Genomic DNA, 111135 nt, shown 5'->3' with positions numbered 1-111135 from the left:
AGGATAAGGAATTGGTTGGATAGTTGTATTCAAAGAGTTGCAGTCAACAGTTTGATGTCCAGGTGGAGACCACTGATGAGCAGCATTCCTCAGGAGTCAGTATTTGGATTGGCACTGTTTAACATCTTTGTTGGTGACATGGACATTGGGATTAAGTGCACCCTCAGCAAGTTTTCCAATGACCCCAAGCTGAGTGGTGTGGTTGACATGCTGGAGGGAAGGGATGCTGTCCAGAGGGACCTGAACAGGCCTGAGAGGTGGGCCTGTGCAAACCTCATCAAGACCAACAAGGCTGAGTGCAAGGTCCTGCATCTGGGTTGGTGCAATCCCAAGCATAAATACAGGCTAGGCGGAGAATGGATTGAGAGCAGCCCTGAGGAGAAGGACTTGGGGGTGTTGGTGGATGAGAATCTCAGCATGACCCAGCAACATGCTGGGCTGCATCACAAGAAGTGTGGGCAGCAGGTCGAGGGAGGTGATTCTGACCCTCTGCTCTGCTTTCCTGAGATGCCACCTACAGTACTGTGTTAAGCTCGGGGGGGCCCAACATAAGAAGGACATGGACATGTTGGAGTGAGCCCATGGGAGGCCACAAAGATGGTCAGAGGGCTGGAGCACCTCTCCTAGGCAGACAGGCTGGTAGAGCTGGGGCTGTTCAGCCTGGAGGAGAGAAGGCTCCGGGGAGACCTTAGAGCGGCCTTCCAGTACCTAAAGGGGCTGACAGGAAAGCTGCAGAGGGACTTCTTACAGGGGCCTGTAGTGATAGGACAAGGGGGAATGGCTTTAAGCTGAAAGAGGGCAGGTTTAGATTAGATACAGGGAAGAAATTCTTTACTGTGAGGGTGGTGAGGCGCTGGCACAGGCTGCCCAGAGCAGCTGTGGATGCCCCATCCCTGGAAGTGTTCAAGGCCAGGTTGGATGGGGCTTGGAGCAAACTGGTCTAGTGGAAGGTGTCCCTGCCCCTGGCAGGGGGTTGGAACTAGATGGTCTCCTGACTAGTTGGTCCCTTCCAGCCCAAACCATTCCATGACTGTATGAGTCTAATGTTCAGTCTGAACCGCCCCTGATGCAACTTCGAACCATTCCCATGCATCCTATCACTGGATCCCAAGGAGAAGAGCTCAGCACCTCGCTTTCCATGCCCCCTCCTCAGGAAGCTGCAGAGCAATGAGGTTGCTTCTCAGCCTTTATCTGCAAACTAGACAAACCCAGAGTCCTCAGCCGGTCCTCAAAGGACGTGCCTTCCTGCTCTGTCACTAACTTTGTTGCCCTCCTCTGGATGCATTCAAGGACTTTAGCATCCTTTTAAAGTGGTGAGGCCCAGCACTGCACACAGTGCTCAAGGTGAGGCTGCACCAACGCTAAATACAGTGGGACAATCCCCTCCCTTGACTGGCTGGCCATTCAGCCAGTTCTTCACTCAACACCCTGTGTACCTGATCGTGTCACAGTGAGACAACTTTTCCAGAAGGATGCTGTGAGGGACAGTATCAAAAGACTTTCTAAAATCCAGAAAAACTACACCCACCACCTTCCCTTGACCCACTAGGTGGGTGACCTTATCATAGAAAGATATCAAAGTAGTTAAACAGGACTTTGTGAACCCATGTTGACTGTGCCCGATTGCATTGTTCTTTACGTATCTTTCAATAGCACCCAGTACAATCTCCTTAATTTTTCCAGGTACGGAGATTATACTCACCGGTTTGTAGTTTCCTGGGTCTTCCCTCACACCCTTCTTGTAAACGGGAATAACATTGGCTAGCTTCCACTCAGGGGGGGTGTCCCCAGACTCCCAAGACCTTTGGTGGATGATTGAGAGGGGTCCTGCCATAACATCCGCTAGCTCCTTCAGTACTCTGGGGTGAATCCCATCAGGCCCCGTGGACTTGTGAACATTCAGCTGGTGCAGCTGGTCCCTTACAATTTCAGTGTGCACAAATGGAAAGTCATTGTTCATGCACTTGTGTTCCTCTGACTCAGGGGACCAGGCAGCCCAAGGTCTATCAATATTATTAAAGACTAAGATAAAATAAGCAGAGTGCTTCTGCTTTTTCTTTGCCCCTATTAGTCAGGTAACCATCTTCAACAAGGATCACTCCAATGTTTTCTTCAGACCTTCTCTTGCTACTTAAAAAAGCCTTTCTTGTTGTCTGACACAACAGTGGACTAGTTCAAAATCTGAGATTTGACCTTTAATGTCTTCTCCCTGCAAAGGTGAACCACAGCTCTGTAATTTTCCTGCAAAGTCTGACCTTACTTCCAGAGATCGTATAATTCCTTTTTCCTCTGGAGCTCTGCAAGGAGTTGTCTGTTCAGCTAAGCCGGCCTTCACTGCTTGCTTCACTTTCAACACAGTGGAATTGCCAGCTCCTGTGCTTCTAAAAGGTGCTTCTTAAACACTGACCAGCACTTGCCAACTCCTAAACCTTCAAAAGCAGATTTCCAGGGGACACTGCTAAGTAGCTCTCTGAATAGCTTGAAGTTTCCTCTCAAAATCCAGTGTAGCAACACTGCTGACCTTTTTTCTCATTACACCGAAAATTTTAAAATCAATGGTTTCACGATCACTGTGGCCAAGACAGCCACCTACCATCACATCTCCCATCAGCCCTTTTCTATTTAAACAAGTCTAGGAGGGCATCTTTCTGGTTGGCTCGCTGAGTACTTGTAACAAGAAGTTGTCTTCCACAAACTTCAGGAATTTCCTAGACTTGCTCTTCACAGCAGTATGAAATTCCCAGTTGATGTTTGGGAAGTTAAAATCTTCCATAAGGACAAGGCCTATCAATCCACAGATTTCTTCTAAATGCCTACAGAATAACACATCAATGCTGTCATTCTGGCTGGGCGATTGATAGTAGACACTCACTATGACATCTACTTTGTTTTCCACCCCCTAATCCTCACCCAGAGGCTCTCAACCACATCACCGATAACTGTAAGGGCTGTACAGTGAAACCTCTCTTACATATAGTGCAACTCCTCTACCTCACCTGCCCTGGCTACCCCTCCTGAGCAGCCTATAGCCCTCCATCCCAGCACTCCGGTCTTGGGAGTCATTCCACCAAGTCTCACCGATACCAGTGTTATGGAAATTACACATGCCAGCCACCGTAACAGGGTTCGACTCTAGGTTTCCACTGAATCAATAACCTGAAAAGAGATTCTTCTGTAAAGTCCTTACATTTGATTAATTATTTAATTTTTATTAATTAACTATTTTTATTAATAAACTAATTAATTACATTGTATCAATAGTGCTACAGCTCAAGCTGGGTGCGTCCGAAGAGGGACCTCAAACAAAGAAATCCCTGGGCAATCATACCCTTACAATCCAAATTCCCCACCCCTCATGTGACAGTTCAGACCAGTAGTTACATTAGGGTTGGGGTCTTCCTGTTCTTCACTGGGTCCTTTGACAGTCTCTAGGCAGGCTGTTTCTTATCTCTGAGGTTGCAGCTTCTGTTAATGAACATAGCTTCCGTATCTTCTGACTTGAATTGTCTCTGAGGCCTTCTTTTACTTGACTAGCTAAAAGTTCAACATACCTAGGTGAAAGTTCCCAGCCTGTGGCCTAAGCCTTCAGCAAATTTAACTATTAATGCTAAGCAAGTTACACTAAACAAATTCTGTATTAGTAGTATACCAAATTGCACACCACCAATGACACCATAGCTCTGGGAACTGACCAACGCTTCCAGTTCATCCCGTTTGTTTCTCATACCGCACGTGTTGGTCTACAAGCGTTTCAGATGTGCTGCTAAGCCCTCAGTGCTCCCTGGAGCAGCGTAAATGCTACCATTAGCATTGCCACCCTCAGGCAATGCCATGCCAACCCTTGGCTTATCTTCAGTTCTCCTGTTAGTATCCCCTTGTCCCATTGATTCTAGTTTAAAGCCCTCTCAATGAGTCCTGCCACTTTACAAGCAAAGATGCTTTTCTCCCATCGGGACAGGTGGATCCCATCACACCACAGCATACCTTATGCTTTAAGGACTCTCCTGTTTCTATTAAAAACGAAATTCTGGTGAAGGCACCGGTTCTGGGGCCAGGTATCAATGTCTTAGGCGTGCCTGTTTCTTCCTATATTTCTCCCCATTGCTGGGAGGATTGACGAAAACACTGCCTGTGCTCCTGAATCTTCCCAGGGCCCTGAAATCTCTTTTAATCAACCTTGGACTTCTTGTTGTTACATCACTAGTACCCACATGAATGAGCTGGAGTGAGTAATAGTCTGAAAGCTGTACTAAGCTTGTCAGTTATCTGGTGACATCCCTCATTCAAGCCCCAGGGAGGCAGCCAACCTACCTGAAAAGAAGGTCTGATCTGCAAATGGGTACCTCCGTTCTGCTCAGGAGGCAATTACCTATGACCATGACTCACTGTTGCCTCTTCTCAGCACTGGTCTTAACGCAGCTCCTGTTGCGAGGGGTCAGTTGATCTGACCTTGGCGAGAGTGCTTGCAGAGGTTCCTCCTCTTCTCTCTCATCACATGCTTTGTCTGCCATACTCAGAGCCTCATACCTATTCTGTAAAGGAAATGGTAAGGAGGGTTCCTCTTACAGCTCCGCGCAGTAACCTGCTTCCACTATCCCTGGTAACACTGCTTTCCTCCTGGCACTAAAACAGATCCTGGACCTGCCCCAGTAGTGGCCATGCTGAATTGGCTTGTGTGTACTAGAGATGGCAAAGCACAGCTCTGTTGGTGATCTCCTTTTCAGACTCTACTGCGGATCAATCAAAAAACTAGGTTGGACAGGTCTATCTGAGAAAAAAACAAAAAGCTGAAATGTTTGAAACAGGAAACATCTTTCATTAGGTCAAACCACAAAGCTGTTAGGTCAGACTATGATTATCAAATCACTAGTTCCTTCCGAGGCTTCATTTTATTTATTTACGTATTTACTCTAAGCTCTAACTGTTCCATTGGAAGGTACAAAATATTTAAATGTCTCTGAACCAGCAGATGCTTGTCTTATTTCAACATGGTGGTCCTGATAAGGTATGATACAGCAGCATTATAACCTTGAAAGACCTCTGACATTTACATGACAACACCACACAAATTCCATCTAAAAAATAATCTTTATTATATATACAGGAGCACATGCCCCAGGAAGCTATAGGCAAAGTATTTGGTCACTTGATTTTTATATAGTTGAGGAAGTCCACACAGATAATCAAGGATAGTGCACAAATGGATATATAATGCCAATGATCTGGACCTGCCAGAGATCCAGTTATTTTAGCTACCATGATGAAATCAATCCATCCTCAAACAGGCTAGAGAATCTTAGTTTACCAGCAGCATCAAATGAACTACCTCTTTCCCCATGGGAAAAATGTGACTTAATAATCTGGCAAGAAACAGATACAATCCTGGCAAGTACTCTGAACAGAATGACCACTTGGTGGTCTCTGACAGGGAACTCAGCTGGGTCTATCTTCTTTGCATTTAGGATTTTCCCTTTGGAAGACAGCAGTCTCAATTCCAGGACATATTCAGGAATTCTTTAGAAAACACAGCTTTCCATATAGCCTATAAGATCAAGTCCATTTGCATCAGTTTGCTTTAGATTCAGACAAGTCCAATGACCAGCACTAGCTTTCTACAACACGCTTTTCCTAAAGCGGAGATGCCAGAAGGTTTCAGAACTCTAGTCCCTTCCTCAGCACAGGGGGAAAAGATTATTTCTGGAGCTTCTGCCTTTGATTTGGGCCCACATACCACATTATGGAACCCTTCAAAACAGTCTCTGTGGGTTTAATCTTGTGACAAGGGTTCAGTGGACAAGAATGCAGGAGCACAGCTGCTCTCATTTCAAGAGGTATGCAAGCACCTTCCATTGTGAGAGGTGCACAGATGCTACAAACAGCAAGGTTATTAACTCTGAGCTAAAAAGTTTCTTGTTTCCTATTCCTTTTCATTCACTAGGTTACTGACATTATTTTACAGGCTTGTCAAGGCAGACATATGGCTGCTTTTAGATGGAATGCTCAGCACATCTGGATATACTAATTTTGGCCTTTCTTGAACAGGAGATGCAACCGAGCAGGAAACATAATTTTGGAATTCATGTTCCTTAAAGTGTCCACAACTTCCTCAGGATATGCATTTCAAACAGCACTGAGCCACAGAGCAAATCTAAGGAATGGAAGACAGGGAAGAAGCTTCTCTCTTCTTTACCTAGCTACCCAAATCACTGATTCAGTCTAAGAGGGGGAAGATCCTGCAGTTCCTAGAAGTGCTGAGCTATTTAAGCAACTCAATATTTTTCTTATTCCCACCCACAGCACAATACTATATAAAATGAGTGGTGCTACTCCAGGCACATGAATAGATGTTGTCCTTGAAGCTTGTAGTGCAAGAACCCTGGCTCAGAAAACATGCCACTCATTTAAAAACACCAAAGCAATGGCAGATGTCCTGGAAACGGATCCCAAATATCAGCATCGGCTGCTGCATACTTCGACAGCAAGCAACCTAGGTGCAAGCTGCTGGGTGCAGCTGCTCCTTAAGGGCTGATTGAGAAAAAGAAGGCAGCTGGGTGAAGTGCTACCCTGTCAATAGGGAATGCAGGACCTCATTACACAGAGGGCTGCGGCTCAAGAAGAAGCTGTTATTCCTGTTCATAGGTGGCCTGTAAAGCACAGGAAGAGCAGGACATGAAGAGCAAGCAGATACATGGCCACTAGCAGAGGCAAGTGGGTCCGGGAACGGAAGAGAGAGCGTAACAGGCGTCGTAATCCAAGGACATTCCGAGTCTGGAAGAGTAAAAGAGAGACCAGTCAGTACCAGGAATGGCTATGTCCCCAGCTGCCTTCACTCAGAGCTCTCCAAACCATGAAAATAAGTTTAAGATAAGTAGTATGAACCTTCCCAAACCCATTCCACTGTTGGACTCGACCTCTAGAGCCAACCCTCAGTGAAATGTTCCCCTTCCCCTGTTCTCTGCAGGTTTCTTGTGAACCAGCATTCTCCAATTTTCCTTGAGAAAGGGTGACAGAATGCAGAACATCTCCCTCTAATATTTGATCTCTACAAATTTCTAGCCCCTCTGAGTGAAATATAAACAAATGGATTGATGTTACTTTTCTGCTAGAACCTTGAGCTACTAGGAATTCTGCTTCACTCTCTGGCCTAGAAGAGTTACTATTTGTTGTGTTCTTTCACCCTTGCAGCTGAAAGGACTTCTGAAGCTGTTGAACAAGCTGCTGCAGAGTGACCTCGCTCTACAGGGGCCCTTCCAGGAGTCCTCAGACAATGTAACATCTACTGGGAAAGTTCCAATAGAAAGAAAACTGTCTATTCTAGTAACAAACCTTTGTGCATGAGCACAAAGTAGTGTCCAGTTATGGCTCTTGCCATAATTCTGCTGATGCTGCTCTTGAGAGCACCACCCCCAAATCTTGAAGAGACCAGAGAGCAAAGACTTCAGCAGGGCTTCATCTGTAGCAAAACAGGACAGGTGACTGCCAGGCTGTCATTCAGAACCGTGAAAAATGAACTCTCCACTTTGGCTCCCAGCCTGACTGACACAGGTTTGAAAGACAGTGAGTGAGGAAAAACTGAGATTGTCCCTAATCAAAAGGACAGACTCTCCAGGCATCGCAGATGCTAGGGCCAGTTACACTACACTTCTTATGCATGAGATTGCCCACTGTTTGCACAGACTGCCTATCTGCTCACTACTGAGGCCTTGAATATTCCACAAAGAACCTGGGACCACATTTTAGGCATAGGTAATGCTAGCCTACATTTTAGGGAGCTCTGAAACTTACTCTGCTTATGCAGGCCATAGCAAAGCCACAATCAGAACAGTGTGTGGCTTTTGGTGTGGCAAACAGAGCAAGACCAGAGCAGAAACCTACAGAAACCCAGATTTGAATGTGCCTACAGAAGGATTTGACTGCTATAGGTACACGGTTTTCAGTCCACGTTTTCTTGCATAAGCCAGGGCTCACATTATTAACAGCTGTGAATGTAAATTCTTACTTGGCTGGAATTATTATCCATGGAGTCAATCAGCAAGGAATGCTCATGACCTGGAGCCATATCAATGCTAGCACTTAAGGAAGATGTCCAATCATTTGACTGCAACCTGCAGCAGAAAACAATGAAATTAAATTCAGTTTCTTATGATGCCCCAAACCAACACGGTAGACAAGTTTAGGAAAAGAGGCATTTTTCAAAAAGTAATCAACCATTGGAAGCAAGTCATGGCCTCACTTGACAAGAACTGGTTCCATTCGTACAACTGTAGTGCCTCCTGAGCTCAAGTTCATCAGGAGGACTGGGTGACCCAGGTAGCAGCAGTTCTCCCTGCTCCACCAGGCTGGTGAAACTGTAAGAAAGCAGGCACATTGTGCTCTCCATGCCAGTTATACCTGCTCAAGTGACTGGCACTTCCCGTGCCCACCGTCACGGCCATAGCCAGAGAGAAAGGTAGAACTCCCATACTGCATGATGTGCAGATCACCATTCCTCTCCAGTAGACAGGACAATTCAGCTGCTGACAGTGGAGCCCTTTCTTACCTGATTTATATCCTGTCACTTCAAAACTGGTTTTTTTAGGTGCTGTTTTTTCCCTTTTGTCTTCCAAGAATTTTGAACTCTAACTTAATTAAGGTCTCTGTGTTCTACATGAGGCTTTTCAAGTGAAATTTCATAGTGTGTGACTTGAAGGAAGCCAGGGCAGATGATTTAACTGTGTATTTTAAATTCCCTGAAATTATTTTGGAAGTCAGCTCTGGTCCCAATAATGCTGGTTCTTACTATTTTTTAGTGACAGATATTCAGGATTGGCAAGATACTACTAAGGGGTGAAATGTGGAAGCAACACTGTCATATCTTCAGGCTAGCATTGGTTAGTGAAGGGAAATCAGTTGCAGAAGGGTTTCATAGACTTGAACGCTAGAAGGGGCTACAGTTGTCTGTGTTGTATAGCAATTACCAGGGAACTTCATCCAGAATTCTTCCATACAGACCATTATTGTTTTGCTGAATTAGCATGTGTGTCAGAAGAAAATCTCTGTTTTCATGTAAAAGTCTCCAACAGTGATGTTTATTTTAACTACCAGGAAATGCACAGCACAAGTGCCTACAATCAAGTTACATGATAAAACCCAAGGAGAAGCACATATTTCTAACATGTGACTTACTGCACCCTGATCCTCACATCTAGTCTAGGTCAGCCTCCTTTTCTCTGCTGACTATAAGGGCATCTGTCAAGTAACCTGAGATACACAGTTTATTGGGTATAAATGGCAAGATTTTGGTACCAGGGAGTTGCAAGGGAGAGCTGTATGGCAGGGGGCCGTGAAGGGCTCTGTACCAGTCACAGCCGGTTACAGTTGACTTAGCAACGAATGACGCCTCGCTGTGTGCCAAAACTACAGCCAAAGGAGTATACGGTCTCTGCTCAAACATATTTAACAAAAGGTAGTAGCTGCTAGGGGAAGAGGAAGCGAGTAAGAAACAAGGAGCAGCAGACAGAAATCACTACATACTGACCCCAGCCTCCTGCACTGCCCTTTGCCTCACCAAGGGGACTAAGCAAAACGTGCAGTGCAAACAATGGGACTAGGAAGAGGGGAGGAGAGGTGTCTAGACCAAAGTTGAGCCTGGGAAAGGCACAGGGGAAGTGTTTTACCTGTGTTTAATTGTTTCTTAATACCAAAATTAATTAAAACTTTATGTTAATTTGCAATACATTAAAACTGAATGACATTCTTCAAGTCAAGACTGTTTCGCCCAGGACAGACAGGTGCTTACTGAGGAGACAAATCCCCTGGAAGTACAAAAATTCCTCTTCTGCCTTCACCCAATTCCAAGTCTCCATATCATATTTTCCAGTAGTTAATTTAACTCATTGAGAAAGCTGGCATCTCTTTTCTAGTCAAAATTTGTCTTAATGTCTAGTCCGCTGTCTCATTCTAGCTTTGTCTACAATTGAACAACAGTCTGAACATCAGGAAACTTTTTTTTTTAACTGTAAGAGTGTCTGAGCATTGGCACAGGTTGCCCAGGGAGCTTGTGAAGCCTTCATCCTTGGGGATACTCAAGCACTGTCTGGGTTTGATCCTGGGCAACTGGCTCTAGGTAGCCCTGCTGGAGCAGCAGCATTGGACCCAATGACCTGCAGAGGTCCCTTCCACAACCTCAACCATTCTGTGATAGACAAGGTATAGTCATTTCTATGCGCCTAAGTGACATTTGACAGAAGTAGGTAATGAAGTGCAGACGAACACAGAGCTAGGATCACCCTACTTTTATGGTGATACTGCCTGTTTGTTCAAGCTCCCTCACCTCCTGATCTGATCCTGTGCTGCAGAGAGCGCCTCCTCTACAGCAAGACGACGATCCCGTTCTTCCTCCAGCTGCTCCTCTAAATACCTCAAATCCTGCTTTGTGCTGCTATGTAAATGTTCTGTTTCGGACAACCTGTCAGAAAATAACCAATCATATACCAAAACAAGGGCTAATTCATGGACTGTTATTCTGTTTCTGTAGTATTCATTGATGCAGTATGTGAACAGACTCCAGTTCCCTTCCACTTCACACAGAAGACTTGGTTATCTCTTATTAATATTTAAATTATTTGGAAAGCAAAAGAGAAAATAAATCTCTTGAAACTTCTGTGTCACATCAGGAAGGAGCTTCTTGGGTCTGTCACCTGTGGCCCCACCTTCTGAAAATTATTTTGAAAGGACATCAGCAATCACGTGCTAGATCTTAGTTCCAGAAGGTTACAAGGAATCATGTGCTAGGTCTCAATTCCAGACGCCCTCAAGCTACCAGCCTTGAGACCAGGACCACTGATACACTTCAGCAGTTACTGAGGGACCCAGCCCATCAAATCAAAGATGCTCATTTGGCTGGTGATGGTTAGCTGGAATTGCTGCTGCATGTTGTCTCTTCATTTTTTGAAGTCCTACCCAAAAAGATACCTAACAACAGCTGTCAAGTGCATATAATAGCCCTTCCACTTCCACAAGGTGTGGAACTGAATTCTCCCAACACTCTGACAGAAAGTAACAGAAACAGCCTCATCACTAGCCTAAAGACCTCCATCAGGACTACCATTCCCGAGCGTTTTCTCAGGCTTTCTTTACCTCAGCTGCAACTCTTGCAGTTCTGGTGTGTAACTGCCTCTCTGAGGCTCATTCTTTTCTTGGGGTGCTCCTGGAGCAGCATCTGTTGTAAACAGCTCCTGAAAGAAAGCACAAATGTATGGTAGGTAGCACTGAATGAAGAGGATAAAAAGTAGCTACAACGCTGCAGTTAGCGGAGCCATCCGCAATAAGCTTTTCCCTCCCTTACACCAAGACGACCACCCTTACCATGCCCTTGTCTGCAGACTGCAGCTCCTGAAGCTGCCTTTCAAGCACCATGCAGCGGTTCAGCACCTCACTGTAGTGCTGATGGCTCTCACAGATGTTCCGACTGCTACCTCGCAGCTGGAGGGAGAGGGCATTTTTCTCCTCAAAGACCTGAGACAGCTGAGAAGAGAACACAACTGCTAAGTAAAGAACTTTTATTTTTGTGAAAGCGAAATTGTTCTCTGTGTAACTGAGGGTGAGAATTCTATTGAGATGGGAACTACCACACTGCAGGTTACAAAGATCAGTGACAATCTCCAACAGTAGCTTGTGGCTAAGGTTTCCAGAACATGAGTCCCAAAACATCAACATGATGTACAGGGTAACACATTTTCAAAACAAGATTTCTAAAGTGCTGAGACTGACCTAAACCTTTCCAAAATATCATCAATAAATTATGATTTTATATTCTTCCTTTCTCCTTAAATGCAACTCTCTTTCTGAAGATGGCTAAATTCTGAGTCTTCCATTTCAACATGGGAATAGGATACTGCACTGAAGTACAGAAACTTTTTCAATATCGCAGGCAGCACTGAAGACTGCCAGCATGTCTTCCAATGGAGGTACTTCCTTCAGGAGTCTAGAAAGCAAAAGGCTACAAAGAACTACTGACAATAGAAACAGAACTTGGGAACAACTTTCTTCACATAATCTTGCTCTCTGGTCCCTTTGTCTGGTGTCCCTCTCCCTCCTCTGCCCCCTCCTCCTCCTGCTCTCCCCTCCATCCTTCCCTCATTGTTCCTCTGCCAACCTGCCCTCTCTCTCCCCTCTCCTCCTCTGTCTTCCTTCCTTCTCCCTCCTCCTTTCTCTCTCTGGTCACTTTAGAGAAAGGGCACTAAAATTCAGTGGCAGAAAAGTTACTGATTCAGACACTACTGTCACTGATCCTCCTGAATGTGATCTATATACAGCCTGGAATACCCCTCTGGTCCATTCAGGTCAGCCGTCCCAGTTATGACCTCTCCCAAGCTCTTGCGCACCCTGGCCTCCTCACTACAGGGAGAGCAGAGTGAGAAATGGAAAAGGCCTTAATGCTGTGCAAGCACTGTTCAGCAACAGCTAATACATTGGTGTGTTATCTGCACTGCTTTAGTCACACAGCTGTAACACCACACCCCAGGGGCTGCTATGAAGAAAATTAACTCCAACCCAGCTCCAGTACATAAAGCTTTTAACATCATCACCTACAGTATTCACATTTGGAAACTAAGGAGCTATGAAGTAGACAAATTAACTGCTGCATAGTCAAAAACTAGCTGGACCACTGGACTCAAAGGCAGTGATAAACGGCTTGAGAGCCAGCAGTGAGCAGAATACTCCTGGGGCCCACCTGGGGCACATACTGCTCAACATTGACAGCAATATAAGTTACGACATAGATCATAGCATCAGCAAGTTCACAGCCAATATTGAATTTTAAGGAGTGGCTCACATGACAAAGACCAAAATGTCAACCTGGAGGGACCTTAAGAAACTTGAGGACTGGGCCAACAGAGATCTCAAGTTCAATAAGGGAAACGGCAAACTTCTGCATCTGAGGCAAAACCCATGCGTCAGTACAGATTGGGGAAAGGCTGCCGAGGCAACAGCTCTGCTGTAAAGGACCAGGGAGCAGCTGCCCTGCTGAATACAAGCCAAGAGTACATCCTCATTGTGAACAAGGCAAACTTGTCTACTGGCCTACATTAGGAGAAGCAAGGCCAGCGGATTGAGGGAAGCTATTGCCTGCTCTGCTTGGTACCGGTAAGACTATATCTGGAATCCTGGGACTGGTTTTAGGTCACTCATTTTCATTTGGGGAGGTCCCAGTTGACTGGAGGTTCGCATGATGCCCATCTACATGAAGGGCCAGAAGGGGATCTGGGAACTGCAGGGCTGTCAGCCTGACCTTGGTGCTGGGGAAGGTTATGGAGCAGATCACCTTGGGCGCCATTACATGGCACATACAGGACAACCAGGTGACAGGCCCAGACACCACGGGCTTATGAAAGGCAGGTCCTGATCAACTAACCTGATCTCCTTCTACAACAAGGTGACCCACTTAGTGGATGTGCTGGTTTTGGCTGGGATAGAGTTAATTTTCTTCTTAGTAGTTGATGCTATGTTTTTGATTTAGTATGAGAGCAATGTTGATAGCAACAACTAAAGCATCAGTGTGTTAAGTAGCGCTGAATCTAAATCAAGGACTTTTCATTTTCCATGCTCTGCCAGTGAGCAGGTACACAAGAAGTTGGGAGGGGACACAGCCAGGACAGCTGACCCGAACTAGCCAAAGAGATGTTCCGTATCATGGGATGTCATGCTCAGTACATAAACTGGGGGGAGTTGGCCAGGGGCCACTGACCACTGCTTAGGCACTTGCTGGGCATCAGTTAGCAGGTGGTGACCAATTGTATTGTGCATTACTTGGGTTTTTTCTCCCTCCCACCTCCACCTTGTGTTTAATTCCTCCCTCTCTCTCTCTTTTACATCACAATTACAAATGTACTCTGTGATATTATTATTTTAATTTATTTTAGTTATTAAATTGTTCTTATCTCAACCCTCTCAACCCATGAGTTTTACCTTCTTCTGATCTTCCTCCTCATCCCACTGGGGTGGGGCAGGGACGGGGAGTGAGGGAGCAGCTGTGTGGTACTTAGTTGCTGGCTGGGGTTAAACCACAACAATAATACAGAGAGGTTTTTGTTATTGCTGAGCAGAGCTTACACAGAGTCAAGGTCTTTTCTGCTTCTTACACCACTGCACGCGCAAGAAGGCTGCGGGCACAAGAAGCTGGGAGGGGATACAGCTGGGACAGCTGACCCCAACTGACCAAAATGATATTCCAGACCATATGACATCATGCTCAGCATATAAAGCTGGGGGAAAAAGAAGGAAGTGGGGGACACATTTAGAGTTATGACATTTGTCTTCCCAAGTAACTGTTGTGTGTGATGGAGTCCTGCTTTCCTGGAGATGGTTGAACACCTGCCTGCTGATGGGAAGTCAGTCTCTTCTCCCAAGTAACAAATGATAGGTCAAGAGCCAATGGCCTCAAGTTGTGCCAGGGGAAGTTTAGATTCGACATTAACAAAAATTTCTTCATCAAAAGGCTTGTCAAGCATTGTAACAGGCTGTGCAGGACAGTGGTTGAGTCACCATCCCTGGAGGTATTTAAAAGACATGTAGATGTGGCACTTAGGGACGTGGCTTAACTGTGGACTTGGCAGTGTTAGGTTAACAGTTGGGCTCTAATCTCTTCAGGGTCTTTTCCAACCTAAAGGATTCTAGAATGGATAGAGAAATGGGAAGTAGTCCAGGAAAAGGGTGATAAGATCATCAAGGGATTGGAAAAGGTGATGCTTGTAACAGCTTGGCTGCTTCAGCATGCTAAAGAGGCGGCTAAAGGCTCATTTTATAATAGCTTACAATTAAACTAAAGGGAGTCATAAAGTAGATAGAGCTCAACTCTTTTTGATAGTGGCAGATAATATAATAAGGGGCTGTAGACATTAAAAAAAGCATCTGCATTAAAAGTGTAAAGCAGCATTGGACAAGGGCCCAGAGAGGTTCTGGAATCTCTCTTTTTTTCTCCACTCAGTTAGGCGAAGTCATGGGTGACCCAATCTAGTGCTGCTTTGAGGAACAGAGGGATATACAAGATCATCTGCAGAAGTCTCTTAACTAGTATTTCTGATTTTGTTACTTCACTGAATGCCCACAAGAACAGAGAGATTCACTCCTGCTCCCTGAGCCCTATTCAAGCCTACCCTCTTCCCCACATTCCTCATCCCAGACTCTGCAAGCAAGTATAAAATATGATCGGTACCTTGCTGTTTAACTGCTGAATTCTGAGCTCTTTTTGGTGCAGTTCTTTCAGGCTGTCATTCAGCTGGGCCTGGAGATGTTTTGTCTCTGTTTCTAGGCTTGAGAAGTCCCCTCTCAGAACTTCTGAAGACATCTGCCAGGGAAAGAACAATGCAAAATATACTGCACACCTGACAACCCACTCTTGTATTAGTCCTCTCTGTTTAGTATTCCAGGGTCAAAGCCCAACATTATCCCTAGGCCTGGAACTTGGTCTGCTCAGGCAAAACAACAAATGGGGACTAAACAGAAATATCCTAAAAGCCATCTGAAAACCCAAACAATTACGAAAGATCACTGAACTTGCACATACGATGGGTCCTTCTCAAAAGTGGTCTTAAAGCTGTGTACAGTACAGGAAGGGAAAAAAAAGTGATGAGAATAAGAAAAACAAAGGAAAAACCAAAGCAACATCCACATTGCTCTCATTCAACACAGACTAAAAGGTTAGCACTGAGGCATTCTCCTGGAAAGCACCACATGCACACTGCTCTAGCTTTTTCTTTGCATATATGCATGTATACATCAAAGGGATAAGGGAAGATTTTCTCCCTTCTCCATTGAGATAAAAGCTTCTCACTGGAACATTACAGATGTAGGCAGGAGAGTTCTCCTCTTGCTCGTAATGATATTGTACAGGCAGCACACAAGTGTTTTTCCCTAGAACAAGCAAAATACTCAACATATTCCATTCCACTTTTAGGAGTGTGATACAAGAGAAAGAGGCAGAAAGTCCCAAGTTCAATCCTCAGCCACTCTAGGCTGAAGTCAGGATTGTAGATCCCTGTCGCAGTAAAAACAGCATTAAAAATTCATAGTAAACTTAAAAATTACAACATGACATCGTGACAATGTGACAAGAACTAAACCAGAAGATCTGATTCAAATACAGTGGAACAAGCAATCCTAAAATAGCCAGGAAGACCAACCTGATAAGTTCCATACTGCTTAGAAGGACCTAGGGGGCCTAGGAAGCCCTGTCTCTTTCTCTCTTGAAACATTATGAACCACAAACTAAGGGAAGAGCACAGAAGAGTAGGTCAGAGTTTTCTAAAGGTTTTCAGTGATCCAACTTGCATTGTTGGTATAGTCCTTGGAGGTCACACAACAAAATCCGATACTGCAGTCTGTACAAACTGAATACAAGCAACAATACAAGGCTGAATTTCAAGCCCCACATCTCCATGCGATAAAGAGTCTGTGTATTTCCACCCACCTTTGTTTGGTACTGCTCCTCTACAACATGAGATTTGCCGAGGGACAGTTTCATTTCTTGTGTGATCCTTTGTAAATGGCTCAGTTGCTTGTCCTTTTCTGCTATGGCCATCAGGTAATGTTCCTTTATGCTGCTGTTCTGCTTTTCCCAGGTAGTTTTCTCTTGTCTGCCCAGTACGACACAAAGGAAATTAGCAGGAAGTTACCACTATCACTTATGATATCCAGGTATCCTGCTCAGAATGAGCTGAGGATGATTATATTTGCTATCATCACCCCTTGCCAGAAATAAAGTTTCATAACTAAACCAAACCAAAATAACCCACTTATGTACAGGAACCTTAAAATCAAGTTTAAGGAAGCATTCTATATTTTGCTCAATCCTGCAGATTGTTCAATGCTTACACATTTGGTACTCCTGAAGATTGTTTTGATCTTAGTGCACAGAGAGTTTTGTCAAGCAAGTCATTGACAATGACACTTGTCATCATAACATTATCATTGCCTCAGTCAAATATGCACCAGAACCACAGCACTGATCCCAACATGCAAACTTGAGGCCTAAGCTTCATTTACATTGTAGAAGCTAGACAGGGGAAAAAAATATCCCTTTTATCAGAGATAAATAAAATTTGTAAACTGCTTCAAGACTACAAGATCTTAAGTGTTAGTTTGAGGGTCAGACTGGGGGCAGGGGGAGAGGGAAGGACCACTATAAGTTTTTATATCACTTTGGACAAAGATAAAACATGTATCTTTCCACAGAAACCCCAAACCCTTTTACTCCAGGTTCAGTCATTCTTAGAGGGATCGCTGAAGTACCTGAAAGGACTGTTTTCCCCTTTTTAGAACCGAGCATATTTGTCTGACTAGTTTCAGTCCACTTGGAAATGACAATTTACTAGACTTGAATTACACACTTTTTTAAAAAAGCAAGTGAAACGAAGGATTATACAGTCATACAAAATGAGTTTTTTCTAAACAATGATATCAGTGGGATACATAAGTTCCAATACGAGAAACTGTCTTCTCTCGAACAGATGATATTGGCCACCACTAGATGAAGGAAATAAAAATGAAGAGGTCATTGATCTATTTCACACAGGCATTTCCTTCCAATATGCTGGGCTGTAATCCTTTGCCCTAAGCCTGAGGCAAAAGCTGAACAAGGGAAGCGTGTGCCCACCCCCGAACAGGGCAAAATGAGTGACAGCTGACACAGGTAAGGCTGAGCTTCTCGATGCTTTCTTTGCCTTTTGTCCACAAGTGCTCTTAGAAAGAAAGAAACAGCACATTTGTATCTCTGAGGCAGCGAGAAGACAGACAATTCTCACCTAAGTTGCTGGAGCTCCTGCTGGTAGAAAATGCTTTCTTGCTTCAGCTGTTCTTGAAGAAGCTGCTGTTTGTCTGCGTCTTGCTGATATTCCTGCAGTTGTGCTTTTAAGCGAGAATTTTCAGCTGATTCTACCCCGACAAGTATGTATTGCTGCTGCAGATTCTTCAGCTCTCTCACCTTTAATTGAAAGGAAACATCAGTGTGTGTGATAACTGAGCAAGCAGCTAGGTTTATTACTTACAAGTGTTTAAAAGCATTTCTCTGTGGCATATGGAGAAAAAAAGTCACATTCAGATGACAGAGAAACTAGAAACTGAATCAGTGATTAGAGCAGTCTACTAAAAACTGCTCAGAAAAAAAACCCTCAGAGAATTCTGCTGTTAATGAGAGTAGTGAATTTTGAGACCTTCCATGAAGATTTGACATATATTAATAAAAAGACCCCAGACTACAGTATTAATACCCTTATTCAGAGGAAGAAAAATTGAGACAGGAGCTAGTTAAGAATAACTCCTGAGGTTGGTATTTAGGGTAAACCAGGGAACTGAGAAAATAAAATCCATTTGACAGTCTGCTCAGACTGGGATTAGAAATAAGTTGTCATTACGCATCCATCACTGCAATCAGGACAAGACAATGTGACTGACTTTGGAAACAGGGACCAACTAACGAGTCAGGAGATCTCTCTACTGAGGATCTATCTCAGTATTAGCAGTGCTACACAGATATGCAAGTTCAACAAAACAGCAGTAGAGGAGACATAAATCTTCAAATAACTGAGATACAAAATGGACAAGAAGGAGAAAATGTTTAAGACAGTATCACAAAGTCTGTTGTGAATTAACAGAAGGGAAAACTAAGACAGACTAAGTGTCAGTGGAAAATGATTGTAAAAGTTGGTCATCTGACCAGCAACTAGAACTCTGAAGCTTGCTGAGCTGCATTGTAAAGGCCAGAGCCTTCACAAACACAGAAACATTAAATATGCAAGTAAGGATATCAAAATGAAGCTGCAATGCCTTGGACCTGTCTTGATAATCAGCTGCTAAGAGGAGAAACAGAGCCAAGCCTTTGCTCTAGTCTCCTGCAGAAACCCAAGACAAATCAAAAGCTTCCACAGATGTGGCCTAAGCAGGTTAACAGGGAACCTGTATCTTATTTCTACGATTCTGTATTTTAAATCAAGCTAACAAGAGAAACCTGAAATCACAGCTTCCATATGACAGAGAAGATAACACAGATGACACATACTAAATCCATGGGATCTGATAGTGTGCCCACAAGTGCTATTGTCACTGGGAGGCAACTCAATTACCTTTGAAAGGTCATGGTGACTGGGAGAGGTTCCTGAGGACTGGAAGAAAGCAAATGTCATCCCTACCTGCAGGAAGGAGGAACTGGGGAACTGCAGGCTGGTCAACCTCATCTCTATCCCTGGGAAGGCGATAGAGCAACTAGTTCTGGAAACCATTTCCAGACAGATATAAAAACAGGCTGCCCAGAGAGTGTGGAATATCCACCTATGGAGATACTCAAAATCCAACTGGACAGTGCCTTGGGCAACCTATTCCAACTGACCTTGTTTGAACAAGGGGGTTGGACTAGAAGGTCTCCAGAAGTCCCTTCCAATCTCAACTATTCTGTGATGACAATAATCTGTGTTTCACACTGCAAATAGCAGATTTGAAGATCCAAATCTCCAATGGGGCTTTAAGTAAGAGCAGGAAGACAGAACAAAGACTTACTACTCTGTCTCTGTCATCCTGCAAGGAGGACAGTGCCTTCTTAAGACTCTGCACTTCTGAAAGAGTGGAGGAAGTGTTCCCTTCTGCTTGTTGCTTCACTTCTTCAGTCTTACGTATTTTGTCCAGTTCATTCAGCAGACTGTCTCGCTCATTCTGCAGGCTTGCCATAGCCTTGGAGAAAGATTTGACTTGGTTGGAAGAGCCTTCCAGTTCTGAAGACAAACGGAGAAGCTCATCATCTTTGGCTCTCAGCTTCTGATTAAGTTTCTCAATCTGGGCCAAGAGACCTCTTTCATCACTGGCTTTCTGCAGTTCTGTCAGCTCAGACCTCACTGTATCTCGGTCCCTGGCAGTGGAATGTTGCTCCTTTTGTAGCCGAACCATCTGTTCATGAAGATTCTGCACTAGACTCTTTTGTTCCTCTAAGTCTGCAGTGTATTTCTGTTTCAAAACATGAAGCTCTTCATTGGCCTGGTCCCAGCTATCCTGAAGAGAGCTCATGGACTTCCCAAAAGACTGAATTTGAGCTCTGAGATCTTTGTTTTCATCTGTGACTGCAAGAAATTTCTGTTCCATTTCCATTAAGTCCCGTGCCAATTCTGCTACTCTTTCTTCTGCTGTTTCTGTTTCATTCCTCATTATCCCTGCATCATGATGTAGGTGTTTCAATTCCTTCCGAAGCTTGTTCTCAGCTTCTTCCACTCTCTTGGATGCATCCCTTTGAACACATACCAGTTCCCCCTCAAGTTCTGTTATCCTTTTCTGTGAGAGGGAAAGCTTATGACTCAGTTCTCGTGCCTCTTCCTCTTGGGCCTTCAGTTGTGCTTGACACTCCATGATAGGACCCCCCTCACGTAATGCTGTCATCTCACTCTGCACCTGAGAAAGAGAGGATGTAAGGGTTTCAATCTCTTGAGACATACTGACTTTATCCTCTCTCAAGGCTTCCATGCACTTCCTGAGATCATCCTGAGTATGCTCGGACTCTTTCAGCTGTGTTTCTATGATTGTCTTGTCTTTTTCCAGAGTTTGGATCCGCTGAAGCTGTGTTTTGAGAAGTTGTTTCTGTTGGGAGTCCTTTATTGAAATCACTTGGTTCAGGTCTTCTCTATATCGCACCAACTCTGCATTCAGCTTGGCATTCTCAGAGTTGAGGTCATCCATCTGGCTATGAAAACTTCTAATTTCTTCCTTGAGCTTATTGTTTTCAGCAGCAGCCTCTTGAATTAGCTGGTCTTTTTCCAAGATTATAACAAGATGACGTTCCTCAAGTTGCTTGTAGTCTCTCAGTATGCGATCTCTGTCATCTTGCAAAGATGACATGGACTTGGTGAAGGAGTCCAGTTGTGCCTTCTGCTGCTTACTTTCTTCTCTGCTTATCTTCATCTTTTCAGTGAGACAATCAAATTTATCAAGAAATTTGTTCTTCTCATTTTCCAAGGCTTTTTTATCTTCTTCCTCCTTACTCAGCCTATGCTCCAGCTCTTTCATCTCTTCAGAATGTTGCTGCTGTAATTCAGATAGAGCTGCTATAACTGCTTCTTCCTTTGCAGACAGCAAACTAATGATCTTTTGATCTTTGGCACTAATTTCTTCATGCAGCTTATTTGTTAGGTCCTTGGAAGCTTGCAGATCAGCCTCAAGCTGTTCACAGCTGAATTTAAAGTTCTGGATACTGGTCTCTTGTTGCTTGACCATACTGTCCAGCTCCTCTCTGACCAATTCACATTTGGTGAAGGAATTCTGTAAGTCAGCAAGCTGGTCTCTCAGGCTGCTGATTTCTGACTCCAGTTTCTGCTGTTCGATCTGAGACTTGCTGTACAGTTTCTGAGACCCGTCAAGTTGCATCAAAAGGTCTTTTTTTTCCTCCTGCAACATTTCACATGTCTTTTGATAATGCTGAATCTCACTCCTCAATTCGGACTCACACTCTCTCTTGCTGCATTCCAGCCTGAAAACAGAGAAGAGAAAGACAGTGACAAATCAATGAAGTATCTCAGTATCCAAATACAGTAACAGTTTTCATTGATTATACTAATTTAGAAAAGACACAAAATTCATTTTACTTTAAGAAAGCACGTGGGAAATATCCAGATGATTAGTTTTCCCTCAATTTAAAATTCAAGGCATCTTTTAAAGTTCTGACTGCACTACTGTCTGAAGGGAGTGGTGCTAGGGAAATATTTTTTAAAAGTTGTCCATTGAGGGAAATGTTTATGTTGATATTGAAAAAAAATGGAGGAAGGTTAAACATCGAGTGTTATCACCTCCTTTTCATTAAAATACTTCTTTCATCCACTGTGGCTAACAAAAAACCCCCAAACAAGCAAGCAAGCATCACGCAGACACACACTCTCAATGAAATCACTGTTCTCATATGCTTGATGCTCATTTAATGTTCCAGCATGCAAAGAAATAGCATTTTGATCACAAACTTTATAGAACAATTTTACTCATGTAAGAACAGTTTGGCTTTGAATTCTGGAAATTCCCAGAGCTAAGTTTTGGTACATTTCCATAGCTCCACCTTTCCCTCAAAATCTATTGGGATTCAACTGGAATTATCTATCCCAATGCTCTCTTGACCTGTCAAGTTTAATCTATTCCAAATTTCAGATTAATAAAGATTCTAGATAGTCCTCTGATGACTACTGCTTGTTACAGAGAACAGATTTAACACAGGTGCCCTAATAATGAGAAAAGGAACATTACACAGTGTTAATCTCCTTGTATACTTGGTGCAGTCAATAAATACATAGTAACTCCCTACAAGATAACTCCAAACCTCTTTTCTATCCAAACACAAGCAATCCAGGAGATAAGCCTGTTTACGAGTTTATTAGGAAGACTAATTCTGCTCTCCATCATAGGCATTCATTAGTTTTTCCAATCACATGTCATATTTAGCATATTTATGTACTCAGAATTCTTTCTTTCTGGTATAGTGCAAAGGGGAATCCTACCTCACCTCTGGCTGCTGCCTTGTCAAAAGGAAATACAAGAATACCAGCCGAGTCATTATCACCTTTACCTGGATATATGAGTCTGAAGTTCTTCCACACGTATGGTCATCTGCTTAATCTGGTCCTTTAGCACAACACAAGTTTCCTCTTTTGAACGTATTTCTTCCTCTTTCTTTTGAATACTTTCAGTGAATTTCTTCTCCCATGTTTTTGATTCATCTATCACTCTATCCCTGTCATCCTGAAGGGATGACATGCTCCTGGTGAAGGCTGCAAGCTGGGCTAGTGTTTTGTTTAGGCTGCCTTGCAATTGCTTGGCTTCTTGATCTTTTGCCTTCAAGGAGTCTTGAAGATCGCCAACAGTTGCTTCTGTATAGTCTTTCTCCCTCTGCAAAGCTGCCAGCTTTTCTTCCATGTTCTTAATTTCCTTTGAGTGCTTGTCTTTTTCCTGTTCCAGTCTTCTCTCAAAGTCCTCATCCTTTTTCTTCATTTGAATTTTAATATTCTCTTTGTTTGCCTGCAGCTCTTCTTTCACTTTGACACTCTCTGCTAGAACCCTTGCTGCCTCACTCTGGGTGTCATCCAATACTACTCGGCAGAGAGCAAGTTCTGTTTGGGCTTTCTTGGTGTCTTCAACTGCTTTTGCTAAAGTCTCTTTGGTTGCTTCTACCTCTTTCTGAGACTCATTCTGCAGAAATTCCAGAGCTTTAACAGTTCTTTCTAAACTACTGTTCTTTTCCTGGCTTTTAATACAGTCCTTCTGCAGTTGCTTAATCTCCTGCTGTTTCTGTTTCAGCAGTTCCTGAAGCTCCTTTACATGTGTGCCATTGTCTCCCCTCCAACTGCATTTTAGCTTTTCTACATATTCCTTTTCTGAACTTGCTTTACTTTTCTCCTTTACCATCTGACATTTCTCCTCCTCCAGTTCATGCATCATTCTCTGCAAACTCTGAAGCTCAGATTTCAATTGCTCATTTTTGATCTGGAAGTCTGTTGCATCTTGCTGATAGTTCCCAATAGTTCCATTAAGTTCTGCCAGCTGATTCATGAGCCTTTCTTCCAAATCATCCTTCTCAGCCTCTAGCTTGTCCTTCAGTTCTGTCATCCTGATGAGGTCATCTTTGGTTATTTGGACTGTTTGTTCCATCTTTGCTACTGTGTCCTGAAGAGCATTCAATTCATGGACCTTCTCTTCCATTTGCATCTCTAAAGCAGTTTTCTCACCTGCTAAAGTCTCAACACGCACGTGGATATCACTCAGCTGTTGCTCTGAAGCCTTCCTATTATCTTCTAGTTCTGTGATTCGCTCTGTGAGCTGAGCTATCTGCTGTATGTAGGTACCAAGATCTTCACAAGGGCTACTACCTTCAAGTGCTTTTTGTTCCAGCTCTGCAGTAGAAGACTCTGGTCTAAAACTTACGTCTACTTGATTTTCAGTCCTCTCCATTGGTGGTGGTGTGGCAACTGCCTGATTTGTTTCTACCCCTGTTGCCTTCTCAGCAACGTACTTGTCTACCAGTTCTCTGCTTTCCTCCAGCTTAGATTCTGTTAACTGCAAATGACGCTTTAAGTCTGTGATCTCTTGATTCAGAGATGCCTTTTCAGCCATTACTCTCTCAAGCTCTGTAGAGAGAGACTGGTAATCTCTCCTAGAGCTTTCCAGATCTTCTTTCAGGCTAGTATTTGTAAAGACATCTCCAGTCCTGTGTAGCTCTCCATCTGTAAAATGCACCTCTGCTCTAAGCTTCTCATTCTCCTCCTCTAGTTCCAGGATCTTTTGTTGCTTTGATTTTGCAAATTTCCTCATTTTCTCCTTCATTCCATCAATTTCCTGTCCAGCTTCTTGTAGCTGCTTATCTGTTTCCTCTTTTTTTGCTTCAACACTTTTCAGCTTAATGAAAACTTCCTGCTTTTCCTGTCTAACAGTTTCCAAAACACGCTGAATCCGCTCAGTCTCATTACTCACATTCTCATAGGACTGCAGGAGAGTTTCATATTCTTTCTGGAGGTCCCTGTATTTCTCGTGCCACTCAGAACTCTCGGCAGCTTGAAAGCATTTCAAGGATTCCACCTCCTTCTCCAGCTTCTCCTTCTCCAGAGTAACTCTGTCTAGAGAAAATGTCAGGTTTTTACAGCATCCATCAAGATTCTGATTTTCTGTAAGTACTTTATCAACTTCTGCAATAAGTTTTTCTCGCTCTTCAGTGAGGCCTGCTAACTTTTCTGTTAAAGTATCTGCTTCTTTAACATGGCCACATATTTCGTTTTCCATATTTGTCACCTTGACGGAAAGATTTTCAATAGTAGTTTTAGCACTAGCTAGCTCCTCTTTTAGAGATTTGCTCTCCTTTAGTGCCTCTTTTCTAGAGATAAGTGCAGCTTGCAACTTTCTCTGCATTTGATTCTTCTGTTTAGCTGCTTCTGCACCATCATCTTGCTTCTCCTGAATTTCAAGCAACTCTGTTTGCAGTCTCTTGCTTTGTTCCTCATGAACCTGAGCTTGAGTTTCCAACTGACTACATAGTCTCCTGACTGAATCCTCTTTTTCCAGCAACTGTGCCTGCACATTATTGAGAGCTTCACTCTTCTCCTTTAACTGCAAGTTAAGAAATTCCACTTCTTCATCCTTTTGATGCATAAGTGTTTTCAGGTCTTCCAGACAGCCCTCTCTAGAAATTTTTGCTAGATTCTCCTCCAGTTCTGTCTGAAGACTTGCTGCCTTAGCTTCAGCTTGGTCAGAGGTTCTCTTCAGCCCTTCTATCTCCAGAAACAACTGTGCTATGTGTTCTTGCAAATGAAAGACTAATTCTGATTTGCAAGCAAGTTCACTTTGCATATAGCTAACGTTATGTTCCAGTTCCTCCTTCTCCATCTGCAATTTTTCAAGTTTTTCCTTAAACTCTTCCCCAGAAACATCTGCAACTTGGAAGAGTTTATTTGTTGTATTTTCTCCTTCTGTGCATGAAGAATCCAACCCACCTTGATTCCCAAGAACACCCTCTGTCAATTCTTTCTGTTCTTGGAGTTGTCTGAGCTGAGCTTGGATGCTTTCCTTCTCTTTGCTTTGCTTATCAAATTGTTCTTGTAGGATATTGTAATCATCTTTCTGCTGTTTCAGCTGTTCTCTGTGATGCCTGTCTTTTTCTTGAGCCTTTTTTATAGTGTCTTTACGAGATACCAAGGCCTCCTGAAGTTTTTTTTGAAGTTGCTCTTTTTCTTGTTCAAGAGCTGAAATCCTCTCTTTCAGAGCAGACTTTTGGTTTTCTTCAAGATTTGTAGCTGCTGAACTATTTTTTTCATTCTCTTCATAATCTTTTGGGCTTTTATTGGTTTCTGTTACTTTGTCAGCAATTGTCTGACTCTCCATGATTTCATCTTTAATTGAAACAACGTTTGTCTTGCCTTGCAAGCTTTGCCTCATTTCCTTGATCACTGCCTGCAATTGTGCTTCAGTAGTCTCTTTATCCAGCAGGTCCTTCCGGATGCTCTGCAACTCAGACTCCTTTTCAGAAAGCAGCTGAATTAGATAATCCTCACTAGGCTGGCTTTCAAGATTCACTTCTCTGCTTATCACATTTGTCATATTTTCTTCCCCTTCAGCTTCTTGAGTCACTGAGGTTTCTGATTCGTGTTCTCTTAATTGCATTAACTCATTCTCCAATTTACTAACCTTCTTCAGAAGCTCTTTCCTGTTAACGAGTGCTGCTTGCAGCTTCCGTTTTACTTGCTCATTTTCTTTTTTCAGAAGTTCAATTTTATTTACTAACACCTCATTTTCTTTACATGCTGCCTCTGTCTCATACTGCTGCTCAGATGCCTCACATTTTAGATATATATCTTTTGCCTCTATGTTTTGGTCTTTTTCTTCCTGGGCTTTTAATAATATACTTGTTTGCTCTTTAAGACTCTTCAGCTCATTTCCTAGAGAAAATTTCTCTTCATTCAGCAGGACCATTTTCTCAGACATGCTGACACTGATCTCTCTCATCTGTTGGTCTTTCTCCTGCAAGGTTTGTTGCAGGCTCTCTATAGACCTGGTGCGTTCAGCAACAAGCTGTTCTAGGCTTGCTGCTTCACATCCCTTTGAGACTAAGTTTTGGGAAAGCTCTTCTATCTCAGCTGTATTCTTCCTCAAAAGTTGTTCTAGATCAAGTACTTGACATTCCTTCTTCTCAATCTGGCTTCTCAGATCTTTTAGTTGCATGTCTTGGTCAGAAAGCTGAAGTTGTGCCTCATCCAAGTCTTTTTGCAAAGCTTCAATTTTTATCTCCTTAGATTTAAATTCATTTTTAAGACTTTGGATTTGTTCTCTCAGAAGACTGCTTTCACTGTCTGACAGCCTCTGCTTTTCTGAAAAAGCTAGATTTTCCTCAAGTTGCTTTACTTGCTCTTTCAGTTCTGTTACGGTAGAGAGTTCCTTCATTTGGCACAGAAGCTGATCTCGTTCGTCAGTCAAAACACAAAATGCACTATCATAATCCTCAATTTTTTTTCTGTATTCCTCAGTCAGCTGGTTTAGCCTGTTTATTTCTTCACCTTTTTCTCCTAAATCCTTTTTATAGGATTCTTCTGATTTCTGCAGAATTATCTGCAGTTCTGTAATTTGGTTTTGTAAGTTTATCAGTTCTTGAGATTGAGAGGTGCCAGGGTCTGGATCTGCTGAGGAGACTTCTCGCATTGCTTCCATCTCGCCTCTGCAGGGGACAGTGCTTCCCTGGGGCACTTCTTGAAGACTGATTCTGTTTTCCTGAAATACACCAACTTGCTGCACTTCTATTTTGCTCAGTAATGAGCTACTGGCCAACTCATTTTGGGTATCTGAAGCCTTTTGCTCTTCCCTTTCAAGAAACCGTATCTGGGAGTTATCTTCTAGCTGGTTAGCTGCTTCTCTGCTCTGGTTACCTGTAGAATCTTGGCCATTTGGGCCCTTGAGCTGCCTTTTCAGAAAATTTATTTCTTCTTGGGCTTCTTTCAGTTCCAGCAGCAAAACTGACAGCTCTTTCTGTTTCTCTGCAGCAAGATATTCCAGAATTCCAGGTGGACAACTTTCTTCAGTAAACTGCTTGCTTCCATTGGGAAAGCCATCTGGTTTTGCCTAAAAGAAAATAAAAGGTTTCAATTTTCCTTTGAATCCTGTGAAAGGGTGACTTTTGGAAGTATCTGCTTTTCACGTTTTGTAGTTTAAGGATACCCTTTCTTGAGCTGACTCTTGCAATAAATAGCCTCACTAATAACAGGAGGATGACTCATGTAATTTCTGTTCATTTCAGTTTCTGAAGTTGCAGCATCAAAGATTCTGGCTTCAGGATTAGACCATAAAGGTAACTTCCTATTCCTTTGTTTCCCATTCTCTCTTGATTACAAGATAGCACGATTCCAAAGTGTTTCAGTTCTCCTATGATTCTCACTAGCTCTCCAGTGTACTTACCCAGACACATTTTCCTGGCATCCTATCCATAGTCTCCAAATGAGGTTTTGTCCTGTATTCTATCTGTCCATTTAACATGGCAAAGAAACAGTGCATAAGCCCATATTCTAGTCTGTGTCCATCTCCAAAGTGAAAGCACCAGACAAAGTGCTTGGCTTTTTCCAAATAACTGTCCTAAGCTTGCCTCCCACCCCCAAAAACAGATTACAGAAGACAAGCAGTCACAAATTATTCCCAGAAAGCATGGATCAGCAGCCCACGAATAAGTCAACATCTTGTGTTGTAAAGGCTGTCCAGCAGTTTGGAGAGCAGAAACATTTTATGAGGAACCATTAAAGGAGAGCTGTCACTTAAAGCATGTTGCAGTGTTGTACCAACGACTTTACATTACAGGATGTTAAAAAAAGCCTTTGGGGCTTTTAAACTAAATTAAAGTTTTCATATCCACAGATGCATACAATACTGAGAGGAAAAAAGTTCTAGACTAAATTTGTACCTCAAGGAGCACCAAAGTGTCATCAAAAGGCTTTTGCACTTCAGAATTCACCAGCTCTCCTGACACACCTAGTGATAAAAGGTACACTTGTCACCATCAGCATAACAAGTTGCATGTAAAGTCAGTAGGTAAATGGAGAGAAAATACATGGGACTGTAGTTTCTCTAGTTTCCAAGGCGAGGAAAAGAAAAAAAAGTTTGAACCTATAAATGCAAAACCTCCTGCGTTTGCTGCATGCTGGCATCACCTAAGTCTACACTATAACTGACCTCTACAGAAGAATGAAGAGGCAAAGAGACTGAACTAGGTGATGGGTTGTTTTGTTTTGGGTTGTTGGCTTTTTGTGTTTGTTTTTTTTTTAAAAGGGTGGGGGTGGTAATTCCAGGCACAAAAAGAAATTTAGTAGCTCGCAGAGAGAAACCCAATTCTTCAATTTATGTTAATTCTCTTATGGGTCTTACACATCGGCCTCTGCATCTACAAACACGCTCTCCTTCAAACCCTTCTCTCTCATCTTAGGAACCACTTCTTTCTTCTCTTCAGATATATCCTATCCATCCCACATTAGAATGTTCTCTTCTACCTCATGTGCATCTTTTCTATCTCCTGTACAACTTTAGATTCTGACCTCAAAGCTCTTCTTTCCAAATCAGCTTTGCTTTGTCCCTGAAACTTCTCAAACATCCACAATTTTCTTGTCTTGTGCCTTATTCTGTGTCCTCACCTGTAGAAGTAGAAGAGCAGTCTACGTAAGAGGCTGGAGCTTCGAGAGTCTGCAATTCCACCTCAGGTCCAACACACTTACTCTGTTGGTTGAAGAAAAAATACTGAAGTTTTGATCCATGATCTTTGCATTAGAACACAGCTATCTTAGCTGCCTGCTGCTCTGTCAACCCTTAAGTAAAAAGCACCAGTCCCAACTTTAGATGCAACTCTGATGTCTAATGAAAATCAAAACAAATCTACTTTTTTTAAAATAATTTATATTAAGCAAGAGACTAAGACCTGTCTCAGCAGATTAAGGCATTAATGAATGCAATGATTCTAACAACTTCGCATATTGAGATGCTTCCTCTTCTATCTTCACTGCTTCAAAGGGTCAAACTATAGATCCATAGCCTTTCACTGAATCACCCAAGCAGAGAAGGTGAGGAGTCATGTGTTTGTCACTGTATGCCTCACTACTCCAGATAGTAATGAGATACTACCGCAGATAAAGAACCTACAGTCTTCCCAGGAAAGTTACAGTAGGCTCCTCCACAGAGAAAGACCCACCCCACACTGCTCTGTGTCTCCTGCTTCTGTCAGACAGGACAGAACCTGAGTGTTGAAGAACACAGAGCACACTAGAAAGAGAGATTTTGCTATTTCACACACACCAACTCTTTTTGCCCACACAAAGATGCTGAATAAAGCCCAGGAAATTGGTTAGTTTGCTGTTGAACTACAAGAACTAAAACTTCATCTACTAATTCCTTCATTCTGAGAAATCCACTTAACATCCACCTAAAACGAATGGCAGTATTTCTGGCTAGTTCCCAACACATTGTCTTTCACCACAACAAAGAATTGGCACAGCTAGTACTGTTTCCATGGGAAAAAAGGTTTGAACTAGAATACAAAGAGACTACATGTCAGAGCTAAGTGTCTAAAAAAAAAAAAGTTACTCCCTCCCACCCTCAAAAAAACAAGTAAAAAAACCCCAACCCAACAATTGAAAGACTGAAAAAAAAAATGAAGCGTTCAGAACTAACTTTTGCTGTAACTACCTAGAATGTAGGTACAGGGCACTAAGAGGGCACAGAATCATAAGGAAATCTCCAGTCCCAAGAGCACCTTGCCTTTGCATGCTACAAGCACTGAAATGGAACGTACGGCATGCATTGACCCATGTTAAACATTCACCTCGGTCTGAATCGTATGCTAAAGAACCTATCTCCACTGACTATAAAGGGGCTCTAGAAAATAGCTCAAAGGTTTATATTTGCCCTTGAAAAGATGGTGTGCATGTGTGTGCGTACAAACTCATTGATCCGCTAGCTTACACCCTGACTACAGGCAGTTGGAATGTAAGGGTCTGAAGTCAAGCAAAATGAATTGACTCAAAATGCCTTCTCCAGTTCCAACATAAGTCCAAAATGTTAACTTTTGCCCTAATACTGCACAGTAATATACATATACTATAAACTCTCTCTGTTGGAGAGGAATATGTTAGATAAAACATAGCAGGCTGGAACAGAGTGGAGCAGTCTGGAAAGAGCCCAGACGTTGCTCTAAGCCAACAAAAAAACTCTACAACAAATTCTTAGTACAGATATACAGAGGTAGTAATCTCCATCACCTTGCTGACTGAGTATAAAGCAAAGCAGCAGGTATCTAATCCTGCACTCTTCTCACCAACAGACTGACTGCAAGTGTACCTGCCGCTGTTCACAGTGCAAGACTACAAGGACAGAGTCTACTTGTCTCCCTCACTTAGCAAAAATAACTCCGCTTCCTCCAGTTAGTCTGCCAGACCCCCATTAAGGCAGTGGGAATGGATAGGGCTGGTTTGAAAGGCATCCTATGACGTATATTTACTGAAGCTTCCCCCAGTTTAGCCTATGGTTTTGATGAAAAACTAAGTCACAAGAGACAGAAAAAAAGCACAAATATGGGTTGGGTGGATGAAGGACACAAGAATTCCAAGCAGCCAGCAAAGGGAAATACAGTCTGATAAGAACATAGTACAAGCAGTATTTGGAAGCTCTTTCTGTCTTTCATCATTAATCCAGTTAATAATAACCTTCCAAAGAGGATTGTTAAAAAAAAGGCCATCACAGCTTAGCTGTTTTAAGGCCAGTCCTTGACCTGTTTTAGTTTTAGCTTATTTCAGCTGCTTAATCATTACCTGCTTTGCATATTCTGTGACCATCACAGCTTTCTGCAGAGGCTCCTGGAGAACAACTTGCAAGTGTGGTATTTCTGAAACATTCAAAACAAACAATTTCCGTGAAGATTAAAAATCTACTTTAGAGAGTAACAGGATATTCTTCGAGGAGCTTTAGAGAACAGGGCACATGGGTCTTAGTAAAAACTTATGTAGTGGAGATATATAACACTGCCATTGGATAATGTGTTTATTTTTTTTTAAGAGACAAACCACCGGAACAACATACTTTTTTAAGCGCCTTTTAGAAAAGAACAATTATTATAATACAGACTAAAATTAAAGGACAGCTGATAGAGTTTCAAGATTTTAGAAACATTTTTATAGAGGAGGGGAAAGAAAGAATTATTATAGCAAAATTTTCAGATTTAACTTGGATAAAAATGAGATGAGAAATTGTTAAAATTAGAGAAGAATAAAACACTCAAGGGCCATGGTCCAAGTCAAGATTGGTACAAGAACTCAACTACTGTTTGACTCAATTATTTTTTTTTACACGTATATGTCTGTAACCTGGCATATAAACACCATTTATCATAGATATGTCACTGTATATGATGAAATGACTGGCGTGGTAGATGAGGGAAGAGCAGTGGATATCATCAAGGCCTTCCGTAAGGCTTTTGGCACCGTCTCCCATAACAGCCTCATGGAGAAGCTGTCGATGTATGGGCTGCACGAACAGCAGTGAGGTGGATTGAAAACTGGCTCAATGGCCAGCCAAGAGGGTGGTGATCAGCAACAGGAAGGCTTGGCTGGAGGCCAGTAACTTAGCAGTGTACCCCTGGGGTCAGCACTGGGTCCGATCCTGCTCAACATCTTCATTAATGATCTGGGTGATGGGGCAGACTGCGCCCTCAGCAAGCTTGCAGATGACACAAACCTGGAAGAAGTTGCTGGTACACCAGAGGGTTGTGCTGCCACGCAGAGGGATCCGGACAGGCTGCAGAAATGGGCTGACAGGAGCCTCGTGAAGTTCAACAAGGAGAAGTGCAAAGCTCTCCACCTGGGGAGGAACAACCCCACAGCACCAGTTTATGCTGGGGACCACCCAGCTGGAAAGCAGCTTTGCAGAAAAGGCCCTGGGGGTCCTGGCTGACACCAAGCCGTGGGAGCCAGCCACACTCCCTTGCCACAAAGGCGGCTAATAGCATCCTGGGCTGCATTAGGCAAAGTATTCCTTTGTCTCTACTCAGCACTTGTGAGGCCACACCTGGAGTACTATGTCCAGTTCTGGGCTCCTGAGTACAGGAGAGACACAGACATACTGGAGAGAGTCCAACAAAGAGCCACAAAGATGATGAAGGGACATGAGCATCCCCCTGTGAGGCTGAGAGGGCTGGGACTCTTCAGCCTTGCAGAGAGGACGCTCAGGAGGGAATCTCATCAATGAGTATAAATCTCTGAAGGAAGAGTGCAAAGAAGATGGAACCAGGCTCTTTTCAGTGGTGCTCAGTGCTAGAGGCAATGGGCACAGTGTGAAACACAGGAGGTTCCCTCTGAACATCAGGAAACACTTTTTGGGCCATGAGGGTGACACGTTGCCCAGGGAGGTTGCAGAGTCTCCCTCTTAAGCTGTCTGGACACAGTCCTGGGCAACTGGATCTGGGTCCTTTCCAACCTCAACCATTCTACGGTACTCAGGAGGTACTCAAGACATTTTCATACTCCAAAGCATAAGACAGGCAAAAATATGTCCTGTGCCAAACCCAGAAAAAAAAAACCCTTTGAAAGTACTAATAGTTATTTTTGAAAGTACTAATAGTTATTTAGCTTTCCTGATTAACTACCCCAGGAAGAAAGCTTCCATTTGCATTTGATATCAACAGTCACCATGTCAGTCTTCTCACTACCTGGGGAGACAGAGAATGTGTTCATTTCCACACTGGCTACTTGCCAGTAAACGTCTGTCTTTAAACAGTTTGAGGAAGTCTCTGTGTGACAGATCCTGAATCTTCTGTGGGACCTTAATGTTCCTGACATCTGCTGGAAGAGTAACACACCACAACGTGGGCAATCTGAGATTGCTGGAGGGAGTCAGGGAGAAATTCTTGATACAGGTACTGGATGGGTTAACCAAGAGTTAGAGCAGCTGTTCACAAACAGGGAATAATTGGCTGGATATATGATAATCACTGGTAGCCTTGGCTGTTGTGACCATGAAATAGAGGAGTTCAAGATTCTGAGGGGAGTGAGGAATGAGAGTAACAGAGGCACAGATCATAGACTTCAGGAGACCAGACTTCACCTTACTGGGGGAACTTGTAGGTGGGATCCTACAGCAGACAGCTCTGAAGGACAAAGAAGCTCAGGAGGGCTGGCAGGTTTGTAAACACAGCAGTCTCCAAGCACAACAACAGTCCATCTTGACACTTAGGAAAACAAGCCTATCAGGAGACTGGCTTGAGTAAACAAGAAACTCATGGCAGAGCTCTGAGGTGAAGTGGTATTATATAGGAGATAAAACCAGGGACACGCTGCAAAGGAATTCAGAAACATTTAAGGACTGTGTTACAATATGCAAAAATGACTGGCGTTCGAGACTTGCAAGGGATGTCACGGGCAACAAGAACAGCTTCTACCTCTACATTAGTAGTAAAAGGCTGAACAAGGAATATGTGGGACTGTCACTCAATGAGGTTCATGATTTAGTGACAGTGCACACAGGTAGCGCTAAGATACTCTGCGCCATCTGTGTCTCTGTCTTCACTAACAAAGTTTTCCAAGCCTCTGTCCTGAGGATTGAGTCAGGGACTACTTGTGAGAAAGAGTGTGATACAAATTTATGAGAACAGATGGGTTGTCTTGCATTTGAGGGTCCTGAGAGAGCTGACCAACATCCTTGCAAGGACAATATCATCACAGAAAGGTTATGGAAACTGAGGGAAGTCCACTATGACTGGAGAAAGACAAATGGTGTATCCATCTTCAAAAAAAGGCCCCAAAGATGACATGGTAAACTTCTAGCCAGTATAGTTCACTTCAGTCCCTCCTGAAATCACGAAGCGAGTCCTCTTGGAGCACATCAGCAGGCACATGGAAGAGGAGGGAGTGACTGAGAAACTGTCGGCATGGATTTACCAAGGTTAAATTACATTTGCAATGCCCAATTGCCTTTTATGCATTTGTGGATGAAGAGAGAACTGTGGATAGCATTTACCTTCTGCCAGTGTGTCCTGCAATATTTTTTATTGAAAATTAGAAGTAATAGTCTGGACTGAAGGACAACTCAACGCATAAAAAGCCTGGTTGAATGATGAGGCTCAGAGAACAGTGGTGAACAGATCATGCTCTATCTGGAGTTTAGGAACAAGTGGAAAATCACAGAGGTCAATCTGTGACCTCTCCTGTTTAACATCTTTATCAGTGAGCTGAAGGTGGCAGAGTCCACACTCAAGTTTGGAGAACACAGCACACTGTGGGGAAACAGCCGATACCCTCCCTGGCAGGGCTGCCATTTACAGCAGCCTAGACAGGCGAGAAGAACGGGGCAACAGAAACCTCATTACATTCAACAAGGGCAAATGTAAACTCCTGCCCCTAGAATGTGGACTGGGGACCAGCTCTGCAAGAAAGGATGAAGAAGATCTACCTGATAGACATCAGGCTAAATCTCAGCCAGGAAGTGTGCCTGGCAGCAAACAAGGTCAACAGCATCCTGGAGCGTATGAACAGCAGTCCAGTCAGCAGATTATCCTCTTCTACTCAGCACTCGCTACACTGTATTTCAAGTGCTGCATTCAGTTTTGGACCCCCAATATAGGAAAGACATTGATAAACTGAAGCAAGTTCAGCAAGAGACCCCCAAGATGGTCAGGGGGCTGGAGCACTTTCCCTCTGAGAAGAGGCAGAAGGAACAAGGCTTTTTTACCCCGGAGAACAGAAGGCTTTGGTAAGTCCTAAAAGCAGCTTTCCAACACTGATGAAGGAGTTATTGAGCAGACAGAGCCAGGCTTTTTACAGTGGTGCAAAGTAGGAGGATGAAAGACAACCCACATACACTGAAATAAAGTACGTTCCAAGTGGATGTAATGAAGACCTTTTTTGCCAAGGGGACAGTCAAGTATCATAACAGGCTGCCCAGGGAGGCTGTGCAGTAACCATGACTGGAGGTTTTCAAGACCTGACTGGATAAAGGCTTGAGCAACCCTGTCTGATCTCACAGTTGATCCTGCTTCTAGGAAGAAGCTGGACTAAAATCTGCTTTTGATCCCTTCCAGCATAAATTATTCTGTGATTCTATGACTCGTCTCAGTTCTAGCTAATGCTATTAGAGATGATGCCTCAATATTTTAGTGTAACAGCCAGTAAACCAACTTATATAATGTCTTTCTTGCCCAGAAATACAAACTTAGAATCATCAAAAAACAGACTCAATTTTTGTGAACATGTAATTACTGATGATATTAAATGTATGTTAATATATACGCAAAATAAAATTCAAGACCAAGTTAAACAGTTCTGTTAGGGATAAGAAAGAGGGGTAACAAAGTATTTAGAACCTACAGAGGAGGTTTGAAAGACAATGATTTTTTACATGTTTTCATTTAATCTTTTGGGGTTTGGCTCTTATTTTTTGAAGAAATTACATCTCCCAGTGTTTAAAATGTAAAGAAAGTCAGTAACCAAGTTCAACACACCCACTGGAAACAAAATTACAACAAAAAAAGCTTTGTTTGAAGTAAACATGCATTGGGAAAGACCTTTTAAGTAACATGACAGCAAAGCTCTAAAAGTCACTGCATTTTTCAGGTGGCATTCTCTTCAGTGGAAAAAGGACCTGCTTTTTAAGTCCAAGTACATTCTGGATATACTCAATCTTAACTCAGGGCATGATATCAGACTAAAAGACGGACTTCTGTAAGGCCTTTGATATGGTCACCCACAACATTCTTGCCATTAAGTTACAGAGCTAGGGTTTGGCAGATGGACTGTTAGATGGATAAGGAACTGGCTGGAAGGCTATGTGCAAAAAGTTATAGTCAATGTGTCAATGTCCAAGTGGAAACCAGTAATGGGTGGTGTCCCTCAAGGGTCCACACACTGGGACCAATACTATTTACTGTCTTCATCCACGGCATAAGACAGTGGGAGTCTGCGTTTCACACACTGAGTGCACCCTCAGCAAGCTAGCAGATGACACCAAGCTGAGTGGTGTGGTTGATTTGCTAGAGGGATAGGATGCCACTCAGAGGGACCTTGACAGGCTGGAGAAGTGGGCCCATGCAGACCTCATCAAGTTCACCAAGGTCAAGTGCAAGGTCTGGCACCTGGGTTGGGGCAACCCCCAGTATCAATACAGACTAGGGGGTAAATAGATTGAGAATAGGCCTGCAGAGAAGGACTTGGGGATACTGGTAAACAAAAAAACGGTCAAGAGCCAGCAATGTGTGCTTGCAGCCTAGAAAGACAATCATATCCTGGTTTGTATCAGAAGAAGTGTGGGCAGCAGCTCGAAGAAGACTATTCTCACCCTCTACTCCACTCTTGTGGGATACTGTGTACAGTTCTGGGGTCCCCCAGTACAAGCCAGACATGGATCTGTTAGTGTGAGTCCAGAAGAGGGCCACAAAAGTGGTCAATGGGCTGGAACATCTCACCTATGAAGAAAGGCTAAGCAAGTCTTATTGCAGCCTTTCAAGAGGACTACTTCTCTCTGGGTTGCCCAGAAAAGTTGTTGGTTGTGCTATCATTGGATATGTTCAGGGTCAGGCTGGATGGGGCTTTGAACAACCTGATCTAGTGAAGGATATCCCTATTCACTAGGGCAGAAGGGGGTGGACTACATGATCTTTAAAAGTTACTTCAAACCGAAACCACTCTGATTCTAAATGATGTCTTGAAGTCCATTAAAGCCCTGCATTTCTGAGTTCATAGAGTGAAAAGAGAACAGATACGTGCTAGGACTGAAGGAATCAAGTTTATTGGTGATTATTCTCTCACCACGATTCTTATGAAGAGGGCGTATCTCTGAATGACAGGAAGCAAAAGGAATCTATTTCTGCAAAAATCTAGACAGCCTATTGCCATAGCACACCATACTCCAAAATCAAAAACTATGGAAACCGATCTTTTCATACTGTAATTCTGACAGTTGTACTATCACTGTCACAAAGGTAGAATGGTGTTATCACTGCTACCAGTCTACATGCCTAGACACTCAAGACCAAGTTAATTGTCCATGTTTTTTAACACACACGCCCTCCCCCGCCTGCCCCCCCCCCCCCCCCGTGGTATATGTTTGGAACCTTTACTCTTTCAGCTACAGTTGTCAAAAATAACCACCCCAGAAGCACTGCCTGCAGATTGTCAGCATTTTGTATCAGGGAGGAGCTCCTACTTCAGTTTCACCTTATTTTATACAATCTAACAATGTGCGAGTGCACAGTCTCTTGGAATACAAAATTTATTCTACCATCCTTAGGCACAACTGACATTAATGGAACAAAAAAACCCCAATAAACCAAAAATATTCATTGAATTTAATATGCCCCATCACAGTGAAGCTAACCTTGGCACCCTTTTCTGAAAAAGTCTGCAATCACATATTACCACCATTATTGCCTTCATCCCAGCTTCTTCATGTCTTCTCCATGTTCTTTGTACCTACCACCATAGATCATACATGAAGCATGTGAACCGTACGGGTAGCAAGTTCTACCCACTCTGTCTCATGGCCAAAATACCAACATCACTTCATATCACAAGATAACACCATACAGGCAGGCCTATGATGCACAGCCCAGTTTTTTTAATAATTGCAGGTGTTTGTCAATCTGTTCACTGTCTGACAATCAAATAGTACCTTTTCCTTTTAGAACTAAACTCTACTTTAACCACTGGAAAGAATTAGATAGTATTTCTGAAGATCTTGGCAGTGACAGCATAATGAACCAGTAACCAAGGGCACGTTCATTATCTAAAAACAGGCAAGAATAATTCTTAAATATTTAAAGAATATTAAGATAGATAAGATAATCATACCATCTTCAGTCTTCTGTCCTTCCAAATTTTCTGTGGGTAGGAATGAAGTCCCATTCCAATCTTCCTGATCTGTTTTTTTTTCCTGTGAAGTTGTTTCATCCTGTTTAAACATCGGATGGAGGGGATTAAGATAAATTTCAGTACAGTTTAAACATCCATATTAGTCTTTGGTCTTTCAGTTAACTTTTTAACAAATCAATGGGCAACTTTTAAATTACTCAGATTACTCCTATTTCTTTGCAGGCTTTCACAGTCATAACGTGTCTGCCCATCAGCTGAGAGAACCCAGAAGATCCTGTCTCAAGCTATACATCATAAAAAAGGAATTACAGACATTTCATTCAGCTTCAGTTCCTCAACACATGGGAAAATTTCAGAAGACTCATATGAAAAGATCGTACCTGTTTCTTCAATTCAGAGACCTGCACTACTGACTGGGATTTCAGCTCATTCTGACAGCAGACAAATTCTTCACATTCCTGTACAAGTTCATCTAATGGAGGGGAAAAAGGGGCATTAAGGTGTGTTCTTGCCTTTTTTTTCTGAAATATATCCAGTTTACGTGTATGGACAATAGTATATGAGATCCCTTATCTCTCAGTCGCTGCTTCAGTTTGGGGCCATAAAGGAGCTGGTAGAAAAATCAATTTTAAATAATAGCTTGAGGCAAGGTCAATGTTATTAGTTCTAATACAAGCCTACAGAGAAAAATGGTACAGTTTGCTTTCCTTGGTTGTTTTACTTGTAATTTCAGTAGAAATTCAGACACTGAAGGATGTGGCACATGTAAAAAGAACTTACGTAAGGTAATGGAAAAAATCAAACAAGTTATTAAAATTAATCAGAAATATACATCTTGCTCAAGAAATCCATAAGCTTCAAAAATTTATAGGCTGGGACAGTACACAAGAAAAGCACTACATATGCTGCTCTAGTCTTATGCTCCTCCTCTTGCAACTGGCTTTTTCCGCCAAAGGTAGAAAGGTGGGATTACATGAGAGACATTTAGTTTGATACAGCACAAACACTCCTATGTTCCTATGCAACTAGGAACTGAGACTTTCTTATAAGCTATTATAAAAAGAAAGCCAAATAGAAGGCAACCTGATGATCCTTAGGCTCTTGAGAACCTGCTTCAGCGAACTGCTGTGCTTGCTTACCCTGCAGTTTCTGTATCGTAGCACTGTTTTCGGCAGACACTACCAAGAGCCGCTTAACATCCTGTTTCAGCTGGTCATTTTCAGCGACAAGAGCAGCATGGCTAGATTGTAGCTCTTGTTCAGCCACCTTAAGACATCTGATCTGCAGGTTCTTCTCTTCCACCTCCTGCCTTTGTTCCTGCTCCAGGTCTTTATACTTCACCTCTAATTCAGCTTGTGCTCTTCTTGCCTCTTCCAGCTGTTCTGAGAGACATTGCACCTCCTCCTGCAAGCGATGGGAGGACAGCTTCCTCTCTGCTAGTTCCAGCTCCATCTTCTCTCTGAGATCTTGAGACTTTCGTCTCTCTGCATCTAGCACATCCCTCAGGGAGCTTAGATCCACTTCCATCTTCTGGCACTGATCTAGGAGCATCTGCAAAAGGATATGGAAATTAATTTAACTCTCAACTAGTTCAATACCTTGCAAAAGCAAAAAGTGCCTGAAATATATTTTAAAATTGCCATCAAATTATTTTCAAATATCTAAGTAGCAGAAAGGAGGAAATAAACATGGCAGAAATTTCAGCTTGTTAGAAACCGCCCTACTATTTGCAAACCGAAAGAAAGCAATACTGGAAGAAACAAGAACACTTGATTTTGGTAAAAAAAAGATGAGTCTTAATGTAGAGCAGGGGAATGTAGAGGAAATAAACAACAGAACAGTGTCCATGAGTTCTCTTTTAGAGGAAAGAAAGCTTCCCCAAAAGGGGAGGAAGGACTACAACAAAAGAGGGGGAACTAAAAAATGACAGAGTACAATTAAAAAACTGAACAAAAGTATGTATGTGGAAGGGGGTAAAAAATGCTGAAATAGGAAAATGGAGGCAACAGAGTGCTCTACACAGTGCCCACTGCTTCAACAAAAATCCAAGAAAGCTGGTTGACACTGACCAGAGACTTAAGACAACCAAGGAACAAAAACGGACCCTACACTTGCCAGAATTCCTTTCCTCCTCCTGCAGCTGTGGACAGTCAGCATAACTAGTGTCAGGAGGAGACTCATGAGAAGCTCCCTTTATTTTATGGGTAGAAAGAGAAGCTTCAGCCACATGGCCTCAAATTTGTATGTGTACCAAGGTCTCCCTCTGACTGTATAATGTGCATGAGGGGAGTCAAAGACAGACAGGAGTCAGGGGACACCCAACAACCATGCCATGAAGATACACATGCCACCACTCCATGAAACACCCTGGTGAGCAATGTAATCAGTAGTGAGCACAAGTCAGCTCACTGAGGTTCTTCACCTCTTCCTGGTGGTAAAAGGTCCCACCACTGTGCCTGGCTGGGCCACACGGGAAAAGAAAATGAGAGTCGTACCTAAGTGTGCTTAGTATCTTAACTGGTATCTGCAAACAAGCTTTCTAAGAGATTGTGTACTAAACCCTGTCTTAAGGGTCACAGGTATATATATTGTCATATACACACAGACTCGATCTCATTCTCTTCATGCTCAGAAATGATTGAAAGCCAATACCACTCCAGAAGCTGTGTCATCATACTAGCAAGTTCTCAGCAAGACATACCAAAGAATGTCTATGCTCTGATCTGGTCTGGATACTGCAGTCCGGAAACAGTGTAGCTATGGCAGCACTGTGTTAGGCACTTTTGTTTTAGGCAAAACGTTGTGTATTTGATGACTTTGAACGTATCAGTCAGCAGCGTGAAGCATGGATAGATTTTGTCCCTGTCCACCTGCCCAGAATTTGGGTCACTAGAGGTGGCTGCTGCAGCACCCCATCCCTGTTGTTTGTCTGGACTGACTACGAGCTATGCATACAGACCTCTAGCTCTAAAGCCTAACCTGAGGGAGGCTCCCAGCTGACTTCATGCTGGAAACCTGGTGGCAGAAATAAGCTAATCTGGTAACTTCTGAGCTACTGACAAAGGCCCCATCCACCATCTACACATGACAGTAAGGAAATAAGCAAAGCATGAAAGGTACCTGGTTTTGTTGTTCAGCAGTATGCAACTCCTGTTGCAGCAGTTCTACCACCTGAGTTCGTCCTAGCAGAGCTGCTTCCTGCTCCTCTAGCTTCCTCTGAAGCGTACGCAGGTTCTGTGAGAGAGACAGCGCTATACCAGTATCTGGGAGGCTAACATAAGAAGGCTAGATTTCCTGCTTTCAGCCGCCCATCTAGTTTGCATAACACAAGTTACTTTAATAGCCTGAATAACTTCATTTTTGTTGACACTTATTCTGGAGCCCTGATGCAGTAGGAAGAGTTCACCATTGTTTCACAAATTGGGAACTGGAGCACAGTAATTTAATACTTCTTTTTAACTGTTCTTGCTTTTCAACTGATAGCAAATCAGCAGATTGAAGCTAGGACTCAAAGTCCAAACCAGCATCCCCAAACTCCCAGGACAATCAAATTGTATCTCTTCTCACCCCTTCTGAGTTACTTTGATGAGAATAGCTCTCTCAGGGTGTCTTCAGACTGGTAAAATTTCTTTTCCTTTCTCCTCTCATAGTAATATTATTATATCAAATATACCTGTTGCATCTCTACTTCCAGGTCTGACTGGGCCACTATCTTGAGCAATTCAGCTTGGTGCTGGTGAACCTGCTCTTCCAGGAGAGCCTCCTTCTCCCGAATCACTTCCTGCAGGGAGCTCAGCTGAAAACATAAATCACAAAACAAAAAAAAATATAAACCAAGACAGTTATAAGCTTGACAGACACGCGGGCTTGCTTTCAACATGCACCAGCATATTATGTGTGTGATAAGGTCTTCAGCTCGATAACCCTATATGTCACCTTGGTCAAACAGTATCTTTATCCTACTAACTGATAAGATTTCGATCCCAGAAAGCAAAAATTTCATCTACAAATATGCAGAATGGTAAAAGATATGTTACTTTACAACTACAAGTTTGTAACACTTCACGGGTTTTATTTGTATAGGATACAGCCCAATTCACAGATCAAAAGCTAAACCTGCAGTTCAGAGTATTAACAAAAATCTTTCCATAAATAAATACAATGTAACATAACAACAGTTGCATTATGTGATAAGAAACTCCTTTGCTCATCCACAATAGAACACAGAAGCAATGTGAAGTCTGGGAGGCCAAAGAATACTCTGTTCCAGTTATTCCAAAGCTCATCACAGAACAGCAACGGCAGGCAGGGAAGAATCCAAATTCTGACTCTGAGGAAGGGACACCCTACACAGGCCTTGTTCCCCCCCTCCTCAGAGAGCCATCAGTCCCACTGTCAAAGTATGAAACCCATTAAGATGACTTCACTGTGGAGCACCATTTGCACCAAGGGTTGTTACTGCCTAGGGGTATAGGATGCAGGTGAAGAGCATTTGGGTATTGCAAAAGACTTTTAAAGGAGGAAAGATAGGCAGAGAAATGGATGGACCTAGGTGATTTGGGGAGGAACAAAAATGAAAAAAATAGAGCATAAGGGAATTAAAAAAGGCCAGTTGTGTAAACAGCAGGTGCTCAATACGCTTGCCTGGCCACGCCCTGCACCTGATAGCAGTCTGTCCTGTGTTCTTAGTAAACACCATTTCTAACCCTTCCATTGTGGGAGAGGGTCTCTATTCAGTGTGCATATGGGGGGGATCTAAGTGCTAGTAATTGGAATCAGACTGTGGGTCAAAGGGCCTATGTGCCCACGGTGCTAACAATGGGAGTGATTAGAGCAAGTGAACTAAAGTGCCAGCAGCTGCAGTGGAACCACAGGTCAGAGGGCCTGCGTGCACATGGGGCCAGAAACTGGAACAAGTGTAAGCATGCAAGTGAATGTATAGTCACTAGCAAGTATCAAGCTGGACTAGCTGGCAAGTGAAGTAGCCTAGGAGCAAGGACAGAGGGAGGGGATGTTGCCCAAGGGTGAGACCAAAAGGCAGACTTGGCTACTGGACAGGCCAGGGGAGTTCTGGCCAGCTGTCAGAGACCATAGGGTCCTGGGGGTCTCTAAGAGCGAGACCTGCTTTTGTGTGTGTGTGAATCTCTAAGGGAGCTGGCTACTAGAGAACAGGGGAGTCCTGGTCAACTGTGTGCAAGCACATGCCTGCATGTCTCTAAGAGTGAGAACACAGGGAGCGTGGCTACCAGAGGGACCAGGAGAGTCCTGGTCAGGGTTCGCATGTGTGTCTGTGTCTCTCTAAGAATAAGACTACTGGGGGTTGGCTGCTGAAAGGAACAAGGGAGCCCTGGTCAGGCGTGGTGGTGGTGGTGTGTGGGTGTTTGCATGCATGCATGCACTAATACGAGCATTCTTCTAAAAGCAAGCCAGCCCAGGAGTGTTGGCTACTGGAGGGACCAGGGGAGACCCAGCCGGCTCTGTGCACACGTGTGTGAGCAATGGGTCTGTACCAGCAGCTGGTGTAGAGCTGTGGGCCCTGGGGCTTTGCATGTCCCACAGCAACTGGGGATACTGGGATCCAGAGGCCAGTTACTGGGCAGACCAAGTGTCCAAGCACAGCTGTTGGTGAGATGCACAATGTACATCCATATATGTTCTTACTCTTCTCTCACCTGAACTGCCATAGAGGAGAACAGGGTGAGGCTGTTGGTGCTGTTTGTATTCATGTGAGTGCTGGGTCCTTCTGTCTGCGTTACCCATGTGGCTGGCCACCTATATATGCATACAGGAGCTGTATATGCGTGACTGCTGGGAACACATTCTCAGCCATGCTACTGGCTGGACTGGGGGGCATGGAGCTTTGGCAACCTCGCCCCTGTCAGGCTACAGGATTTAGCCATATTCCCTAGCAGCAGCACATCCTCAGAAACAACTGTTTGAAATTATCCAGTGACAAGACGCGTAGGCATGGTTCAAAGCTGCATTAGGGGAGGTTCAGACTTGACATTACGAAACATACCTTTTACCAAGAGGGTGGTCATGAACTGGAACAGGATTCCTAAAAAGGTATCAATGCCCCTTGCCTGTCAGTGTTTAAGAGGCATTTGGACAATGCCCTCAATATGCTTTAGCAGCTTTTGGTCAGCCCTGAAATGGCCAGGCAGTTGGATTAGATGATCATTGCAGGTCTCTTCCAGCTGAACTATTCTATTCCATTATGCTAGAATAAGTGGTGGGGTGGAAACAGACATAAACACAGACTGATGAACAGAAAAATTTTCTGTACCTGTGTGGCGTATTTGATTTCAGCATCTTTCAGATTCACTTTGGCTAGAGCCAGCTGTTCTTTCAGATCCTGAACAATCTCCTCTTGCTCCCTGAGCTGCTCTTTTAGTGCTCCAGCTTCTTCACTGTGTGCTTCACTTGTATTTTGGTCATTCTGATATTGCAAGGAGAAAGAAGTGTGAAGAAAAGAAACGGAAGAAAATAAACTGATCAGTATTACCAGAATTAAAAAAAATAAATTAGAATGCTACTGTACTCTTGACTCTTAACCAGATGCTTATTTCTACTACATTTCTTAACTTCACATTTTAATTTGTGTCTTTAAATGAAGTTGTTCTTCAGAATGAATGAAGAAAAAAGTAACTGTTTTCCCTATTTCTGTGTAGATATGCACAAGATGTCTTTAACTGGGAAGTGTCAAATCACATTGGAATGGATAATTATCCATGAATGCTTACCATACAAACTAAGGTAAATCATATTATTAACTAAAATATAATACATAATGTATGATATGACCACCTTAATCTGTGAGGCTTTTTAATTTCACAGATTTTGCTAATACCAGAAATTAAACATTTTTTAATTAGCAACAGAAGAATATTCTCCACTTGACAAAGGGTCAGACCTTATATACTCCAGACTACAGAAAATGCCCATGGAAATCTCCTTAGACTAAAGTGACTTACAGCAATGAACCTATTAGAAATAAGCAAAGGGATCACACAATCATCAGTTCTACTCCACTCCAAGGCACTAAAATACTCCATTTATGACCATGAAATTTAAACTTGGACAGCATTTCACAAAAACATGTGCTTAGGTTATGTCTACTCAGACGTATGAGCACGCTACATCTGCACCTTTTTTTGTCTTTCAAAGACCATCTGCATGGCAGGCAATCCTCTAATACCTCAGCTGTACACCTGCTTAACACAGAATCAGATATTAAATCCAGCATATCAAAACTATCACGGAGGAGCAGGAGAAACATTCATCTATTGTTACAATCTCAGCACTCCCAACTACTTCAAGCACTTAGTGCTGGGGATTTTTGACCGAATAGATATAAAAAAAATGTATCTCTTTCCTTTTCCTTGTCACAGGCATTAGAACAAAGATCACCAATAACATATCGAGTCTACAGAGCATTTACGTCCTTTAAAGCCAATCTGAAAAATTTATGAAGGCTTTTAGAAGGACTTATAAGTCAGTGTAATAAGAATAAGGTACTGTTCCCCAAAAGCTGTGTCACCTACAGAGAAGGTCTTTGGAAGCAGATAGAATAGACAGACAGGGGAAAGCTTTAATTGCACTTAAGCTTAGAAGTAGAACAGGAGAAAAAAAACCCCTGAAACAACAAAAGTGCAGGAAGCTTTAAGAAGCAAGGGATATACTAATTCATAATGCTGGGGCAACAACAGTTGCTAGGGGGGGAAAGATGGGTGGATTAATTTACTTATTTGGGATTAGCTTTCAGAATTGATATTTACAGTCAGATTTGGAAAAGCTTCTGATAAAGTTGTTGCACACTGGCCACTACATGGAGTGCCACAATTAAGGACAGTAGCATAGCCACAAAGTTCCCAGAGCTCAAGTTTTCAAATATCATGCTTTTCCAAAATGTATAAACTCTTGTACCTGAACATAATTTGTGTTTACCCATTTTAAAAGTTTAAGAAGAGCCTCAATTGTTCTGTATACAAATGCCAACTACTTAATAGAAAGATATAAGCTGATTTTTCAATTCTCCTCAAAATGAGGCACTCTTAAAAGCACAGAAACTAACAGTACCAATTAGATATTCTAAATACAGCCTTGTCTACACTCCACAAGGCCTTGCCACTCTTAGTACAATAGTTGGAAAGACAGCTGTTTGACTTACATAATAACCAAAAGAGTAGGTGTCTTAAAAATCTATACCACGCTGATTAACTGATTATAAGCTTTCTCTCATTTTGCCTTCAACTAATGAATTTGAATTTTGAAGCCAGAACACTTATTAGACCATAACAGGAAGTCTACACAATGTGATGTAACAGCAACACAGGTCTACAAACCGTACATGTGAATAAGCTTAAAAAAAAAAAAAAAGCGCCTCAGCAGCAGGACAGCAATGCAAAGTGACATAGCTTAACAGCCTCCAGGGCCTTCACTGCAGATGGGGGATTTTTTTCATGGCCTTCCAGTATACAGTGGCAGGATACCACAATTACTTGGCCTTGCACTTGTTAAATTTTGCTTTATTTTCATATTACGTCAATCCTCAAGGTCATCCAGGTCTTCCTTTATGAAAACCAAACGCTGCTTTGCATTGAGAAAGAGTATCGAGATTGTATTGCAAAGTGGATTACAGTAGCACATGATTTTACAGTAGCATGATTTACAGTCGCAATGATTTTATGATGCCATCAATCAAAAATAGTAAGCACAAGTCACGGAGCCAATTTTTACTCCATCAGTCATCACCCCTCACCTAACAGCTCTCTTACTCACCCTTTATAATGTTTCTGATACCCTTTTAAATCTTTTTATTCCAATGTTTTAAATAACCTTTGTCTTCTCTGGTTTAACAAACATCATCTGAAGTCCTGCAAGCTGTTTGGACTTCTGTCATATTTCCCTTGCCTAATATTACTAAGTTTTTAAAGAAAACCATGTGATCAGCAGAAAAAAATTAAGTTTCCAAAAATAACCAATGCCAATGGGAGCTTATAGCTAGTAGCTAATAGCTTCTTTAATGTCTTGGTACAGGACACTTTCCCCTCATTTTTTACCTAGCTTTACACAGTTGTGGCTTGTTAACCACAAAACATCGCAGCAGCACAGGAAGCTACACTGTTGGAAAGTTATATGTTGCTTTTTCTACATGTAAGTTACTGTCTTTCGATTTTAATGACCTCCCTACCTCCTTGTTCTTGTATTTCAGCAACCTTCCTTCTGCTGTACTTATGTGACAGGTAATATTTTGAAACTTACAGCTCAGATGTGATTTCTTCAGGAAACAACTTAGCTACAACAGATTACTGAAGGTATGCAAGTGAAACTGGCCCATACCCTTGAGGAGGTCAAGTTGTGCACTCCAAGGGCATCTGCAGTACAACAGCTTCCTACAGCATAGACATCCTTGTGGGAACTATGAATGTCCTGCTAACAAGACAGATAGGACATGCTAACTCACTGGGACCTAAAATGTAGGGTGGCACCAGGTTATCAGTAGAGGCCAACATCATTTGAGCAGCCCTGTTCTCCCAACCTTGAAATACGCTTGCTCTTCTGATAAGGTCTGTGCAGGTAATGGTGATCCCTTCTCTGTCAGCTCCTCAATGCGTTTGTTCAGAGAGGCCAGTTTGGCTTTGGCCTGAAGTTTAAGCTTCAGCAGCTTAGCATCTGCAGCCTCTCGCTCTTCCTGTAAAAGAAAGATATAAACTGCAACTAAAATTCCAGTGCTATCACACCAAAAGCACCACTTGGAAAAGTTACATAATTTGTCAGCCTGCCGTTCTTTGTTCAAACCTGCCTCCCCAGTAACAGTGCTAATCAAAACACATCCAGGAAACAAATTTGCTCTGAACCACTACACACAGCAAAACAGTTAGCTTCTGCTCTAGTACTTTCTGTTCAAGGGACTGATCACTCAAGGAACTTCTTGCAGTTAGTACAAACTCGGTTTGACTTGCTCTACTCAGCCCCTCAACACTATCTCAAGTATCTGCTCTTTCTCTCATGTCATGCCTCAGGGTATACAATATGTACCTTTGGTTACCGTGCTGTAACACCACTGGACTGCTGGGTGACTGCAGCACAGTCTGCTCTTTGTCTCAAAACTCTGAAGTGGGGAAAGAAAAACCTCATACAAAAGATATTAATATTTATTAGAGCCACCAGGAATCCACACTGGCCTTCAGGAGCTCCAAGACAAAATGTTACATAGCCTGGATGTAAGTAATCTACTCCAGAAGGAATTACCTCTATGCAAAACGTACAGAAGCTATCCTACATCTCTTGGGCTAGGGTCCATTCTTTGGATTCCAACAATTCTCTGGAACTGATACATTTAGTAGTACAGATGTCTCAAATGTTCAAAAGAAACCATAGCTTGGCTTGCATAGAAAGCTGAAGCAGCATTTTACCATTGCTCCCAGGTCCCCAGTGAAAGAAATCATACCTTGAGTACAGTTTCTTTTTGCTGGAGCTGGGCATCCTTTTCTCTGATCAAATCCTTTAGGTGAACAACTAGTTTTTCTGTTTGGGCTAGGCGCTCCAATAGCTCCTCAGGTGCCTCCTCCATGTTTTCTGCTTCTGTCTCTAAAGCTTGTACCTGAAAATGAAATGAGTGCTCTGGAGGAAAAAAAAAAGTCCAAACAGACTGCAGCATAGCATCTAACTGGCATCTTCAGCTCCACTCCTAAATGTTGCGCTCCGTTCCTTGCCAAGCATTTCATGTAGCCTATAGAACTATATACAATTAGGCGAAATCAGGAGGAAAGCTCAGGATATCCATAAGCCAATACACAGAAAAAAGAGCATGTTCGCCAAACACAACAAAAGCAAATCTGAAACTGAGTGGCACAGGAGGGACTCTACCACTCACACGCCATCCACCATCTCAAGTACCAAAGGGCAACATACAGATCAGCCTTCCACCCTCACCCAACCATGCAGAGCTCCCCTTTCTGCTACTGAATCATTAGCACCCTTAAAAGTCTTTCTTCACCCTAGTTCTAGTTTGTTTTCTAGGATCACCCTGAGACGTGGAAACTAAAGAGATCATGGTCTGCCCCACAAAAATGGTGAATTAAGAGGTCAGGAATACAGAAGCAGCAGAGTGGGATGACAGCTCAGTCTACCGGTCAGCAATGAAGCAGCAGAAAACAGTTCTCGTTACAGTCAAACTATTCATACTTTTCAAACTAACTCTCAGTAACATCTGTAAGTCTTTAGATAACACTGTACTTACAGCAACTGAGGATTCAGTAACCGCATCTCCATCATCACCTGACAGCTCTTGCAAAACAGTATTTGCTAAACCTGACAAACGGCTCAGCATTTTCAGCCTAAAACAAAACAAAGAGTCAGAATATGGTTACAGAGTCAAAACTGCTAAGAAGAATAAGCATCCCTTCATGCTGACCTGTAACATTATAGAGATGACCAGGCTTACCTCCGCCAAGAGAGAAAAGCCAAAGTAAAACCTCAGGAATAAAGAAATGACCATGTTAACAAAAGCAGCAAGACACTTTGAACATAAAAGCAGATGATATGCTAGTAAGACACATGAAGATACCTTCACCACTCTACATGTATGATTGAAAAATATGTTTCTATACCAGATTTCAAGTCACTGTCATAGTTCATTCTTTATCTTTCTTAACAATGACATTAGAGAACCATGATCTGTTCAGTCTACTCAAAAGAAGGGTAAGTGATTCTTAAACGAAGTCACTTCTTTACAGGCCATACATAAAAGGCTTCTGTTAATAAGTAGTGGGAATGGTGAACTCAGCCCTGACATTTGATTACTAAATGCAAGTGTGTCTCATTACAGAGATGATGAGACCTCTGCATGTCACATATATGACAGCGTAGGACCTTGACATAGGGACAGGGTGGAGAGGGCATGTATTTCCACAGCTGCTGCTTAGCATACCTTCTTCCCTTTGCTTGAAATTCAGGACCCAAACTGATCCAGCAAGTGGAGGAAACCTTTAAACCATTAAAAGATGGAATCTTCTAATATGACAAGAAGTATCTGTTTAGCTAGAAGTAGGCTTCTAAAGCTGGCTACAATGATCCACTCATTCCTGACCTCCTTTATCTTAGTAAGCAAAAAAGAACCAGAAAAAGGCAGCAAGAAGTACCAGTCAGCAATACATAATTTGCCATTGTAGGGAGCGGAAATTAAGTTCTCCATCATTAACCCAGACAAGGCGATACAATCCACCTCAGTAAGTTCCCGAGATTCTAATGAGTAGTTGATAACCCAAAGTATAGTGCTGCCCACCAGAGGAATCTCAAAAGAAAGAGATAGAAATATCATGAAGTTCAGAAAAGGCAAATACAGAGCCCAACACCTGGGATGGAACAAACATACGCACTAGTACAGACTGAGGACAAACTGGCTGCAAAACCGTGTTGCAGAAGAGAACCTAGGGATGCTGGTGGATAAGCTCAACATGAGTCAGTAGAGTGCTCTCACAGCAGTGAAGGTCAGCTATATACCGAGTTGTACTAGTAAGACTGCAGCCAGCTGGTTGAGGGAAACAATTATTCCTTTATGTTCAGCACTTGTAAGACTACATTTAAAGTACAGTGTCCCCGATACACAAAAATGACAGGGACAAACCGAAGCAAGTATAGCAGAAAGCCCCAGGATGATTGGTGGTTGCATTACAAGACATAAGGAGAGGCTAAGAATGCCAGGCTTGTTCAGCCTTGAGAACAGCAGGTAAGGAGGGGGATATAATCGCTGTCTTCTCCATAATCACCTATTAGGTAGTTAAAGACAGAGCCAGACACTTACAGGGTGCACAGCAGGTGGACATGAGGCAATGGACACATGTTGCAGCATAAGAAATTTCAATCAGAAAAAAAATACGCACACGGAAGATGATAAAAAAATATTGGAATAGGCTCAGAGCAACCTGATCTAACTTTGAAGCCAGCTGTGCTAGGAACAGAGGGTTTGACCAATCCTGTGATAAAAATGTATTAAACTGATGACTGCTTATGAAAAAGTCTTTGTCTTTAATTACGGATCGCTCAACTTGGACAGTGAGCTCGGGGCACTCAAGGACAACTTTAATGAGCAGGTGGTGTTTGTCTCAAGCCCCCTGAACAATCAAGATATGAGCAGGACCATCCAGACAATAAATATTGTGTTCAGCTGTGTCATGATGGTAACTCCACCATGCTCAGGCATCTGGCCAACGTCCCTGGCATGTGTGAACCCTATGAAACATGAGACAGTGCACGCCTGCACCTAGCCTAAACTTAAAAGTTTGCATACACTAGGTGTGTATACTATTTTCGTTTTTCACTGAGTATGAAGGCAGGTAAGCTCCAGGACTGGGCCAGAAGCCTCACCTATGGGTGGACACACCGCATAGGAATTCTCCCAGTTACCAAGAGATTCCTGGCGCCAGCTGCAATGGGGCTTCCCAGCCAAAATGTGGGCCTGGATGATGTTAAGGTGGTAATTGGTGATGTGTCCTTTTCTTAGTCTCCGTAACGCTTTGCAGTAATGATCTGATGCTTCGCTCCTATTGCTCTTTTATCGTATTATGCATAATAACTAGTACTGTTTCCTTTTATCATATTGCATGTTGTTTTCCTTTATTATAGTGTAATTTAATAAACTGCATTTATTCTTATATTTGATTCGGAATTCATTTTTGCTTGGTATCCAGTCAATCAGCAAAACAAATGTCAACATCTCTTAAGACCTAAATCATTCTAGCATTCTATGAAGAAAGGTCACGTGACACCTGACATATCTCTTAACAGAAAAGCTTACATCTATCCCAACTGTAAGTCCATGCCTGTAAATGGCAAAATAATTTGTACAAATGTAAAAGAAGTTCCAATAGCGCAAACTGAAACTAGGCAAACTCACATTAGCCATAAGATCAAGTTTACATTTACAATAATTATCTCCATCAAATGGAATCTTTTAATATGACAAGAAGTCTCGGTTTAGCTAGAAGTAGGCTTCTAAAGCTGGCTACAATGATCCACTCATTCCTGATCTCTTAGTAAGCAAATCTTTGATTTTAGATTGCCACAGAACATGTGGAAATACTGACAATGGAGAGAACAGTAGTGCGTTATTTTTCTGTAGCAGTCACATCTTCTAACCAACTTTTTTTGCAGAAGTAGAAAATGTCACAATGCACATTAAAGTATCAATAGCAGAAAAGGGAATATGAACACCAACCACTTTCATGCGCCAGGTAGCTCATAGGTCTGCTTATTCAGTAGTAAAGAGGTTTCCAAGGCAGAACAGTCATACACAGGTCCTTCACACCATTCTTTTTTTAACTCTTGCGTACTGGCAGGTTGCATGAACCAAGACTCTAGACAGATAAAAAAAAGAAAAAAGAGGAAAATAATTTACCCAACAGTACAGAAGTAAGTCAATCCCAGTGTACTGTGTAGGATGAGGAATGATTACAGTCAGTCATTCGCAATAAGCATAAGAAGTGTTCAGAAAACTGGATTTCTCCTGTTCTTGCTGAGACATGCCCTGGTTTCTTATACTGAATGGCATAAGCTTAGTTTCTTCAGCCTACAGAATAAAATGCTTGAGAAGCTGTTTGTGAGCAAAAGGACATGAGGAGAGAAGCCAGGCCTCAGTCTCTTGCCAAGGGCTCTGGAGGGTGAAACTATTAATGAAGCATACTATCAGAAAGCCAAGATTGTCTACATTCTGTATCAATACAATAGCCCATGAAAAAAGTGCTAGTACTTTGCTTTTCAGCTGGCCCTAGGTGAGCCTGAGGCATGGAATACCAGAATAAGTTTTACCATTCCTGCTAGAGAAATGTCTTGTCAACATCAACTGTGCACCAAGCTGGTAATATAAGACTTAAAGACCTGGAATCCCCGATTCATTGTAAGAATAATAAAGTATTTACAGTTTTGTAAACCACCACCCCCACAATGCCCCAGGAACAGAACCTGCTGTCTTGGCAGAAGTAAAAGCACATGTTAGAAAAAAGTCATCCAAATGCAAAACCGCCTCTTTTTAACTGTCAGCAAGCAATATTTGAAGAGGATGGATCTGACCTTGCTATTGAGCATTAGGCCACAGCTTCTTAAAGTCACAAGTGCACAGTATGTGGTTGAGATGTGACTTGAGATAATATAAAATAATATGATTCAGGACTGATAGAAGTGATAGGTGAATTATTAGAAGTAGTATTAGAAATAAGGGGAAAAAAAGAATCCATGCATCTCCAGATATCAGTTGTAACTAGAAATATGTATGGGGCTCAGCACCTATCTGCATGCTACAGGCATTACAATTTCAGGAATATGTACAGGGACTATGTTGAAAAAAAGATTCCGTGGCCTTTGTCCAGGCTGGATACATTAACCTGATACTGAACTCAAGCTAATATGCCTTGCTGGGCTTGGCTTACACCTGGCCTCCTGAAAATACAAACAGAGGAACTGAGGCCTGTTTGCAACTATTTGCACAGGCACGGACTTTAATAAACTGAACTCAAGTCTTAAAGATTCGAACTCACTTTTAGATTATATTCTCAGGTGAACCGAGTATGGCAAGGGATGTGAAGGGGAATGAAAAGTGATTCTACAATTATATAAATAGCTAAAGGAAGTCCAGAGAAAACATGGACCCACTACTAAATGCGGCAGGGGCCCTGAACACTGCAAAGGCTCACTTACTTTCCCTCAGTTTTTAGTGGCAAGACTAGGCTTCAGGAATCCCAGGCCACCAACACCTGAGGGAAAGTCTGGAGCAAAGACTACTTACCTTATGAGGAAGAGGACCAGGCTAGGGAGCACAAACTCATCATAGACAAGTTCATGGGGCTTGAGAGGATGCACCAGAAGTGTATAGACAGCTGGCTGATATCACTGCAGAGCGCACCCTCAGCAACTTTGCAGCTGACACAAAACTGGGAAGAGTGGCTGATACCCCGCAAAGGGGTGTGCTGTCATCCAGAGGGACCAGGACAGGCTGGCAAAATGAGCCAACAGGAAACTAATGAAGTTCACCAAAGGGAAATGCAAACTCCTGCACCTGGGGAGGTATAACCCCCTGCACCAGTATATGCTGGAGACAGACCAGCTGAAAAGCAGCTCTGCAGAGAAAAACCTGAGAGGATCATGGTGGGTGGACAACAAGTTGACCATAAGCCATCAATGCACCCTCATGACAAACAGCATGACAACATCCAACAGCATCCTGGGCTGCATTAGGAGTGTTGCCAGGAGGAAGGTGATCCTTGCTCTCTACTCAGCACTGGTGAGGCCACATCTGGAGTACTGTGTCCAGTTCTGGACTCCCCAGAACAAGAGAGGTGGGACTTGTTAGAGCAAATTCAGTGAAGGACAACACAGAGAAGGTTCAGGGAGGATCTTATCACAGAACGGGTGAGGTCAGAAGAAACCTCCAGAGGTCACCTGGTCCAACCTCACTGCTCAAACAGAGCCACCCAGAGCCAGTTGCCCAGGACTGTCCAGACAGCTTTTAAGTATCTCAGGGACAAAGGCTCTACAATCTCCCTGGGCAACCTGTGCCTGTGCTCAGTAATGTACGTAGTAAAAAAAGATTTCCTGATGTTCAGCGGGAACCTTCTGTGTTTCAGTTTGTGTTCGCTGCTTCCCATCCTGCCACTGGACACCACTGTAAAGAGCCTGGCTCAGTCTTGTTTGAGCCATCCCTGATAAAAAAATCCAGGAACAAACATAACATAGTCTTAAATACTGTCCCAAAGCCAACAGCCCACATGCAAGGTAGTAGCTGTCTCACGTGTTAGTCTCAGGGACTTGTGGCAGGAATAACCTGGAGCTTGCACTTCGTATTTGCTTCTGAGCTTATACCAGGAAAACTTTATACAGTGCTGACCAACTTCCTCATAAACAGAAGTAGACAAACACAGAAAGACAGAGGTTATTCTGTGTTCCACTGCCTCACCCAAATAAAGTAAACAGTACAGCTCTCAGGACAAGGCTATCACTCTTCCAGGGTCATACAGACTTTGGTATGGATTTCCATTTTTGTAACGAATAGCAGAACACAAAAGATATGCACTGTATTCATGATGTAAGCCAGAATTTTTGTGTTCTGACTGTAGTTGAAAATAATATTTTGCTCAGCACTCCCATGACTAAGAAACTTTTACTCATGAGACCTTAATTTGAACACTGTGACTACCAGCAGTGTTCTAGAAGAGGCTCCATTACTCTGAAATATACTTGCCCTACTGGGAATGGCCTGAGTCCATTACTAGTCATAGGACAGTCTGCATATGAATAATGAGCAGTGCATAAATCCATGCATTTTTATCTCTAGGTATTAGCCACAGGGAAGAATGAATAAATCAGGGAAAACCGCTGTCAAGTCTATTATAAGTTTTTTACACAGAAGTTTAATTCTTTGCTCTTCCCTTCTTTTGAAGGCAAACAGGTATAGAAGGCACTGCTGCTGTACGCAAGCCCCAGACCAAGCCTCTCACACTGTGCAGAGGGGCTCTACAAGGGACAAGGCTCGAAGGAGAGCTACAGATCTCCACCACCGCTGCCCCCCGCAACCCCAGGCCTCAGGAGCACGCCACAACCTTCCACCGAGAGGAGGGGAAGCCAGCGCCGAGGCAGCTACAGAACACACGCTGCCCCACCGGCCCCGCAGATTCACCGACGAGAGCTTGGCCGGCCACAGCTCCTCCGGCGGGCGCCCCGGGACACAAACCTCCCCAGGGGGGTACCTCCCCGGGCGGGCCCCGCTGCGCGGCACACCTGGGCCCCGCGGCCATAGCGGCACGGCCACAGCGTAGGCACCGGCGTGGCGGGGCCAGGCGGACCGGACTGCGGAGCCCGGGAGAGAACGGTCCGCCGCCAGCCCGGGCCGCTCCTCACCGCCCCGCATCCCAGCACCTGCGAATCCGCCCCGGTTCCTCTAACGCTGCGGGCCAGCAAGGCCGCCGCCACGGGGCTGGCGGCCGTGTCCTGGCGCTGCGTGACGGAAAAAGCCCAGCCCGGGCCCACCGCCGAGGGGCGGAGGGGGAAGCACTGACCTGCAGGCGACGCGCACCCGCCGGCGACGGCTCCGTCGCAGTGAAACCAATCCCGCCCCCAGCCACCTCAGCACCGGAACATGCCGCGGCAGCTTCCGCCTCCCTCACAGCCCCGCCTCCTAGCGGGAGGAAAGCCAATAAGCTACGGAGCTACGAAGATAGACACGTCAGTCAGCTAATTGCGACGTAGCATCCGCCTCGGCGCCATGGTTATCCTGCAACATGGCACAAAATCACCAATCCCGAGTAGGGCTTGGGGTCCCGCCCAATAACAAGGAAGCAACCAATCAGCCGCGGCTGCCTGAGGCATCGCCAGGGTGCGGTGGGACGGCGGCAGCGATAGGCTGTTTGGTCCACGCGTGTGCGGGTGACGGGACAGCTGGGGTGGGAGGGAGCCTAGCGGTCATCTGGTCTACCCTCTGCTGTGGGCAGGGACAGCTCTTGCTACATCTGGTTGCTAAAAGCCACGTCCAGCCTGGCCTTGAGTGTCCAGTCTGAGCCTGCCCTCTGTCAGTTTAAAACTGTCACCCCTTGTCCTGTCACTACAGGCCCTGGTAAAAAGTCTTTCTTCTAAGCCCCCAAAAGAGGCAGGGGGGGTGTCAGTCTCTGTGGTGCCCTGTACATGTCTCTGATAGGTTTACTTTGTTACTCCTAAACCACTTTTGTCCAGTTCTGGGCCTGCATTTACTTAACCAATCATTAGGTAATTGTTTACCGCCAGGGGGTCTCCAGCACAAAGCCTTTGCCCCATCTGTGTCTGTTCTCTCCTGTGTCAAATCCTGCATCTCCCACTTCTCCAGACCTCAGCTGTTTCACCAGGCCTGTCTTTCTCTACATCTTGTGTTAAGAGCCGTAAACATCTCATGCCACCTAGAATAACTGCTTGCTATTACTACCTGTATAAAACCATGGTTGTACCACACAAGCATAACTAACGAAATTGCCATACACATCTGCTAAATTAGAGAAATTATTCTCACAGCTAAGCCAAGTGAAAGAAAGCTGCAGGCCAGTGGTGAACAATTCAGGGCAGCTCTGGCAAGCCTTAGCCCTGGGGCCTTGTGAACTGGGCACGGAGCCCATGGCCATGCCCGGTGGCAGGACTACACAGTGTCACCAGAAGCAGCATTATGAGTGCATTCAAATATATATGCTAACACATAATGGAGACAGCTAGGAGGCAAGGGTGATTGTGCTGCTCTGACTTCATAAAGTCTTCATGACCTTCATCAAGTTCAAAAAAGCCAAGTGCGAGGTTTTACAGCTGGATGGGGGCAATACCCAGTACCGTTACAGACTAGGAAGTGAAGGGATTGAGAGGAGGCCTGAGAACAACTCGAGGATACTGGTAAACAGAAAATTGGACAGATGCCAGAAACGTGCAGTGGCAGCCCAGAAAGCCAACCATAATCTGGGCTGCATCAGAAGAAGTGTGGGCAGCAGGTCGAGGGAGGTGATTCTGACCCTCTGCTTTCCTGAGACGCCACCTGCAGCGCTTCGTTCAGCTCTGGGGTACCAACATAAGAAGGACATGGACCTGTTGGAGTGAGTCCATAGGAGGCCACAAAGATGATCAGAGGGCTGGAGCACCTCTCCTGGGCAGACAGGCTGAGAGAGTCAGGGCTGTTCAGCCTGGAGGAGAGAAGGCTCCGGGGAGACCTTAGAGCGGCCTTCCAGTACCTAAAGGGGCTGACAGGAAAGCTGCAGAGGGACTTTTCACAGGGGCCTGCAGTGATAGGACAAGGGGGGATGGCTTTAAGCTGAAAGAGGGCAGGTTTAGATTAGATCTAAGGAAGAAATTCTTTACTGTGAGGGCGGTGAGGCGCTGGCACAGGCTGCCCAGAGCAGCTGTGGCTGCCCCATCCCTGGAAGTGTTCAAGGCCAGTTTGGACGGGGCTGGGAGCAACCTGGTCTAGTGGGAGGTGTCCCTGTCCCTGGCAGGGGGTTGGAACTAGATGGCCTTTAAGGTCCCTTCCAACCGAAACCATTCTGTAATTCTATAATCTATGATTCTATATGTAAGGTATACTTCCTCTTTGTCCATAAAAAAGATTTTGAATGTAACACTGAGTTCTTAGTTTAAGAATGTTTAGTAACAGTGTCTAACAGAGGTAGAAATCCTCTATCTCCTTTACAGACTGTCCTTCTTAAATGGATTAATGGTGTTAATTTTCAAGGCTCAGTCATGCTAGTGTCTCACTATATTTCAGTAAGACCAATTTTTTATGGTCTTAATGTTTATCTGCAGCTTCAGTTTAAGTAGCTGAAACATTTGTGATACATAGTCTTGTTACACTGATTTAATATGCTCTTGAGAAAGTGAAGTTTAGGTGGTACTACTTACATTTTTATATGATGCTGGCCACAAATGGTAAGTACATGGACTGTTTAGTGCTGTTCATTGTTTCAGGATCTAAAATTACTTCTTTTTGTTTTATTATAAAATATTTCTGGGTTTGCATATTTTTTGTAAGTTATGCTACAAAAATAATCTCTGTGTTTTAACAGATACAGGTTTGAGAGGATAAAATGTTGGAACAACAAACATTTCTATGTAAAGATGCTATTGCCTGTGATTCTTTTGTGCTATTGTCAGGAGTTAGATCTGGTGGCCTGATAGAAGTGAGGCTGCTACAGCTCCATGCCCCCAGGTCCAACCAGTTGCAAAGCTGAGAATGTATTCTTAGTAAGCACACACAGAAACACATGTATACAACACATATATACATATGCACGCAGCCAGCAACACAGACAGAATCACCCAGCACTCACACAAACACAAGCAGCACCAATGGCTGCATTCTGTGCCACTCTCGGCTGATGAGGATGAAGATCCATCAGTGGGAAATATAGTCAAATGTGCAGTGCAGATCACTCTAGTAGCTGGACTTTGACACTCTGCTTACCCAGTAGCTGGTTCTGGGTGCCCCATCTCCCCAGGTGCTGTCACCTGGACATGCCAGACCCCCAAGGCCCACAGCCCCACTACAGCTGCTGGTACAGATCCCCTTGCACACACCAACATACACACAGACAGGTACGCTGTGGGTCCTTCCAGTAACTGTGATGAGACTCTCAGGATCCTTGTTTTCTCCAGCTGCCTCCTGCACAGAGAAACACACACAGAAAAGTGGGTCTTCCTTAGCCCCACACCTTACAGTCTCTCCAGTGGCTGGGCTGGACCCCTGGTGTTTCTGATAGTCAACTCCTCCAGTTGTCTCACTCACAGAGACATACACACAGCTGGTTCCCAAACCACTTAACCTATTTGATGGCTTATCTGGCTTGATGCTTACTAACATACATACTCTCACTCACTGTAGTTGCTAGAACCCAAGACATGCGGGACCTTGTGATCCATGGTCTGACACCAGTTGCTGGCACTTAGATCCTCACTGATTCCAGTTGCTGGCACCAAATACATGCAGGTTCCTGTGAGCTGTGGTCTCCGCTCCAGCTGTAGGCACTTAAATCCTCATGCACACATGTGCACACAGATCAGAGCTGGACAGCTAGAAAAAGAATTAGAAATGGTAGAAGACAGGAAAGACTGTGCTGATCAGACACAGGACATGGCTAGATACTCATACTGGCCAAAACCATTTTACATGCAACCAGCCCCTTGTATCCCCTTTCCCTCCATTTTCCCATGCTTGTTCATCCCCAAACCATCTAGACCAGGGGTCCTCAAACTATGGCCCATGGGCCGGACACAGCCCCCCTAGGGTCCTCAATCCCACCCCCTGGTATTTACAGGGCCGCCCCCTGCCAGGGGTTGAGGGGGGGGGGGGGGGAAACCAAGCAGTCGCAGATGGCTGCCTGCCACTTCATCCGTGTGCCAGCCCCCTGGTTAAAAAGTTTGAGGACCCGTGCTGTAGGGGAATGAAGACAGTGGGTTGATTGACATTGATAATATGCAGCTGTGGCCTTGCTTTGATGATGTGCAGCTGTAGCTCATCCCAGCAAAGTGGTTAAATAGCTCTGAGGAGCGTGGGAGTGAATGGTCCTGGATGAAGGAGGAGCCTGGGGAAGGGGAAAACCCCAATGTAGCAGCAACAGGGACTGTGGTCTGGCAACAGGAGGATGGAGGCCCAGCATAGACAGTAGGGTTTGACCATTGGTAAAGTTTTTTGCTGCTTGTTAGTTTCATAGTGCTGTGACAATTGGTGCCCCATGTGAGGCAAACTGATTTGGACTCAAATTGCTACATTTCCCCACCTTTGGTTCTTCCCCTAAACACCTCATGATAAGTTCTCTGCAATCCACAAATTCTCTTCCCCTGCACCCCATAATGTTTTTCCATACCCCTAGGCAGTCACCCAACTCAGTCTGTAAGACACTCTGACAACATCTCCCACTGACTTGTGATGGGTGTCACCTTCAGGCCTGTGGGGGCGATGGTTTCCCTATCGCAGCCTTAGAAGGAGCTGGGACAGGGGCTTAATTTCTCTTACTGGGTTATTTGGGGGTTTCCCCAGCCTGTGGTTGTCTCTTTTTGCTCCTTCCTGTTCATGCAAATGAGCCTTTTATGGGTTGACTGCACTTCTGGGGTGGTTCTGGGAGTAGGTAGGTCAGGGGATTGTTTGGGGTCCCCCATCTGCTGTTGTTCCTCTGGGCTCCTTCGTGTGTGTGGAGGTGAACTTTTTCCCACATAGCCTAATGTTTGTGATGGGCTACTTCTATAACACTTTCTGGTCTTATACACAAAAGTTAACCAACATTTCTAGTTGAGAAAACAGACTCTTAAATCCAGTTAGAGGAGTAGATCTTTACTTCACCTCACATCTTGTAGCCTTTTCTTTTTATCTTCATGTATAATTTTGTCAAGGCTTAAAGTAGGGTAGTGTACCAAACCAGTATAGATCCTGATGCCAGTTTCTGGTTAACCTTCTCACCCTTTCTGATCTGGCTTCTGAAATAGTGGTGATTCGCTAGATTATCTTGCACCTCTTTTCCATTTTAAGAAGGCCGTTCGTATCATTGAAACTTTGAGGTTTATAAATCAGTCTCTAAGCAGATTAACATTTATAATTAGCTTGTGGAATGTTAGATCCTCACTGAACTGCCACTAATGTCGAACGTGGACAGGAGCCGATGGGCAGTGCTGTGAGAGCAACAGGAGGAAGAGGATCGTTCCTGTAGCATCGTTCTTCTGAACACGCATACACATGGGGAACAATAGCAGCTCCACAGTGGATGATCTGCAGGCTGTTGAGATCCACCACTGGTACAAAAAGTTCATGATGGAGTGTCCTTCTGGACAGCTGACAGAGCACGAATTTAAACAGTTCTTTGGGCTTCGAGGGCTGGATCCAGAGGCCAATGAGTACATTGAGCAGATGTTCCGCACGTTTGATATGAACAAGGTGAGTTCACCGGCAAGGAAATTAACTGCCTAAAAGTGAACCAGCTCCTGAACTTTTAGAGTCCTCAGTTTTCTCTTACAAACATTGGTGTGGAAAGCTGCTGAGGGACACTAATGTAAAGTAGCTAAATGCAAGAAGCAAATTAATATGCATACATAATGACATAGATAACAGAACCTTAAATAATAATACCTTATTATCTACCTACCTTGTGCAAGTTTGAGAATTCCTTATTGTGTTTTGATGGACTTCGCCTTGTTTCACTAGCAAAATACTAATGAAAGGAGATTTAATTTTTATTCTTGTTCTTATATGTTCTTATTATTCAAAAACATGTCTGTATTAGATAGTAGACACTACAGGAACCAAACACAATATAAATCATTATAACATTCACAGAGGAAGTAATTTCCAGGTATTTGCCAGCTGAAGTTAATACTGCCAGGGCGGACCACTGATGTAGCTCTCCTCAGTGAGGAGAGGTAGGTAGTATTCCTCACTGTGACAGGTGACCACTAGCTATCTCTAAGGTAAGAAACAGTAGCCCCCATAATTCCTTTAAGCATGCAATGCCTCTCACTTTTGCTTGTTTTTTATCCGTATATACTTAAGCCCATGCTTGCAGGCCTGTAATCTCAATGACAGAGAAATTTGGTTTTATGGCAGCCTGGGAAGATGCAGAAAATTGTTCTCTGCTCCAAGGTTCTGAAATGGCTGGAGCAAATGGCTGTGAGTCAAGGAGGAACTAGTCACAGAGACATGCGAAACAGGTAGGAAACCACAGGGTCAATTTTGAAGAAGGAAAGCCTAGGGACGGAGCAAAAAGCATTGGTTTGGACAACATGTGAGAAGGCATAAGGAGTTAAGGAATGTTACAAAATTCTTAAAGTAAGAGAGGAGCAGCCAGGCTCCATCAGGGTAGCTGAGGTCTTGTGGTGGATGTAATGACTGGCAATGACTGCAAATCTTGAAGAATATTCTGTCATCTTAGAGTTCTCTGTGGCCAGGATGATGATAGTGGTGAGAAGCAGTTTTATAAAGTAAACCAACACACTTACAGTTCTAGCACAAGACTTTACCTCTGTCATTTCTTGGGATGTTTAAAGACTTAGAATTTCTTTAAGAATGTTACACATTGTGAAGTTCTCCTGTGAGCCCCATGTTACGCAGTAAGCAACGTTTTAAGAAGACTCAAATTCAAATTTGGTCATACAAAGATAAAAAGCTATCTTCTAAGTAATGTGGCAGCTAGTAGAGATGGATCTACAGCAGTTAATCTTAGTCTGTTAATAGTTAGCCACTTAATCTAAGCTCCTTTTATAAACAAGGGCAAGGAATAAGAGCACCCGGAGGAAGACTCACCCTGTAGTAATACAGACATCGACAATGGATGGGATCATCTGCCCTCTGGGCCTTCAGATTCTGAGAACCCTGCTGAGGACAAAGAGGATAAATTTGCATTTGAGCTATTTTAAAAATTTCAATCACGCCCTCCTTCCCGCCTCTAGAGCTGGTTATCTTTGTGTTCTGTGGCTTTGCTGAGTGAAGTTATGAAAAACTCACATAAGTGGAGTACTACAGTGATCCTGAATAAATATTTTAAAATGTTGTGATTCTTGCTGTAAAACAGTAGTGCTCTGCTAGTCCACCTACATTTGCCTTTCGCATATGTTTACATCCATTCCAGAAAGACACCTGACTTTATTTAAATGCCTCGATAAATGAAAGTTCATTTTCTTGCTCTGCAATTTGTTGAAGTAGTTGGTCAGACTCTTTGACAGTGATAGGCACTTCATTTGTTGTTTCTTTTTAACCGCTCCAAATTTTAGTCAGTGTTAAATCTAGGGAATACGAACCTTTACTGTCTGGCATTTTTTTGCAGAGGAAACAAGACCTTCTTGAGTTTCTTTGTGGATTCAAGATGTGGAATGCTTAACAACCTAAATACAGAACAAATTTTCCAGTTCTGAAATCATGTTCTTTGTGTTTTAAAAATATCTTCAGTCACTTTTTTTCAGAGAGTGGAGAAGAGATCTATGGTTTACTGCGTAGTTTCCCACAAAGACAAAGCAGACTAGTACCTAGTACTAGAAAACCTCAGGTAGTATTACTTTCTACTTTTCTGTAGCCAGGGCTCTGGATCTATTTTCTCTCCCAGCAGTCAGCTCTGGTGGACAGAGAGGGGTTTGTTCACACTGGCCATGAGGAGCAACAAGTTCCATCTCTGCAGGTGATGAGCACAGAGTAGTCTAGACATAAGTAAGATCATAACTTTAGGAATCTAGGTATTTAGGAGATCTTTAAGGTGGCCAGAGAAATAGCATGTGTGTATATGTGTCTCTGTGTACTAAAGCTTTTTCTGAAGTCCAAGTCTGTGCCATTTTTTTTACTTCCTGATTTTTAGCTGTGAATGTAAGGAGCAATAATGTAAAAGGGCTCCAGAGCCATAACTCCCTCAGTTTGTTCCTGTCACAATCTGGTTTTCCCACAGGATGGGTATATTGACTTCATGGAATATGTAGCTGCCCTCAGCCTCGTCCTCCGTGGGAAGATGGAGCAGAAATTGCGGTGGTATTTCAAGCTCTATGATGTAGATGGCAATGGTTGCATTGATCGACATGAATTGCTCAACATCATTAAGGTGATTATCCAGGGGTCTGTGTTTTTTCATTTCCTTAAAGCCCAATTTCACCACACAAGCAAGACTTCAGCTGTTCCCCATATGGATGATCATGGATGAGACGTTCTTTAACAGCGTTCTTTTTTTAGCAGCATTCCCCACAAGTAAGCAGACTTGACAGACTATTCTTTACCACCACGGCACATGTTACAGCTTAGTTAACTCCATAAAGTTGTTTTAGCTATCTAGGACCTAAATTGCACTTTCCAAGTTTTCAGACTCCATGACTGTCAGTTGCAGTCTCTGCAATGTGTCCTTCACATATCCTTTTCCCCATGTGAACAGTAGTTGGAGAGTTATTCCCAGTTTGCTTTTTAGAACCAGCTCCTAAATGTCAATGCAGTAAAACAGTTCTGGCTGGCAAATAGTTTAAAGAATGACTGTCTACGGAAAAGATTGTATGCAAATAGCTATTGTGGAAGGTGTTGGTATTACAGGCATAAATATGACCTTATGAATAACTCAGAATAAATTATGCTGGAAATTCAGATTATTCTGCAGAGAGTGGGAAATTAGGAAGACGCAGGAAAGATTCAATGGCCCTAAATAATTTACATTTCTGAATAAGAAAAGTCAGGAAATGGATCTGGTGAAGACTTGAAGCCTGAGCTGTCCACAAAACCACTAATAAGATATTAATAATACATTCTTATCTGGATATGAGTTTTAGTGCTGGGCATTGAAAAGACCAAACCAAATCAACAACCGTAATAACATACAGCCTCCTGCTAATAATTTGCAACAGAAATACTCAGACTTCACAGTGAAGCAATAGATAGTGTTTAACACAGAGCTCTTAAGAAACAAGTCCTTTGGGTGATAATTGGTTGCAACCAATTTGCTGCTCTTTGAAATTTGTGACTGTAGTTCAGTGTCTTTTTTGGCAGCCTTAGGAAGTTGCTGAGGTGAGTTTTAGTAAAATGGCATTTCAAAAAGAGTGAATAAACATACCAAATATTGGAAGATAAAAACTAGAAAATGAATAGTCATAGAATCAATATGAAGGCTCTGGAATCAGGTATTTCATGGACATCCTCAAACAAAGGAAACAGGCATGGAAAGAAAAAGTGCTCTGCACTATATTGGTATGAATAAGATGAACTCTAGTAAACAGTAGTGAATAATACTTAAACTTTCTCAAGCTGGAAATGAATTTCAGTGAGCTTTAGGGAGAAGCAGGACACACTGCAAGCAGTATATAAATGGAAGTGGAGAAAGCAAGAACAGAAATAAATGACCACAGCATATAACAAAGGGATTTTATAATGTCAAATGCAGAGGGTGTTTGACAGTGTTTATGGGGCTTGGTGGACCACAGGGTAATAGAAAGTAGATCAGCTAGGTGGATCCTGATTATGCCATTTCTACAGCGCTGAACCTCTACCTAAGCAGATTTAGGGTGATCCTCTGCTCGTTCCGTGCTCCAGAACCATGCTCCCTTTGCACTCTTCAGTGCCAACAGTAAGGCCTGATGATTTCTACTGTGTTTTCCTGTGACGCTGGTTCATTTGTGTGAGGAAGGTAACATGTGTGGCTATCTTGCTCTGAATCTATGCTGAGAGGCTGCAGTGGAATCAGTCTATCTTTTTGGGAGCCATTAGACAGCTTCCTATTCTTACTCCTTTCTTTTAGGCTATTCGAGCTATTAATGGTGGTGGCCATGAAACTAGTGCAGAAGAGTTCACCAACCGAGTCTTCAACAAAATTGATGTCAATGGAGATGGTAAGGTTCCTGTCTTTGTCATCCAACTCAGATGGTCTCTGAGAGACATCTCTCTCAGAGAGACATCTATGTCTTCTTTTCTTTATTGAACTTTATGCTGCTTCATTTTATATTTGCTCGCTATATGAATTCTCATCCAGTAGTGCATTCTCCATGAATTTTGCTAAGGCATTTTTCTCCTTGCATCGTACATAATCAGTATGACAGGAGTTGTTCCCTGTACTAAGTCTCAGCTGTGTTCTGTCCACATGAGTTTGGCAGTGAGGTTTTGGAGTGGGGATTTTTTGTTGGCCTGTTTTATGTTGCTGCGTAGCTTATGTCAGAGTTAGAAATGGGAAACATTAACAGATGGCCCCAGCTGCTCCTAACTATTTCAGCAGCAAGGAAAGGAAGATTTGGAACTTAATGTTGAAGTTCAGAGTTTCTTCACTGGGTCTGCTACAGACAGTAGAGCAAGCCCATGAAGAACTATGGACCAGTTAGTCAAAAATCACCCAACACCACTGTAGTTGCTGTATGTCCCTGAGATATTTCTTTCCTTGCTACTTCATGTGCTCATTACCTTCTGATAGGCTCTTTTGTTATTCTGGAAGAACTCTGCCAAGCTGATTCCCTGTACAAGGGTTTTTTTGGCCTACGACAGAAAACCCATTTCTCGGAAGTTAGATCACAGTACTCCTTTTCCTCTTCAAATGTGGATTGGCATGATTCTGATGCCTTCTGTCTGTGTCTCACATAGGTGAACTTTCTCTGGATGAATTTGTGGAGGGAGCAAGAAAAGATGAGGAGTTCATGGAGGTTATGATGAAAAGTTTGGACCTGTCACACATTGTGGCCATGATCAACAACCGTCGGCATAGTGTATAAGTCATGCTGGGAGAAAACGCTGTGCTGAAACACAGAAGGGTTTAAACACACCACAAAGGAGAGACAGCATTTTTAAAAACAAACAACACTTCAATAAACACACATATGGAAATAGGAACAGAAAGACACTATTATATTTGTGTATCTGAATTCCTGTGCAAATAGTGAAGCTCAGCCACATACATGCAGGGCAGGTTCAGAAAAGCTGGGTCTAGGTGGCAATATTTCACTTGGCTTCCTAAAATTTAAAGACCAAGTTTCAGGGCACAAGTTTCCTCCTTATTCTGTGTCCCATATTATCACTTTGCAATGGACTAAAAGTAATGCTAAGTTTGTGAAAAGCACTAGCAGAACAGGATGTTGGAGTGTGGAGAATTTCCGACGTGTACAAAAGAGCTTCAAACCGTTACCCATGTAGACAGCTATCAAAAGAGTGTAACTTCCACTGTTCTTGTCATGGTGTTAGGTCATAAACACCAGCATATTTGTACCAGATGTACTTGGATTTGGTGTCTCTACAGAAGTAGCTGTATTCAGAAGATCTCAAGAGCTGAAAGAAAAATCAGTCTTTAAGGCTGATGGTGATAAATCTGTTCCCAGCTGCGCTGTCAGTAATGCTGCTCTTTGCAGCTTTCTGTGATCGAAGAACTCTTCACCAAGCAAGTCGACAGTTTAGGAGCAGCTTCTGTAACCAGAGAAAAAGTGCTACTCAGTTTCCTGAAGCACAAGAATCACCCGAGAGATCAAATCCTTTTTACACTTGCTGTCCTACCACTCTCCTCTCAATACAACCGAATAAATGAAATATGTGAAGATGATCCTAATATTGTTGCTTCACATGTCCTTTATTGGTCTTTCTTTTTATTCTTGGGGTAAGAACCTAAGAAGCAAAAGAAACAACTCTGCAAGGTGGCTTGTGAGTTCTGCTGTTCATGTGAACACTGAAGTTGATACTCTAGATCAGTGCTGCCACAAATGACTCTGTGTCTTTGTACACAATTCGAAGAGTGATGTAGCATGCATGGAAACTGAGCAAACTGTGTCTTGTTCACTAATGTTAGGTAAGGTAACAAATGAGAAGCGCCTTTGAATTTGGAGAGAGAACCAGAAAGTAAAAGAAGAATGCAGGAAAAGTTCAGCAGAGTGCCTATGCCATAGCTGGGCATGTTTTCCGTGTGCAAGAGGAAGAACTTGCAGACCTGTAACAAGACAACTTTACAGTGGACTTGATCTTGCTTATATTTAAGTTTCTGTGATGCCCGTATGTATACTGAATGCAGTGTCTGGCCTTTCATCTCAGTCAGGGGAGATTTAGTCAGCATTGTCACTGGATCTTGAGGGAGTGAGTGATTGTGTTTAGAGCAGGTGCCAACATTTTGCCAGGTGGGCTCATACTCTGGGTCTCACAGGCATGTACACATCTGCAGTCTTAGAGCTTGTGAGAGGAATCACAGCCTGAGGATTGACAAACATTGCTCAGTTCTGCACGGGATTATTACGAGTGTATGCTGTTGGGCTGTGCTGTCCCTTTGGACTGAGGAAGGCAGAGGTCTTTTTTTCCAGACTCTATTGAACCTGCCCTGTACCTGTTACGAGTCCTTGGTCTCTTGTAGTTTCATGGGTCAGTTACATGTAAAACTGTATTTTTATTATCATCTGACATACAGACCCTCCCTACTTTTAATTCTTAGGAATGTAAAGAATTTGTGTAAGTGCAGCTGATGCATTAAAGAAATCACCAAGAAGTTGTAAGCAGCTAGCAGTGTTGCAGCAAGCTGTTACACACAATGTACAGAATCTTCTTGATGTACATAAAGGAGAAGGGCATGTACATTCTCAATAATCCAGAATATTTATAAGTGGAGTTTAATTTTTATTTTTTTTAATAGGTGTTATAGTAACCTGGTTCTTCCTTAGCTGTCATTACTGATGATGCTGGAACATTTCCCAGCTAAGATCCAGTTATGACATTTCTTATAGACAACAAGCCCACATAATGTTGTCATTACACTAAGTTGCAGATGTGTGTTTTGTTATTGATATTTCTATTCTGCTACTGAATGATTTCATTGGTTTTTGGCTCTGCAGCCAGTGTGTTCTGCGAGAGACCAATCCATCAGTATATGTGCCTTTGTTGGTAGGTGTGGGAAGGGAGACTGGGCAGCGGGAGAGGAAATCATTGTAAAGGGGAGATAATTGTTTTCTGACCTATTTGACTTTCTTTGTACAGTTAAGATTAAAAAAATGTACAATAAACATATCTTGGAACTGTTCCCTTTGATAGAATAGAATAATTAGGAGGATAAAATCTAGAGCTATGGTTTGGATTCAGCACATTAGGGTTTTCAAGTATCTCCAAGGATGGGAACTCCACAACTTCTCTGGGTTAGGGTGAGGGTTTGGAGTTAGGGGTTTAGGATTAGGGAATATGGTTAGGATGTTAAGTGTTGAAGTTATCATTTGGGATTGGGTCAAGGGTTAAGGTTCAGGCTGAGATTAGAATTAGGGGATTGGGTTTGGACTTTGGCTCAGGTTTGGGATTTGGGTTAATGTTGCTATTTTAAGAGTTAGGAATTCAAGTTCAGATTAGGGTTTAGGGGTTTGGGTTAAGGGGGTAGGGGTTAGATTTAGGATTAGGATTTAGAGATGGTTAGAATTTGTAGTTTGTGGTACAGTTAAGGGCCAGGGGTCAGGTTCATTGTTCAGCTTCATGGGTTTTGTGATCTGGGCTCCGTTACACTTACAAAGTGAAGGGGCTGTTTCCTTGGCTCAGAAAGCAGGTAGCCCAAGTTTTGTTGCAGTAGTTCCATGGCTGCAAAGGGAAGGTGAGGGCCAGCACTAGAATTCCTTCCTAGCACCTGCTGTGTAGGAGCAGGAAAATAAAAGCTGGACGCTTTCAATCCTGCTTTCTGAGCCAAGAAAACGGTCCCCTCACTTTTTCGCTCTAACAGAGCCTAACTAACAGTTCTAACTAAAGTAGTCTTTATTTCTGATCATATGCTTATGATGACACTATGCTAATCACCTCTTAATTCATCATCTTAGACTGAAAGATTATGGAAATTCTGAGGCTTATTACTTACTCTTTCAGAATTATAAATGTAACAGATTCAGAAGTAACAATACTTTGTGTCATACTCAGAAACACTTTTAAGGCAAGTTGGGAGACAGATTTAATTCACTTCAGTTTGCTTGTGGGGGACGCTCACACAACATACAAGTACCAAATACCAGAAGCCACTGATACAAAAATCTGTGGAGGTTTTTTTATTCCCAAATTTCCCTCAAGAGAACATTTACAGAGTTGTATCATGTACTCTCATAACTGGCTTTTGCACTGTCACATAATTTCTCTCCTTGGTTGACTCCCTGATCTGGATTCTTTGATTTCTATACTGAATGATTTTAGTATTCTCCTAGGAATTCTTTAAGCACAGAGTGATTTGCTCTGTCTGAGACAAAACCTAGGTTCTGGAGACAGTCTGCTCACCTCCCAGCAGCGTGGTGGACATCTTTGTTTCCCTATGCTCTGTACTGACTGTCAGCACTGACATAGCTGGATGGGCACCACCAAATACTCCAGTGTTCTCTCATGCCACCCACCAGGGCAGCATCATGCTGTCTTATATATCACCATCGTCATGTTATAATAAGACAACTCTAATTTTCACAGGCTCTTTGCACTAAAATAATAGGAAAAAAAAAAAGTATTTCTGCCAGCAGTATTTAGGCATCTCATATTTAAATTTCCAAGTTTAACCTACTCACACTTGATTCGTCTATGCAAATAGGCAAAGTCAATCTGAGAAAATTCAACGTATTCTAAGATAAATATGTAAATTAGCTCAGAAATTTACATTTAGGCAATTGAACTGAATGAAATTCCTGCCATTGTCCAGTGAGATTTACCGGCTTATTTAAATGCACTGCTGAAATAGCCTTGGTAGCACAGGCCAATGGTAGACAACTGTTCATTACTGTCTCGGGTAATTTTATTTGATGGCAGGCATCTGATCAAAAAGGAATGGGAGCACAATCCATAGCTATCAATCTCTGGAAGCTGGCAACACCAATACGGTTGACACATCCTGTGATTTACAGCAGCAGTTATTTAAGACTAATAGTAGAATTAATTAACCTTTCACAGCACAGACCGTGACAGTTCAACAGAGCAAAAACTTACATTGCCATCACCATAACAAATTTAATGCCCTTGACTTCTTGTTTCCCAAATCAGAATGGAAAACTTTCAAAAATGTTGAGGTATTTGATTACTGGGAACACTAGTTGTTCTGCTTTATGTGCCTACTGTCATGTGGTCTTTTCTAGTGTCCTGGTGGAGTACAAAATCCTTGAGTTCTGCCATTCTTCTGTTAGCCTAGATCTTTGAAACCAAGCCACGAAATGCCCTGGTTTCTCTCCTGCTGGTTCACAAGGATGGTGACAGACTCCTACTGTTATCAGTTACCTCCTTCACTCATTGCCGGAAGCTCAGCGACTGTGAACAATATAAACCTGCTGCTAGTCCTATCGTGGAAATGCAATTTTTCATGAGTTCTTTTTCTTTTTGAAAAACTGAGGAAGCTGATAAAAAAAGAGAAGCATTGAGCTTGTTAATTCGGTTACTCAATAATTAAGAAATGCTAAAAATTATCTGAATGTGTAACTATAATTCACCCTCTCAAGTATATATATAATCAAAGGTATTTCTCCCAGAAACACGTAGAATGAACTTATAGATCCACAGAATGAAGCAATTCCTTCAGAGAAGCCTATAGCTTGCATGGCATGAACCTCCTTAGCTGGAGAACATGTGCCTGTAGGATATATCAGGGAGAGTCTTGAACACCCAGCCTGCATGGCTCGCCCGAGTGCTGGGGCTGTTCCTGGCCCTTCCTCTCCATGGCTGGGCAAGCAGGGGCCATGAGACTGGACACAGCGCTGTGGATCTCCACAGAGACATAGCTGGAGGGAGATTTCAGATGAACACTACATTTTAAGTTAGACCACCACTTGCTGAGGTCAGAAACCAGAACTCTGGACTTTCCCACACACTAGTCTGCTCAGAGTTACAGCCCATATGCCTGGCACCCTCTGACTTCCACACACTTATGAAGAGCTGGCACCTCACTTGCATAAAGCTTTACCTTGTGTCTTAAAATTTGACCTTGTGTTTGTCTTTGGTAACCAGCAGGTGAACAATTTGCTCACTAAAGTTCAAGACTATAATCTTCTAGTTGCTAGAAGCATTTAAATGTTTTTTATATGTTCTATTATTTTGAAAAGATTAATAGGCAAATATATGGATGAGCTCAAAAATTATAATATATATATAGATATCCATAACTCAAAGTAGATGATTTGAGTGAAAGTTGTTTTCTTAATTTGTTACCCTGCAAATAAGTATACATTTTTGTAAGACAGTCTAAATTATTAACTCCATCTGACATCCAGGCATGTGAATGTGTCTTATTTGACTGTCCCATAGATGTTCAGTGATGTGCTCAGGTGCTCACCAATGGCTGCCTAATGTCTGCTGTCATGCTATGGACAACATGTACAGCACACCCAATGTTTAAAAAAAATGCAAACCCACCAAAACCCCCACAAAACCATGAAGAAAAGGTTAGTGCTTGGAGAAATGTAATGTTTCCACAGTGAATTTTGCATGCATAGATGGTGGTTTATGGATATTTATTTTGGTTTGAATTTCTTTTAAGTTTGATTTTGCCTTCAGATTCACCAGGAAAAAAAAATACAAACTTGTTCTAAAAGTTGTAAAAATGGAAACAAAAGTCGTATGAGAATTATATAAAAACGTTTGTACATCTGTGTCAATTTTCACTTTATGTATAAATGCATGTCATGGTTTTGTGATTGTATACAGGATGTATCTTGAGAACTTATGCAAATTCTGCTTTATAAAGGCTGTTACTCCAGTCTGAGAAATAAATATTTTAAATACCTGGTTTGGTTTCTTTTCCCTAATTAACATGAAAATCTATTTTGCTGATTCAAATTTCCCATTTGTTGACCACAGTGGTTTTATTGTAACGCTGCACACAGTGCCCATATTTGTTTGTCCCATTTCAGCACGAGCACAATTCCCAGGGTATCACTAACATCCCACATTTCATTTTGAAATAAGGAATGGTTAGTTCATCAAACCTTTTCTTCCAACAAGTCAGAACCAGAATCCACATGCAACTTGTTGATATCTTCACACAGATATCTCTCTGACATCTTATACAGAGAACAAAAAAATGTGCACGTTAGCACAGTTTAGCAATGAATGTACAGGGTTTTGTCTTCTCACTGCAAAGAAAATATGAATTGAAATGTAGCCTAACTCAGTGACCTTCAAGTTCCTGATGAGGGCAGGATAAGAAAGCATCTGATAAACCCTAAAGGGATTTTCTGTCTCTTTCCTCCAGTAGAAAGAAGGTTTCTAGTAACCATATCTTCTAGCCTTTATTATAAACAAGAAATCAGTTTCTTTCATAAATCATTTTTGTATCATGGAATTGTACCTGACTTGCAGAACATCTGTGAGATTTCCCCACAGAGCTTGCATTTCTGAGTCACATCTAGACCTATATGTATTATGTTTGCGTAGATTCCCTCTCTGATACAAATAATAAAAAATTCATGCTTCCCAAGTAAAATAAATTGATGTTTGAGTCTGGCACCTGGAACGCATAGCCTGGATGTTTTTTTTTCTGTCACTTGATGCCCTTTTCTCAAAAAATAACATAGCGAGAAATAGGCAACAACTTTGAGGATGCCTCAGGAAAAGAGGTGCCCTTTTTCACATTAGCCTACTTGCTATGGCAGTGACACAGGCTGACTTCCACTAAAGTCCACCAGGAGCCAAACTCTACTCTTCCCAGTACCTGCCTTAATTACAAAGATATATGTTCAGGGTGCTTTGGGTACCTCTCCCTAAGGAAACAGTCATGGCTACAACCAATTCTGCATCCCACGCTCAGTATCATCTTATTTTGCGGAGGAAGCTCCTGTCCAGGATGCTGGCCCTCTGGAAATGGTCACAAAGCATTTCCAAAGTGTTAAAAGCTTCATAGGACAGAAAGCTGACTGGAATTAGCTGCCGTTGAAGCTGCAGGTTTATCTGAATCTAGCTCCAGGAAACTATTACAGAAAGAAAACCCCAGGATGCCTTCACATGCACAGAAGGAAGCATTAAATAATGTGCTTATTTTTGAATAATTAATGATGTTTAACAGGAATGTGTGTTTACTCAGTCAAAGCACCCAGCGAAGTGTGGAGCACAGAAGCTGTATTTCCTCACAGCGCTGCTGAGGGGTTGAACTTAGCAGCTCCTTGTGGTATACGATGTGCAACTGGGAATCGGGCAGTTCACGGAGTATTTTTAAAACACAGGCTGAAATCAAAGCTCAGACAGAGACAGAAATATACACAGAGATTCAGTTTAGCATTCCGGCTCTGAGGGTGGATCCCTCAGTTCTCAGACACTGGAATTGAATACGTCATCACCAAGCTGGCAGCGTGAGACCAGCCCCGTGCTGCAAAACTGCTGGAGCTGGGGGCTGCGCTGCCCTGGCAGCAATGTCCAGCACTGCAGATATGTAGCATGGACACTGACTTCATGCTGTTACAACTGCTTGAATAGCTGTTTGCAGCACCTTTTATTAATTATTTTTTAAAAATAAAAATAAGTCTGACTTACTCCTATCTCTTCCAATGAAGTCACATAGCAGAGACACCTGTTCCTCTATGCTGTCCTCTTTTCAGTGTACCTTCCCCTCTCAGGACTTCGTTCTCAGGCCCTCTCTTAGAGGTTTTACAGGTGTGTCATTCAACACACTTTGGTTTCACTTAAATTAGTAACTCAAGCATGTCTGGACACAAGAACTTATACTTTTAAGTTGTTAAAACTGTCCCCAGGAACACAGGTCTCCAGGCATATTTTCCTGATGGTGAATCCCTGTGTGCTTTGGGACATCTCCATGAGAGCTTTCTTCCCAGGGACCACTAAGCCCTTGAGGTCTAGCTGAAGTTACAGCTCCCGGCTATGCTAACTTGCAAAAGAGTGTTCAGCCCACCAAAAATGTGTGAATTCTTTGATCTCCTGCTTCATTGGGAAGACCAAACTCTCAGGGATTCTAGTAAGAACATTGCAGCAAATATCTTCAGCATTATTCTTTTCACATAATCATAGAATAGTTGAGGTTGGAAGGGACCTTTAAAGGTCCTGCAACAAGCAGGAACATCTTCAACTAGATCAGGTTGCTCATTGCCCTGGCCAACCTGACCTTGAATGTTACCAGGGATGGGGCATCTACCACCTCTCTGGGCAACCTTGCGCCAGTGTTTCACCACCCTCATGGTAAAAAATTTCTTCTTTCTATCTAGTCTGAATCTACTCTCTTCTAGTTTAAAACCACTAGCCCTTGTCCTATTGCAACAGGCCCTGATAAAAAGTCTGTCTCCATCTTTCTTATAAACCCCCTTTAAGTATTGAGAGGCTGCAATAAGGTCTCCCCAGAGCCTTCTCTTCTCCAGGCTGAAGAACCCCAACTCTCTCTGCCTTTCTTCATAGCAGAGGTGCTCCAGCCCTCTGATAATTTTTGTGGCCTCCTCTGGACTCACTCCAACAGGTCCATGTTTGTCCTGTGCTGGGGGCCCCAGAGCTGGACGCAGCACTGCAGGTGGGGTCTCATCAGAGCAGAGCAGAGGGGCAGAATCCCCTCTCTCGACCTGCTGGCCATGCTTCTTGTGATGCAGCCCAGGATACGGTAGGCTTTCTGGGCTGCAAGTGTACGTTCCTGGGTCTAGTTTTCAGCCACCAGTACACACACATCCTTCTCCACAGGGCTACTTGCAGGAGTGAAATAATGGACTCAACGACATATCAATATGATCCTAGTTGAAGACGCTTTACTTAAGTTTCTGCAAGCTTATATACAATTTTCATATTTGTACACACATCACACCTTAATTCTATTGGTTACATCCACTGTTCAAATGCTGCTATACAGATACTAATTGGTTAAAAGCATACAAGTGGGTAGTCCCACCTTTAAAATTGTTGACATTCCTGCGGTTATCAGCTCCCAACTCAGCTCCTGTTTTTCTGCCTGCTTAACTGCCAAAGATCCTGTTTTCTTTCTTCTCGTGTCTTTCTCACAACCTTGCGGCCTTGCTGAGCAGACAAAGCTTTTAATCATATCAAGCCGCTAAAGTAAGAGTGAGTTTTGATAGGCCACATGTCCCTTTTCTTCCAAATACATTGCCACAGCTACTTTCAATTCCTGTCTGCCTATACATGGGAATTACAAAACCCCTTCATCCCTTCCTTTTTCTAGGTTATTTTCCTGACACACCTGATGCAGAAAGAGCACAGTGCACCTTTTCCAGCCCTGCTTTACAAGGACACCGAGTTCCACACATTTCAGTCTGTCAGTTAAGGGCATTTAAGAATTTAGGCCACAACAATAAGCAAATTAACATAACAAAACCCAGTTACAAATTATCAGAGATCTCTCCAAGTCTGTCACACCAGCATATATAATTTCAAACTGGGAAAAAAACTAAGTACATAGGGATACTTGCATGATTTATCCGTATCAGTATAGTTAAAATGGTATGATTGTTTGCAGACAAAGACTCAGGGACTGAAGGTCCGACAGCAGAAGGATAACTTCTAGTTGGTACACACTGGTCATTTTACTGTGCTTACCATTTTAGAGTGGCTAGTACTTCGGTCATTCCAAAGGATCCAGTATCGCTTGGTCCTACAACATTCCACTTACTGTATCAGAATTTTTAGATGATATAATATCAGATACGATTTTAAACACAGATGAAAATACAAAACAAACCCTTTTTTTCAGCACGGACTCAGAAAATTCTTGATATCAGCAGTTCAGCATCAACAGCTGTGATAAAGATGGAAGGCACTGCCAGCAAACTGGGAGCTGGGGTCAATACACTGGTTAGTAGGGTTCTTGCTATTTAGAGGGTCCTTGACAGTCAGGAGAAACGAGCTGATGGGAAACTCATTAAGTTCAAAAGGGCAGATGCGACGTCCTGCATCTGTGATGGAATAACCCCATGCAGCAGGCTGAGGTAAGCTGAACGAAGTTCGGCTTTGCAGAAAACTTAAGGGTCCTGGTGAACATGAGTCAGCACCATACCCCTATTATAAAGAAGACCAAACAGATACTAGGGCGCATTATCATGAATGTAACCAGCACATCAAAAAAGTATTATTTCTTTCTATTTGGCACCTGTAAGAATTGACAGTATTGTATATAGATTTAGGCCTTCCAGCAGTAGAAAGATATTGACGTACTCAAGCAAGGCCAGCAGATGCCTACCAAAATGATCAGGAGGCTGGCATGTATGAAGTGTGAGGAGAGCCTTGAGAGAGCTGGATTTATTTGGCTTGAGGTAGATGAGGTTAAGCAGAGCTGTCTACAGGTGCCTTACAGGAGAGTATGAAGAAGATAGAACTAGACACTTGGAGGTGGTAGGACATTGAGTCAACGGGCACAAAGTACAACATGAGAAGTTCTGCTTATATATTTGGAAAAAAAAATCACAGTGGGGGTAATCAAACACAGTGGGGCTAATCAAACACTGGAACAGGCTGCCCACAGAGTTGGTAGAATCTTTGTCCTTGGAAGCATTTAAAACATCTGGAGAAGCTCCTGAGGAACCTGATACTTCTGGACTTGCTTTGAGCAAGGGTGGGGAATCTGAGTAGATGACCTGCCATTGCCTCCTCCAAACTAAACTACTGTCTATGACTCCAGACTTAATATACTAGCAAGAAATTACATCCTTGTATTATGGCTTCATTTTTTAAATGCTCAAGGACTGTCTCTGGCTTCACAGATGTCAGGAGTCACCAATATACATAATTTTTAAATTAGATTAATCATCATGGTTTACTTGTGCTTGTGAGATGAAGTGCTTCTGCACAAAGTCAGCAGTCAGCAGTGCCCCTTGTTCGGCAGCAGTGCAATCCCACTGCTCGTGGGTGAAATTTACTGGTGACCTTTCACATCAAAGAGCTGCAAAGCCTGTTTGTTAAATTGCCTCTGCCAGCTGTAGTACAGAAATCTAACCCAGTTTTAAAGTTACTATTCTACCAATGGCCTTTCTGCGCATTCTGATCAAAAAGGCAAACCCCAGAAAGTAATAAGATGGAATGCCACCAGAAGAAGGATTACCTACTGCCTGACTTGTGCAGCCCAAAATTATATCTGCTCTCCCACTAGCTGTGGTAGTGGCCCAATAGCTAGATCTGTACTTGTTAAAAAAACAGTGACAGGATTCATGTTTTTCCTTGGAGGCCATCTGGAATGGACTGGTTCATGCTTAAGTGTCCCAAAAAAAGTACCTGGGCCAAAATCACCTATTGAGAGCAGTCTCTGGCATTAGATATGTGTGTGTCACTTGGTATGTCAGAGCTGTGTCAAGGGATGTGCTAATAACAAACTGGCATGGACAACTGCAAGTCAGCATCCCATCCTGTATCAGTGTGGAACTGATTCTCACTGAATATCACATTATATTTGCAAAATATTATATTATATTATATTAGTTCTTAGAAGGCATTGCAACTAGGAGCCATCCGAATGTTTCAGGTGCCATTTGAAAACACTCTAAGGGCATGTAAACTAAACCCACAAAAATATTCAAGACAACTACTATTACTGTGGAGTCCTCTCCTTCTCCTTTAGTCCGACATGAATCCACAAACAAGAAAAATAAAGGAAAATCACAAAACCAAAGGGCTTAATACTGGTGGGCTGGGTGGTGGAACCACCTACTCCTGCTCCTGCTCAGAACGTTGCCTCTCTGATGCCTGGCTTCTAAGTGACCCAGCTTCAACAGGGTTATTCATTCAAAAATGTTTGAACAAGAAGGACACTAGAAAGGTGGTTAGGTGGGCCTACAGTGAAATTTAGTCTCAAACACTGCTGCCATATTTCCCTGTGCATTTAGTCCGTTGCTTTCTTGAGATCTGAAATCAAAAAGCCCTCTCCTTTAGTCTTCTCACTGTGTTCTTGGTGCTAGGAATAGCTATGGCAGACACAAGAACCAGAGACTTGCAGAAATTAGGTTTCATTTCAGAGTTATTTTAGTTGGAGAGATACTTGACCTTCACATAAAAAGGCTGTAATTTTCTTTTTTTATTCCCCAAGATAATTCACTTTCCTGCTTGCCAAGATATGGTCAGGCTGTGGCATGGGACTTTAGAGAGGAAAAGGCACAAAGCCCCAAGCTGCTACACAGTGTGACAGCTCCTCTCCTGCTCCAGGAGCCTCCGTGCCGAGAAGAAACAGCCAGTGGGACAATCAGCTGAAATGGGATACAAAAGTCCAGTAGACAAAGAGTAGCTGCAGCATTGTGGTGCAAGTGGAATTGGACTAGTCCAGATCCTAAACCCCCTATAGCCCTCTTCTTTTGAAAGAAGGTACAATTTTTAAGCAATGACACCATAGCACAGCTACTAGAAGGGTGTTCAGTTCTCCAGATTTTTCTAAAAGTGGTCTGTTCGCTGGATTATGATTCTACCTGCCCTTATTTATTGGAAGTCCTTGAAAAACTTATTTCTAATAAAACATTGGAAATATTACAATTCATTATTAAATGAATTTCTGAGTTTATGGCATGTGTGTATGATTAAGGATAAAAAGCAGTGGTACTTTTTCTTAATAATTTGGGCTGCTAATTCATTGCACAAACATGAAAAATTCTATTACAAGGAAGATTTAAGGGATACACAAAGGATTTTGAACAAACATTCCCTGCTAATCCTACAAGCAGAGCTATAATGACTCCAACATCTCCCATTCAGCATCAGAAAATGCCTGAGTACTGTTAATACACAAAGATTTAAAGTTCTGCTCCAAATATGAATTAAACACTAATTATTATCTATGCAGAATAGCAGAAAGGAATGCTATAAATGCAAAACCAGAAAGAATAAGATACCTTCCATGAGATGTATTTAAAACTCTTTCCAGACAAACAAATATTGTGGAGACAAAGGTGTTAGTGAAGGGGGCTTGGACATGTATACCCAGTCCACTCTTTTCATATCTAACTCAAAATTAATTTTCCACAACTGGCATTTCAAAATATAGAGGAATCAAAGTTTGATACTTTTAGACTTTTTCAGGCCATTTGAAAGCAAGTGCTGATAATGCTAAGAAATGTCTACATCCTAGTGAGAATACAAGAGGATTGCTGATTTTTCAGCCAGTTACATTTCAAAACTCACCAAACCAAGAGATTATTATAAAAATTCACAAGCTTTTCCATCCATGCAATCTACAGAAAGTAGGGAACTGCTGTTCCTTTTCTGTCACAGGTGGAGGGACTGAGGAACAAAAAAGCTTCAAGTCTCTTTCCAAAGGTCTTCCAAGTTACCGTGACTTTCTGATCTCTCCTTTGTAAATGATACGCCTTCCTCTAAGAGGAAATTAAAGAAAAGAAAATCTCATTTCAACGCTGTTGAAAATCAATTTTTTGATTCTGAAAATCAAATTACTAAAACCTAGAATAATTTTTATTATTATTGTATAAAGAGAGGAGGTCAGAAAGGAAACTCCAGCTAAAGACCAGCAAGCATTCATGCTGACAGCAAGTGCCTGGAGCTTGCGTGCTGTCTTTTAAGCAGATTTAGGCTGAACACGTTTGGGCAACTGCTCAGAGCTGCTTGCAGTCTCTGCTCTAATTGACAATGGTAATAACAAGCTCATTTTCATCAGTGGCTTTGAGAACTCAGCGGAGCTTTTACAGCCTGGGGGCACTTCATTCTTGCTTCATCCTAGGTATTCAGAAGATGGAATAATAATAAAAAATAATAAATTAGCTACTTGAAAGCTAAGACTCAGTTTGTTAGGACTATATTCTGTTCTCAGTCTCATCTAGTGTGACTTCAGAGCACAGTAGAATCTAGTAGTATTTTTCTTCTTTTCATTATGGTATTATAGATAGAGGGATGCAGGTTTCCTACCAGAGTTCACTTACTGTCATCTTTGTCCATTTAATGTTTCTGCACTGCTGCTCCACAGAGAGTTTTTCTTTCTACTAGTTCCAGTGTATACCACAGATGGGAGCTCCTCACCTAGTTCACTCCTTGTGTCCCACTGGCATATGATGATGGTTCCTCACCTCTTTAGCTTAGATTAGCTCTATATTCAAGCATAGAAGAGCAACACAGCCTTAGAGGTCTGCATTGTAGGCATTTAAATTTAGGTAAAATAAATGCCACTTTGGAAGTCTTAACTATTATCACAAACTTGCAAGCCAAGGGAATGCTGCAATTTTAGGAGCAACAATAATGCCCGGTGAGCAGACAAGAATCATGTGGTTTAATGAAAATAAAAACTGTGCATAGCCTGAAACCTTTGGTTCATGACAGACAGATGAATTGATAATTGAAATGTATGATGTTGCTTCAGGAAAAGAATCTAGAGCTTTAAACTGTGTTTGTTTAACACCACTCACACAAAACGAATTCATCTGAGCTATTCGGGGCATTGGGGCAACATCTAAAGCTACCTGAAATGAATCTCTTTTTTGCTGTTTTGCTGAAAGGCCAGGTTTTCTGTGATAAGCAACTGTATGTTCTTTCAATTATTTTTAGCATATTTCAAATCACATAGTGTGGTAATGAGGTGTAAAACATGCACAGCACACTCTAAAAGCTCAGAAACACAAAACCAAATAAACAGCCAATTTCTTTAAACAATTCTATTTTTCAAATACAATTAAAAATAAAATATTTTAAAAAGATTCAATACTTAAAATACTGGAATCAGTATTCCCAAGAAGAAATGTATTGCAGAATTGCTATTTTTCTAAATAGCAGTCAATGCATGCATGCCAAAGACACGTGGCTTAAATCCCTGAAAAAGTGGTGTGCAGCACAGCAACATTTACATACCAATTTGCATGAGAATAAAAAAGCAAGTTTGTGCTTTCTTAATGATGTGCTAGGACAAAAAAAACAAAACCCAAACCCCAAAACCAAAAGGCCTGAATGCATTAAATTTTTATTGAAATCAATAAAGACTTCAAAGGCACAGAAGATAAGATTTTCCTGAGTAAAAGCTTGTGTTTGGAGTAGCTGCTCTTTTCTCATTCCTCCCATGATGCTTATTAAGTTCTCCGAGTTCAACATGATTTTACAGACCATGTTGGTTTGATGCCATGAGGCTTCTCAAAAGTATCAGTGGGGGTGAACCTAAACTTACCATTATCATTAATGTTAGTTTCTGCATCTTGGTATGATCAACACAAAGAGTAAATGTTTTGAGGACATGGTAAAACAATGTGCTTACATAGCAACTCCAAAGGGAAATACTAATCATGATAATAAGCTCTCAAAGGCAAGGTTTAATCACATAATATCATCAGTTAAATAATGAAGTACTTGTCAGTATATAGGTCAACAAAAGAGCCATGAGAAACAGAAAAAAATATTTGATTGTAGTGTTAATGAAGGAGCAAGGAAACGGTATTATGAAGCTTGATGCCTATGGGAAAAAACTTTCCTTGTTTCACTGAGTTACCTTGAAAAATTTTTATGGGCAAATCTTTTTGCATGTTCCAAGTAGTCTCTGTAAACCATGTTCCATGTAAGTTGTTTTTAAAACTAATTAGCATTTGGGAAAAGAGCAAGAGGTGAAAGTTTTAAACTGATGCTTTCAGCTCTATGTATTTAATATCACTGATGGATGCTAATGCAGCAAATGAAAATAATTCGCCACTATTTATTTTTTCTGAAGCTTTTAAAACCACTCCTGCTATAGCAACACCAAGTAACAACACCAAGCAGCAGCATTTTTGCCAGTGCCACCTCATTTATTTCAAGATGTGATGCATCCAAGTTTGCTCTGATTCAGCCCTGTGCTATCAATCACCTTGCTGTGTGGGGAAGCTGGAGCAGAAAACACACACACACACACACACACACATGCCCACACACCTGCTTAAAATTCTGATCTACTTAACCTAGTTACATAGTAAAAGATTAACACATTAGAGATGACTGCTGAGCTGCAGCAGCAAAGTGTGGCGAATAGCAAATAAAAGAGCAGTGCTTTTTCTCTACCAGAAGATGGAGGACCTGCTGCAGATACCCAGCAGTGCTGCCCAGGTGCAGCATCCTCACCCAGAGAAACAGGCTGGAGCGATCCTGCTCTCCCGCTTCTGCCCCTGTTTTTGCAGGGGCTGTGATTGTCCTTTCTACCTTCTTGTTCTCTCCTTTGTGCTTTCATGCTATATGGGGTGTTCTACATGCAACGCGTACAAGTTCTTTGTTGTCTCTGCTGTGCCTAAGCCAGGTTCTGCCCAGCTCTCAGGACTGCATTGCTCCAGGGAGCAGCAGTACAGCAGAGTTCTGTATTCGTGCCCTTGGGATCCCTAACATCATGCTACACTTATACTCTTGAAGTCTCTGCTTATAGACAGAAAAAAGACAGTACCAGTGACCCATTTGCCTTGGAATTAAATCTAGTCATTAATTACAAGTCTGTAGTGGATTCAGGCCATTTTCCAATTGCACAAAACTTTAATCTTTACTCTAATGGCTGTGATACAGTTTATGTGTTAAAGGATTCAACAAAGGATCCTAGAGCCCAGCCAAGCTCTGTGTGGATCAATATGAAGAGTTATAAAATAAATAATTATTTATAAAACTAAAAAGAATAAAAAAATCATGTTTTTCAAATTTTTAAAAAAATCACTGCAGCTCTTTATTATCAAAGAACAGTTATTACATTTCAAAAATTCAGGCACTAAACTCTAGGCTGGAGGGAGGCACTTCATCATTCTCAAGAGCAGAAGTTAAAAACCTTTTGCTGGACTTAGATACCTGTGGCGGACTGAGGAAGATGGAGAAGTTGGTGTTGTCGTGTGTTCCAGATAACTAGGCACTCATCTGAAGTGTGAATGATCATGGTTCGTATAGTCCTCTCTACCTGTTTCTTGTCAAGATCTGGAAAACAGGTATTTCTTCTTTATTAACTCTGGCAGGCCCTTACCCGGCACCGTCAGAGCTCCCACAGGGCACAGCATGTGTCAGGGATCTTACACATGGGCTGGGCAAGAAATCACTCCTTTTGAACATCCTTCTGGGACCTGAGGTGAGCTCAGGCTGCACAGGAATCACTGAGATCAGTCTCTCTCACACTCCTAAAGAAAAAATTTGCCAAAACCTGGCTTGCCAGACGGGTCTTTCCCAGTCATGCCTATTTAAATTATTGCTCTTTAAAGCTAAAGGTCTAGCAGGATCAGGAGCTTAAATAAATTGTTCTTAATCACCTTTTGCAGAGTCCAGCTCACTGTGTAACATACAACTGGTGCATTAAACACTTGAGTCTGATGACCGAAGACAGAAGCAAATAATGTAGCTGAAGTGCCTTAGTGGACTTAACTCTGCAGTAGAGCCCGTAACGCATCTCCTTGCCAGCCACCACACATGAGCTACAGCACTTATTTTGAACCTCACGTGACAGCAGAGGCTATGGTATTCACAATATTGCTCAAAATCTGGAGTGGTATCGGAACTAATCTTCTTAAAAGTTTAATAATACCACATTTGGCTTGTTAGAATGAATATTAACCCCGACTTAAAAAAAATGATCAGGCTTTAACAAAAAATGAAGTGGGATCTTGCTTATTAAGAGAAAAAGTGCTCAATGAAATACATCCTTCTCAGTGCAGCCCAACTGACCTCGTGTTAGGAAGTATTAGCCACCCAGGAAGGTGCTTGCAGAAGTGATATGCTTGAGCCCATATCGGATATTCCTGTTTTACTTGTCTGTATTCACCTGTTAAGAACTTACCCTTACAAGGAACCAGATACAGTATGGGCTTTTAAAAAACAATACTTCAGTAGCTGTAAGCACAAATTGTTGAAGAATATACTATTTCACATGTTTACAGATGAGAATAAGAGAGAGAGTACAGAAAATTCAGGTTTTGTGCAGAGGTTGTTGATTTCATTCTGTGTTAACCAGAACAGCAATAATAACCATTTTAAACAGCTATTTTTATTTATGGAAAAGGCATTAATTATTACCAAGATTCCCTGGTGTTCTAATATTACTTTTTAATAATAGTCTTGGATCTGTGACACATTTCTAGTATCGGATACATTTCAGCCAGTCTTTGAAAACCTTGATTCAAACTTCAAAAGAATATGAAGAATGCTGACTAGGCAAAAGCCTAGAGATATGGGAATAAGGAATAAATGAGCGAGTAAACTCTCTGAGGAAAAAAACCCAGGGGCTACATAAATCTGGAGCGCTCCCCACAAATATATGCTATTATTTTTATTTAGAAGGCATTAGTTGATGATGAAGACAATATGACTACGTCTTATAATGATAAAGTTAGAGAAAAAAGATGATTTCCTAAAATGCTAAAACTAAAAATAAACATTAATAACCATTTTATGGAAAATTGCTTTGTGCAGTGATGTAACTATCTAGAAGAACCCAGTTAAATGAATTTTATATATTATTTAGAATAAAGACAGTTGTAAGCTGCAATTTTTACATCTTCTATTAGGATTTGTGAAACTCAGATGTTTAAGCTTCACATCAGATTTTTTTTTCCTGACATTTAAAGGTTGTTGATTTTAAAGCAAGCAGCTGATGGCAGCAACGACAGCATCATTGCCCTCAGGTTTACTTAGACATTGAAGCTAGATACACACAAGTAGCAAGTTTTGTAACTTCAGTAGACTTCAGGGTGAGAAGCCACCCTGTCTATGAGTCTGGACCTTAGTTCTAAGAAAAAAAATAAATTGAACAGAAATGTATAATTGTATTTCTGCCTGAATGTAATGTTATGTGGAAATGTGTCTTTGCAAATATTCTCTTAGCCGTGTCACTGCTGAGGAAGTCTTGGCTTTGGAAAGCAGCAAAGTCTGTGAGTGGATCTCACCCTCTAAAAACTCAAAACATGTTTTTCGTTAAAAATGAGCAGGAAATTCTTTGGGACCAAGAATTTTGAGGCAAGAACTTGACGTAAGTAAGATGTAATCAATACACACGTTTCTTGAAGATATTTCTGAGGTCCTGTGCCAGCCCATGATGTTCATTTTTCCAAGCCCAAGCCACTTAGCAGCAAATGATGTGGCAAAATTTCAGACTTACAGGGCATAAGTCCGGGGCACAGAGTTCTCCCTTAGAAGTCCCAGGCTGTGCAGCTGAAAATAATGATCCAAAACCTAACCATGAACCCCGCTGAACTGCCACTGACATGTTTTTTTTAAAGAACCATTTGCATGTGAAACATCATTTTTGACAGGCTAGCAAGAGGCTTTAGAAAATCATGGGAAAACCATAACTTTTAAAAATTAACATTACCACATTAACTATTTAGTAATACTTTCACAGCCATACACACTTCTGCAAGCTAAATGAAAAAATACTTATAATAGTTATGATGACACTTGAATACCAGTATGCTGAGGAATTGCCTGAGGACTTCTCTGCTAGAACAGGATGCTCTTTTATCTGGGGATTTGCCAGAAGATGGTGAATGGCTGGTGTGTGCAATAAGACACTATTTCTTGTTCAGAGTAGGGCCAGAGGAATTAAAACTTAATTAAAGTTGTGTCTCCATCTGCTGCCCTTTCCATACTCCACCTATGCCAAAGTTAATGTTAGTGAAGTTCAGAATCAGACACCCTATTTTTATGCTACAAGGATTGTACCAATAAACATTTTAAATGGAATTTTCATGTCTTACCACTACTTGAATATTAGCGACCCAGACTTGAAGACATAAATGACAATCCATTGCTGAAAGAAACACCAACTTGCTTAAGGATATATTTTCCAATACTGCTTTACTGATGTTTCCAACTGATTTCAGACAAAGAACTATTTGGAATGTAAGTACATATAGGTAGATCTATATATTGGAATATATTCCCATTCCCCACCATTGGATAGTGCTGAGTAACTGTGATTCTGCAGAAGGAATTTCATAAAATTTTGATCATTAATTGCTGACAGAAAAAGTAAATCTCATCGATCAATTAGGCAGCTTAGAAGCCCATCTTCTGTCAGAAGTTAGAAACAATTAGAAATTTAAACAGTATCTTACACGCCTAACTAAACATTTGTGTTTTCAATCAAAAGTAATTTATTTTGTTTTCTTTTTTTCGTGGTGCTGTCTTCTATCAGTCTCCATCATGGATCACGACTACAAAAAACAGGAGAAAGAGTAGGTATCTGTCCAAGAAAGTTTACAGTGTGATGTGAGTGTTAAGAAGAATTGCTCATGCTTTACCAGCTGTGGAGAGAAGGGCAATTCAAACAGGTGAGCAGTACTACTCATAGCTCAGACAGTCCAGAAAGGTGACAGGAGGTGTTATTATGGTCTTGCTGCTCAGTACAGCTTTTAAATCCTTCAGTATAGAGACATGCAGAAAAAACAAACCACTCCACATATATTAGCAATTTGTAAATTATTTTTTCACCTATAAATATACAAGTTACAGGCCAACATTTTTAAACTAAAGTTCTATAAATTTCTCTACAGGGGAGATATTAATAAATCGAAATATTCATAAGGACCTAATTACTGAACAGGATTTTTAGCATTTTAGTAAGAAAATTCACCCATTCTTGCATTGGAAAATACAGCTGTGTGGGAAAATGCATGAAGAGTTGCTCCGAGGGTGCTGACAGAAGCCTTAGGTAGCTCAGGCCAGTGCTGCTGCATTTGCATTTGGACACATGGATGAGAGAACATCATACTCCACTCATAAATAACTACATCAAGCACAAGCTCTCTTTTAATATATGTTAATAAAATTATCCTAGATCTTCTTTCAGCTCAGCTTGCACAAAACAAAAGTTATTGGTGCAAATGAGGCATCAGATCCCAGAAATTCAGAATGCAAGAAACCTAACATTAGCTTGTCTCTTCTACCAAGGCTTTTTTTTGTCCATATGATCACATACATTTTTAAATAATCACACCCCCCCCCCCAAAAAAAAAACCCAACAAACCTAGCATCCAACATTTTCCTTGGATAACTGCTGTTTAACAGGTTTTACCATTTGAATACTCATCCTGGTGTTCTTCAGTTTTAGTTAGGTTTGATTATATAATTTCTACAGCTTCAAAAAGCTGTAACACTGTGTTGACAGAATATTGGTGGCTGTGAAGATGTGACAGAACATTGCCAGTAACCTCTATGTTCAAAAAATCATTTATCAGAGACCAGAAACTCATCAGTTTGTGCTTATGTATGTTTTTTCTTTCATCTTTAATATTTTTCCCATATGTAACGGCAATTAAATTATTTCACAAATGTTTTAAATAAAAGTTGGTAGAATCATTCCACTGAAGAATCTGTAGGATCAAAGGATTATTTCTACCAGAGGGGACCTTTGGCAGCTGTGTCTGGTGTGTTTTGACAGCTCTGTTGAGCTTAAAGCACGAAGTAAAACACTAAGTATTGTAGAAAAATTTACAATATCCTGTTAATGTGATAACACACACTTTCTAACCTCAAACTTGATTTTGTCTACCTAGTTACCAGCCGTCAGATGCAGATTTGACTCTCCCATGCTGTTATGACGTGACTACAGAAGCAAAAAGGAAAAGAGTCTGTCCCTTTTCACAGTGAAGTGCCACCATAACATTGTATGCCCTGTAAGAGGATACGGCGCTCTGCAGACATACCGAAGTACAACTGCTCTCAGAGTCTTTCAAAAAAATATTTATTTCTGTTTCTGGTTTAGTTTTTATTTTGGTAAAAAGCTGCAAATAGTATGGTCCTGCTTCTCCAGCCCCGATTAATGTATGACAAGCCGTTGGGAATTCTCGCAATGGAAATGAGCTGGAGATGGAAACTTCAGAGGAAGCATCCAGATACCCTTTTAAATGTGATTCACGATACATTTTGTCACTTACGAGCAAACGCCACATCTTGCCAGGAGATGGTGCCGTAACCCCAGAAAACGGGGATTTGTGGTTTATTCTCTAGGAAGCAGAGGTAGAGCTGTTAACACTGCTGTACAGAAACGTTAAACTTTAAACATTTCAAATGAAGAGAATATCTACGCATACAGTATGAAGCCCCAAGATCGTTTCACTTTTGGAGGCTTACCTTTCTCTCGTTTTGGGAATTGCTTGTTTTTTGGTTTTTTTTCTGTGCAGGAAACCACTCATATGAATAATTAAGTCTAGTATATAACCCAGAATTTGATTTCCTTGGCTCGGTTTGTTCTTTACGTTAGTTTACTTCAGTAAATGTGCTTTTGTTTAATTTTTAATTCATATATTGAAACAAGTAAGACTCTTCTACAAATAGAAGGTTGATCCAAATACTGATAGCTCTTACAAACAAAATAATGAAAGAACCAGACATATATTTTGGACTCATACATAAAGCAATGTGCTTGATTTCAGGATTAATTTGGATCTGTAAAACACCCAAAGAAAACCTGACTGCTCTGGGAGTCCTGGGGCCATTCCAGAACCTCCTCTCCTGTAAAGCTAGCCATGCTTCAAACCAGCATTTTGCACCAGATCAGAATGGCCCATGTGAACTGCACATGAGCACCTTTCCTTATGTTTTTCATTTTATTGTTCATTTTGGCATATTTTAATCTTAAAAAAACCCCAAACACCCTGCTTACTTATATTTTACAGACCTTGAGCTGATACAAGGCAGAAATAAAAATTAGCGAAAGGCACTGCCATTTGGCAGGTTCTTAGACAAGGAGCTGATATAAAAAAGAGAAATTTAACAGACATCAGTTCTGTTAGTTCCATGACTTAGCAGACTTGTAAGTATAGGCAACTAACATCTGAACTTCTTCGCATTTGCTACAGGTTTGTTCGTTAGAATAGTGAGTTTTCTAGGTTACATAACTAGGTTAAGTTATTTGGTCATGAGAGGATCTTACTAGACTGATCAAACTGAGTCCTGGCTTGGCAGCCAAACCTGTTTAAGCTCAGCCATGGGAGCAGCCTGAAGTGCTGGAGCACTGCAATGATGCAGCCCTCAATATCCGTGTGGGTAACCTGCGTCCCACCTGAGGTCAGGTTATTTACAGGGCCTATCTGCCTTTTTAGCTAGTACCAGAGGGACCTTTCTAAGACAGATCCCAGGTTGTCTGCTCTAGCATATGTTTGATGATACATGCAGAACCCCGAGCCGGGTACAGCATGGTCTATCTATGCCACTTATAAACTCAAAGAATAAGCAAACCCCTCTTTTCCCTACCAAAACTCTAACAACTGATTCAATGGAAATCTTACACACAGCATATTCCAGGTTTAATATCTCCTTCTGTGATGCTGCCCATTACTAGGACCTATTTTCCAGTGTAACTCACAATCTCCCAGTGGCATCAGCCTAAAGTTACTTACCCATCATTGCTAAATATATCACGTATTTTATTCTTTTTTCTACAATACCATGGTTTCTTTTAGAATTTTTAGCCAGTGACCCAACTCAGAAATGTAAGTTATTGACAGACCTGAGATGACAAAAATTCAGATATCCTGAAGATATCTATCCGCAGACTTCTTTCAGGTATTACAAATTTCCTGTGTGCTTAGAAGTGATAATTACGTTAATGCAGGTATTCTCACAAATGACAAGAACCATATTTATGCACAATAAGCCTTACTGGTCAAAAATTTTTGTGTCGATAAGAGTAATAATTGCCTTTATTTGTACTGAAAAATTGCTAGAGATACTTCAAGATGGTATTAAAGCTTATTAAAGCTTTGTACTGAGTTTGCAAGGCCTCAGGATTGAGGCTTCTCTGGCTTGCTCTCTCTGAACTACTTTTTACCTTCAACTTTCTTTTAACTCACCAACGGTGAGCTTGGAGCTACACAAAACTGGTTTTAGGGTTAACAAGGAGAATGAATAAATATAGCATTTTGTGTCTAACATATGCAAAGGTCATGGCATGTAGTAAATTTGGATATAACATTGTGGTGCAGACCAATGAAGACAGAGAAAGGTGCAAATGGATGCTGGTAAACATTTAGAAATGGCCCCATGAAATGGTAGGTGATATGAGTGAGCAGGTGCAGGATCTCCACGAGGCCTGACAACAAGTGTCTTAATAAGTGAACTGCTTTAATAAGACAGAATAAGAAGAGGAATATAGACAGGGAGTAAATCCTTTCAGATGCTGGGCAGCCTGCATTTGTGCAACATCAGATGGAGCCTGGATGATTTTTCCCCACTGTGCTGTGCAGAGCAGAGCAAATCCTATCCATGAAGAGATGCTCTCCCTTTTGGTCATTTGAGCTGTTATATGATTTCCTTGTAAGAAAACAGCTCTGTTCCTAAAAGATGTTCTCATGAGAACATCCTAGCTGTACTGTTAGATAAAGGCAACACCAAGCAGCTGGTGTAACTGCCAGACACGGCCTGCTTCGGATCAGTATCTCCTCCGATACTTCTGCCACCAGGCTCCCAATACACCTTACACAGATCCTAGCACGAGGAAGAAGAAACCACTGAAATGACATCATGTTCCTCCTGACAAAGGACTCCAGATGCTGACAGCTCACCACTTACCACTACCAGAAGGAAGCTGCCAGCCTCAGGAGTCAGAGGAGCAGGGGAAGGATGAGCATAACACCAGGAAAGGGGTAGAAACTAAGTATGTGTATAGTAATTTGAACTGTTTTATTACTATTACTAAGACTTTATTCTGTGTTCTAACTATTCTCTTTAACAATTAGATCTGGGATAATAATGATCAAACTCTTAAGGTTTTGACTACACTAGCAATAAATTCCTGGCTTTATACAAATGTAAGGAGTGTTTCTTTGCCCACAAACAAGAATTTTGAGTGTAACCACTTTAATCTGAATGAAGCAAGGGTCAACATTTCTAGAGCTCAATTAATATGTAAGCAAGTTTGTTTGTTTGTTCCCCCTGAAGCCCCCCCTCCAGGCACTGCAACTCTTGCCTCCCCACAGCTGTAGTGAAGAAGGTCCAGGTCCTTTCTAAACCTTGCAGACTGGCAGAGATAACACTATAATGCTCACTGTTCTCCACATAGTATTTCAAAATTTTAAGTCCTGTGGCACCAGACTGAATAGGACTTCTCCTTCCATGATGCAATGTTCTCTTAGTGTCAGCTTATGCAAGTTTCATGTGTACTGGAAAGCGAATGTCTAGCAGTAAATTCTGGAAACAAATTCAGTCATCTTCAGCTATCAAACTTCATCTTCAGCTGTGTCAGTCACCTTCAGTTATCAAATAGCATGTATGATATCACAGTCCCTTTTGTATTTGGATGAACACTCCAAAACATCTGTAAAAGGCTACATGACAAAACCCAGTATTTCTAAAGAAGAAAAATAGCACTATTTCAGATCTTTAAGATTTTATCTTCAGAGGAAACAGGCAAATAATATTTTTTCAGTGATCTTAGGAACCAAGATTTGTAATTCTACCGAACACACAAAAAGCAAACTCAGTAGGGGTATTGCTTTTAGGACATACTGTTATCTTCTTCCCCTCTACTACATTTTTATAGAAATTACATCTCCCTCTTCTATCCAAATGATAATTACCTTATTGTATTTATTTCTTTCCCCTACCCTTTTCCTCCAAGAATAAACAATCTGCTCCACATTCATCAAACAGCATTTCTCTCAGAGATGACCTTATCGATACCTGTCTCTCTAGGCCCTAAACAAATGTTTTTAATATCTGCTTTGCTTTGAAATGGGCCAGGCCTATCTTAAACCTGAAGAAGGGCTTTGATGCTTAAATGCTTGCCTAATTTTCCCAGCTAAACCAACTACTCTGATGAAACATTATTTCACGTAACCTCCCGCACCTTTGCTTGGTAGTAAATGCCAGCAAAAGCTATCTGGATGAATTGCTTCATCTCTTTATGGAAACTGAGCCATCATCAAAGGATTTTAACAATTGTTCTTTGGCGCACAAGCTGAGGGATAGCTATTGTTTTATTTGTGTGAAGAAGGCTCATGGTATTTACCGAGTCGTGATTCAGTCCCTCAGATTCAGACTTCATGACTCATTCACACCTGGTATTTTGATGTCTCAACAGGAAATCTCTTCCACTTCAAATTTACTTCTTTACATTATCATGATTTGGCTGCTAAGTCTGTTTCTAGCGCTACGCCACTTTCATTGATTTGTCCCTCAAATGCACAACAAATTTTCTATTATGACAATGACTAGTATATAATATTAATCTAAAACTGTTGCTTGTTCTGACAGATGTGTTCAGTCTTTCATGGTTTTCATGGATGAAAATCACCTGTCTGTAAAGTTGGAAATTTTTTCCGTGTCAAGGACAAGAAAAAAATGTATTTTCAATGAACACAAACAGGTCTATTAGTGTAAAATAATACCTGTTTATCACCTTTCAATCCTTCACCTGGTCTATACCAAGACCCCAAGCCTAGGCTGATATCAAAGGAACTGACAGAACAAGTATAGGGTTATACCATTTGTTCCTGGGGAACAACAGACATCTGAACTGATACATTATTGCTCACTAAAGCGATGCAGTCCTGAGAGCTGGGCAGAACCTGGCTTAGGCACAGCAGAGACAACAAAGAACTTGTACGCGTTGCATGTAGAACACCCCATATAGCATGAAAGCACAAAGGAGAGAACAAGAAGGTAGAAAGGACAATCACAGCCCCTGCAAAAACAGGGGCAGAAGCGGGAGAGCAGGATCGCTCCAGCCTGTTTCTCTGGGTGAGGATGCTGCACCTGGGCAGCACTGCTGGGTATCTGCAGCAGGTCCTCCATCTTCTGGTAGAGAAAAAGCACTGCTCTTTTATTTGCTATTCGCCACACTTTGCTGCTGCAGCTCAGCAGTCATCTCTAATGTGTTAATCTTTTACTATGTAACTAGGTTAAGTATATTCAGAGTTGTAAGCAGGTTTGTGTGTGCATGGGCATTTGTGTGTTTTCTGTTCCAGCCTCCCTGCCTAGAAAGGTCATTGGTGCTGCAGCCCAGAGTCGGTAACTTGGATGCAATAGTCGTTTCTATCCTTTTTACTTCAGCTGTACGAACAGCAACAGCTTTATGGATAATTAGTTTCTCTACTGACAGCAGCAGGTAGCTTTTGTTCCTCTCTCTCCCTTTGTACCCATATAGCTGTATGCTATAGCTATACAGCACTAAGCAAGCACTTCATGAGCCATTTATCCTTTCAAGTGGTTATTTTTCTTCTGAAAGAACAAATTTCATATTTTGTTGTTCCATTTGGAGACCTTCTTAGTGGCTTTATAGAAGTTTTCCTTTGATCTATTACTTCTTTTAAGGCAATGACACTTAAAAGTTTTTTTTCATCAGAAACATGTTAGGGAATTTCTAATAACATTCAATCTCATCCAGGCTTCTGGAGCACCTAGAGGTACAGACCTATGCAACTTTCCGAAGAAAGCTGAACTAAATATTTAATGAAGTGATACTAAGTTTGAAAATGCATCTATTGATGTCTCCAGCTGGTCATTAACCAGCTCCATAGATCAGATTTTTATACCTGTAACATGAAATGAGAAATTATATATATCTTGAATCAGGTAAACAAACCCAGGACTAATGTCTGCAAACGTGGGTATGGTAAACATCCAGCTTCCACTGGAAAAACCACTTCTGAGATAATATGTGTAAGACAACACTGTAAAGTTACATTTTTACCATTTCAAACCATACCATCTATCACTTTACATAGATATTTATCACCTTAGAAGTGATAAGAAGATAGAGAGTTAAACCTAGCCTTTTTATGGTTGAATTCTTCAGGCTGTACTGTCCAAAGTGAATCACAGACTTAACATTCACACTAGTGGCATTTTTCTGCCAGAGCTCTGTTTGCCTGGCCATAGCGCAATCATTCTTTCAGAAAATAGTGCCAGCTATCAGTGGGAAGGGTCCTATTGATCTTGTGAAAACGGGAAAACTGGAGATGGAAAATGGGTCCAACAAAGCTATGGCAATTGATAAGTCAATTTGTCCCCTAATGGGATTATTATTGCCTTTAGATCAAAGAGCTGAAGCCGTATAATACCTTTTAACCCTGCCAAACATCTCAGTTAAGATTTACTTTTCTCCCAGAAGGAAAGAACAGAAGTAATTTAGCAAATTACAAGTGGTAAATGGCTTAACTGTTCTAAGACATAAAGTGGGATGAGAAGGTGGTACGCTGGGAATCATGTGGGGAATAAAAGGATACAGGGAACCTGGTGTGTTTAATGAGCTCAGCCTACAAAAGCAATAACACACATGACCCGCCGACAGTTTTGTGTCCATACATCTCTCTCTCTAGTCTGAAATATGTTCTTAATTATTTTTTAAATGAGACAATGTAATTTAATGGTCCCTATTTCAGACATAGCAACTTTTCTACACACTTTTTTGCTAGGAACTGTAATCATGAGATTCGTTAGAATTTCCTAGGCTGCTTTTGTCCCTGCACTGTGATGTACACACTAGATGGCACTCAGTGCTTATTAATCAATGAGTCCATGCCCTGTCCAGGAAAGAAATTACAGCAGCCAGTGAAACAATTACTGAGTTTCCTTTTACCTTGAGCGTGGATTGTTGAAATTGCTAAAGACACTAATAGAAATTGATAACTTTCCAATTATGCCCATAGCAGAATGAAATGTTGAGAAGGCCTTGTTTACATCCAGTTAGATGCAACGTACTTACTGTGGCAAATTAGGTAAGATCCTTCCCAGATGTTCCGAGCACCCCTTAAATATTTTGTTCAGAAGGAAGATGGTAATGCTGCTCTTGGTGTTACACAAATGCACTTGCTGATTCTTTGACTTTTATTATTTTGGAGACCACTGTTTCAGAAGAGCTTAGAAGACGTTAAGTTCTAACCACACTGGTGAATAGTAGGAATGAAAGTTAAATAATAGTAAGAAATAATAATAATAATTAAAATTAAAAATCTTCTAAACTTATATTGAAATATATGGAGGCCAGAACTCTTGCTGAAATTCGGGGAACAAAGTCAGTCATAATTAGAGCTTCCACCAGATGGGAAAAATGGAAAACCAAAGGAACTATAAAGAAAACGTTTTCGTGGAATGTTTCATTCTTAAGGGTTTAGCCAGAAAGGAAAGAGATGAACTACAAAGCAGACTTCAGTGCAGAAGTCCCCAAACTATGATTTTCTTTGATAACAATACTATTTATGTTCTGGGCAAGTAATGATAACTTCCTAGATTATAGTTTTCACAAGTACAGACTGAAAATGAAGATGCTTCTTTTTCTTGTCTTTAGAACTTTGAGATCTCTAAAAATTAGATAAGCTTTAACATGTATAATTTCATTATAAAATTCTATCTTTTTTTGATTACAATCAGGCTAATTGTGACACAATTTATGGTAAAGCAGGAATACACAGAGTTAAATTGAGCATTTCTTGTGCTCTTTTGCCATGTCCTCTTGGATTAAGTGTTTCGCCTTCCATACATAATCATGTTCTTTTCCAAGCACAGTAAGCCTGGGGATGCAGCCAAGTCCAGTTCCTATTATCTCCCAGACTGTGATAAAGTCACACAAGGAACAAATCTCTGATATTTTTCAAGCATAATGAAAAGTCACATAAGAGCAGCAAAATTATCCACTTAAAATACCAAGCAGCTGTGGCACTGGCAGGATTTTAGAAGCAGAGCGTTGTTCTTGGCTCCTCTGGTTGTCCTTCAGATAACCACCGCGTCTCTGGCACCCAGAGTTTTGAGTGCTCTCTTTAATCACCATTAGTCATCACAAGCCACCAATCCTGTATGCCTGCTAACACTCCAATCACTCAAGTCAGCGATAAATTTTATATCTATGTAGCAGACACAATGAAGTTTCAATGGCGAACTGAGATGGCATCAAAGACACCACGGAGTTTGTGGTGCGCAGTTGTGAGAATACTGTGAAGCATTTTGAAAAGAAACTGCAAAACTACAATTCGAGGTACCAACTCCTTTTTAAGTTGGTACCTATTGCATTAAGATTCCCACTGTTCTGGTTTTGATTACTTACTGGATTGACAGGATAAGTGACCTTTATCTAAGCTGAACATCCAAACATCCCACAGCAAATCAAACTGTCTTTTACAAGGAAGTCTCCAGTTTTCCATTGTTAAGGACTAAGTCTAAGTATAGGGCTCTATCTCTACATGCAGAACATTTCTGGACAGTTATTAATATCAGCTCTAGCCTCACTGCATTTTATTACTTCTGTCCTCTTAAAGCAATTTTATTTACCCTGTCTTGTGGACTGAAGGCTCTCTACCCCACTATTATTTTGTGATGCTTGTTCTACGGGCAATAGGAGAATTTCATTTTTGCACTGAGTCAACTTGTACTAAATGTATATATCATGTGAGGTGCCAGCATATCATCTATGCAGACAGCAATAACATACTATACAGGAAACAGTGGAAACAACCTTTAATTTATTTTTGTTCCTTGTCAACTCATAACACTAATTATGTTCCAGTGAGTGAAATCATGTTTTTGCCATGAAGCTTTCACGATCTCACAAGAATAATCTCACTGAATACTATACACTCTCATTTTCTACCTACAAACAGTAAAAATTCATTCAAGAGACTGTATATTTGGTTTAGCTTGCTACTACTTGATACTAGAAAATAGCAGAGATCCCCAACAACTTTCATTGTAACTAAAAAAAAAATATAATTTAATACCTTCTACTACATTGCAGTCATCTAATAGCCACTTCATTTAGTAAATTTAGATTATCTCCAGGCTTTTACTGCAAACTTTCAGATATATAATGGACAGTTGTGTACTAAAAGGGCATCATTACTTTCTTATCCAGACTAAAGGTACATCCAGAGTTAATCAAGAGGCCATCCATTTACGTGACCACAAATTGCAAGTCCTCCAGATACATTCACCTAGGATAAGAGTGTGATACTTGAAGCAAAATGTTAGAGGAGTAGTGCATTAGAAGCAATCAATATAAGAGAACAATTTCTCATTCTTTTTGCAGTAAGATCATAGCTTCTCCTTACGCTAGTGTACATCAGAAAGATGTCACAGATTACAATCTTTTCATTATTAAGTTGTTCCTATGCTTAATTAAATTCAATTTTTTTTTAATCTGAATTTGTATTATTCCATCAGCTTGCCTCCGAGTCATCTACATATCTGAAATGAAAAATATCAGGTCACATTTCCCAGTTACCTACATTATACACTGCTTCATGAAAGTTCTTCTATCTGGTACCCCATATATTCCACATGCAGGTGATGGAGAGAAATAGGTGCTTGTAAAAAAATCTATGGATGGGATTCCAGTTCATCCAGTTCAGGCATTTTACTCAACTGATGGATGAGAGCAATGGTTAAATGTCTACCTCCTTTCCCAAATACAGGGAATCAACAGGGCAAGGCAGACACTTTGAGCAACATGGAGTCTGGTTTAGTAAGCTTTCTGGGAAGTCTGCTAAAGGTAATTAAGAAAAAACAGACCTATTAATAGTAGGCTTAAATTTATTTTAGAGGCAACTATTCTCATGTGAGAAAATTTTTAGGGACTTGGAAATTGAAAGAAAAAAAAAAAAAGAAAGGAAAATAATGCTATTAAGGTGCTCAAATGAGAAGGATTTCCTAAAAGCAGTGACTGGTGTGTTGAGAGGGGCTTACAACACAAGCAAGACTTTAAAAAGATGTTTACATCAAGTGAAATCCTTAAGTTCACAATTAGGCCTCACAGGTGTGATAAATTAATTTCTATAAAATTATCTGAGTTACAGTACGATTTTCACCTAACATCCATCTCTATGACTGTGCCTCTTGTTATCCACATTTGTACAAAACAACTAAGCTCTTATTTTATTATTTGTTCCAGAAAAGCAATTCTCAAGGTCTGAAGTACTTCACATCAACGTGGTTACTTGATAGATTTTTTGCAGGTGAAGAGGTCTTTACTCATCTCCTTGACTTTGCAAGCAAACGCCTGACAGTTTCTAATGAAATCCATGAGAGATTGGCTGTTTACCACCTTTAGAAAATAAGGCTAGAGTTTTAGTTAATTTGCTTAATTTTGTAGTTCAAAGTCAGGTTACATATATGTGTAACAAGTTTTTATACCGTTCAGCATGGTTCTAGGCTTCTTCTTAATTAGTGCTGTATTTTACTTTAAACAATTTTTAAAAAAATCTTCTAAGTTTACAAATACTTGTATTCAGCACAAGTCCAATACAAATGGCAAGACACTAAAATATTACCTTTCACAAACAAAGCAGTTGCTGCAGTGCCCTTAAAGTTATTATTGTATTCAATCATATTTATGAAGATACAGTAGTTATGAAATATAATACAAACAAAGAGGCAGTTAGCAACAAAGCAAAGTAGCTCATTATATGCTTAGCATGACAGTTTCATTACTGCCCTACACAAATTTCAAAGCTGTAATAAGATATGTAGTAAATGTAAGTTATTTTGAAACTAAAAGCACAGCAGGCCTGAGTTCTGTGTAGCTCTGCAATTTTTATTTTTTATGAATCATAATATCTTAACTTGAAAATTTGCATTAAAATAATGCTAAGGCGAAAGAAGGGAATTGTGGGCCTCTAGTTCATCTAATTTAGGCATGCTAAATTGTTCTTAAGGTCAGAATTCTCTGAAATAAGTTGCATAGAGAGAAAGAGGGAGGTATTTTTGAAGACTGTAAAGAGAGATCGGGTCTGTTTAAGTTCGGGCATTTAGGTAAATGGCTCCTGCCCTAACAAGTCAGGCAATATAACAGGGGACGTTGCTACCACGCAGCTGACATGGCATGTTTTATGTGATCACCATATTTTTAGAAAAAAACAGCCATCAGTCCATTTAAGGCAAATCATCCTTACACAAATAATTAAAAATATATATTAGATTTTTGTATGAGGTCTGCATGGGAGGTAGGCTTTTAGAAATATCAGTAAATGGAGAATCGTTCCATGAAAACATGTCCAGCACTTAATTGCTTAACTGCTAAGATGTGTTGTCTTCTATATAAGTTTATATATGTAAGGTTATATTAAAAAGTAAGTCTGCTACATTTTTCTTTATCCATAACGTACATATTCCATCCCGGGACTGAGCGGGAAGCACATGCTCCTGATTACAGAGATTACAGAGATTATTTATCTGTTTCAGATTGTAGTTACTATGTGAAGCGCTCTGAAAGACCATCCCTTTCCTTCTGTTGGGAATGATGGCGACTAGGTAATTTTCAGTTATTTCCAGTGTATCTAGCTACAAGGCTGGTGGCTTCAAGATTCCATTGCTACATTGATATAGTAAATTAAATAAGATACAAATGCTTCCTGCTATGCACTGTTAAATTTTTAGTCTAATTATTGGTGTGGTTTTGGTCATTGCCATGTAAAACTCTTCTGAAATATCCCCAGCATGATCCAGGAGTTAGTCTGGACAAAAGATACACACAGAGCCAAGGCAGCTTCTATATGGTCACCTTTCTGGAGAGCCAGGTTATGGCAACGTCTGATGCTGTGCCAGCTGTTTTACCTGTCAGAGAAGTACCCTGTGTAATTTCTGTTTTTCAGCCTACTATTTGTTGCTTTTTACTTTTCTTGGGGAGCTGGCAGTATTTTAAAAGCTTAACCCAGACGTCAGTGCCCTGCCTTTGGACTCCTTGGAGATAAATTCATAGTCCCACTGGTTTCTTTCTTTCTTTTTTTCTTTTTTTAATAAAGTTGATTAAAATCACATACTTTTCTTGCACTGTAGGCTATTATTCCCTCATTGGACACTTCCCCATTTAACTATCTATAGATATAGATATATGTATCTCAAGACTGATACACATTCCTGACTGAAAGGTAAAAGCCCTATGAGCATCCAGCTGTAATATGAAACAGCTTATTTTTCAATTTCAACAGATTTATCAAAAAGCTTTAACAGTGGAGATTTCATCCTCCTGTGGTGCCATTTTAGTAGCTGTAGCTTCTATTAAAATTACAAGCCAAAAATAACTAAAGTTTCATTATGGATGATTAACCTGCCATAAATAGATGATGATGATAATAATAATAATAATAATAATAATAATAATAATAATAAAAGTCAGACAAGCTTTTCCACAGAAATAAATGTGATCTGAATTGGAGAAGCTTCTAAAGGAGAACTTGCAGTTTTGGGCAAAAACATTTGTTCCCATTACGCTACAATGCCCCTTATGATCTCTAAATATCAAACCAATGGGACTCTCTGTGCTGAATTACCCTTCTTTTATCATTAAGTTTGTTTTTTAACTATTTTCCCCCGTTGTTCTTTCACTGAGGGAATTACTTGGAGTTGCACAGTGCTTGCAGCAAAAGATTAATTTGCCTTAGGAATAACCCCCCACCAAAACAGAAAAGAATACAAGCTTTTCACAAGCACTTGTGAACCCAAGCCACCAAACATTTGACTACGTGGTACTCCTTGTGACTCGTGACATGCAAGATGATGATAAGCTTTAAGTCTCAACAACAATCTTTTCGCATATTTAAGATCAAGCTCTGAGAGTTAATCCAGAAATTTGCAGCCCATCCTGCCTTTGGTGTTGCCATACCAGACTGCTTCTAGCACCACCATCACCTACTTTAAAGCTGGGTATATCGTATCTGTAACCGGAGTGTAGCCCTATTCCCAGTTTCCCACAGCAATACTAATTATTTTCAGGTATTCTGGGGATAAGCGGCACAAAGAATAGCTGCTTATTAAAAAATAAGCCACTTCTGAATAGAAAATATAACTAATCACTTGCCCGTGGTAATGAATATCCACTCAGGTACATCCATCACTTCCTACTTTACTGTATTTCCCTTTAAAGTGAAACACAATGTTGTTCTTTAGAGTCCTAAAGAGGAAGTTTCCAGCAGCAATTCATTAGAAATATATATTTATTATGACTAAATACAGAACACTTCTGAAAGTGTTCACAGCTTCAAACACACCTGCAACGTAACTCCATTGACTGCAGGGAACTCTGTATACATGGGGGATGAAATTTAGTCCTAGGAGTTTAAAGCTTGATGGAAAATCTAAGGGAACCAAGGGAAATCAAGAATATTCAATGAATTCCTGATGCATATGTATTCTTTTATTGAATTGTTTCCTCCAGGGTTTATTATGGATGCATAGGTTTTTGTTAGAAAAAGGTGTTCAAGATTTTTTTTTTTTTTAAAGACAAGGAGAGAGCCATACCATGAAGGTTTATAAAATTATCATATATATTAATCTGATGTTGAGCAGAGATTTCAGCCAAGTTTATAAGATAGTTAAGTAGTAGTTATCTCTACACACTGAATTTGAAATATTTTAGGCTTCAGTGATTATGAATGCCTCAGCTGCAAGACATTCTGCCACATTCACATACATCTCACATCTCGCAGGCTTATATTCTTGAGGGATGTTATGAGGTAACAGGAAACCATCAACAAGTCCTATTAATGGCAGCCAAAAATCTGCTCCTGACAGTTGCCATCACCAACTAATCGATCTGAGATTTAGGTCAGCCACTTTTTTACCAGCTACACCAGATATAACAACATTACACACAAGACAGCAGAGAAAATCACCAGCCTGTGGTCCATTACAAAAAAACTGCCTTAAATTTTGATTTTCAGTTCCAAATAAACGTTCAGTTTTCCTGTACACACTTCAGTACTTAGGTATAGAAATAAAACAACAAAAAAAGCAAGTATCTGACTCACAAATGTGGCTTGTTGAATGGATTTAAAAGTGCCAACTATTAAATAGGTGTACTTAAGACAAAGCATCATTAACATCCAATACTGAGAATGCTGCTAGCACCAGATCTTAATCTGTGTAATATTGTTCTTCATACCTAAGCCTTTCTCACTAACTTGTAATGACCTTATCTAACTAATGACCCTATCTAAGCAGGTTGAGCTTTCAACTAAGGCCAAAACAGTGCTTGCAAGGCATTGATCCAGTAAGGTATTCAATTAAACACACATTACTACTTCGGTGGCCTTTGAAGAGCATTCTCTTCAGGCTGGAATTACTTATGAGAATGGGGCCAGATTCTGGCTGTGACCAGTAGAGGCTGCAATAATATAAATAAAATAGTTACAATCTACTTTCAAACTCATCAATGAGGATACAAATGGCCTAGTAATGCTATTGTGGCCACAACGTTATGTTCACCACAATGTAGTATTTATTATTTGATCACTATTGTAGAGTTTTGAATATACTTTATTTGTGTCCAGAGTAGGACTCCCCCCAGCATCTCACCGAAGTGCAGCATTCCTTCCATGTCTGTTTTCACATCATCCACCCCACCTGGCTCACAACAGTCTTTTCCTTGATAGTTCATTCCCAGCTGCATACTCCTTTTCTTCCTGTGTCCTAATGCATAATCACTCTCTAACTTCAGTGGTTTTGCCAGTGTTCCCAGCTCTTTGTCCCCATCTACTCCCTACAGCACTTGTGCAAGAGAGAAGACTGAGGTAGGAACCTTCCTTTCCAATTTTTCCACCTAAGCACAGAAAGAAGTGACTGTTAATAAATGTATCTGCTCTCCATTCAAGTGTCTTGAGAAGCACGTGTATAGCACAATATGCAGTAGCCCAGCTAAGACTTTGAGGAGTATCCTGGTAGTTAGCAGAGGACATCTTAATTGAGTATAAAAAGTTACGGAGAGCATGTTCTAAAATTTAATTGGACCAAATATGACCAGCTTTAAAGCCATGAATCATATTTCTGATTTCAAAAAATCACCTGCCTATCATTTATCAAGTCCCTATTGCTTGAATGCCCTAGAATTTTTAAAAGAAACTAGCATATTTTCTACCAAGACACTTTTGCTTTGCTTTTTTTCAGAAAGAGCTGTTTTGAGGGAAAGTTTCTATAAATAAACATGCCTAACAACAAAACTGAGGCACATATCCAACCTGAAAATTTTCAGTCCAGATAATTTGCTTCTGAAACAAGTGAAAGAGGTTTATTTTAGGAAGTGTCAGGAAAGAAATGCTATCCACCAAGTGATATTAACAATAGAGCTTAATCATATTTTCACATTAAATTCAATGGAATTTTGATTTTGCAGAATTACAAGAATCAAATGTCATATACATTAAAAAAATTAAAAAATTAAAGAGCATGAAATATGTAGGACAGATCTAGATATTCAGTGTTCACTGATATTTTACATGTTTGTTTTACTACATAATCTAGAGATTTTACAACATGTGGTAGAGGGCAAATAACCAAAAAGTCTCTATGAAACTAAACTATCATTGTATCAGAAACCCATAAGACTTTTTCACCTTTCCGTAGATTAGTGTGAGAAAGATGGGGTGCAGGCAAGATCAAGGAAGCTGAATCATGCTCTGAAATTACCTCTCCTTTTTCGCTGACCACAAAAGGAACAAGTACTTACATGACATGTCTTCATCTGTCAATAGCTCATCCTAGTGTGAGGTGAGAGAACTCTAGCCTTGAGGGTGCATCCCTAATTAATCTTATAATAACCCACAGGTGGGTATCACATGGCTGAAGCTCCGTCAGTAGCACATCAGCCTCAATAGGTGAGGCATTGCTTAGAATCAAGGCTTGGCAAAGATACAGATGGAAAATCTTAGGAAAGCTTTAAGCTAAAATCTTAAAAATTATTGTGAACAAAGTAATTCTGATGACACCAGTTTTACAGTTACAAAAACAAAAGTCAAAGGATTTCTTATTATTAGCTAAACACAATTTCAATACATTTATAACTTTTAAAGTGGAAATTGTAGAATTCATGTTTTTTAGCTGAACAAGCATTATTTAAAATTTTTAACAGAAGCGACACATGAAAATTGAGGAATTAAAACCTGAAATCAATAATAAGGACAGAATCACAAAATCAAAACAGCATTTAGCTCAGCAAGACTTCTTCATAAAGGTTACCAAGATAATGATATTATCCAAAGATGTTAGCCATAGATAGGATTAGGGGAAAAAAAAAAAAGTTTATAAAATCATAATTTAATTTGCTCTTTTGGCAGAGAAGAAATTTACTCCTGAGCTGGAATTCAGCCTCTTTCACACAAGTCAACAAAACAAACATGAGTATATTCAAAATCAGTCAGAATCGTAACATTATTTTCTATTTGTTGTGCAACATCTCTAAATGGAGGTTCTCCATTGGTGTTATTATTTCATAGTCTTCAAAGGCTGAAACACTTGTAAGGTCCCTCATTTAATCCTCATTCATATTTCAATTAACTGTATCAGTTTGATTAACTAAGGGAAGGCTGGGCTGCATCTAGTTAAAATTAATCTTGGCAACTGATTGCCCAGATTATTGATTAATCTGTGCAATAAATGTAGGAATGAAACAGCTCCTTCATGTGCCAATACTTTAATTATTTATCACAGATAAACAGATGTTATAAATCCTGTGCAGACTTCTAGGATTGTCATTGTCATTAACCAGTCTCACCCCTTCTACAAGACAGAATGTGCTCATCCCTGCATTTATAAGTAAAACGTAAACACTGGCCTAATATCTCTGCTAAAAATGAGGTACAAATTCAGTATTAGTCCTTTAACTTATCTTGATAGATACATTATGTGGAAACATATTAGAAAAGATTTTGTGATTTTACTAATAGATTGATAACACCTGCCCATTTTGCTGTAGATTTATATCCAGCATTTTCTATAGAATAACAGGAAATATTTTTTATAGCGTAGCAGGAAAACATTAGGAAAAAAGTCATTACAAGTGACTGAGGTTAAACTGTGAATATTATGGTATTTTTTCTATGTCTCAAGAAATGTTTATAAAGGTAAAGCATCCTGCATTACATCAATAAGGGCTTGAAATAAAGGATTTGAGCCAGACTCAACAGACAAAGCTCCTATAAAAAAGCAAACTGAAAACAGTTGCAGATTAAAGATGAATGGTGTACTTCTTGCATTTATGTGGATTTTCAAATCATTTATACAGTCTAGTTCAGGTTGTTTTCAGTCCACCTTTTTTTTTCATTTAATTCTATTGAGCAGTGATGTTTTTGCCTTAATGATGATGTTCCTCAAATGTTGGTACAAGAATTTTAAACCATTCATAACCCTAATACAATCTAAGATAACAATAAGAGCTTCTACCATGCCAAACTTGATATACCTGATCAACATAACTGAATTAAATGTTATTTAATTTAAGTCAGTCCGGATAAGTAGCATGGATACTATTCTAACAGACAATAGGACAAAAAGAGATGGTGGACTCTGTGTAAGATAAGAGACATCCTGGAGAATCAATATGGGTACCATTTTGCAGACAGAGTGCATACAAGAAATAAAAGGAATAGAAATGGCCCTCAGTTATATACTGAAAAATGTAGTGTAATAATTACAAAGACATTATACCATGAATCTGTGCATTCCTCTATTAAAGCAGTTCCTGACACTTAAAGTTTTGCCACCTTTGCCTACCCTAATAATTTTCAGTCCTCTCTAGGAAGAATATGAATTCTAATGAAACACTTAGAAAAAACAATGAATAAATCAGTGAGTTAATCCCCCTTGATAATGCATGTGCTGAAAAAGTTAATTCTTAATTTCCATTCACACACACAAAAAATGATTTTTTTTTCATTAAAACTAAAATAGTAGATGTGAGGTGTTTCTGTTAAAATTGATGGCAAGCAATAGGTTTTAAAAAGCTTTTAAGGCTATATATGCTATGCAAGGTATGAGTAAAACATCCCCATGGGGCTGAGTTGTGATGGTGGTTTACTAGTGATTGTTAGTGATTAAGATTTTATTTTCTCCATTATATTAACCAGTAAGAAAGAAAATAACAGCACTAACACAACAGCTCAGACCTCATTACAAAGTTTTTTGTTCATGAAACCTACTGAATGTCATTGTCTGTTATAAATATCCAGCAGCAAGTGTAAAAGCAGAAAAGGAAAAATCTTGACTTTCAAATTATCTAAAGAATACAATAGAAGAAATAGTTCATTTAACTTTTGTTTGTTGTGTTTCTGTTCAATATTAAACCTTGTCATTTGACAGACACCAAATCCCCTCATCAAAAGAGCTTTGACACACATTTACACTGAGGCATATGAATAAATCCATATCAAAATCAATCAGAGAATCATGATAGAACCATATAATTCCAGGTTGGAAGAGACCTCAAAGATATCTGGTCCAACCTTTCTTGGAAAAAGCACAGTCTAGGAAGAGGCATCAAAGGTGAAGACATCCAAAAGAAGCAGTTTTAACACTTTGAAAATCAGGAACTATTTGCACTATTTTAATTAGCTTTCAAATAGATTCTAAATCTGTCTACATGTGTTTGTTACCCCTGTTTTGCATCTCATAAATAACTTTGGTATGCTGTTCCCAACGTATTTCCTGATAAAGGCATTCTTCACAACACACATGAAATGGTGATATAGGCTCCACAACTTCTGTAGCAAAAAGGTCAAGTAATAAAACTGCATTTGTTTTTATGTATTAGATAACCCATAAGATCTATGATACAATATCCTGTAGAAAATATTAAAGCCTCAAAGTGCAGTTCAAGACCTTCAAATTGAAGATTTGCAAATAATTTTCTCTCCTTAATTTGCTGTTACTGTAAGTTATTAATAGAAACTCTTGGTATCATACCAGATTTGTTTTGGCATTGAATGTTTATGAATCGTCATACATGTAAATATGATAGAATGTTACAATTAATATTTGACTCTAAATGGAATGAAATGAGGCAGGGAGACCAAAGCATTTCTCTCACTATTTCTGACACTCTTTCCCTGAGCACCTGCTGGCAGTGTCTTGAGACACAGTGGGCTTGATGGACCCGTTGTCTGACAGACTATGGCAATTCTTCTGTTCTTAAAGTCGTATAACAGTGCTCTGCATTTTGCATTCAGTTAAACTTTAAAGTCCAAAAGCAAAGATACAGGGAAGTTAACTGAAGCATAGCTTACAATGGGAAGCAAGAAAAAAGTAGAATGCATGTGCTCCATGCAACTGCATGAGCTATGGGAGCAATATGAGAACAGTGTCACTGTAACACACCACAAAGTGATATACAGGAGGCTTTCTGACTCCAGAAAGTAGTTCTGTCCTTTGGGGTACCCACCTGAAAAAGTGATGAGCACCAGGCACACAATATATCCCTTCTGGAAGTGATGGAGCTTTCACGGGGTACTGTTTGAATGCTCTGAGATCCACTGCTCTTGGATTCCTCTCCTACACCTTCCCCTTTTTACCTACCCAAACTGGCAGTAATGAAATGACATTTTTTCTGCTCACAATTATATTCATAAGTTTTTAAAATGTAAGCACTGGCCTAGTATCTCTGCTAAAACATGAGGGACAAATTCAGTATTAGTTCTTTAACTTACCTTGATAGATACATTATGGCGAAACATATCAGAAAAGATTATATCTTTTTCCCTTCGTGCCTGCTACACTTAATGTTGCATCCAATTGTAATGCCTGTGTAGGATGACACTTCTGGGCATGACGCTACTGGGGAAGTGGTATTTTAGAACATGCTATTCAATTTCTCAAGGCAGTATTTTGGGAGACTGAAGGTAAAATCCATATAGAAAGAAATTTATTTTCTTGTCAGTTTAACAAACTTCCCACAATAATTCATTTCAAATTTACAAAGAAATGAGAGCAATAAAATCATGTTATAAAAATACAAGTGAGGAAAAACATAGAGAGAAATACTAAATGAAAGTCTATGTAGAAATCTGTAACTGAAAATAAATAGAGCTACACAAAAAATCAGTTTTACCAACATTATGTATGGACTTGAAAGTCTTATTAGAATTTCAATATGTTTGGATGCAGGTCATACATGCATAAAATGAAAGACTGATGCTGCATAAAACTCAGGGCTACACTAAAAAGGATTCAAGTGTTGAAACAGCCCTCAAAACCTTCCCTGCCCCTGTCATACCTATGTTTTTACCAAGATAATCAGTACTAACTAGATTTCAATTTCCTTCCATTTCAAGATGGGGAAAACCAACTCTGCCTGCTTTGAACTTAGTTTAACCACCCGCATAGCCCTTCTGAGTGTAGTCCCCTTAGCAGAAGGCTCTAGATGTACTTCAGCAGTACCACATTGCTTTGAGCACTGTTAAGACTTAAGCATGTGAAGGAGCAGAACTACACTTTCTATCTAGAGATATGGCAGATATGATAGAAAACCAAGTACAAAATCTAAGCATTTACAAGATTACATGGAATAAATATCTCAATTCTACTTCATACTTATGTGAAATTTTTTATTTCAGGGTAATATGATCAAGATGACAGAGTTGGCTAGTGGCAGAGTTATGAAAGAACTCCAGATTCCTGATTTCCACTCAATTAACTCTCCAACGAAACACACTGCATCTTCTTCAGAAGACATTAATCATGTCAGAGGGAATCAGACCTTCCTGAGGCAGAACTTTCTGGGACTTCAGCAAGATGCTCCACACCTTACACTTTGATGAGCAGATCAGCAGACAGAAACATAAATTGAACATAAAATACATGCCAGCTCATTCTTTCCTATCTAGAAAGATGTCCTAATAAACTACCCACATTTGAAATGAGAGTTTAATGAAATGAAGCATAAAATATAAACAGGGATGTATTCAGATGCTCATGTCTGTGGCAAACTGAATCCTTACTGCTTTATTCTATAATGGCCATAAAAATACTTTCAAAAATATTTAGAAGCTATTTTAAATTATTCCCTTAAAGCCTACTCAGATCTGCCGTATGACGAATGTGGGAGGTTGAGTGAGAGTAGTTTATATGCCAAGGAACAGGAAAAAAAAATGACAAAGGGCAAATTTAATAATAGGAGAGAGGGTGTCAGTTAACTTACACATTCTTATGGTTTCTTTTCTCTAAGTATGTATAGTGGCCCCATTTTTACCTCCTTACACTCTAGCCAAGTAGGCATTATTGGAATAAAAGAAGCCTACTGGTTATAATTTATATTCTTTTTGTATAATTTCTGATGTCTTTATCTCTTCGAATGACAGTTACAGAGTTAACCAAAGCAGTTTACCAATCACAGTACTCTGAAGATATTTGTCACGTCAATTTCACAACTGGATAAATTCAATAAACTTAGTGTAAAACATAATTATCTAGATCTATTTTTCTACCTATATCATGCAAGTTCTGTGTACCTCTAATTACCTTTCACGTGCAAGGAACAATAAAATACTGCCATGGCTAATATAACTTTTTACAAGAGTGCTTGTCTTCATACTTGTATTTACAGAATGATTTCAAATTGAAATGAAATACAGATTTTCATAGAATTTTTCACAGTTCTTCAAAAAGAGCTTAAAGGACAACAATAATTCTTTAAAGCAAGCAATGAACCATTAACTGAGCAAGTGCGCTCAAGAGTTTATATTAGCATGGCTTGATTGGTTCCAACACATCTGTCTCAAAACACCACAGCTGCCTGTCAGGTTAGCTATTGTCTAGGAAAAGATCAGACCTTCTGAAAACCAATACACCAAGGGTATATATCACATGCAGGTAATAAGCCAGTGTGACAGAAGTAAACCATGTGACATCTGAGGGATGCTATATTACTCAGCTTAGGATCCAGCTTCATTGACTGCTGTCCAACGGGGATAACATACAGACCTTTTCATACCACTGAGCATTAATTAGCTGCTGCCTGTTGTCTTTGTGCTGTCAGCTATAAATATTAATATAATTGATTGTTTTATTCATTTTTCTAAGTGGCAACTTCAGGATTCTTCCCATTTTGCATGGTGATATGTCACATCTAAATGTGCTAAATGAAATAAAAAAAAAAGTCAAGGTAAAATGATTTCTTACATTTATCGTGAAGGTAAAAGGGAGTCACATGGTACTGTCACTGAACTGGTAAGTGCGCTCTATCTTCTGAGAGGTAAGATTCCTGCTGTTTAACTGCTATGCTCTCTTTGCACCCCTTTGTTCATCACAAAGACCAGACTACCTTTTTGATTCTCAGTGCAATTACTCTTCAGTCCAGACTTTTCCAATATTGTCTCAATTCTATGTGCCCCTTTT

The 111135-nt window shown here is 41.2% G+C and overlaps 3 protein-coding genes across 3 annotated transcripts; 2 read left to right on the top strand and 1 right to left on the bottom strand.

Moving 5' to 3' along the window:
• Nucleotides 1–5069: 5069 nt before the first annotated feature.
• GOLGB1 (golgin B1) lies at nucleotides 5070–56488 on the bottom strand. The gene is made up of 24 exons (XM_056339904.1): nucleotides 56402–56488; nucleotides 52573–52711; nucleotides 49597–49693; nucleotides 48805–48957; nucleotides 47893–48045; nucleotides 44638–44790; nucleotides 42025–42147; nucleotides 41472–41585; nucleotides 39491–39902; nucleotides 38732–38823; nucleotides 38331–38430; nucleotides 31308–31381; nucleotides 29142–29223; nucleotides 28418–28485; nucleotides 22562–27588; nucleotides 19531–21481; nucleotides 17784–17962; nucleotides 16451–16616; nucleotides 15197–15328; nucleotides 11347–11505; nucleotides 11119–11216; nucleotides 10313–10447; nucleotides 8000–8105; nucleotides 5070–6768 (listed from the first exon to the last, which is right to left on the bottom strand). Exons 3-24 carry the CDS (start codon nucleotides 49684–49686, stop codon nucleotides 6634–6636), a joined length of 9702 nt encoding a protein of 3233 aa, XP_056195879.1. The 5' UTR covers nucleotides 49687–49693; nucleotides 52573–52711; nucleotides 56402–56488; the 3' UTR covers nucleotides 5070–6633.
• On the top strand, nucleotides 51011–56591 carry LOC130149735 (proline-rich protein 2-like). Its single transcript, XM_056339699.1, has 2 exons — nucleotides 51011–51084; nucleotides 55787–56591. Exons 1-2 carry the CDS (start codon nucleotides 51011–51013, stop codon nucleotides 56589–56591), a joined length of 879 nt encoding a protein of 292 aa, XP_056195674.1.
• Nucleotides 56592–61454: 4863 nt separating this feature from the next.
• LOC130150781 (guanylyl cyclase-activating protein 1-like) lies at nucleotides 61455–69295 on the top strand. Its single transcript, XM_056342038.1, has 4 exons — nucleotides 61455–61767; nucleotides 64259–64408; nucleotides 66080–66170; nucleotides 66910–69295. The coding sequence occupies exons 1-4, from the start codon at nucleotides 61570–61572 to the stop codon at nucleotides 67035–67037; spliced, it is 567 nt and encodes a 188-aa protein (XP_056198013.1). The 5' UTR covers nucleotides 61455–61569; the 3' UTR covers nucleotides 67038–69295.
• The last annotated feature ends 41840 nt before the right edge of the window (nucleotides 69296–111135 follow it).

Source organism: Falco biarmicus, chromosome 5 (genome assembly GCF_023638135.1).
Source record: "Falco biarmicus isolate bFalBia1 chromosome 5, bFalBia1.pri, whole genome shotgun sequence".
Classification (NCBI taxonomy): domain Eukaryota; kingdom Metazoa; phylum Chordata; class Aves; order Falconiformes; family Falconidae; genus Falco; species Falco biarmicus.
This window is presented reverse-complemented; position numbering and strand designations above follow the sequence as displayed.

Bases quoted from the DNA above. Each gene is read 5' to 3' on its own strand.
- GOLGB1 (XM_056339904.1), bottom strand. From the start codon at position 49,686: ATGCTGAGCCGTTTGTCAGGTTTAGCAAATACTGTTTTGCAAGAGCTG. The intron at 48,046-48,804 runs GTATGATTTCTT...TTTCTTTTACAG, and splicing joins AAAAAGAAACTGTACTCAAG to GAAGAGCGAGAGGCTGCAGA. The intron at 31,382-38,330 runs GTATGATTATCT...TGAATGTTTCAG, and splicing joins AGGACAGAAGACTGAAGATG to AAATACCACACTTGCAAGTT.
- LOC130149735 (XM_056339699.1), top strand. From the start codon at position 51,011: ATGATTGGTGGTTGCATTACAAGACATAAGGAGAGGCTAAGAATGCCA. The intron at 51,085-55,786 runs GTAAGGAGGGGG...CTTCTTTTGAAG, and splicing joins TTCAGCCTTGAGAACAGCAG to GCAAACAGGTATAGAAGGCA.
- LOC130150781 (XM_056342038.1), top strand. From the start codon at position 61,570: ATGGGGAACAATAGCAGCTCCACAGTGGATGATCTGCAGGCTGTTGAG. The intron at 61,768-64,258 runs GTGAGTTCACCG...GTTTTCCCACAG, and splicing joins GCACGTTTGATATGAACAAG to GATGGGTATATTGACTTCAT. The intron at 66,171-66,909 runs GTAAGGTTCCTG...TGTCTCACATAG, and splicing joins AATTGATGTCAATGGAGATG to GTGAACTTTCTCTGGATGAA.